Source organism: Eschrichtius robustus, chromosome X, assembly GCF_028021215.1.
Source record: "Eschrichtius robustus isolate mEscRob2 chromosome X, mEscRob2.pri, whole genome shotgun sequence".
NCBI classification, from domain to species: Eukaryota; Metazoa; Chordata; class Mammalia; order Artiodactyla; family Eschrichtiidae; genus Eschrichtius; species Eschrichtius robustus.
In genome coordinates this window covers 49,244,179-49,366,074 of record NC_090845.1, presented here as the reverse complement: position 1 = coordinate 49,366,074, position 121,896 = coordinate 49,244,179, and the positions used below count along the sequence as shown (strand labels likewise).

General features: G+C 40.2%; 1 protein-coding gene and 1 non-coding gene across 5 annotated transcripts; one reads left to right on the top strand and one right to left on the bottom strand.

The window, feature by feature from the left end:
- Window positions 1-13,454: 13,454 nt before the first annotated feature.
- On the bottom strand, window positions 13,455-13,557 carry LOC137757498 (U6 spliceosomal RNA). The gene has a single exon (XR_011072349.1). It is a non-coding gene; the product is annotated as a U6 spliceosomal RNA (small nuclear RNA).
- Window positions 13,558-15,516: 1,959 nt separating this feature from the next.
- Window positions 15,517-101,499, top strand: PHF8 (PHD finger protein 8). 4 transcript variants are annotated; one of them, XM_068533861.1, is made up of 22 exons: window positions 15,517-16,216; window positions 17,129-17,319; window positions 37,179-37,264; window positions 37,652-37,760; window positions 39,877-40,037; window positions 40,646-40,787; window positions 41,512-41,698; window positions 43,531-43,693; window positions 51,732-51,819; window positions 52,188-52,294; window positions 53,515-53,606; window positions 56,119-56,208; window positions 57,918-58,205; window positions 58,969-59,072; window positions 63,155-63,333; window positions 63,628-63,713; window positions 64,226-64,359; window positions 64,958-65,271; window positions 76,662-76,757; window positions 94,197-94,306; window positions 98,019-98,355; window positions 99,286-101,499. In XM_068533861.1, exons 2-22 carry the CDS (start codon window positions 17,222-17,224, stop codon window positions 99,372-99,374), a joined length of 3,060 nt encoding a protein of 1,019 aa, XP_068389962.1. In that variant the 5' UTR covers window positions 15,517-16,216; window positions 17,129-17,221; the 3' UTR covers window positions 99,375-101,499. The 4 variants fall into 4 exon arrangements, with proteins under 4 accessions (XP_068389962.1, XP_068389960.1, XP_068389963.1 ...); XM_068533859.1 differs by having other exon boundaries at window positions 57,903-58,205; XM_068533862.1 differs by lacking the exon at window positions 57,918-58,205.
- The last annotated feature ends 20,397 nt before the right edge of the window (window positions 101,500-121,896 follow it).

The window sequence follows — 121,896 nt, the reverse complement described above, 5'->3', positions numbered from 1 at the left end:
ATATCTTTGTGATTCTTTTCCTGATCTCTTACTAGGGACCCCTGTACGGACTCACCACTGCCAGTCCCTGTAGCACTTCGCTGCATCTCTGCTAGTAGATTAAACTTGACCATCTTTGTCTTCTTGGCATCTACCACCAAGCATGCACTTAGAAATGTTTGATGACTAAATCAAGAACAGCTAAAACACCTTTGAAAATGTTCCCTGGTGCAAAACAGATTGTAGATTTCTGAGGCAGAGGATGTGTTGGTGGCAAAAACACAAGAAGATTGAATATGAACGTTCATCACTGAATGGTATGCATGCTTTTAAATGGGGCTCTCAAAAAAAAAAAAAAAGAGTTCTGAGTCACCTTTGAGCAATAGACTGATGCTTGGAGCAGAGTCTGAAGCCAGGACTCTAGGGCATTCTTCTTACCTTACTGCTTCTGCTGAGTGTTGCTAGCTGGGCTTGGCCTCCCTGGCTGCTCTGTGCCTTGTGTGTACAGATTACAAAAGGAAACAGCTGAACCTAAAGGCGAGCATTAGAGGTTACTGAAGCTTGTAAATACTTACCCTTAAATGAAAACTATCATTTGTAAAAATTTGTTTTGTGTTTGGTTCATTATGGCTATAGATGTCTTTTCCTAACCTTTGATCTTTGAGTGTTGGGACTCAGAATTTAATAGTGGGAAATCCTTAGCATTTGGCTTTTAAAAGTTACTGTTTGCTGAGGACCTATTAGGTACCAAGCATAGTACTAAGCTATTGTACACTGTTTCTAAGCTTCAAACAACTCTTCAAAGTAAGTACTATCCTCACTTTACACACGAGCAAACTGGTTCAGTGGTGCCCAAGTTCACACACAGCTAATAAGTGATAAAAACCAGGGTTCTAAACCTATGTTTTGACTAAGTAGATAACTCTTATTTCTGCCTCCTCAGCATTCCTTCCTCTTTCTGGCAGCAGTTAAGTGCAGTTTTTTGTTTTTCTTTTTCCTTTGGGGAACTGCTCTTTCCAATCTTGGGGTAGGGATGGGTTGACCATCAGTCACATGGCTTCACCTCCCCCAGTGCAGGGATGGGTATATGACCCAAGCAGCGTCAACTGTGTTTTTTCATGGACTTGAGGGATAAAGTGACCAAGAATGAAAATATCTCTTCTAAAATCACAAGTATTAGGAATAATGTGAGCCTGGAACATTGTCTTCTATTTATATCTTCTACAACTAGTCTTTTATTTGTGTGTGAGAAATATGAAAATTCTGTGCTCATTTATTAGGAGCAAATGCAGAAAGTCATCTATTGGGGGATTACTATGTGCCAGAGAGAGTTCTAGGCAGTTTATTTTATATATTTTAAAACATTTTCATCTTATTATTCAGTCCTTACACATTTATAATCTTTAACTCTAGAAAAGGGGAGTGTATCAGTTGGGATAGGCTAGGTTTTGCTGCTATAATAACCCCCAAATCTCACATAATAAAGGTATACTTCTTGCTCATTATGTCCAACATGTATTGTCAGGGGAGCTCTGTTCATCCAAAGCCACTTGATAACTCAGACCAACAGAAGCCGCATCACTGAGTTGGGAAGGAATGTGACCAAAATACACACTGACTCTTAAAGCTTAAAATGTCACACATCACTTCTCTCTTTTTATTGCCCAAAGAGATGGCCCACATGGTTGCACCTAATTTCCTAGAGGTGGAAAAGTACAATTCTACTATGTCCCTGGGAAAAGGGAGAGGTAAGTTTGGTGAGTCGCAATAATAGCATCACAGGGAGAAATGACCCATTTCTGGGTAGATTTGACTCATTGCCTTTTGACTGGTTGCCATTACCTAACCACTTGAGTCATTATACCTAAAATTTGTAATGGAATAGTGAAACATTCATTCCCATTCCAGTGTCATAGGGATTCTCTGCATGTGGGCTGAAGTGGATATAATCTTGTGGTAACACAAGCATTGAGTTTAGCTCCCCTAGCCCACCCTGTGGGGGTGGTTATGAGGATTAAATGACATAGTGTATGTAAAATGCCTGGCATATAATTCAGCCTCAATAAATGTTAGCTGTTATGGGTTTGGTGGGGGTGGGAGGGTTGGTAGTAGATGAAAGACTTGTCTATGCTCCCAGTCCTGATTTCCTCATAACACGTTCCTTCCTAGCCTATAATCTGGCATCAGCCCTTCCCATTTGAATGTGGCTGCTTCCAAAGGCGACTAGTGTGCTCCCAGTCACCAAGTCCAGGGTCTTCATACAGGCATCTTGCTGAGGACTTCCACAGTAATTGACACTGAAACACAACCCATTTCCTGAAATTCTCTGGCTTCCCTGACATTTCTCTGCTATTTCTCTTTCCTTTTTTGACTACTTAAAAAAATTATTATGTATTATTTGATAAACACAAAAGGATACATGTAACATATGTTAATGAAATTCAATAATAAAATGAACACTCATGAACCCACTGCCCAACCTAAGAACTATCCCATCTCTCTGCCTTCCCCAGAGGTAACTGGTATCTTGACTTTTAGTTTTCATTCCCTTGGTTTCTTTTTAAATAGTTACATCACATATGTAATTATTCCTAAACAATATATTGTTAGGTTGTACTTGCTTTATAATTTTATAAAAACGTTATTTTTATGTAGTGTTCTGCAACTTCCTTTTCTCACCCAACTTTTTTTTTTCTCTAAGACTCAAACACGTTACTGCTGTAGCTGTAATTTGTTTTCACTTCTGTATAGTATTCCATTGTGTGACTATACCACAATTTATCTACCCATTCTCTGTCCAATGGAAATATGGCTTATTTCCATTAATGTTGCCGTGTATGCTTGTGCACGTGTCTCCTGCTGGGACCTAAGGTATGCAAATGCTCACTTTTATAAGATAGTGACAAAATTATTTTTAGAAGTAGTATTAAATGGGAATAATAATGCCTGCTTTACCTCCCTTATAGGTAGTTGTGAGAGTTACACAAGCTAGTGGATGTGAAAACACTTTCAATACCTTAAGAAGACACAGTTGACATGCTGGTTTTGAGTCCAAGCTCAAACTCCTAAAAGTTGCCTCATGTGCATACTGGTTTCAAGGACCAAAAAGACAAGGCTGTTCCGTGTCAATTTAAAGTATTCCTAGAATTTTCTCATGACAAAGACTAGACTCTTGGATTCTGAGGCAGATGTCTGTTTGTTTTCCTACCTGACCAGCAGCCTTTCCTCATTTCTTCCATAACAGCACCTCAGTTTTCCAAGGAACTACCTCTATTCCATTTTTGGAAGTGTCCTCAAGTGCCCTGCTCTCCCTAGCCAGCTCACTGGGGTTTATTACTATTGTCATGGCTTTGTTTGTTTGCTTGCTTGCTGTATTTTGCTTGCTCTTTAAAGACTCCTTTTACTTCTGATAAGTCCAGCATGATAAATTGATTACAAAAATGGCCACAGTTGTTCACATCTCCCTGTATCTACACCTTTTGCAGCTCTTCCCATTAAGAGATGGCATCTGTTTCTCCACCCTTCAAATCTAGACTAGTCTTGTGTTTTGCTTTGATCAATAGACTGTTGCAGAAGTGATATTATGTCAGTTCTAAGCCTTGCGTGCTTCTGCTCACTCTCTTGGACCCCTGGAATTACCATGGGAATGAGCCTGGGCTAGCCTTCTGGAGGATGAGAGACCCATTTGTCTAGCTATATCCAGCCAGACCAGCTTAGACTTGTCAGCCACCAACCAACCCACCAGCAGACCACAGATACATGAGTGAGCCCAGCCAAGATCAGCCAAGCCTAGTGCAGATCAACAGAGCAATAGACTCATGAGCAACAATAAATGGTTTGGTTTCAAGCTACTGAGTTGTGGGTTGGTTTATTATGCAGCAGTTGCTAACTCACACATCCAGCAATACAATAAAAATTATGTTTTATGCAGGATCTAGTTGTTCTTTAGTAGGAAAGCCCTTCAGGATATTTAGTCTTCTGTACTGCCTCTCCAACTACTTCTTCATTTCCTTCTTAGCATGTCTCTTAAGATTAGCATTTCTCAGAGTTTCTGTTTTCAGCCATCTTCTCACTATTCTTTCTCCCTGGTCAGTTTCATCCTATCCCATGGTCTCAGCTCTTACCTTTATACAGATGAGTCTCAAATCTACCTCTATGTGAACTTTACTGAGCAGAGTCAGAGTTCAAATGGTCTGCTGGACAAGTCCACATAATACTCTCCCAGAAAAATCATAACTCAATATGTTTAAATGTGAAGTCTTACTCACACTCCTTCATTGTTTCCTATACTTCCTCCTCCTCCAGCTTGATTCCTCTATCTCTGGTTAATGTCACTACTATCCTCACATCACCCAGGCCAAAAACCACATCACCTCAGACTCTCCTCTTTCCATATGCCCAATCATTCTGCAGTGTCTCATATCTGTCCCTTCCTCTCCATCTTCATGGTCCCTCCTCTTCTTCCTTCTTTTTCCTCTTTTCCTCTTTCTTTGTTCTTGCTATCAAAGTGTGATCAGTAGTCCAGCAACATTAGCATCACTTGAGAGCCTATTAGAAATGCAGAATATTGGGCCCCACCTAAGATCTATTCAGTCAGAATCTGCATTTTAACAAGATCCCTAGGTAATTCATATGCACATTAAAGTATAATTAGCAGCTCCCCAGTTAAGTCTCAATCTGGATAGGTGTAAGTCCTCACCAGTTTATAACCTATGCACCATGTTAGTGGCACTCAAGCCTGGCTGCACATCAAAATACCTGAGAAGTCTTTAATTTTCCATTCACCTTTTCATGATTTAATCTTTTAAAAAATAACATAACGTTTATTAGTTGTTTCTTCAATACAGAAACACAAAGAAGGAAATTAAAATTGGCCTATGCCTTGCCCAGATAACTCCAAATGACATTTTCTTTTTTGAAAAAAGGAAAGTTTACCTAAGGTTAGGCAACTCAAACAGAATAAAAATATACAAAATGAAGACTGAAGAACCTCTAGCACCACCTCAATTTCAACTCCTTTCCTCAAATATAGCCATTCTTAATCAGAATTAACCTTCCAGGAAACAATTAAGCATATATCTGCTTATTTATTCTTTTGTTTAAAAAGTATAAATTACTCCCTTTTAATCATCATGATTTTAATACTTAATATATCTCAGAGATATTTTTCTGTGAGCATGTACAGAGTATTTCATAATTTTTAACACTACATAGTGTCCATTAGATGGATGATTCAATCAGATGGATCAATTCCCTATTGACAAGTACTTTGAGGTCCAGATTTTTTTTAAACATCTTTATTGGAGTATAATTGCTTTACAATGTTGTGTTAGTTTCTGCTGTATTAGTGAGGTGGATGGACCTCTGTCTGGTCTGTCATACAGCATGAAGTAAGTCAGAAAGAGCAAAATAAATACCGTATGCTAACACATATATATGGAATCTAAAAAAAAAAAAAGGTTCTGATGAACCTAGGGGCAGGACAGGAATAAAGACGCAGAGGTAGAGGATGGACTTGAGGACACGGGGAGGGAGAAGGGTAAGCTGGGACGAAGTGAGAGAATGGCATTGACAAGTACTTTGATTGCTTCTAGTTTTAGCTATTACAAACGGTGCTGCAATGATCATCCCTGGGCATATATTTTGGTAAACTTCTGCAAGTATATCCATAGGGTAAATTTTTAGTCCGAGATTGCTGAGTATATTGGTTAGGGCGCTTTTGGTTACAAGTAACAAAACACAACTCCAGCGGTAGGGTGAGCTAGAGCTACCCAGTTTCTTTAAGTCCCTCTGCTGTGCAGTCCCTACTTTATCCAAGTGGTTTTCCAAGTGTGGTCCCTGGACCAGCAGCATCAATATCACCTGGGAACTTCTTGGAAAAGGAAATTCTTGGTTCCTACTGCAGACCCGCAGAATCTGAAACTCTGGGAGTAGAGATCAGCAATCTATGTTTTAATAGATTAGGTGATTATGATGCACACTGAAGGCTGAGAACCAGTGCTTTAGCCAAGGTGGCCACGAGATGGCTGCCAGTGGCAATGGAGGCTTTGAATCTCTTCCTTTAAGTCCAGCAGAGAAGAGAAAACTCTGACCCAACATTCCCAGTGAGCAGGACTCCCAAGGTTCTCCCTCATTGGCTTGCTTAGGTCACAAGTCCTCCCCTGAACTAATGATGTCTGTGGTCAGAAGAACTGGGAGTAAGATCTGTTTACCCCAAAATACATGGGCTATGAGTGGGAAGAAGAGATATACAAATAAAAATCTACAAATTGTTGGGAAGGAAAAAGGGGGAAATGATAGCTGAGGAGGCACTAGCAAAGCCCACAACATTCAAAGAATATGTGCGTGTTCTATTTTGATATATATTGCCAAATTATAAATGAAAAAAGTTGTACCAACTTCAGTCCCACCAACAGCATATGAAAGTATCTAGTATTTCTTTATACCCTCACTTGCTCTACGTACAATCAAACTTTAAACATTTCTCAATCTGATAGGTGAAGATGGTATTTTATTGTTTTGATTTATATATGCCTTTACTCATGGATGAGATTGAACATCTTTTCAAATCTCTATTGATATGTGTATGTCTTTCTCTCCAAATTACTTGCTTATTCTTTAGCTCATTTTACTATTGGGTTTTGTCTCTTTCATGTTAATTCTTCTGAACTCATTATAAATTAAAGAAATTAGCTTTTTATCATATATGATGCAAATATGTTTTCCCAGCTTTGCTGATCTTTTGAATTTGTTTATGGTATTTTTTTGCCTCACAAAGTTTTAACTTTTATGCAGTGAAATTCATCAGTATTTTTCTTTACTGGCATCTGGGATTGAGATTCTGCTTCAAAAGGGCCTTCCCCCATGTCCACCTTTCCAGGTGAACATTGACATCATTTGTCAAGTCTGTAAAACTTTTAAAAATTAAGGATGCTGAGCCTCCACTCCAGACCTAATAAAGCAGGGTTTGTAAATGTGACACTCTGTACTGGGTTGAATAGTGTACCCCCCAAAATTCATGTCCACCCAGAGCCTGTGATTGTGACCTTACTTGGAAATATGGTCTTTGTATGTTAAAATGAAGTCATATTACATTAGGGTGGACCTTAGCCCAATGACTGGGGTCCTTATAAGAAGAGAGAAATTCAGGCACACACATGTGATGATGGAGGCAGAGTGATACACCTACAAGTCAAGGAATGTCAAGGATTGCAACCACCAGAAGCTAGAAAGAGACAAAGAAGGATGCTTTGGTAGGGCTTTCAGAGTGAGCATGGCCTGCCAATACCACTTCTAGCCTCCAGAACTGTGAGACAATACCTTTCTGTTTTAAGCCACCCAGTTTGTGGTACTTTGTTATCTATATCTAAATTAAAATTAAATCTAAATTTTAAAAAAATCTCCAAGTGTGATTCCAATACACCACAGGTTGAGAACCACTGGACTGAATAATAATCATAACCATCCTCGACTCAGTAATAATTCTCCTTTAGAAAAGCAAGTCCTGGTATTGAGACAATCAGCTATCCTTTTGGAAAAAAATAAAGTTATCCTTACATCATATCAAATTCACTATAATAAACTCTAAATGTATTCTAGAAGCTGGGGACAAGACAAAATCCCTACTTTCATGGAGTTTCCAATCTAAGGAGAGACAGACCATGAACGTATAAACAAATAAGTTGGGTAACTTCAGTAAGAGGTGATCTATGAAGAAAATAAATCAAGGTAATGAACTGGGGCACATCTTTTTTTTGTTTTTGTTTGTTTGTTTGTTTTATTTTGGCTGCATTGGGTCTCAGTTGAGGCACGCAGGATCTTCGTTGTGACATGCAGGATCTTTTTAGTTGTGGCATGCAAGCGGGATCTAGTTCCCTGACCAGGGATTGAACCTGGGCCCCCTGCATTGGGAGTGCGGAGTCTTGCCCACTGGACCACCAGGGAAGTCCCAAACTAGGGCACATCTTAATGTAGAGAGGGTGGTTAATTTAGTTAAGGTGGTGAGGGAAGGCCTTTTGGAAGAAGTAATATTTGAGCTGACTCTGAAGGTGTCAGCCATAGGAAGATCTGGGGGAAAAGAGTTCCAGATAGGAGAAATGCAAAAGTTGAGAAGGAAATGAGTTTAAGGTAGGTTAAAGACCTAAATGGAAAGCACTATGACAGAATGAGAAAAAAAGATAATATGGTTGTTGCCTTGTATAAAAAAGGTCTTCCAAAACAATAAACAAAAAAGAAAAGCCATAGAAGAAAAGATTGATGTAAATATATCAAGTGGCTATACAAACATTCTGTATGATAACTCCTGTATGCTAACACAAACCATAAACATGTTACATACTGTGGGAAAATATCAGCAATATATATAATAGACAAAGGGTTAATATCCAGAAATATAAATGACTCCTACAACTTAATATGGAGAAAACAAACAAACCTGTAAGAAAAACTAGGCAAAGGTTACAAAAAGTTCACAGAGGATGGGCCAATAAACATCATATAAAAAGACATTCAACTGCACTAGTGAGGGAAAATGCAGAGTTAAAAACAAACACGAGTTACCATTTTTTTTCTCCATCAGATTGGCAAACAGTTTAAAGGTCAGAGTCTTAGGAAATGTGAAAATACACTGCTGATGGGAGTGAAAACTGGCACAATGCTTTTGAAAGGCAATTTGGCAGTATGTAATTAAGATTGAAAGTGGCCCAGCAACTCACTTGTGGGTGTCCACCTGTACACAAGGAGGCCCCTACTGGTATGTTCACTGAAGCTCTGTATTACTGAAAAATAAAACCACTTTAAATATCCATCAGGAGAGTGGAGAAATAAATCAAGACCCATCCAAATTATGGAATTCCCTGAACAGGAATTCAAAAAAGAACAAGGTTGATTTTCCTTGCAGAAAGATCTCCAAGATGTTGCCAAGTGAAGAAAGTAATTGGCCAAATGATATGGACAGTATGATCCTGTTCACGTGAAAATGATAGATATCCACACTAACCTCCATTTTTCTGTGTTGTAAGCTTGTCTCTACCCACCCTCATCCCCTACTCCCAGTGGAAAGGAGTTTGTTTAGAGCAGTAAGGCTGTTTGAGTGGCTACAGTCCCTTCAAATCATCTCACAATTACCATCCAGCAGGAGTGGGAGCCTGCTACATAATTTGTACATAATTTGAAAATGGAGGGTTCCTTGTTCAAAAGCCAGGGGAGAGGTGGGAAATGCAGTTAAAGGCACTAAAATAAAATGATTTTTCTTTATAAATATTTTATTACTTATATAACATAATAGGGATAATAGTGATACATGAATAACAACATAAACTTACAAATTGCAGAACAATATTTTGATCATAATTTATATAATAAATAATAACGTTATTAATATGATACCTTGATTGATCATAAGATTTTTCTGGCTCACTTTTCTGCAAATTCAATTATTTAATCATCAAATCTATATTTTTAGCAACCTCGTTTTGAACCAGTGTGATTGAAGGTAACATCAGTCAAGATTGCAAATGTTTGATAACTTTTCATTTTGAGAAGGAGCTTTCTACTGATGCAACTGTTACTGGCACTGTTTGTTGTAGGCTGTGACAACATTGGGATAGATTCCTGATAAATTATTTCAAAATACAAATTTTCATACATCTAGATCTGATGATTCTTGTAGAACAATGTTTCTAAAAAGATTTAACTCTTCATACAGATCAGTTTTGTCTAAGTCTGAATCTAATTTTAAATATAAATTTATACAATGGCATTTAACGTTTCCTCTGACACTTCCTGTAACTTGTGGAGGTATGCTATAGACTGAATGCTTGTGTCCCCGCCCCCCAAAGTCATGTTGAAATCCTAACCCCCACAACGTGATGGTACTAGGAGGTGGGGCCTTTGGTAGGTGATTAGGTCTTGAGGGTGGGGCTCTCATAAGTGAGATTAGTGCCCTTATAAAAGAGCCCCCAAAGAGCTCCTTCACCCTTTCCCCCACACAGCAAGAAGATCACCATCTATGAACCAGAAAGTGGGCTCTCACCAGACACTGAATGTGCCAGCACCTTGATTTTGAACCTCCCAGCCTCCAGAACCTTAAGAAATAAATCTGTTCATTAGCCACCCAGTCTATGGCAATTTTGTTATAGCAGCCTGAACAGACTAAGACAAGGTCATACAAGGAATAAAAATGGCTTCATTATTTATTTATAATTCAAAACACCTTTTTGTGCATTCTACCACTATATCTTCAATTATAAGGAAAACACTTTTAAATTGTCTTCCTCATTAATAATTGGTTCATCCAAAGCCTTCATCTGTGTCTACTTCGATGATCTTTAAATTTAATTTCCATTTCCTAACCTGTGGATATTTGCTTTGCAATTTTGCACTAGTTTTCAAAATGAGCTATTCTAAACCAGGGGTCCCCAACCACCGGGCCGCACAGCAGGAAATGAGCTGCGGACGAGAGAGCGAAGCTTCATCTGCCGCTCCTCATCACTCGCACTACCACCTGAACCATTCCCGCCCGCCCCCCCCCCCGCCGCCCTCCGTGGAAAAATTGTTTTCCACGAAAGCGGTCCCTGGTGCCAAAAAGCCTGGGGACTGCTGTAAAACTCCTCAAAGAATTCTAATAACCCCCAGTGATGTACTTTACTTCAATGTCCGTGAGTACTTTTTAATTTTGTAATAATTTACTGACAAAGTTTACTGTCTGAGTGCCAGCAGTTCCTGTCCCAGTGCTCAGGCCAGAGTTAATATTTGTGCACATGCTGCAGGGACAGGCTCTGTTGACAGAAGGGCAAGATTGCCTCTCACCACAGGTCCCATCACTGCCCCCATGCAGAGGCTGTCCTTTCTCTCAGGGCTATGGCTACTGCCACCCCTGCTGCTGCTGCTTGTGCTACTCCTGCCACCATTGTCACTGGCCCAATGTCCCCCAATCCCCCCGCTCTGGGCCCCATGGTGCCCCAGACTGCCCCAGATGTGCTTGTATATGCCAGGCGGCCTGGCCAACTGCTCAGCATGCACATCACCTGCCATGCCCACAGGCTCTGCTCACTGCCACCCAGTGTATCTCTTCTGCTCATGTGTATGCTCCATTGTCACACTGGACTATACTTACAAGACACAGGTTCAAAGATAAAATTATTAAGAATGTCAAGACAATGACAGGAGAGCATTAAATCAAGCCTGAAATCCTTTCTGGGAGCAGAGCTCTGTACAGGTGGCACACCACTAAAGCTGGCGCTGGAGGAGTGGGTTGGTGTTCTCAGCTACCTAGTTTGGCACCTGGGGGAGCATCCTGCTAGTTTTTATTCCAAGTGAATGTAAACCATATTTTGCTTCTGTGATTCAAATTATGCAAAGAACTGTCGATCACCTTTCCCTATGACATGGATCTTAGAGCTACCAGTTGCTGTTAGATTCACACAAGGAGTGGTGAAGAGCCTGGAGTCTGGCCCTGTATTGCCAGGAACCCCAGCTTGCACACATACTAGCTATGTGGCCTCGAGCAGGTGGTTTAAAGTCTCTACACTCAGCTTCCCATCCATAAAATGGGGATAGTACTAGTACCTACCTCATGGGGATAGTACTAGTACCTACCTCATAGGGTGGCTGTAAGGATTGAGTGAGTTAATGCATGTGAAGAGGTTAGAACAGTGCTTAGCGCACAGTAACTTCTCAGATAATGTTATTTGTCATTATTTTGTCTTTTGTTTTCACTGTCTTTGTACTTTCAAGTCCGTTTTGGAGCAAGTCTGTTCTTCCTCATGTAATGTTTTCTCATTTTTCGCCATTTTTCTTCATGTATTTTATAGTCCACTTTGGCCCTCATCATTTTTCCTCTCAACAGTTATATGTACTTATATGCAGAGAGATGAATCGGAAAAGAGCTCGCTGAGGTTCCCTCTAGGAAAGTAAGCAGGGATTGAGTGGTGGTCAGGGGCATCTTCAGCCTGTTTGGATGTTTATTTACAATGGAAATGCATATACTATTGCCTATGTAATTAAAAGTAAATGTTTACAGCTGTTAAGTGGAGGTGGGGTAGAGGAAGAAAGTTTCCAGGGCAGCCTTGTACTATGGCGGCCAGTTCAGATCACGCACTGATGTGAGACACAACTAGAGCACATATTTCCAGGGCAACAGCTGGCTGCCTCCCATCCACGGCAGTGTGAGTTCCTTTGTCAGCAAATCTAACTGCCTCGGATTCAGCCCCCTGACAGCTTTGCCTTCCCCGTTATCCTTTACCCCCCAACTCTACTACCCAATACCACTGGAGAAGAACTTTTAGGGGTGGGTACCACTGTACCTGGGTCAAATGCCACCTCCTGTGAAGCCTTTCCTGACACACTCACTGAATATGTTTGAACTAATTGTGGCTACCTTTTTGTTCCTACACATGTTGTTCATACCTCTAGGTAGCACTTAGGGTTTGACCTTTTTCAGCCTTTTATTGTTCATTGAACCTTGCTTCCCTCATTAGACTGTATACTCCTTAAGGGTATACACAGGGTCTCTTACTCATGTCTGGAGATGCCACCCCAAAACCCCACCCATACCCCACCCAGTCCATCATAAATAAATACTCAGGAGGTATTACTGAGAGAGTGCCCTGAACTGGCCCCCACCACCAAATTAGGGACTTTGTACTTTTTATTCCTCCTACCCTGTCCCTGGCCAGCTCTTCCTGTTATTCAGGTCTTCCACTCATATGCCAGCTTCTCTAAGAGGCCTTCCTTGACTGTCTAAAATAGACTACCATCTATTCAAATCTTTCTCTGTCTCATAACTTGTTTTATTTTCATCATAGCACTCACTGCCGTTTGAAATTCTCTTATTTGACTCACTTTATTGTCTGTCTCCCTCTCTGGAATGTGAATCACAGGAGGGCAGGGACCTTGTCTGAATCCCCAGTGCTAGAACAGTACCTTGCATATAGTAGATGCTCAATAAATATATGAATGAAATTGTATTTGTTTTGATTATTGACTGATCCCCATGAAGAATATTAGCACTATGAAGGCCAGGACCTTATCTGGGTTACTGCTACATCCTCACACCTAGTGCCTCTGGGTTACTGCTACATCCTCACTGTAGTGCCTAGTGCATAGTAGATGCTCAACAAAGAATTGTTGGGTGAGTGAATTAATGTTCCACATACACCTTAACTCAACATACTCCACACTGAACTTAGTCTCTTCTTCCCCACGAAACCTGCTTTTTCTTCTGTGTACCCTGGCTCAGTCGATGGCACCATCACCCAGAAATGATACCCAACCTAGAAACAAACTCACACTCCTTTCACTCATTCACCCACTACTTTCAATTAGTCTCCTAGCCCGGCCTATTCAACCTCCAAAATATCCCACTTATCTGATCATTTTTTACCCCTGCTGCAACTATCCTGATTCAGGCCTCATCTTTTTTTCATGACTAATGCGACTGCCTCCTCCTCTCTGCCTCTCCCCTTTTTCTCTCATTTATTATGGAATGCTTCATAAATTTGCATGTCAAACTTGTACAGGGGCCATGCTAATCTTCTGTCTTTTCAATGTTAATATATGTGCTGCTGAAGCGAACACCCTCCTGCCTTCTTGTGAAGCTAAGAAAGCTTAAGCTGCAGGGTTTGTCACTTGCCATGTGGTCACATGGTCATATGTTTTATAAAGTTTGCAAAATATATTTAAACCACAATTGGTTAAAATTGCTGTCCCTTTCCACTGAGAGTTTTCCTGGTCACATTTTCCTTGTATTAGGTGGTGCTGGAGCTGCCTCAGACATTTTTGAGATCCATCTAAGTGGAAGTTGATTTGCGGGATACATTTAGTTTGGGTTTAGTGGGGACATTTATATGTTTGTACCGCTTCTATTTATAGTTATTACCCAGGTGTAGGAATGACTTCTAGAAATACTCTGTCTACCTTTGAACATAATTTTGTATTCACAAGTCTATATTCTTTTCTTAATGAAATCCTACCTCACAAACTGTACAAGTTTCAGGTCCCACTAAACCTGGATTGTTCTCTGGCTAAGCCACAAATGTGACTCTGTTGCTTTTGCTCAAAAACCTACAATAGTTTCTTATCGCTTACAGGATAAAATCTAATATTCAACTTCTTTTTGTAGATGTCTTCCTATTGTGCATCCATGCATCTGTACATGAAAATCCTTTATATACAATGTTCTTGTTAATTTAGTGAACTTTTATATACCCTCCAAGTCTCTCTGAAATCTTCCTTGACAGCAGCAAGCAGCTTCTGAGGCACTTTCTTAGCCTCATTCTGCACTTTGCAAGAGGTATCTGTGTACTTACTAGATGCTATATTCCAACTGTTTACCTGCAAGCTTGTCTCCTGCACTGGCTGGCAATCTCCCACCGCAGAGTTCCTCTTTTTCATCATTGTATCCCCAGGGCCTAACCCACCATCACTTAGGAAACTGGTGTGCACACACACATTTCCTTTTCTAAAGCAGTTGGACCCTAAGAAAATGAAATAGTAAGAGTATTTCTAGAGAATATTCTAGAATGTCTGAGAAAACCAGCGCCACCTTGAAGCATATGTGTGGAGTTCCACTCATTCAACCTCTTCTCCCACCCCACCCTCAGGCCGTAGTCAGAAAATCGTGGGACAGGTGCATGGAAATCCTTGAACTGTATCTGAGCTGAACTAAACTGAACTGGGGTGGGGTCAAAGAAGAGAGATTTCAGAGGGAGCTGGGGACAGAGGATTTACGGAGGAATTACGATCGAGGGACCGAGGGCAGGACGCGGGGTGGGGGGGGGTGGTAGTAGAGGGTGCAAGGTTCAACAACTTCCTGGCTCTGAAACTTAAGCCACTTGGCTTCCCTAAGCGCGTGTCCTCACTCTGGGATAATAACAGAGCTTCCCTTGCAGAGTGAAGAGTAAACGACCCGGAGACCGTGTGAAAGAGGCCGGCCAGCTGAAGGTGCTCAATGAACGGGAACCTCTGTGAGTACTCGCCCCGCCTCCACCCGGGCCAAAGGCCCGCCCCGCCGCCGCCACCTATTAAGTTTGCGGAGCACAGTCACAGAGTTCACCTCCTCTCGTTAAGAGGAAAAAGCTGGGGGGAGGAGGGGAGGGAGTGTGTGTGTGAGGGGTGTGTGTGTGTAGGGGGTGTGTGTGAGGGGAGGGTGTGTGTGTGTGTGTGTGTGTGTGTGTGTAGGGTGTGTGTGTCTGGGGAGCAGGGGAGAGAGTGAGTGACAGTGTGTCAGTGATGTTGGTTGGGGGGGGGGGGGTGCTTAACTCCCTGCTCGCCCGGAGTAGGGGGAAGGCGGGGAAGGCTCTGGCCCCACTCAAAATGGAGCCAAGCGCCTGCCTCGCCTAAGATGGCGGCCTCCCCGCCTTTCGGTTCCGGGTTCTCAGCGTCGATTGGGTACCTGGGGAGTCGACCGGGTCCAAAGGTGGCCGAGCCCCGCCCCCTTTCTCAAGGTGACGCTCCGCCCCCGATGGCGTCACGCGGGACCCGGGGCCCGCCCTTCCCCGCCTGTGCCGCGGTTACCTCGCGTGTCCGGCCTTCATAAGATGGCGGTCGGCTCGCCTCCCCGCGGCGGCACCGCCACTCTCAACATGGTAGCTGTTTACCCCGTATTTCTCCTCCCCTCTCCGCCTCAACTTCCTCGTTGTTTTGAATAAACTTTATTGACTAGTCTGAATTGCCTATCACCGCCACCGGGCTTCTCCCGGCGATTTTTCGGGCTGTTTTTCTCCAACCGGGCCGCCGGTTCATCTCCTTCCTCGTTGGTTTGCTCGCGGCGATCTCCTGCCGGCCCAGCGACGCCGCCGCTTGCCTGTTCGTCAGGCGGCCGCCGGACTAGGCCCGAGCCGCGGGCTCCAGTAGGCCCTAACGGCCGGGCCCGGGGCAGAGCTGTGGAGAAAGCTGCCCTGAAGCACCGCCGGGCGGCCAGGGCCGCGCGACCCAGCGGGTGGCTCGAAACTAAGGCGAGAGAGGTTCGCCGCCTTGCCGTGACGATCCCAGAATTCGGTGCGCGCCGCCTGTGGGGCCGGAACTGCCGGCCAAACCTCCGCTGAGCGAGGCGCTGAGCAGCTCCGGAGCGAGCCCGGCCGCCGGCGCTTCGGTGGGACTAAGCTCTGCGGGCGTGAGGAATCCCTGCGGCTTTGCGGATGAGGCGGTCCCTGTAGGGTTCCGGACCGAATACGTTCTTGTCAGGTTTGGGGCGTGAGGAGGTTCCTGTCAGTTTGGGAGGCGTGAAGAGATTCTCGTAAGTTTCGGGGGCTGCAAGGATATTCCTGTCACTCTTGGGATCTGTGACGAGATCCCTGTCAGTTTTGGGGGACAGGGGAGTCTTGGTCAGTTTGAGGGGTCTGTGAGGAGATACCTGCCAGTTTCAGAGCTGTGGGAGGAAAATCCTGGCTTGGTTGCAGGAGTGTGAGGAAATTCTAGTCAGTTTAAGGGGTTTTGAAGCGATCCTTTCGAGTTTTGGGGGTGCAATAAGAACCCTGTCGTATTTGAAGTAGAGGGTGAGCTGATCAGTTTTGAGGTTGAGATTTATTTCAGTTGTTGGGGTGATGAGACTCCCGATTGGTGGGGGATGGAATGATTTTGAGAGTGAAGGAGCAGATCATTTAAACTCTCACAACAGAACCCCAGAACTGTGATTTGAGTTGGGCGCCTAGTCTTGTCTGCCTCGTTGCTGAAGACATCGAGGTAATTGTCGAGTAATCTGAGGACTTCCCAGGATCCCTCATCTCTCTCTAGTTGCGTCTATTTTGGGGGTGAGAGAAGTGGCTTTTTTTGAGGTACCCCCAGCCTCATCCTCTAGGCTATGCTTTGTGTCATAATAAATATTGAGAGCCCTGGGAAACAAGGTTGCTAACAAGGAGAAGGTGCAGTGAGGGATTAAAGAACCTTCCTGAAAAGGCATCAGATCTTTCCCTGAAACCCGGAAAGAAGTTATCACTGACCCTGGGGGCTGAAGGAGGTAAGGAGGGAAAAAAAGCCTCGACGGCAGAGCGCCGTTCTTTATTTGTTAAAGAAATTCTGGCGGCCGGTGGACTTTCTCCGATTGCCCCCTACAGCCGCACCAGCTGTGTTGCATCCCAGCAGCGGTAACTGCCCATTTGTGAGCTGAGGGACCTGATTTCACTCTGTAAAAAGTGTTGTTTGTGCCCAGCCTTCGTCCAGAGAGAACGCGTGCTGCCGCCTCCCGCTACCTTTTGACGCTGTGAACCTGGCGCACCGCAGAACACTCCAAGGCCGGGCGAAGATGGCCTCGGTACCGGTGTATTGCCTCTGTCGGCTGCCTTACGATGTCACCCGCTTCATGATCGAGTGTGACATGTGCCAGGACTGGTTTCATGGCAGGTAAGGAGGGCAGGGCACGCTGGACAGGGTGTAGTGACCAGGTGCTCACTCGCTTGCTCCTTTCTCAACTCTGGTTCAGGTTCCTGCTCAGAAACTTATTTCCCCTCTCTTGCAGACAGTTAACACCAACCCACCTCCCAGACCCAGATTCTTACATCCTTCCTTGCAGACTAGGGCCTAGCTGACATTGGCCTCTGGTTTCTCCTCTTTTTTCTTTTCCCATATGTATTTCTTCTTTGCACCCTTCTTCTGTTTCTTTGGTTTTTTCCCTTAGAAAAATACTTTGTCTCCAGCCACAAAGAATGTATCATTTTTGTATTCTGGCAGTTTTGTTTTGCCTCAGATGCTGGCTTTGGGGGAGACAGTACTGCATTTTTGAGATATTTGAGTCCAACAAACATGGATTTGAGTTGTGGTTTTGCAACTTACTATCAGAGTGACCTTGGGCAAGTTGCTTTGCCTCTCTGAGCCTCTTTGTTTTCACCCATGGAGTATATCTAATACATCCTTCCTGTTTACTTAAAGCATTTTGCATGCACTCAGTAAATGGAGGCAGAAATGCGACAGTATTTTATTTCTACAGTATTTATCTGCAGAACCATCCAGCTAAATTGAATTAAGCAGAGGAGATGTTGGGTAAAACAGTAGGAGTAAAACCACTAATGAATTCCCTCCAGCTAAACATGTGTGCACATAAGCACCTGTCACCCAGGATTCCAGAGAGGTTAGTGTGTGGAATAAACCTGTAATATTATCCCATTATTGGGACTTATATCCCAGCTCTGGAAAGAAAACGATGAGAGGGATTTGTACATTAGAGTACAACAAAACAGTGTATGGCGCCCTGCTCCTGTTGCATGTTGTTAGATTCTAGAATTTTCAGTTGTCATTAGTCCCTTCCAAAGGAGCTGTTCCTGCTATCACACCCAAGACCAAACTGAAGGTGTTGGTGCTGCTAAAATTCTGCTCTTAGCAGGGACTGCCCTGTGTAGCACGTCCAAATTCATATTCAGCTGATCTTTGTTGAGTATTACTGTGTGTCATGTTCCCATGGCACTTTGTGTACATCCTTATTGAAAGTGATTATTTCATCATATCATAGTTATAAATACGTCTGTGTCACTCATTAGCAAGAGCTGCCTGAGGGCAGAGATGTCAGCTTTTCATGTTTGGTATCCTCAGAACCTAGTTGAATGCTAAACATATAATAGATTCTGAGTACATTTTTGAATGAACAAATGAATGAGTTGTCTTGAAAAAAGCTATTGCCTGTGGCCCTTGCTTTGGATTGTGTAGGTTTAAACCTGGAAAGTGAACTCCTACCCACAATACAGAGACCCTAACTCTGCAGTCTGGGAACAGGAAACAGGAATGAATGCTTCCTGAGTGCTTACTGTGTGCCAGGCCCCATGACAGAGACTTGGCATACATTTATCTGATCTAATCCACATCCAAGCCTGAAAGTTAGGTATTTCTCTTTTAAATAATAATAAAAAATTTCCCCTGACTATGTAAGTGAGACATGCTCATTGTAGAACATACAGAAAAAGAATAAAGAAGGAAATAAAAATCATCCGTGAGCCTACTATCCAGGACAATCTACTGTTTAACTTTTTTGTTGCATTAACTCCCATCATTTGACTTAGAATATAAACATATATTTTACAACATGGGATTGTATTATAAGTACCATTTTGTCACGTGATTTTTATTCCTACTTAACATTATAAAGTTAAGGTCCTTAAATATTGATCTGATTTCTGATATCCCATCATATATCTGTATCATCAGTTACTTGGTCATTTCCTCTGAGGTTGGATACTTAGGTTATTTCTACTTTTTTATATTATAAATAATACTATGATGTGAGGGAAACTTTGGGGGTTTTGCATTTTTATTTGGGTGCTTGTTGAAACAAAAAAAAACATTGTGGTGAACATCTTTGCATAGTAGGGACTTGACATTTACGAGGAACACCGCTGAGGCCTTTAAGAATTCCAAATTTACAAATATGGAAATGAATTTATGGGCCAGGCCCCTCCTTAATCACATTTCTGTGGTGAGTCCTGTGTTTCTGTGCACACCCTGACATAAGTTAACTGCCTTAATTGTTTTTCCTGTGAAAGAGACCAAGCTTTTATCTCTTATCATGCTTCTTCTCTATGGGCTGCTAGAGAATAAGGAAGCCAGCTGAGAATCAGGTCCTTGGTGGGTGGCTGTTCTTGCTTACTCAGTGCATTGCGTGCGCACGCGCACACACACACACACACAGGCTCATAGTGCTCTAGTTAAGTCTGTACTTTAGCATAATTGAAAATTACTAAATATTGTGGACTTTTCACGGTTGTTCACAATAGTTAAGCCCACAAATGCCTATAGATGATATAAATCTGTTCACATCTCTGATGACTTCCATAGGCCAGATTTCTTAAAGTCCAGTTGGGGATTAGTAATGCCATGTTGCTTCCTGGTAAGGTTATAGCAAGGAAGGTGACTATTCCATTTTGCTGGTGAGAATCTGGAACTCATGGAGGTTAAGTTACTTTCTGAGTCTGGATTTGAACTTAGAATTATCTGGCTTCAGAGCCCTGGTTCTCAAAAGTGGGAAAAAATGGTATAGCTCCATTCCTCTATTGTAAAGGGCTGGGTTTTGAAGAGCATTTTGACTTGTAGAGCAGTGGTTCTCAAACTTTAGGGTGTATCAGAATCACTTGGAAGACCTCTTAAAAGATGAGATAGGTAGGCTCCACTTGCAGGGTTTCTGATTCAGTATGTAAGCGGAGGCCACTCTCAGAACCACTGATTTAGAGCATTATTCTGTCTCAGTTCCTTCCCTTTCTGTAGAGTGTGACAGCTTCTGATATTGGGGGATGGGTGGGCTAACATATCATTACTGTACGCTGTTGTTCTCAAAATGTGGTTCATTAACTGGGAATTTGTTAAAAATGCAAATTCTTGGGTTGGGACCTGGCAATCTATATTTTAACAAACAGGTAGATTCTGATGTACCCTAACTTTTGAGAAACATTGCTGTACACTGGTGGAGGAAGTTAGTTGGCAAGCATTTATTGATGTCTGGGGCTTTGGCAAAACCTCACTCCTCTACAGTTTTCCTATCTATAAAGGAAGTATTGGTTGGCATATCCCCAAGGTGGTGGCTGTGGTGTGGACTCTAAACTCTAGAGGAAATGGCACTGGCTTCAGATCTGGGTTCAAATTCTGGCTCTGTTGCTTTTTAGCAAAGGATTTCATCTCTGTGAAGCCTCAATTTCCCCAAGAGTGGTTGTGATGATTTAAATAAAATGGTAGTGGGCCTTGTTTATTGAGTGCTAGCTAGTCTGCTAGTCACTATGCTAAACACTTTGCTTAATTATCTTTAACCTTTTTTTGTAATTTTAAAATTATGAATTCAGTTCATTTAATAGTTATAGGACTATTTAAATTATCTATTTTATATTGGATATGTTGTGGTAGTTTGTGCTTTCTAAGGAATTGATCTATTTCTTCTAAGTTGTCAAATTTAAGTGTGTAGAATTGTTCATAGTATTCCCTTATTATCCTTTTGATGTCTGCAGGCTGGCTCTGTGGTGATATCTCATTTCATTCCTGATATTGAAAATTTGTCTCTTCTCTCTTTTTTTCTTTGTCAGACTTGCTAGAGATTTGTCAGTTTTATTGATCTTTTCAAAGAGGAAGCTTTTTGTTTCATTGAATTTCCCTGTTGTCTTTCTGTTTTCAATTTCACTGGTTTCTGCACTTTATTATTACCTTCCTTCTGCTTGCTTTGGGTTCATTTTGCTCCTCTTAATGTCTTGAGGTGGGAGCTTAGTTTATTGATTTGAGACTTTTCCTGTATTCTAATATAAGCATTTAGTGCTATTGGTTTCCTTCTTAGTACTGATTTAGCTGTGTCCCCCAAATTTTGATATGTTTTCTTTTTCATGTAGTTCAATATAATTTTTAATTTGCTTAGAGACTTCACATTTGACCTATGAATTATATAGAAGTATGTTGTTTACTTTCCAAGTGTTTGCAGATTTTCCTGTTATCATTCTGTTATTGATTTCTGGTTTGTTTCCATAGCAGTCAGAGAATATACTCTATACAATTTCAGTTCCTTTAAATTTACTGGGGTTTGTTTTATGGCCCAGGATACGGTCTGTCTTGGTAAATGTTCCATGGTCACTTGAAAAGAATGTATATCCTGCTGATGTTGGGAGGAGTTTTCTGTAAATGTTGATTTACTCCTGTTGGTTGATGGTGTTGCTGAATTCTCCTCTCTTTGCTGATTTTCTGTATAGTTGTTCAGTCCGTTGTTGAGAAGGAGGTGTTGAAGTGTCCAGCTATAATTGTCAATTTTTAAATTCTTCCTTTCAGTTCTATCATTTGCCTCACATCTTGCAGCTTTGTTGTTTGAATGCAGATGCATTTAGGATTGCTGTGTCTTGGTGGATTGACCCTTTATTATGTAATGTCCTTCTCTGTCTCTGGTAATTTTCTTTGCATGGAAGTCCACTTTATAGGATATTAATATAGCCACTCCTGCTTTCTTTTGATTAAAGGTTGCCTGGTATCTTTTTCTATCCCTTTACTTTCAACTGATGTCATTATATATGAAGTGAGTTTCTCGTAGACAGCATATAGTTCAGAATTATTTTTGTCCACTCTGCCAATTTCTTTTAATTGGTATATTTTGACCATATATACCTAATGCAGTTATCTATATGTTAGGGCATAAGTTAGTCATTTTATTTTTTTGTTTTCTGTTTGTTCCCTCTGTTCATTCTGTTTTCTTTCTCCTGCCTTCCTTTGGGTTACTTAAATCTTTTCAAGAATTCCATTTTGATTTATCTATAATGTTTTTGAGTGTATCTCTTTGTATAGCTTTGTCAATGCTTGTTCTAGGCATTGACATAATACATACATAACTTACCATAATCAACTGGTATTGACATTTTACCGGTTTGAGTGAAGAGTAGAAACCTTACTTCCCTTTAAATTCCTTTATGCTCCCCTGCTATAATTATCTTAAATATTTCACCTACATACATTGAGAACCGTATCATATAGTGTTACAATTTTTGCTTCAACTCTCAAACATGATTTAGAAAACTCAAGAGGAGAAGGAAAGTATATTGTATGTACCCATATTTTCACTCTTTCCCTTGTTCTCACTTACTTCCTAGTGTTCCTAAGAGTCCTTCTTTTATCATTTCCTTTCTGTTTAAAGAACTTCCTTTAACCATGCTTTTAGAATTGGTCTACTGGCAACAAATACTCTTAGTTTTCCTTCATATGAGAATGTCTTGATTCCCCCTTGAATTCCTGAGGGGTCTTTTCATTTGATATCAGATTCTGTGTTTCCAGTTCTTTCAGTCCTTGAAAATTTGTGCTACTTCCTTTTGGCCGCCATGGTTTCTGATGAGAGATCCTGTGTCATTTAAATTGGTGTTTTCCTTTGGGAAATGTCATTTTTCTCACTGATCTCAAGATCTTTCCTTTATCTTTTGTGTTCAGGATTTTGATTATGCTATTTTTTTTGGCCACACTGCATGGCTTGTGGGATCTTAGTTCCCCGACCAGGGATTGAACCTGGGCCACAGCAATGAAAGCGCTGAGTCCTAACCACTGGACCGCCAGGGAATTCCCTGATTATTGCTGTTTCTCAGTGTGGATTTCTTTGTTGCTGAAGCACTGTTCATTTTTTTCAATCTATTTTCCTTCAGTTTTATTGAGATATAATTGACATATAGTACTGTTTAAGTTTAAGGTATAGAGTATAATGACTTGAATTACATATACATATATTGTGAAATGATTACCACAATAAGTTTAGTTAACATCCATCATCCCATATAGGTACAAATAAGAGAGAAAGAAAGAAAAATAAGTTTTTTTGCTTGTGACAAGAAGTTTTAGGATTTACTCTTAGCAATTTTCAAATATACTATACAGCAGTAGTCATCATGTTGTACATTACATCCTCAGTACTTAAATATCTTATAACTGGAGGTTTGTACCTTTTGACCACCTTCATCCACTTCTCCCACCCCACACCCACCTCTGGAGGGTAACCACAAATCTCACTTTTTCTATGAGTTTGGGTTTTGTTTTTTAAGATTTCACATATAAGTGAGATTATAGAATATTTGTCTTTGTCTGACTTATTTCACTTAGCATAATGCCTTCAAGAGCTGTCGGTGTTGTTGCAAATGGCAGGATTTTCTTCTTTTTTATGACTGAATAGTACTCCACTTTGTGTGTGTGTGTGTGTGTGTGTGTGTGTGTGTGGTGTATTTATATATACATGTATTACATTTTTTTATCCATTCATCTGTTGTTGGATATTTAGGTTGTTTCCATGATTCAGTTATTATAAATAAGTCTGCAGTGGACATGGAGGTGCAGATATCTCTTTAACATAGTTTTTGTTTCTTTCAGATAGATACCTAGAAGTGGAATTGCTGGATCATATGATAGTTATATTTTTAATTTTTTGAGGAACTTCCATACTGTAAGTGGCTGCACCAGTTTGCAATCCCAGCAGTGCACAAAGGTTCTCTTTTCTCCATGTCCTCACCAACATTTGTTATCCCTTGTCTTTTTGATAAGCCGTTATAACGGGTGTGAGATGATATCTCATTGTGGTTTAGGTTTGCATCTCCTTGTTGACTAGTGATGTTGAGCACCTTTTCATGTACCTGTTGGCCATTTGTATGTCTTCTTTGTAAAAATACCTATTCAGTTACTCTGCCCACTTTATAAGCAGATTTTTTTTTTTTTGCTATTGGGCTGTATGAGTTCTTCATTTTTTTTGAATATTAACCCCTTATTTAACATATGATTTGCAAGTATATTCTCCTATTCCATAGGTTACCTTTTTATTTTGATGATTTCTTCTTTCTTTTTTTTTTTGCTGTGCAGAAACTTTTTAGTTTGATGTGGTCAAACTAAATTTTTTATTTATTTTTGATTTTGTCACTTTGTGCTTTAGATGTCATATCCAAAAAATCATTGCCAAGATGCATGTTAAGGAGCTTTTTTCCTATGTTTTCTTCTAGAAGTTTCATGGTTTCAGGTCTTACATTTAACTCTTTAATCCATTTCGAGTTAATTTTTGTGAGTGGTGTAAGTCAGGGGTCTATTTTCATTCTTTTACATGTGAATATCCAATTTTCCCAGCACCATTCACTGAAGAGACTGTCTTTTCTCCACTGAGTATTCTTGGCTCCCTTGTCAAATATTATTTGACTGTGTATGCATGGGTTTATTTCTGGGTTCTTGATACTGTTCCATTGGTCTATGTGTCTGTTTTTATGCCAGTACCATACTGTTTTGATTACTATAGCTTTATAATACAGTTTGAAATCAGGAAATATGATATTTCCCACTTTCTTCTTCTTTATCAGGATTGCTTTGGCTATTCTGGGTCCTTTGTGATTCCATATGAATTTGAAGATTGTTTTTTCTACTTTTGTAAAAAAAGTACTGTTGGAATCTTCATAAGGATTGTTTTGAATCTATAGATGGCTTTGGGCAGTGTGGACATTTTAACAGTATTGATTCTTCCAATCCATGAACACAGGATATCTTTCCATTTCTTTGTGTTTTCTTCAATTTCTTTCATTGATGTCTTGTAGTTTTCAGTGTAGAGATCTTTCACCTTCTTGGTTAAATTTATTCCTAAATATTTTATAGTTTTTGACACTATTGTAAATGGGATTGTTTTCTTTATTTCTTTTTTAGACAATGTGTTTTTAGTATATAGAAATGCTACTGATTTTTGCATGTTAATTTTTTATCCTGCAACTTTACAGAATTCATTGATTAGCTCTAACAGTTTTTGGATGGAATTTTTAGGATTTTTTATATATAAAATCATGTCACCTGCAAATAGAGATAATTTTCCTTCTTCCTTCTTCCTTGTCAATTCTGATGCCTTTTTTTTCCCCTTGACTGATTTCTCTGGCTGGGATTTCCAGTACTCTGTTGAATAGAAGTGGTGAGAGTGGGCACCCTTGTCTTGTTCCTGATCTTAGAGGAAAAGCTTTCAACCATTCACCATTGAGTCTGATGTTAGCTCTAGGCTTGTCATATATGGCCTTTATTATGTTGAGGTGCATTTCTTCTGTACCCCATTGAGTGTTTTTTTAAATCATGAATCAGTGCTGAATTTTGTCAGATGTTTTTTCTGCATCTTCTTTTGAGATCACTTTTTTCTTTCATTCTATTAATGTGATGTATCACCTTTATTGATTTGCTTATGTTGAACCAGCTTTGTATTTCAAGGATAAATCCCATTTGATCATGGGAAATGTTCCCTTTAGTGTGCTGCTGAATTCAGTTTGCTAGTGTTTTATTGAGAATTTTTCCATGTGTATTCATCAGGGATATTGGCCTGTAGTTTTCTTTTCTTGTAGTGTCCTTATCTGGCTTTGGTATCAGGGTAATGCTGGCCTCATAAAATGAGTTCTGGAGTGTTCCCTTCTCTTTGATTTTTTAAAGAGTTTGGGAAAAATTGGTGGTAATTCTTCTTTAAATGTTTGGTAAAATTCACCAGTGAAGCCATCTGGTCCTAGGTTTCTCTTCGTTGGGTGTTTTTTTTTTTTTTTTATTACCGATTCAATCTCCTTACTAGTAACTGGTCTCTTCAAATTTTCTATTTCTTCCCAATTCAGTCTTGGCAGGTTGTATATTTCTAAGAATTTATCTATTTCTTCTAGGTTGTCCAATTTGTTGACTTATAGTTGTTCGTAGTTCAGTCTATTTTCTTTCTGTTGTTCAGATTGGATAATTTCTATTGTTCTATCTTCAGGTTTACTATTTTTTTTTTCTCTCTTGTCTACATTCTGCTATTGAGCCCATGCAGTGAGTTTTCATTTAAGTTGCTATAGTTTTTTCTAGAAGTGCCATTGGTTCTTTTCTGTATCTTCTATTTCTTTGCAGAGATTCTATTTTTTGCTAACACTTTTTATTTATTCATTTGTTTCAGCCATGTTTGTAATTGTTTTTTGAAGCATTTTTGTGGTTGCTCCTTTAAAATCCTTATCCGATAATTCCAACATCTGTGTCATCTCACTGTTGAGATTGATTTTCTTTGCTCATTCAAGTTGTGATTTTTCTTGTTCTTGATATGATGAGTGATTATTTTCATTATATCTTGAATATTTTGGGTATTATGAGATTCTGGATGTTATTATATCTTATGTTTTTGCGGGCCTCTTCGGACACTGCACTTCAGTGGCAGGGGAAGGGGGTACTACTTCTTTACTGCCAGGTAGGAGTGGAAGTCCAGGTTCCCCCAGTTGCTCTCTGTTGGCACTCACTACCTCAGATCCTGCTGTCATCTAGTCAGGCTGCCTTCTCTCCATCTTTCAGAATCATCTTACCTTTTTTTTTTAAGGTCCAAGATTTTCAGCTGTATTTAGTGGGAGTAATAAGGAGAAGTGTGTTTACTCCATTATTCCAGAACCAGAAGTGACCAATTAATCTTTAAAATAGCTCTTTGGAGCTATTATTTTCTCTCATGAGGCTAAATAGCTTGCTCAAAGCTACACAGCCAGTTAGTTGCTCAACCACAAGTCAAACCTGGGTCCCTTGGACTCTTGCTATAGGATATACTATAGATAGTATAAAGCACTGTTCAGGTTAAGCCATTTTCAAGGTGTTGTGGGAGATAGAGAAAATCAGGCTTATAAACTCACACACACTCCACATTTTTGTTCAAAGTGAAATCAGGTTAAAATGGACATCACTCTTTTTGAAGCAGCTGAAGCAGCTGCTACACGGCTTTAGGAGTGTGTAGCAAAAGGAAGAGAAGGCCTAGCATTCATATTCAGGGTTTACTATGATACAATGTATGGGCTGCAGAATCCCTGCCCTGGAGAAGGTCTTATAGGGTGTGGAGTTAGAAGTATCAGAAGGATAGCCTGCTCTGTCAGGGCTCACAGGATGTCTCTTGGAGTGACATATTTTTAAAAAATAAATTTTATTTTTTAATAATTATAGATTCATAGGAAGTTGCAAAAAATGTATGTGGAGGGCCTTTGTACCTTTACCCAGTTTCCCCCATGGTGATATCTTATATAACTACAGTACAATATCAAAACCAAGAAACTGACCTTGGTACAATCCACCAATCTTATTTCAATTTCACCAGTTTTACACGCACTCATTTGTGTGTGTGTATGTGTATTTAGTTCTATACAATTTTATCACACTTGTAGATTCATGTAACCACCACAATCGGGATACAGAACAACAGAAGGAATCAGAACTCCTTCACCAGTGGGGTAGCATAATTTTTGCCCCAACCCACTTAGAAGAAATTTGGGATAGCAAACATGTACCAAAGGATGGGTGGTCAGTATCCAAGAGGAGTATTATGAAAATTCAGATCAGAAGGTCTGATAGGCATGATGCCCAGGACTGAGTTATGGGAGCTAAATGAAAATCTGCTTTTGGAAACAGAGGCATCACTGAGTGGGGAGCACACCTGACATGTTACCATTCCAGTTATAGCAAAGGGACCAATGTTATTAGACAGAGTGAGGGGAGAGTAGTAGCAGCTGATGATAGGGGCTGGGGGGTGGGGGTGGGGGTGCAAAGCATGTAGGGCAGTGGTTCTCCAAGTAGGACCAGCAGGATCAGCATCACCTGGGAACTGGTTAGGCAAATTCCATTGTCCTACCCCAGACCTACCAAATCTGAAACTCTGGAGGTGGGGCCCAGGGATCTATGGTTTAACAAGCCTTCCAGGTGATTCTGATGCACACTAAAGTTTGAGAACCACAGGTATAGGGTCCTATGGGCCATTGTAAGAACTTGGTTTTCACTCCAGATAGGATGGGAGCCATAGAAGGATTTTGAGCAAAGGAGAGTTGTGATCTGGTTTAGGCTTTGGCTGTTGTGAGGACAGACTCAAGGTGAGTATGGGATGAAGCAGGGAGAGTTTGGGGATCACTGTAGATCATTATTTCTTAAAATGTGGTCCCTGCACCAGCAGCATCAGCATCACCCGCAACCTTGTTAGAAATGCACGTTTCTGGGCCCCACCCCAGATCTACCAAATCAGGATCTCTGGAGGTGAGGCCTAGGAATCTGTCTTAACAAGCCCTCCAGGTGTTTCTGATGTGCCCTAATATTTGAGAAACACTGGTCTAATTAGGCAATGGTGACTTGGACTGGAGTCAGTGGTGATGAGAAGTGGTTGGATTTTGAATATATATTGATACAGGATTTGCTGACAGATTGGATTGGGGTTGTGAAAGGACTCAAGGATGACTCCGTTTTGAGGAGTTTTGGTATACAGGGGAATAGAGTAACGGGGCAGTGACAGAAGGGGTCACAAGAGGATTTTTTGTTTGGTTGGGTTTTTTGGGAGATAGAGATTACAGCCTGTTTGCCTGCATGTCAGTGCACATGGAGTGATTCTGTTGGTGCATCCAGCATTTAGTGAAGCCTGTTATTGGCAAACTTATGTGCCAGGGACTGGGTAGAACAAAAAGAAACATCCCTGGTGCACTGAAACTTGCTCAGTGTCCTTTGTACTCCTCCAAGTCCTATGTGCTTGGAGGCTGGGGTGCCACTGGTGCGAATGGTGGGTGCCTCAGCATCTCGGGATGGGTCATCCCTGTTTTTATACATTGTGCTTGGCCTGATCAAGGTGTTGCAGGAAACTAGAAATTGACTTGGATTTTCTGATATTTTTTGAATAATGAAGAAAGGTAAAATATGTTCTTTTTCCTCTTTATTGATGAATGAAGACATTGTTTTTCCAAGGCACAGGTGGTGACAGGACCTGGCTCTTTGGGAATCCTCAGAGAGCAGAAGTTGAGCAGATAAGAAGCTAGACAGGATCCTGGGCAATCTTGTCACCTCTCAAGCTTCTCCAGCCCTCAGCCCCCACCTCAGTTCCACATCCCTGGAAGGATTGAATGCCCACTTTTGTGTTCTCGTAGCACTTGACTCTACTAATAACCCCACATTATATTCTAGTTATGTATTGTAGTGGTATAGTGGAGTCAGATGGATCTGGATTTTTATCCTGCTCTGCTATTTATTAGTTTTGTAATGACCAACAAGTTCCTTAACCACTCAGATTTCTTATCTGTTAAATTAGAATAATATTAATAATGATGATAGCTAATACTTTGTCCCAAGTACTCTCAGTTCTTTACCTACTTTACTTCATTTAAGCCTAACAACTCTATGAGGTGGAATACTATTAATATTCTTCTTTTATAGATGCAGAAACTGAGGCACAGCAAGGTTAAGTAAATTGCCTAAGTTCACACAGCTAGTAAGTGGCAGAGGTGAGATTTAAACCCAGGCAGTTTGGCTCCCAAATCTGCACTTTTAAACTCTGTGCCTCTAAATACTGTACAGAACGCCCTGATTTGTTGTAGAGATTAGATGTGTTAATATATGTGTGATAATATATTCACAGTTCACTTTTCTCCTCAACTCCTTTTATGCAGGCTTCAAATTTACTCACCACCCCCTTACCCTGCTTTATTTACTTTATAAATAAAGTAAATATGCTTTATTTACTATAGTGCTTATGAAACTGTTTTGGTACCACCTGTCTCCCCCTCTAGAATGTCCACTCCATGAGGGCAGTAGCTATTTTCAGTCAATATTTATTGAATTTATGCACCCACTAACATCCAAATACTGAGTGCCTACCATGTGCCAGGTTCTGTGGCACATGTTGGGGATAATTCATCTTAATCTTGAGACCTGGTGCTGTGATAATTGTCCTCTTTACTAAGGAAACAAAACAGCATTTAGGAACCTTGGTCCAGGTAATAATTATTGAGACAGTGCAGCCAGAAGCCTGATTTTCATCCATATGCCTTCCTGATGTGAGATATTATCTAGCCCAATGAATTGGGTTGAATAATAAATAAAGCAAGACTGGGAGATGGATAAGGTGAGGACTTGGGGTGAACAAGAGATGCTGTCTGCTGTATGTAGTAGGGGCAGATAGCAAGTAAATGGGCAGTTGCAAGTCTGCAGGGTGAATGCTGAAATATGGATAGTTAGGGGGGCGAGGCATGGCAGTAGGGAAGAGGAAGGGAAGGAATGTTCTAGGCACAGGGAGCCATGTGTGATGAGTCCCAGAGACCAGAAAGAGCATGGCACTGAGAGTCGAGCTGGGTTTTAGAGCAGGGCTGGCTTCGTGGGTGTGTGACTGCTGTAGTCACACACAGCCTCATATTTGGAAGGGGGCCCCATGCCCATGCTTGAAGTTTAATGCTCTGTGGTTGTAGTCTTGAAATTCTTAATAATTTTACCTTTGAATTTGTGTTTTGTATGTGAGGTTCAAGGGGACAGTGGAGTTTGTCCTGGGGACCTAGAGCTTTAGCTCACCTGTGGTCCTACCTCTTGCTGCCTCCCTGAACGGATTCTCTACTGGCTGCCTGGGTTGCTGGGCCTGGGTGCAGGTGCTGGAGAGTCAGGGTCAGGTGCATGCACCCTGCACACTGAGTCATAGCGTGTGGCCCCTGAGTGCCTGTGAGGGCCTGCGCTTGCCCCTTGAGAATCCCCATGCCCAAGGGAACATGACAGTAATTAACAAATAAAAAGCCCCATGGCAAGTTGAGCGAGATCATGGAAGAGAGGAAATAGCTTTTCTTTGTCAACTGGGGGCCCCTGATTTTCATTTGCACCAGCCTCACAAATTTTATAGCCGATGCTATGTGTGAAGGGCAAGAGGTGGGGTCTTTTAGGCCATGATAAGTTTATACTTTACCTTAAGAAAAATAGGAAGCATGTGAGGGGTTTTGAACAAGGGTTGACAGGATCAAATTTACATTTTAAAAAGATCACTTTGGCTGTAGTGTGGAGGGCCATTTGGGTGAGGACAGAGTAGAGGACAGAAGCCCAGTTAGGAGGACAGGACAGTAATCCCAGTTAGAGATAATAGTGGCCTGGATTAGGGCAGGGGCAGTGAGGATGACAGAAGGATACAATTGATAGCCAGCTAGGAGATAGAAGTGATAGGACATGGTGATAACTTGGATGATAATAGCATCACATACAGAACACTTACTCTGTACCAGGCACTGTTCTAAACACTATATAAATTAACTCATTTACTTTTGAGAGCAACATTATAATACACATACAAATTTTTATCCCCACCTTAGAGACGAGGAAACTGAGGCATAGAGTTAAGTAACTTGCCTAAGATCTCACAGGTAGTAAGTGGAAAGTATAGCTAGGCTGTAAACCCAGGCAGTCTGGCCCTAAAGTCTAAGGTCCTGAGCTTGAATACCTACTCAGGGTGTAGTGGAGGGAGAAGGTGAGAGGCAAGTCATCAGTGGCTGCCACGTTTCTGGCTTAAACACCTGGTAAGGTTATGGTGCCTTAGAGAGGGAGCAGGTTTAGGGGCCAGGCAGGGGGAGAAATTGAATTTGGATGTGTTAAATTTGAAGTAATATGTAAGTGGGCTATCCAGTAGAAATATCCAGGAGAAATTTCGAGGGAGGGTCTGAAACTCAGCAGAGAGATCTCGCTTGCAGTTATAGTTATATAGAGGGCACATGGAGCCCTGGGAGTTAGTGAAACCAACGAGGGAAAGTGAGGAGAAAAGAGAGCCTAGGCAAGAGGACCTAAGAAATGTCAACATTTAAGGAGTGGGCAGGAGAAAAAGAATGCACTGGGAAACAGAAGGAGCAGCCAGACACATAATTAAGATCACATCACATCCCTGCTCATAATCTTCTGGTGGATTCCACCCAGTTCTTCACTCAGGTAAAGCCAAAGTCCTTTATGATGTCCTACAGCCATGGTCCCCAACCTTTTTGGCACCAGGGACCGGTTTCATAGAAGACAATTTTTCCACGGACCGGGGTTGGAGGGGGATGATTCAGGCAGTAATGTGCACGATGGGGAGCGATGGGGAACGGCAGATGAAGCTTCCGCTTGCTCGCCACTCACCTCCTGCTGTGCGGCCCGGTTCCTAACAGGCCACGGACCGGTACTGGTCTGAGGCCCGGGGGTTGGGGACCCCTGGCCTACAGGACCCTACTGCATGAGCCTTTCTGACCTATTATTGTCCCCCTTGCTCTTTCTATTCCAGAACACTGTCCTCCTCTCTGTTGACTTAATAATCTAGGCACACTCCTGCCACAGGGCTTTTGTACTTGCTGTTCTAATTGGGATGCTGTTCCCTCATATACATATGGCTTGCTCCTTTACTCCCTTCAGGTCTTTATACAAAAGTTGTTTTGTCAGTGAGTCCTTCCCTGGCTTCCCTACCTAAAATTTCAACACCACTGTCATTCCCCTCACCCCCCCACTGTGTGTATGTATACTTACATATACATGCATACATATTCCCCTTCCTGCTTTATTTTTCTACTCAACTCCTCTATCTAACATACAATATATTTCACTGATTACCCTGATTTATCTTGCTTCTTGTCTGCTTCACCCACTAGATTGTCAGCTCCATGAGGGCAGGGATTTTTGCATGCTTTGTTCTGTGCCTTTGTCTCTCCAGCACCTAGACCAGGGCCTGGCAGATGCTCATTAAATGTTAGCTGGAGGGATGGACCCCGGGCAAATGGGGTGTTACGGAAGTCAAGTAGAGAGAGCACAGTGTCAGCACTGTGGTAATGCTGCTAGGAGGTCAAATGAGATAAAGGAAGGAAGTACTTATTGCATGTTTCAGTAAGGAGGTCAAGATATCAGTGAAGTCTGTTTTAGAGAAGGTGGGGTCTAAAATCAGCAGCAGTGGGTGAGAAAGTGTACACAGCAACTCAAAAAAATTCTTTTTATAGGTTTGGCCCTGGTAGAACATCTCTGGATAGTACAGTGCGGCTAGGAGTAGGAGGGAGACTTTTCACTGTATACACTTCTGTACCTTTTGAGTTTCATAAAATGTATAATCAATACCTATTTAAATAAAAGTCATTGTGAAGCTGCATAGGATTAAACAAGGAAGATATTTAGCTCTGAAGTGGCAGAGAGGGGCAGAAAGGAGGCAGGGAAGGTCTTGCAAAGATCAGTGAGCTAGTTTAAATGCTATTGTGAAGGAGAAGGTAGAGAGGGAGAGGTTGAAGATACTGCAGAAAGAAGAGAGAATTTATTGAGAAGGTAAAAAGAAAAAAAGATGTGACCCAGGTGGAAAAGCTGACTTTACAAAGAAGGAAAGATAGTTCTTTCGTTGTAACAGGAGGAAAAGAAGGGTGCAGAAGGAGATGGATTTGGTGTGAGAAGTTGAGGTAGTTCCCATCTGATGACTTCATTTTGTCTAAGAAGTAGGAGGCAGGGTCATTTGCTGAGAGAGAAGAGGAAGACAGTGGGGGATCAGAGGTTTGAAATAGCCATTGTGGATAATGGTGGAGAGAACTGAGCAGGGAAATACAGAATTGTCAGGCAGCATGACCCAGATTTTTTTAAAATAGACTTTATTTTTTAGAGTAGTTTTAGGTTCCCAGCCAAATTGAGTGGAAGGTACAGAGGTTTCCCATATGCCTCCTGCCCCCACATGCATAGCCTCCCCTGTTGTCAACATCCCCCACCACCAGAGTGGAACATTTGTTAAAGTAGATGAACCTACATTGACACATGATTATCACCTCAAATCCATAGTTTACATCAGGATTTACTCTTGGTGTTATACATTCTATGGGTTTGGGCAAATGTATAATGACTTGTACCCACCATTATATCATTTTAGTAGCAGAATAGTTTCACTGCTCTAAAAATTCTCTGTGCTCTGCCTGTTCATCTCTCTTCCCCCCCAATCCCTGGTGACCATTGATCTTTTTACTGTCCCCATAGTTTTGCCTTTTCCAGAATGTCATGTAGTTGGAATCATATAATATGTAGCCTGATTGGCTTCTTTCAAAGTTTCTTTCATGTCTTTTCATGGCTTTATAGCTCTTTTTTTTTTTTTTTTTAGTGCTGAATAATATTCCATTGTCTGGATGTACCACAGTTTATCCATTCACCTACTGAAGGACATCTTGGTTGCATCCAAATTTTGGCAATTATGAATAAAGTTGCTATAAACATCTGTGTGCATGTTGTTATGTGGACATTGTTTTCAGTTACTTTGAGTAAATGCCAGAGAGCACAATTGCTGGTTTGTATGGTAAGAGTATGTTTAGTTTTGTAAGAAACTGCCAAACTGTATTCCAGAGGGGCTGTTTTTTGCATTCCCACCTGCAAAGAATGAGAGTTCCTGTCACTCCACCTCCTGGCCAGCATTTGGTGTTGTCAGTGTTCTGGATTTTTGGTTATTCTGATAGGTGTATAGTGATATCTCATTGTTTTAATTTGCATTGTCCTATTGATACAGGATGTGGAGCACCTTTTTCATATGCTTATTTGCCGTCTGTATATCTTCTTTGGTAAGGTGTCTGCTCAGATCTTTTGCCCATTTTTTATTCAGGTTGTTCATTTTCTTATTGTTGAGTTTTAAGAGTTCTTTGTATATTTTGGATAACAGTCCTTTATCAGATATGTCCTTTGCAAATATTTACTTCCAGTCTTTGGCTTGTCTTTTCATTCTCTTGACAATGCCTTTCACAGAATGGGTTTTTAATTTTAATGAAGTCCAGCTTATCAGTTCTCATTTTTCATGGATTGTGCCTTTGGTGTTGCATCTAAAATGTCATTGCCAAACCCAAGGTTATCTAGATTTTCCCCTATGTTATCTTCTAGGAGTTTTATAGTTTTGCATTTTATATTTAGGTCTGTGATCCATTTTGAGTTCTTTTTTGTGAAGGATATAAGGTCTGTGTCTAATTCCATTTGTTTGCATGTCCAGTTGTTCCAGCACCATTTGTTGAAAAGACTGTCTTTGCTCCATTGTATTACCTTTGCTCCTTTGTCGAAGATCAATTGACTATATTTCTGTTGATCTGTTTCTGGGCTCTCTTTTCTGTTCTATTGATCTGTTTATTCTTTCATCAATACCACACTGTCTTGATTACTGTAGCTTTATAGTAAGTCTTCAAGTCGGGTAGCATCAGTCCTCCAACTTTGTTCTTTTCCTTCAATATTGTGTTGGTTTTTCTGTGACTCAGATATTTTGGACAGTGTGAATTTATTGTGGCACCAATCCAATGGATGATTTTTCTCTAGCCATGTCCAATGGTCCAATGTTATATAGTTGGATTGAGCCAGGGTTGGGATTTGCACGTGGGAGTGATGTAAAGGCAGTGGGGCAAGTGAGTTAAGGGTATCTGTAAGAGAATGGTTGAAGTGAGGAATGATGAAATCTATGAACTAGATAGGGAAGAACGGTGAAGGCAACAGTAGTTGAACAGGTGAAAAGTAAGATCAAGGGATTTTGAGGGCAAAGAACAGGTGTAATGAATGAGAGCTGGATGGATGTACTTGTGGTCAGAGTGTGATGTGTGCATTTCATATTCCAGAAGTGAAGCAGTTGCAAGTGTTGACAAGGTCTGGGGGATGGCCATGAGAGCTGGTAGCTGAAATGGGAGTGGAGGCAGCAGTCTCTGAAGATGAGAAGGTCAATGAGCTAAGAGGCTGGGATATTAGGCCTTTATATCCATAATTATGTCACGTGGGAGGCTGGCAGGACTTGGGATGAAGAGGAATCTGTGAGCAGGTTCTTCAGTGAGTGAAGAGGGTATGTTGGGGAGATGAGTAGCTGATAGTGAAGAGGAGTGGGAAGAGCTATTGTTGGATGATATGAAACTCAGAGGAATAGGAGATCTTACACAAGGATAGAGGAGAGATGATCTCAAGAGTCTCACTGGAAAGTGAGGGGGATGTTCACCCCCAGCCCAGCCCTGAGTTACAAGGGTCTGGGAGAATGTACAGCTTCTACCTGACCGGGTTCTAACACAGTGCTTCTTAGACTTTCGGAGGTGAAGGACCCAGGGTATTTTGGGTTTTTTTTTTTTAAATTTCCAATTCATAATATACCAATCCTTTTATAAAATAAAATGTCCTCAATTTATTGATGTGCAACAGGTTTACAGGGTTAGCAGTCGGGAAGGTGGCGGGGTCCTGATCCTAGGAAGTCAGTCTTGGCCAAAATGGTTGGAGCTCTGCCTTATTTTTATGCTCCCTGTTCTGTGAGGCTGACCAAAGATTTTAGGAGATCTTAGCCAGAAGTTTTTTGGAGGGCTGCCGATGACTTCTTTGGTGAGGAAGGCTTTAAATTTTGTGAGGTTACTAGCTCACATACATGCGAACTCAGATTTTCAAAATTAAATAAATCTTTCTCAGACATTACAATATGGAATAAGTAACGCATGTTCATTGTAGAAAATTAGAAAATACAGATAAGAGAAGAATGGTTACCATAATCCTTCACTCAGAGGGAACCACTGTTGACTATAAAATACTATTTTCATTCCTTTTCATTTAATAAAGTAAATAGCTCAATAAAGTTTAAATGTTTGATTTTATGTTGAAATAATATTTTAGATATATTGGTTAATAAAATATTAAATTATTATTAAACTTAATTTCACCTGTTTCTTTTTACCTTTTTAATGTGGCTATTAGAACATTTAAAATTACATATTTAACTCACATTATATTTCTACTGGACAGCACTGCTCTCGAGTCTCTTCCAGCTTTGACCATTCTGAGTCTTAATGAAGCTTTATTGTCTGTACATTTTTAGCTCTGTCATAATTATTTTAGACCATTTGGTCCAATAGAACTTTTTGCGTTGACAAAAAAGTTTGATAATCTGCCCAATATGGTAACCATGTATGGCTACTGAGCACTTGAAATGTAGCTAGTGTGATGGAGGAACTGCATTTAAAATTTTACTTAATTGTGTACTGAACAGCACAGTTCTAGACCTTACGAAAAGTAAAATTTCCACAAACCTTGGCTGATTTTCTCTTTTCTAGTTGTGTTGGTGTTGAAGAGGAGAAGGCTGCTGACATTGACCTCTACCACTGCCCCAACTGTGAGGTCTTACATGGGCCCTCCATCAGTAAGTAGATCCTGGGGTTTTTAAGAGAAGGCAGTCCAGAGGAGAGACAAAGCAAAGGAAGCTTGGAAGGAAAATTGCCTTTCCTGAGTGCTTCAGATTTGTCTCCCTTGGGAAATAGCAGAAGCCTGTGTAGGCCCTGCAGGCCAGCAGCTGCTCCACTGAGAGGGCAGAAATGCAGTTTCACCTCCCTCCCTTACTTAGGGATTCCCCAGAGGAAGCACCTATCCTCACCAAGAGCTTTCCTGAGACTGTGAGGGCCTCCTTGACTCCAGATGATCCAAGGGGTTGTTAGATTGGAAGAGAAGCAGGATCTGCTGAGGCGTTTGCTCTTGGAACCATAGCTTGTAGCCATTTTGACTGACAGTGTCTTGTCTTTTTCTGGCTTAGTGAAAAAACGCCGTGTATCTTCAAAAGGCCATGATACACACAAGGGGAAGCCAGTGAAGACGGGAAGCCCTACGTTCATTCGAGAGCTTCGGAGTAGGACCTTTGACAGGTGAGGACCCCGTACTCCAAGGGCCAGTGAATGCCAGGGCTCTGGGAAGCTGGGGCCCCTCTCTTCCCAGCTTTCCCACTGGCTGTCGCACTGGGTACCTCCACCATCTGGGGATGTCTGCAGGGCTCTGTGAGTTCCCTCTGGGGAGGGATCTTCTGTTTTAGTCGGTTTCTGAGAAACATTGCTAGCGTTTCATTTGATGTGCAGAGTACATTAAGGTCCACTTGTAGAAACTTTTGGTAGATAGGCAGTTTTCGCCTCAGTCAGGAGAGGATATTTACATGCACCCAGGGAATGCTATAACTAGAAGGAGTCTTAAAAATCAGAAAGTTTAATTCTCTCATTGTAGAGAAGACGAAACTCTTTGGAAAAAAAGTTTTTTTGAGTAGTCATGTATTTCTTTTAAAATCAAGAAAAATTTTTTTTCTTTTAAAAAATTAAGATGGGCTTATTAAATAAAATAAATTACTTGAATTGAGCAAAAATAATGTTAGAAAAATTAATGAATAAAGCATTCTCTTTTGCTTAGTTTTTAATTCATTTGACCTTTTCCAGCTTTCCTGTAATTGAAGTGTAATTTAGGATTATAAGTGTTTCTTCAACTTAATAATTTTTGTTTTATTTGTTTATTTAAAGGCAGTGAGTCTCCTTTCTACTCCAGACCCCTCAGGTCCCTTCTCCAGAGTCAACCAATTTCTTGTGCATTCTTTCAGAAATAGTTTTTGCTTATACAAACATGTATATATGTGTGTGTGTGTGTGTGTGTGTGTGTGTGTCCCCTTTTTTATTAAAAAACACAAACAGAAACACTTATTGTTCTACATCTTGCTTTTTTTAAAATCTAAATTATGGAGATCAATCCATAACAGCATATACAGATGTTCTTCATTCTTTTTCATGGATGTTTAGTACTCCACTGTATGGATGTATAATTTATTTAACCAGTCCTCTGTTGATGAACATTTAAATCAATTCTAGTATTTTGCTATTAGAAAAAAAATGCACAGTGAATGTCTTTGTACTTAGGTTTTTGCATATGTGGGTGAGTATATGTGTAGATTTACTACCTAAAAGTGAAATTGCTAGGTCAAAGGGTATGTGCTTTAAAAATGTTTATAAATATTGCCAGATTGTTTTCAAAATGGCCACACTATTTCATACTCCCACTAGACAATGTGTGAGGCTACCTATTTCCCTATATCCTGGCCAACACTGTTTATTATCAAACTTTTTTGCCTTTCTGATAAGATAAAAAATGAGATTTCATTGTTTCCACTTGCATTTCTTTAGTTATGAAGGAAGCATGTCTATTATCGTACATTTATAAGTCATCTTTTCTTTCTCTGTTAACTGCCTTCTTAACATTGTTTAACAGTTTTTCTGTTGGGTTACTGCCTATTTCATACTGATTTGTATTAGCTTTCCTTGCAGAAAATTTTAATTTTTACGTAAATTTACTTATTACTGTTTATAATGATTACTGGGCCTTGTCTCTCCAATAATTTTTCTACTATTCTATGGCTTTATTTTTTCTAATTTGATCTTTGTTCCATCTAGAATTACTTAAAGAGTGAGATAGACATTGATCTTAATATTTTTCCAGATGTTTGTCCCAACACAACTTGTCAAATAGCCAGTCTTTTCTCCAGCATGATTTTAAGAAAACCAAAAACTGTTTTCTAGTTAACTAAGTATGTGTGTCAAGAGAGTGGCTGTAAAAATTGTTTTTGTTTTTTAAATCAGTCTTTTCTCTTTATTTGCCAGTGTTTAAAATGGGTTAGTGCTGCTCTGGGTTAGAGTAATTTAGCTAAACTTGTCAGATATGTCTTTTCTTCCTGGGCAGGCTGTTGAGTGATTTCTTCCTTTGTCATCTAGAGAAGAGCACCATATTGACAGGCTATCCTGGATTTAGCTTCCCACCTTTGCCAGTGACCTGGCTTCTTGCCTTCGATAGGTCATTTCTTCCCTGGCAGGTGAAGTTTATGCCACTCATTAGTTGCCAGCCAACATTAGGTCCCCTCAGGAAGACCCCACCTCTTGGGTGAGGGACAGCATCCAGTGAGGCCTTCAGTGGCAGGGCCTCTAGGGTTCAGGCTTTCTCTCATGTGGCCCACAGCTCAGATGAAGTGATTCTGAAGCCCACTGGAAGTCAGCTGACCGTGGAATTCCTGGAAGAGAATAGCTTCAGTGTGCCCATCCTGGTCTTGAAGAAGGATGGATTGGGGATGACGCTGCCCTCACCATCATTCACTGTGAGGGATGTGGAACACTATGTTGGTAAGCACCACAGACCCTCTTAGCTGTGACATTGTTCACTCCCATCAAAACCTATGACCCTTCCCCTCCAGTCTACGTTTTGCATTTCCTTTCTAGCCATCTTGGGAATTTGAGGTGAAGTGCCTTGCCCAGAGTCATTCTTAGGCAAAGCTAGAACCAAAATCCTAGCCTTCCCTTCCTTTTCCTCCTAACAGACCACAAAACCCCAGGCTGAGCCCCATCTTTTACCTGGGGAATTCCAAGGATTGTTATGGCCTCTCTGTCCTCTGTTGAGATGAGAAAGCCTTTGACTTTTGCCCTCACATGCTAGTTGTGTTCTGGACATGAGTTTTGGGGGATAGGAAGAGAAGTGAGGAAGCAGGGCCCAGGCAGGTGGATAGTACTGTGAGTGAGACTATGTGTCAGGCAGTTCTGTTGCCCTAGAAGGTCTGGACCTGGCACATAGGTCTAAGGAGAGTGTGAGGAATACCCACCCCCACTTCCCATTTATGCACATACAAATACAGTGAGAAGTTTTCAGTGTAAGGTCATTTTAGGGACTGGTTAGGGGACGTGAGAGTCTTCTCTGATCCCTGAGACTTGGTGCAGAATCCATCTCTTTACTCCAGGTTCTGACAAAGAAATTGATGTGATTGATGTGACCCGCCAGGCCGACTGCAAGATGAAACTTGGTGATTTTGTGAAATATTATTATAGCGGGAAGAGGGAGAAAGTCCTCAATGTCATTAGTTTGGAATTCTCTGATACCAGGTAAGAGGGAAAGGGGTAAGTAAAAAGCCTCACAAAGTGCCTAGGACTTGTGATATACTGAGTGTGTATTAGTGTTCCTTTCCCTTCTTCCTGGTGGTTTCTTCCTTTGGGATGAGGAGCTGGTTTATACTTTCTAGGGTAGCTTCTCACATTATAACAACCAAATCATATTTCTCCTTTACAGTTTCTAGCATAGGATAGATTATACAGTAGCTATTTTAATTAATTTTTGTTTCCTTCAAGATTTAGGACAGCTTTCTTAGACCTTTTTTTGGTGTTTAGATTGTGGCATGGTCACTGTTTAACTCCCAGGATAGGTTCTCTGTCCCAGGTAAACACTTCTTTACCTGGAACTGAGCCCTGAGAGGTTTCTCTAATTGTTCCTCATAAAGAAGACACTACGGCATGGGGACAGTACAGTACTGTTAAACACCATGTGCCAAGTGAGTGGGCCCGGGTGTGGAGAGTCTGAGCATTTAGTGGAGGAAATGATCACCTTTGACTGGGGAAGGCTATGGAGCTGGGACTTGGGAATTCCAGAGCTGAGTGGAATGAGGATGCTGACTGGACTTACAAAAATAAGTGTCCTATGTGCTCTTTGGGATTCTGTGGAGAGAACTTCTTTCTCTTATCTGAGTCTCACTGGGATGGGGGGCATTTTATTCAGGCTTCAACCTTCAATTCCCAATCAGCTGACATCTGCTCTCCACCCCTTCCTTGATAGGCTTTCTAACCTTGTGGAGACACCCAAGATTGTTCGGAAGCTCTCATGGGTGGAGAACTTGTGGCCAGAGGAGTGTATCTTTGAGAGGCCCAATGTGCAGAAGTACTGCCTCATGAGCGTGCGGGATAGCTATACAGACTTTCACATTGACTTTGGTGGCACCTCGGTCTGGTACCATGTGCTCAAGGTAAGAATGGCTATGACTTCTGAAGACAGCCAGGCCTTGGGCCTCCCTGTTTGTTTCAGGTGGCAGCATAAAGACAGGCTGCTAAGGCCTACCTGCATCCCAGATTCTATTTGGGTGACATTTCCACATAACTGCTCTATCAGGGTTGGGTACTGAGTAGATATGCCATATAAACTCTCTCTACTTTACAGTTTTGATGGTTAACTTTTTTTTTTTTAATAACAGCAGATGCCTAAGGTTTTCTCTGACTGTTATCTTAATTGAACCAATCTGTACTCCTACCGCTATGTATGGAAATGTCCATATTTACTGCAGAAGTTTCTGGTAACATGAGAAATTCCCTCTCCCCTCCAAGTTTATTGAGTTATAATTTGTATACCATAACATTCATCTGTTTTAAGTGTATAGTTTGATGAGTTTGACAATTGTATAAATAGTTGCATGACTGCCACCACCATCAAGATAGAGCACATATGAGACAGTTTTTTTTAATGTCAGCCTTTCTATAGTCTCCCTTTTAGTGGTCATTACAATTTCATAATTAGCATATTGATTGTCAATGACTATAAAGGATTTTTGAGGTCTGGAAAACAAATTTCTTAAGTAAGTTTTATTGTTTTCCACCACTGTTCATGTTTATTTAGCTTTCTTATCAGAAACGCCAAGGAAAGAGCAGAAAACTTGGATATGGCTCTTGTCCAAATGATCACAAATCCTGAACTAGTTGTTTTCATTGGTTTATCATGAAGAAATTGGAGTGTGTAAATGAAAGTGCTATTATGCAACTGTTAGATTTAACTTTTTTATTTTTAAATAGTTTCTTTTTCATAGAAAAATTGCAAAAATAATAGGAAGATTTCCTGTGTGCCCTTCACTCAGATTCCCATGTTACTATTTTATTATACTCTCTCTTTCTCTGAAGCAAACATAATAAAATGGTTTTACATAAATATTTTTTCTGAAATACCTGAGAGTAGTTGCAGACAAGGTGTCCCTTTATCTCGTAATAATTCAGTGTGTATTTCTTAAAAACAAGGGTATTCTCTTATATAACCACAGTATAGTTATCAAAATCAGAAAATTAATATTGATATAATACTGTTATCTAATCTACAGATCTGATTCAAATTTCTTTAATTGTACAGTAGATAATTTCTAGTAGATAATTTTCTACATTGAAATGTATTATGAAATATTGGTTAAACTAATCAAGCTATGGGTTGGGGATATTTTTGTGCTAGTGGGTTTTTTTCTTTTCTGCCAAATTATCTATCTGGTGATTATCCAGGCAAAACATAGTTAGGAAATAATATGTTCTTCCAACAGATAATCACCCAACATATAATCTTACAGAAGTCCTTGGGTGATTACTGAACTTTTAAACCTTTATTAGCTTTGATTGCAGGTGTGAGAAGGAACGCTCTCTGTAAATGGCATTTAAAGGCAAATTCAATTTTCTTCTCATTAGTAATGTGGCCTGAAATTCTCCTAGGGCTAGTAATATTGATCTACTCATCTATAGAGGTCATTTTTCATTTGGCGTTGCATCTAAAATAGGAGCCTTTGGTGTACATTTGTCTTAAGTTGACAATTTTGTTTGAAATGCCCTTTCCAAATTGTTTTTGTCAGTTTTATAGAAGCTTAAAAGTACAAAGTGCAAAAGGACTTTTGAAGTTTTCCAAATATATATATAAATGATCCTTGGACAGAAGGAATTCTAGCATACTACATGGTCTTGGAACATGAGAGAGAGAATATTCTTTTGGAGACTCCCAGAAGACTTTTCTGGAAACCCTTGATATTTTTGGCATGTCAATCTTTCTTTGTTTCAGGGTGAGAAGATCTTCTACCTGATCCGCCCAACAAATGCCAACCTGACTCTCTTTGAGTGCTGGAGCAGCTCCTCTAACCAGAATGAGATGTTCTTTGGGGACCAGGTGGACAAGTGCTACAAGTGTTCTGTGAAGCAAGGACAGACACTTTTCATTCCTACAGGTCTTCCCTGGGCTCCTCTGGGAGGGTTTGAGGAAGGTGGGAAGAGGAAGAGAGCTTGTGGCACCGGAACCAACCCCTTCCCATAATATGTTGATCTGATTATGTGAGATATCCCTCTCATATCAGTTGAAGGCTCAGAAGTGGACATCAAGAAAATTCGAGTGGTGGCCAGTGGGCAGTGTGGTTGCTTGGGGAGGTCCAGGAGGAAGTTGATAGGCTCCTTTGCACTGGACTGATGTCAACTTGGTGGACAGATAGAAAACAGGACTCTCAGCCCTGTGACTCTAGAGATAGTGACTGAGAGACTGGCATTGTAGACTATAAGTCAGAATGACCTGGGTGGGGGTAGGGTTTTTTTTTTCCCCGAAACAATAAATGCCTAGGCTTCACCCCTAGAATTATGAATTCGTTGGTCTGGGGTGGGATCTGAGTGTATTTATTTTGAAAAAGTCCCCATAGTTGTCTCAGTTTGGGGAAAGTTGACATCTTTAGTATGTTGAATCTTCCATGAACACATATGTCTTTCCATTGATTTAGATTTTTCTTGACTTTCTAATTTCTTAATTCCTTGATTTCAGACTTAGTGTTAAATTTTCTCAAAATGTTCAATAGAATTCTGTACGGCGGCCACATGGACTTGGAGATTTCCTTTTTGGAAAGTTTTTAATTAACATTCAATTTCTTTAAACCTGTATTAGGCTATTCAAATTATCTATTTCATATTGAGTGAATTGTAAGTTTGTGCTTTTCGAGCAATTGGTCCATCTTATCTAAGTTGTCAAGTTTATGTGTGTAGAGATAGTATTTCTTTATTATTCTTTTGATATCTTCCAAGTCTCTAGTGCTACCCTGTGTTTCATTCCTGATGTTAGTAATTTGTGCCTTCTCTTTTATTCTGTGTTAGTCTTAATGGAAGTTTGTCAATTTTGTTGAACTTTTTAAAGAATCACTTTTTGTTTCATTGATTTTCTCTGTTGTCTTTCTGTTTTCAATTTCATTGATTTCTGCTTTTATCTTTGTTTTTCCTTCTTTCTGCTTGCTTTGGGTTTATTTTGCTCTCCTTTTCCCAATCTTGAGACAAGAGCTTAGATTATTGATTTCAGACTTTTCTTCTTTTTTTTTTTAATAAATTTATTTTATTTATTTATTTTTGGCTGCATTGGGTCTTCGTTGCTGCACATGGGCTTTCTCTAGTTGCGGCGACTGGGGGCTACTCCATTGTGGTGCACAGGCTTCTCATCATGGTGGCTTCTCTTGTTGCGGAGCATGGGCTCTAGGTGCGTGGGCTTCAGTAGTTGTGGCACATGGGCCCAGTAGTTGTGGCTCGCGGGCTCTAGAGCACAGGCTCCATAGTAGTGGCGCACGGGCTTAGTTGCTCCGCGGTATGTGGGATCTTCCTGGACCAGGGCTCGAACCTGTGTCCCCTGCGTTGGCAGGTGGATTCTTAACTACTGCGCCACCAGGGAAGCCCTTTCTTCTTTTTTTTAATATAAGCATTTAGTGCTATAAATTCCCCCCTCAGCACTGATTTAGCTGTGTCACATATTTTGATATGTTGTATTTTCATTTTGTTAAATGTGCTTTTAAAAAAATTGAGATATAGTGCACATACCATAAAAATTACCATGTTAAAGGGTACAATTCAGTTTTTAAAAATATATTCATGAAGTTGTGCAAACATCACCACTATCTAATACCAGAAAGTTTTCGTCACTTCAAAAAGAAACCCTGTACCTATTAGCAATCACTCCCCGTTCCTTCTTCCCCCCCAGCCCCTGTCAACCACTTCTGTACTTTTCTCTGTGTATGAATTTGCCTTTTCTGAATATTTCATGTAAATGGAATCATGCAATATGTGGTCTTTTATGTCTGGCTTCTTTCACCCAACATAATATTTTCAAGGTTCATCCATGTTATCAGTACTTCATTCTTTAAATGGCTGAATAATAATTCCATTGTATGGATATACCATATTTTGTTTATCCATTCATCATTTTATAGACATTTGGGTTGTTTTCACTTTTTGCCTATTATGAATACTGTTGCTATGAACATTCATGTACAAGTTACTGTGTTAACATGTATTTTCAGTTCTCTTGGGTATATCTACCTAGGAGAGGAATTGCTGAGTCATATATATGGTCACTCTGTGTTTAACTTCTTGAGGAATTGCCAGACTGTTTTCTAAAGCAGCTGCATTTTACATTTCCACCAATGATTTGTGAGGGTCTCAATTTTTCCACATCCTCCCCAACACTTGTTTTTGCCTGTCTTTATGATTATAGCCATCCTAGTGGGTGTGAAGTTGTAGCTCATTGAGATTTTAATTTGTGCTTCTCTAATGGCTATTGATTTTGAACATCTTTCCATGCACTTATTGGATGTTTATATATCTTTTTTTGAAGAAATATCTATTCAAAACTTCTGCCCATTTTTATTTATTTATTTATTTATTTGATTGTGCCAGGTCTTAGTTGAGGCAGGCAGGCTCCTTAGTTGCAGCTCACCGGCTCCTTAGTTGCGGCACACGAGCTCCTTAGTTGTTGCATGCGAACTCTTAGTTGCGGCATGCATGTGACATCTAGTTCCCTGAGCAGGGATCGAACCCAGGCCCCCTGCATTGGGAGTGTGGAGTCTTTTTTTTTTTTTAACATCTTTATTGGAATATAATTGCTTTACAGTGGTGTGTTAGTTTCTGCTTTATAACAAATTGAATCAGTTATACATATACATATGTTCCCATATCTCTTCCCTCTTGCATCTCCCTCCCTCCCACCCTCCCTATCCCACCCCTCTAGGTGGTCACAAAGCACCGAGCTGATCTCCCTGTGCTATGCAGCTGCTTCCCACTAGCTATCTATTTTACATTTGGTAGTGTATATATGTCCATGCCACTCTCTCCCTTTGTCACAGCTTACCCTTCCCCCTCCCCATATCCTCAAGTCCATTCTCTAGTAGGTCTGTGTCTTTATTCCCATCTTACCACTAGGTTCTTCATGACCTTTTTTTTTTTCCCTTAGATTCCATATATATGTGTTAGCATACTGTATTTGTTTTTCTCTTTCTGACTTACTTCACTCTGTATGACAGACTCTAACTCCATCCACCTCACTACAAATAACTCAATTTCGTTTCTTCTTATGGCTGAGTAATATTCCATTGTATATATGTGCCACATCTTCTTTATCCATTCATTCGATGATGGACACTTAGGTGGCTTCCATGTCCTGGCTATTGTAAATAGAGCTGCAATGAACAGTTTGGTACATGACTCTTTTTGAATTATGGTTTTCTCAGGGTATATGCCCAGTAGTGGGATTGCTGGGTCGTATGGTAGTTCTATTTTTAGTGTTTTAAGGAACCTCCATACTGTTCTCCATAGTGGCTTTATCAATTTACATTCCCACCAACAGTGCAAGAGGGAGTGTGGAGTCTTATCCCCTGTGCCACCAGGGAAGTCCCTGCCCATTCTTTAATTAGGTGATTTGTCTTTCTATTGTTGAGTTGTAAGAATTCTTTATATATTTTGGTTTAGACCTTTATCAGATGTATGATTTGCAAATACTTTCTCTCATTCTGGGGGTTGTCTTTTCACTTTCTTGTTGTTCTGTGAAGCCCAAGAGTCCAGTTTATCTGTTTTTTTCTTTGCTTGTGCTTTTGGTGTCATATCTAAGAAACCATTGCCTAATTCAAGGTCATGAAGATTAACACCTGTGTTTTCTTCTGAGTTTTCTTTTTAGTTCTTACATTTATATCTTTCATCCATTTCAAGTTAATTTTTGTATATGGTGTGAGATATGGGTCCAGTTTCATTCTTTTGCATGTGGATGTCCAGATGTCCCAGAACAATTTGAAAAGACCATTCTTTCCCCCATTGAATTGTCTTGACACCTTTGTCAAAAATCAGTTGACCATAGGCCATGTATTGGTTTATTTCTGGACTTTGAATTCTATTCCCTTGATCTGTATGTCTGTCTTTATGACAGTATCACACTGTCTCAGTTATTGTACACTTGTAGTAAGTTTTGAAATTGGGAAGTGTCAGCCTTCCTGGGCCCCTTGAATTTCCATATGAATTTTTCAGCTTCAGGTTTTATATAGATTTTTTCTAGTGTTTGCTCTAGTTTTATGTATATATGTATACATATATAGATATATATGTATATGTACATATACATAGACATATACACATATATCTATGTATATGTACATATGTAGATAATATGTATATGTATATATGTATATATGTACATACATATCTATATGTGTATATTTATATGTACATATATATCTGTCTTTCGACAGTCTACTGTTGTTGACATTTTACCAGTTTGAAGAAAGAGTTGAAACCTTACCTCTTTTCACATCTCTTTACCCTTACCATATGTAATGTATTTGTCTTAAATATTTCCTCTGCATACATTAGAGCCATATCACATAGTGTTTTAATTTTTGTTTCAGCTGTCAAGCATAATTTAGAGTACCCAAGAGCAGGAAAGTCTATTGTATTTACCTGTATTTTTACTCTTCCATTGTTCTTCCTTCCTGGTGTTCCAAGATTCCTTCTCTTATCATTTCCTCTCTGTTTAGAGTTTCAGGATAGGTCTGCTGGCAACAGATTCTCTTAGTTTTCCTTCATCTGTAAATGTCTTGATTTCCCTTTCACTCCTGAAGGATATTTTTGCTGGGTATAGAAATCTGGGTTGATATTTTCTGTCAGCACTTGAATGTTGTGCTGCTTCCTTCTGGCTTCTGTGGTTTCTGATAAGATTTTGGCTACCCTTTAAATTGTTTTTTTCCCTGTATGTGTCACTTCTTGCTACTTCCAATATTTTTTTTTTATTTAGTTTTTTAGCAATTTGACTAGAATGTGTCTTGGTGTGGATTTCTTTGGGTTTATACTGTATGTGTTCATCGAGCTTCTTGAATGTGTAGGTTTATGTCTTTTGCCATATTAGTGAAATTTTTAGGCATTATTTCTTCAAATACTTTTTCATTCCCACACTCTAACTTTTCTTCTGGGTCTTTGATTATACAAATGTAACACATTTTGCTGTAGTCCCACAGGTTCCTGAGGGTTTTTTTTTCTGTCCCATTGCATGATTCTTTATTTTTTTTGTCTATTTTAATTTTTACTGGCATATAGTTGATTTACAGTGATTCAGGTGTACAGCAAAAAGAGACTCAGTTATATATATAGTATCTATCTTTTTTCAGATTATTTTCTATTATAGGTTATTACAAGATATTGAATATAGTTCCCTGTGCTATACAGTAGGTCCTTGTTGGGTTCCTGAGTTTATTTTTCTCTCAGTCTATTTCTTCTCTCTTGTTCATATTGGGTGCTTTCTATTGTTCTGTTTTCAAATTCTCTGATTCTTTTCTCCATTGTCTCCATTCTTCTGTTGAGTCCATTGTTTCACTATATATTTCAGATGTAGTATATTTTAGTTCTATAATTTGTACTTGTTTCTTATTTATAGCTTCTCTTTCTTTCTACTTCTTTTGTTTGTTTGTTTCCAGCGTGCTTGTTATTGTTCGTTGAAGCATTTTTATGATGACTCCTTTAAAATTCGTGTCATATAATTCTAACATCTTTGTCTAACATTATATTGTATAATTCTGGATTTTCTTTTCTGTTACTCAGATCTGTTTGTCTATTCATATATCAATATCATATTGATTTGATTACATTGGTTTTATAGAATGTTTAATATATGATGAGGCAAGTCATGCCCCCCTCCTCCTACCCCCATACCCATCTGCTTTTCTCTTTTATAGTTTTCTATTCCCATGCATTTATTCACCCATCTTTGAATTCTTTGCTGGGTCTCACATGATGTTTTTTTTTGTACACTGGGCACTTGGTAACTGGTGAATTGAATTTGTCTACCAGAGATTTGAGTTGGATTCATTTGCATCTTGGTAGAAATTCCCACAAACTGGGTGCAATCTACTTAGTTCCACAAGCATTTCATGTCTACTCTCTGCCCCAACATTGGGCTAGGTGCTAGAGATAAAAGATGGATAGGCCATTTCAGTATAATGTTCTAATAGACACAGTATTCACCAGAAGTTTTGGGAGCACAGAGAAGAGCACTTAGTCTGGCCAGAGGTTTGTGAAAATCTTCTCAGAAGAGTGACACCTGAAGAGTAAATAGAGACTGACCAAGGAAAGAAAGGCAGGAAAGCCCTCTCAGATGAAGGGAAAGGCATAAGCAAAGCAAAGATGTGTGAAGCAGCTTATGGATACTGGAGCCTAAAGACCAAGGGCTGGGAGCAGATGAAGCTGAAAAGGTTGGCAGGCTGAACTTACTTCAGAGGCAACTGGGGACTGTTGAAGATTTATTTGTTTATTTAATTTCTAATGAAATATTTCAGATGTAGCAAAAGATATAGAGAATAATATAATGAACATTTATGTGTTTATAACTCAACTAAAAATATAACATATTATAAACATATTTGAAGCCTTGTATATACCTCTCCTCAATTACATTCCCATTCTGCCCTCTCAGAGCTAGCTGTTGTCCTGAAGTTGATGATATCATTCTCATGCATTTTTATCCCTTTATTACATAGGTATGCCTTAGTAAGCAGTATATAGTATTGTTTTACATGTTTTTGAATGTTATATAAATGGAATCATATTAGATGTATTTTTCTCAACTTTTTTCTCTGAACATTATGATTGTGAGATCCATGTTGATACATGTGGCTACTGTTCATTCATTTCACTTGCTTTCTAGTATTCCATTGCATGAGTATACAGCAGTTTATCTATTCTTCTGTGGATGTACATTTCATTGAAGAGTTTCAAGCAGGAGGTGACATGGGCAGATTTGCATTTCAGATATATCACTTAGGGTTGAGATGTGGAGGATAGACTTCAGAGGTTGAGATTGGTGTGGAGCAGTGGTTTACAAACACTTTGGACTCTGGACCTCTTTATACCCTTAAATATTATTGAGGACCCCAAAGAGCTTTTATTTATGTGGTTTATATTTATTAATATTTACCATATTATAAATTAAAACTGAGAATTTAAAAATATTTATTAGTTCATTGAGGAAAAAACAAGAATAAACCCATTACATGTTAGCATAAGTAACAATTTTTATGAAAAATAACTATTTTCAAACTAAAAAAATTTAGTGAAAAGATTGACATTTACATTTCTGCAAATCTTTTTAATATTTGGTTTAGCAGAAAACTTCTGTGTCCTCAAATCTGCTTCTGTGTGTTGTGATATCATGTCATGTACCCCTTGAAAAACTCCACTGTATACTGAGGGTTAAAAAGACAAATAACATCTTAGTATTATCATGAACATAGTTTTGACCATGCGTATGCTCTGAAAGAGTCTCAAGGAGCCCCAGGATTCCCTGGATCACACCTTAAAGAACCACTGGTGTTAGAGGAGCCAGTTTGTAGGCTGTTGCAAATAGCGTAGGTGAGCGATAATGATGGATCTGAACCAAGCCATTAGTAGGATGGATGGATGAAGAAGGGGAGATGAATATGAGAGAGATATAAGAAGAAAAATTAGAAGGTCCCAGAAGGCAGTATAGGGTCAAGGGCAAGGAAAATAATTTAGTTTCAACTAGGTACATCCTTCACAACCAACCTGTGAAGTAGATATTTAGCTATAGAAAATGGCAAGATTTGAACCCAGGTCTGTCTAACACAAAAGCTCTTTGTTTTACCTAGCGCAGAGTTAGAAGGGGTAGTCATGGCAAGGAGGTGATGCCTTTCTTAGCAATAAGAGAGAGGATGGGTGAGGCAACGAAGAGATTTTGAAGTGCAGAAGAGGGAAGTAGAAGGAGTTTATTAACCCCATAGGTTGGTCCAGTTCAGGGTTATAATGATGGCAGACTTGGCTAGGATGGGTGTTGGGAGAGTGGAGGAAGCTAGAATGTTCTGAATTACTGCCAGGCTGTCTGGTCTAAGGAGTTGTGTTTGAGCTGAGTGGGCAGTGGTGATGTCCAAAGAAGAAAGGCGCTCTGCCAGCTATGTTTTTTGCCTTGTTACACTGCAGGATGGATCCATGCTGTGCTGACCCCCGTGGACTGCCTTGCCTTTGGAGGGAACTTCTTACACAGCCTTAACATTGAAATGCAGCTCAAGTGAGTCCTGAAGCTCTGGTGATCCCGAGTTGGCCATTCCCATCCGCTAGAGTCCTTGAGTTCTCCGCTATTGTGAGGAGTGCAGCATAGAAGGAGGCAAGATGATCAGAAAGGAATGGATACTGGTTTCTGATGATGTTCAGTCTGATGATGAATACCTCTTCCTCACTTAGTAGTTCTATGAATTTTGTCAAGTCACATAACCTTTGAGCCCAAGTTTCCTAACCCATAAAGTAAGGTCTTAGAGGGTAGTTGTGAGGATTAGAGATAATGGATACAGAGCATCCAGAGCAATACCTGATACATAGTAGGTGCCCAGTAAATAGGGTCCTTGTTATCATTGTTATTGTTGTGCCTACTTCCTCCAGAGCCTATGAGATTGAGAAGCGGTTGAGCACAGCAGACCTCTTCAAGTTCCCCAACTTTGAGACCATCTGTTGGTATGTGGGAAAGCATATCCTGGACATTTTTCGAGGTATGGAGCCCTTTGCCAACTGTCCTTTCTGCCCTGCTGCCCTGACCATGTCCATCACCTCAAATCAAGATACAGTACCCATCACCACAAAGATCTCTGTAGTGTTACCCCTTTATAACCTCACCCACTCTCTCCCCCTGAACTATCCATAACTTCAGGAAACCACTGATCTCTTTTTCATCTCTATAATTTTGTCATTTCAAGAATGCTATAAAAATGGAATCAAAGGATGCGATCTTTTGAAATTGGCTTTTTTACTAATTGTAATGTAGGGTAGGGCATGGATTTTAACTTTTTTATTTAGCAAAGGGGACTGAGAAAATTGGATCACAGTGAAATTATTCCGATTTCCTGCCAATTAAAATAAGAAACTCAATTGGTATATTGTCAGAGTTCCCTGGACGTGCTTCCCCTGGGGACAAGGCCCAGTCCTGACTACCCATCATTGGTTTGGTTCCTGGGTATCAGCCCAGATAGAAGCCAACCTGCTGGGTTTCCTCTTTCCTGGTCTGCTTGGAAATAGAGTGGCTCCCTTACTCAGACCTGAGATCCTTCAAGGTGACTTGGCCAGGAAGAGTTACAAAGAACCTCAGAGGCCAATGAGTACAGTCTCTTATGCAGTACCTCAAGCCCTTATTCTGCCACCTAGACAGACCGTCACTTGAGTGTTCATTCAGAGGCTGGATGACTAACTGCTTATTATTTTCTGTTCTGAACAGCTTAGTTCAGTAGAAAATTCTTTATTGAGCCTAAATCTGGATGTTTGTTATAACCTCCTCCTGGAGTAACTCAGAACAAGGCATTAATGGCTCTTCAGATCTGTGTAGGTGGCAGTCGTCCTCCTGAGTGTTCACATTTTGAAACCCAAGAGGCAGAGTAGTGTAGAAGGAGCACAGGCCTCAGATTTAGACAGATGAGGTTTCAGTCTTGGCTTTGGCACTTACCAGGTGTGGCCTTTGGTTGTCTCTTTGCCTCTCTGAGCCTCATTTCCTGAACTATAAAATGAAGATAATGATATCTGGCTTATAGGGTTGGGTATAGGATTAAATGAGATAGTAGACGTCAAGGTAGTCATAAAATGAACACCATTATAAGAACTGAGATCTGGAGTTGTGCTCAGAACCTTGAGCATTTTCTCTGGTTGCCTGAAAAAAAATAACAAGTCCATCACTTCCCTGCATGGCTTCTTTGACACTCTACCTTCCTCTTTCCCCCTTTAGGTTTGCGAGAAAACAGGAGACACCCTGCCTCCTACCTGGTCCATGGTGGTAAAGCCCTGAACTTGGCCTTTAGAGCCTGGACAAGGAAAGAAGTAAATATACTTATTTCTCTACCTACTTTAGAGGTCTACTCTCAGCAGGGACTGGCTTTGGGAAGATCCTCTGGGGACGTGGAGGAAACTAGGGAGGTTCGTGGGCTCCTAGGATTAGAGTAGAGGACTGGGCTAGGACTCCTTGGATTATATTTTTAAACCTTTCTTTCTGATTATAAAAAGTAATACATGCTTACTGTCGAGAATTAGAAAAATACAGAAGAGTGTAAAGAAGGAAAAACTTCACCTGTAATTTTAACTCAGAGGGAATAAACATTAACATTTGGGTATACTTTCTTTTGTTTTTTTAATATTCATTTTTAAAACATGATTGCTCTCACCCTGTACATATAATTTTGTATCTGAATTGGTTGGCTTATCTTAATTTTTCTGTGTCACCAGAGTTCTCCACAAACATTAATAGTTACGTGATATTCTTTTGCAGGGATGTACCATCCTTACCTAACCACTTGTTTATTGTTGCTTATTTATTTATTTGGGGGATAGTTCTAGAAAATCATGCAGTAAATAGCTGTTTGCATCAGGCTTTGTTCCTCATCTCTTGATTGTTTCTTCAGGATAGATTCTTAGAAGAGCGATCACTAGATCAAAGTATGTGAAAAAATGTAAGACTCTTGATGCATACTGCCAAAATGGCTTTTTAGGAATATACCAATATCCATCTATCCAATTGAATACTAAACAGCCTATAAAAGAGATTAAGAAAGCTCTCTATGTACTGATTTGGAAAGATCTCCAGAATTTATCATGTATTAGTGTAGAACTGTGTGTATAGTGTGCTACCTTATGTGTAAAAGGGGGGAAAAGAAGAATTATATTTGTATGTGCTTGTATTTGACTGAAGACACAATCTGGAAGGATGCAGAAGAAACTAATAAAAGTGGTTACCTGTTGGAGTGGGCTAGGGGAGCTGATGGCAGGGTCAGATATATACTGAGGCTTTTCAATATATATCTTTTTATATTGTTTGATTTTTGAACTACGTGAATGGATTACCTACTCAAAATGTTGAATTTATTTAAAAACCAATTTTAAGAAATACAAAAATAGGAAATATCAATATATTCTTTTATGCTTCTGATACTCTTTGTAGATTCCTTCCCCTGCATACAGTAGCCTGAGGAAACTTTTCAGCCACTGCAGGCTTAAATGTGCACAATCTCCCCATTTCCTGTTGACAGCCTTCCCCCCAGGTATCCTTGGACTTCATGTTTTGGGCCTTCTCTTGCTCCCTGGACTCAACTACACCTGGGCCTTAGCCTTCGATTCTGTTTTGCCACATCCCTCAGGTGTGGCTACCTTGGGTTTCATCTCTGACTCTGCATCCCCACCTGACCCTCCCACGAAGTGAACTTCAGAGTGACTCTGTCCCAGGAACACCAAAAGGGAGGGAGGTGGGTAGGTCCTAAGCACTCATGTCCTGAGCCAGGATGGCCTCAGGGACCAAGGGATGGCCCCAAACAGTGTGACCAAAGGGAGCTGGAAGAGAGTAGGACACAGAACTGAGGAGCCCACACTCATGGAAGAAGTCTTTTGTGAAGTGCAGACAACTTCTCTTTTGTGAAGAGAAGCAGTTGCTCCTTCACCCTTCCAGAGCCCCTGGGCTGGGAAGAGGGAGCTGTCAAGGTTATCCAGCTGGGTCACATGGGTTCTCAGTCCCCATCACTGGCCAGCCACCAAAATAAATTCCAGATGGATTAAAAGAGTTAAAGGAATCAAACCATGGGAAGCAAGGAGGAAATGCTGAGGAATTTTTATCAGTCCTCTGGATACAGAATTCAAGTCAAAACTGGTGGAAGAAGTCACAGAGGAAAAGTTTGAGCTGTCTGCATAAAGATGTATTGATAAATAAGATTGCAAATGAATTAAAAGAGAGACAATCAACAGGTCTCTCCCTGGGTTGCTGTTGGGCTAGCTGTGGGCTCGTAGCTGCTCAACATTGAGTTCTGTCCTCAGAAGTGGAGAGGCTGGGTTGTCCCCAGGTATCTTGCTGAGGTTCTTGACTTGCTGAGGGGTGTGGTTCAAGTCACAACTAAGTTCCTCACACCTCTTGACACTGTCCTTTATTTTATCAGATATATGTTTTGCAAATATTTCCTCCCAGTCAGTGGTTTGTCTTAACAGTGTTTTTCTAAGAGAAGTTTTTATTTTTTAATAAGTCTAATTTATCAGTTTTTTCCTTTATGGTTCATACTTTTTATGTCCTAAGAAATCTGTGCCTAACCCAAGGTCCCAACGATTTTCTCCTCTGTTTCCTTCTAAAAGGTTTATAGTTTTAGATTTGACATTTAGGTCTGTGATCCATTTTGAGTCTCTGTGTGTGTCTGGTGCAAGATATGGAATGAAGTTCTTTTGCATATGGATATCTGATCAGTCTAGTACCATTTGTTAAAGAGACTACACTTTCTCCATTGAATTGCCTTGGTAACTTTGTTGAAAATCAGTTGTTCATTTATGTGTGGATCTATTCCTCATGCCTTTTGTTTGACAGGCTCTGCCAGACCACGAGGATGAGATCCCGGAAACAGTGCGGACCGTACAGCTCATTAAAGATCTGGCTAGGGAGATTCGCCTGGTGGAAGTAAGAAGCATGGGAGCAGGGGAGGCGTTTGGGAAGGGCTCAAGGCTCAAGTGGCAGGTCAGGCTTTTGCAGTTGGCATGAGGGCTCAGGGGAAGGATTGGGAAGACCCCACCAAGGACCCTATTCATTCATTCATTTATTCATTCATTCAGATAATTATTATGTGCCTCAAGTGTGCCACATGTTGGGCTAGGTGCTTAGGATACATAAATAATACAGTGCCTGCCCACAAAGAACTCACAATCTAGTAGAGGAACCTGGGCAAAGTTAACCTGTCTGAGCCTCAGTTTCCTCATGTCTAAAGTGGGGATAACTAATAACTACTGAGGGATTATTAAGAGGATTGAGTAAGATAATACAGGTTGAGCACTAAATATAGGGCTTGGCACACAGTAGGTGCTCAGTAAATTCTGCTGGTGGGTCATGGTGGTCGTGGGTGGCAGAGGTCATAGTAGTAGTAGTTGTTGTTATTAATATTTTGACTCAGTCTCTACATTCTACAAAATGACAGTTCTCCCGGGTTGAAGATGATTACAAAGCCATGTTTCAACAGGTGGCATATACCACGAGACAGTAAGGTGCAGTGGTAAGAGACTCAGAGAAACTTGGGTTCTGGTTCCTGCTCTGTCATTTGCAAGCCTTTCAGAGCCTCAGTATCCTTATCTGTAAAGTGGGGATAACACCACCTTTTCAGAGTTTTGTTATGATTAAGAGCTAATGTATATAGAGCCCCTCGCACAGTGCCTGGCAGAGTAAGTACTCAATAAATGTGAGCCATTGTTATTAATAGACTGCAGCAAAGAGAGAACTCAGTGTGGGCTGGTGAAGTAGCAAAGGCACCAGAGGAGAATTGGACTTGAGGAAGTTTCAACTTTCCTTTAGCTCAGAAGCTGTAAGGTTCCATTTAGTGCCCAGGATATAGGCACTAAATCTGTGCTGAAGGGTGGTCAGAGTGAGCTACTGGGAAGTTGGGGTTCTAGCCTCACCTCTTGCAGCGTGTTTCACTGCCTACACCATAGCTTACATTGTCCACCTCCTACCTCATTTTCCACCACTTCCATCTGTCAGAATCCTTCAGGGTTTTAGGCCTACCTTTTCTCTGGCTCTTCCCAGTTAAACCAGTTTTATATACACAGAACTTTGGGCTGGTTGGAAGAGGACTTAAGAGATGGATCATATCTTTTTCATTGGCTTTCAAATGTTTTGAAGCAATGAAATCCTTTTTTTCAAATGAAATCTTAATGTGGAAGCTCATTATATACAACAAATCAAAGCATAACTGCTATGAATAAGATGAAGGTGGGAGGCTAGTAGCAGAATTAGGACTACAACCTCTCTCCTGCTCTCAAATCCTGTGGTCCTTAGAGTTGGAACCACACATTTTAGTACTCAATTATTTTCTGTCTCATGTCAGCTGCTCTTGGAGTCTTTTTCTCTCCGGTTTTCACAGTAGTGCTGAGCTTTTCCTCTGCTCGTCTTCTCCTTACTCGTCAATGGCTAGGTAAAGAAATGCCACCCAGTAAATTCTTGAATGACTTATTGTGCCAAAACTAGGGTGTGCATAAGTGCATATGTGGAGCATCTTTAAGCCCCTTCATGGCAGTACCGCCAGTGCCATGAACAGACCTCTGCTCTTAGTGCAGAGTGAACCCTTGAGTAAGCTCTAACCCCCTCATGTACTAACACTCTTGTAGGATATCTTCCAACAGAACGTTGGGAAGACAAGCAATATCTTTGGGCTGCAGAGGATCTTCCCAGCCGGCTCCATTCCCTTAACCAGGCCAGCCCATTCCACTTCAGTATCCATGTCCAGGCTGTCACTGCCCTCCAAAAGTGGTTCAAAGAAGAAAGGCCTGAAGCCCAAGGAATTCTTCAAGAAGGCAGAGCGAAAGGGCAAGGAGAGCTCAGCCTTGGGGCCTGCTGGCCAATTGAGCTATAATCTCATGGACACATACAGTCATCAGGCACTGAAGACAGGCTGTTCCCAGAAAGCAAAGGTGGGTGCTGGCCCTTGGGTTCAGCCCAACCCTTTTGGGTCCCTTGGAAGAGCAGGGTATAAAAAGGATAGGCTCTCCTGTCCTCCCACCTCCCTTAGGGCCCCTGGTGTTTGGCTACCAGTCCCACTCATTTAACAGGCATTTATTGAGATCTTGTCTATGCTGGGCACTGTGATAGGTGCTGTGGACATAACCCTCAAGAGGCTGACAGGCTAGTGAGAAAGATAGGCATAAAAAGAAATGAGTGCAATGAAGTGTTGTGGATGCCACGATCAAGGGTGTGTGTGGGACCCTGAGACATGGGAGGGGATGATTCTATCTGGGTAGGGGCGATGGTCAGGAGCTCTTCTCAGTAAACATGACACTTGAGATGACTCTTGAAATGCTGGGATGGGAATGACATTTGAGAGCATGGTATACGAGTGGCAGGTTGGAGTCTTGAACAGGTTCTTGAGAAAAGCCCTCCTCCAGGGCTCCACCTTGCTTCAAGATTGTGGTGCCCTACATAGGCATGTGAAGATGCTCCACCTCTTTTTAGGGAACATGTTTTGCAAGATTGATAGGTGTCCCTTGAGCCAGCCATACATTCTCAGCCTTCTGCTCCTGTGATCATTTGGGTTGGGGGTGGGGGGACAGCATAGCAGAAGGCCTTGGTTCAGGTGGTTTTGACAGTGAACTCAACCAGTGAAACCAGAGGGAACTGGTCATTCTGATTCACATGGGAGTTCCAGACAGGTGACAACTGAGCCTCCTCCTCCTACAGTTCAACATCACTGGTACCTGCTTGAATGACTCAGATGATGACTCGCCAGACTTGGACCTTGATGGGAATGAGGGCCCGCTGGCCCTGTTGATGTCTAATGGCAGGTGAGGTGGGGAGAAGAAGCAAAGATGCTGGGATTGTTGGTGGCAATATGCCACTAAGACAAGGCATGGAATTGGGACCTGGGGCTGGGGCATGGGTGAGGGAGGGACTGTGCTTGGGGAAATAACCAGATATTATCAGATAACATTCCTTAGTACAGAGAACCATGGTAGTGTTGGGGGTGGGAAGGGGGAGAGGTCTGGAACTAATTGGCAATCCTGAGGAAAATCTTATATAAGTTCTAGAAATTTCAGCAAGTCAGTGGATCAGAACTGTTGGCGGGAATAGGAGGTAGTACAGCATACTGGTTAAGAGCATTAGTTTTTTATATACCTTTTGCAATTCAGTTTTTAGGAACTTATTTTGCAGAAATATTTGCACAGGTGTGTAAAGAGAAATATTTAGTAGTCACTGTATCACTGTTTGTAATAGTAAGCAATTGGAAACGTTCATCAATAAAGGTTGGATAAATAAATTATGGTACATCTATGGAATAGAATACTGTGTAACTTAAAAAGAATGAGTTTACTATCTATTGACGTGAAAAGATTTCCAAGATATATTTTAAGTGAAAAAATCAGGTTGCAAGATAATATATAGGAATAGTTCATTTGAATTTTTTAAAAAAGCACGTATGCACATATGTGTGTGTGTGTTTGTGTAAAAAAGCAACATACAGACCTTTTCCTTTAATTTAACCTTTTTGAAGAGGTTTAAAATTTAATTTATGCGGTTTAAAATTCAAAAAGTGTGAAAGAATACATAGTGAAAAATTTTGCTCCCACTCCTCTCTGTTCCCCAGTTCCCCTCCGCATGGAAAGCCAATGTCAACGATTTCCTTCCAGAGATGTTTATACACATTCATGCAAATAAATATATTTGTCACATATTTTATGCTTGTCACACCAAACTTGTAACAGTAGTTATCTCTGGAAAGTAGAATAAGGGAGGCAAGAGAGGAAAGTTTCACTTCAAAAGCATTTGAATTTTATACAGTGAGCACATATTACTTTTCTTAAAATAATTTTTAACAGAATGTTTTCTAAAAGAATAAAATAAAAGCACATCTTGGCAAAAAGCTCCAGCTTGGGTATCAGACAATCCCGAATTTGAATCCCTGCTCTGTCACGTATTCGCTCTGTGACCTTGACAAGCTAATTAACGTATCTGCACCTCTCTGTCCTCATTTTATGTATTCTATAGATAAAACTTATCTTAGGGTTGTTGGAGGACTAAATGAAGTAATGCATGTAAAGTGCCTATCACAGGTTCTGGCACATAGTAAATGCTTAATAAATGGTCGCTCTTATGAATATGATGATGAAGTTGAAGATGTAAGGTGATGGTGGTGGTGCTGATGATGATGGTTGTAGGTATGGCCAGAAGCTAAGTAGGTCATCAGAAACCCTCAAACATGTAGGGAGGCAAAGGAAGACAGTAAAAGTTACCATCTGGACACTCAAAACACCAGACAGGAGCAGTCAAGAGTTAAGTACAGAGTATGAACAGTATAGGAACATAAGCGACAAGGATACCTCAACAGCCTTTTTGTAGGAAAAGATTGTTTTCAGACCCCAAGGGTGAGTGTAGTAGGTCTACCTGGCTGGGAAATAAGGGAAAAGGGAGTGTGAGGGCAGGGTAGATTCTGAAAGCAGCAGAGCTATCCTTGTTATTTGAGGACATAGTTACTGAAGAATAAGATTAGAGAGACTGTTGAGCATTGCCTTTGTCTAGAACCCATGGTTGGTCTGCTGGGGAAGAGAAAATTGAGAGTCCTAAGGGTCCAGCCTATAATGGCTATTGAGGACACAATGAGACATTTTTCCCTTCCTCACCAGTCTTTCTTGTGCTGCTTCTATTACCTTCTTGCACCTGCCAGAGGCTGCTGCTAAGTGAACCTAGGGAGTCAAGGTATAGAAATATTTATAGACGATATGATATTATGTCTGGTCTTTTCTCCAGAATAATGCCATGTTTTGTGGGGACTGAGGTGTAGATGAAACAAGATTGGCTGTGTGTTGATAATTGCTAAAACTTAGCTGGGTCATAGGTACATGGGAGTTTTTAATATTTTATATATGTTTGAGATTTTTCATTATTAGAAGTTAATAAAAGATCAAGGTTAAATAGCTACCATTAATTGAGCACCTGCTCTGTGTCAGACTCTATCTTAGCCATTTACATACATTATTTTATTTAGTCCTCACAACAACCCTGAGGGTAAGTGTTGTTATCCCCATTTTACTAATGTGGGAAAGTGAGGCCCAGAGAACTATAAGATTAGCTACCATTGGGCCACTTGCCATGTGTCAGTCTCTACATTAGCTCGTTAATCCTCCCAGCAACGCTATGAGGTATAAAACAGCTAATTCACTAAAATCCAGTTCACCAAGTGACTATTTGCTGAATGTGTCAAGTGTACTGATTTAGCAAAAACTTGTTTCTCTTAACTATAAGGCTTATTTGAGCAGTCTGTACTGGTTAATATTGTTTACCATGTGTAACAGGATTATTTAAGCCACTTTTGAGTTCTTTCTACTTCCTTTATATATTTTAACAGCTTTTTTGAGGTATAATTTACATACCATACAATTAACCTGTTTTAAGTGTACAATTAAATGACTTTTAGTAAATTTAAAGAATACGCTGCCATCACCACAATATAATTTTGGAACATTTCTATCACACCAAATAGATCCCTCATATCCACTTACAGTCAGTCCTGGTTCTCTTCCCCAGGCCCAAGCAACCACTAATCTACTTTCTATCTCTATGGATTTGCCTTTTTAGACACTTCATATAAATGGAATCATACATATGTAGTCTCTTGTGTCTGGCTTCTTTCACTTAACAATGTTTTTGAAGTTCATCCATGTTGTAGAAGTATCATTAATTTGTTCCTTTTTATTGCTGAATAGTATTCCATTGTGTGGATATACCACATTTAGTTTATCCATTCACTAGTGGATGGTCATTTGGATTGATTATGCTTTTCGGCTATTATGAATAATGGTGCTATGAGCATTTGAGTACTAGTTTTTGTGTGGGCATGTTTTTGTTTCTCACTTAGGAGTAAAATTTTGGGTCATATGGTAACTCTGTTTAGCTTTTTAAGAAATTGCCAAAATTTATCCCAAAGCATGTACCATTTTATACTTCTACCAGCAATTATGAGTTTCTCCATATATTGGCTAATGCTTGTTATTGTCTGTCTTTTTGATTATAGCCATTCTGATGGATGTAAAGTGGTATCTTATTGTGGTTTTGATTTGCATTTCCCTAATGACTAATAATGTTGAGCCATTTATATCTCATCATTAGAGAAATGTCTATTCAGATCTTTTGCTTATTTTTTAATTGGTTTTGTTTGTCTTTTGTTGCATTCTAAGAGTTATTTAAATATTCTGGATATAAATCCTTTTCTAGGTAAATGATTTACAAATATTTTCTCCTAGTCTGTGGCTTGTCTTTACTTTTTCTTAATGGTGTCTTTTGAAGCACAAATGTTTTGAATTTTACCTAATCTCAGGCCACAAGATATTTTCCTATATTTTCTTCTAGAAGTTTTATAGTTTTAGCTTTTGCATTTAGATCTATGATCCATTTTTAGTTAATTTTTGTGTATGATATGATGTAAGAGTCCACATTCATTTCTTTGCATGTGATGTCCACTTATCTCAGCATCATTTGTTGAAAAGACTATTCTTTCTCCACTGAATTGCCTAAATAAGCACCTTTGTCAGAAATCAATTGACTATAAATTTAAGGGTTTAGTTCTAGACTCACAGGTCTGTTCCACTGATGTGTATGTCTATCCTTATGGCAATATCACACTACCTTGATTACTGTAGCTTTATAGTAAATTGTGAAATTGAGTAGTGTAAGTCCTCCAACTTTGTTCTTTTTTGAAATAGTTTTGGCCATGTTAAGTCCTTTGTATGCCCATATACATTTTAGTATCAGCTTATTAATCTCTACAAAACTAGATGGATTTAGATAGGATTGCATTGAATCTGTAGATCAGTTTGGGTAGAATTGCCATCGAGTGTGACTGTTTTTATGTTCTCCTTCACTCTCTCTCCAGTACCAAGAGGGTAAAGAGCTTATCCAAGTCTCGGCGAGCCAAGATCGCGAAGAAGGTAGACAAGGCTAGGCTGGTGGCAGAACAGGTGATGGAGGATGAATTTGACTTGGATTCAGATGATGAACTGCAGATTGACGAGAGACTGGGAAAGGAGAAGGCGACCTTGATAATAAGACCAAGTGTGTACTTGTTCTTTTTCTTTCCTGCCCTGCCCATTTCAGTTTGTTTTTGGTCCGCTTGATAGACTCAAGACCTTAGGCCTGAGCTTGTTGACATTCTGATTTACCAGCTCTGTAGGCTTCCATGTATCCTTTGCTCTAGAAATTTATTTATAAGCTAATTCCTAACCTCCCTAAATTACTCGTCTGTGGTCGTTACTTTCAGGAAAATTATAGTCTTATTCTCTTTCCCCTGGGTGTTTGGCTCAGATGCTAATCTTAGCTTCATGGTAAGTGCATTCCATTGCTTTCTAGAATTTCCCCGAAAGTTGCCCCGTGCAAAGCCTTGCTCCGACCCCAACCGAGTTCGTGAACCAGGAGAAGTTGAGTTTGACATTGAGGTAGGAGCCTGCCCTGTTTCTAATCTTCTGCTCATTCTGGTTTCATAGACAGAATACAGATTGTCATTCTAATTGAGGGTGGGGGAAACATCCTATGCATTCCATTCCTAAAATATTTATAAAGTGAAAGATTGTGGGCTAAGTGCTCCTGAACATATAAATGGAAGATTATACTTTAGTTGAAATGTTTTTAAAATTCTTTAATATAGAGTAGAATAAAAGGCAGTGTGATGTAGCAGAAAGAGTATCTGATTTGGAATATCTGATTGTGACTTTACACAAATTATTTAACTTCACTGAGCCTTAGTTTCCTTATCTGTAAAATGAGAGTTAGACTTGCCTCACAAAGATGCTGTGGAGATTAAGATGAAAGAACAAATATTCTGCTTAGTACTTGGTAGATACTTGGTGCTCAGAAGATATTAGTATCAGGAGTGAGACTGTCAACCCTGTATTGGGGCCTTACCAGACCAACCCTGGGCAGCTGAGGTGATATCCTTTTTCTCCAACAGGAGGACTATACAACAGATGAGGACGTGGTAGAAGGGGTCGAAAGCAAGCTTGGAAATGGGAGTGGAGCTGGTGGAATTCTTGATCTGCTCAAGGCCAGCAGGCAGGTGGGGGGACCTGACTATGCTGCCCTCACGTGAGTACTGGCTTTGATCTCCCCTTTCTAGGTGTTCAGACAACACACACCCCCACCTGCCACCCAAAGGGCTAGGTCAACCAATCAGTAGATATTAATTGGGTCATTTAAAGGGACAAAAATTAGCCAGGGCATTTGGGCTGAAAGAATAAAGTAGACATGAAATCTGTCCCGAGGTACTTAAGATCTGACTGAGAGAGGATATACGGACTTCAAGGGTAATAAGTTTGGGGTTTTTTGGAAGTTAGAAGAGGCATGGAAGGAGAGCTGGGCCTTTTCTGGACCTTGCTTTAAGAAAAAAGAAAAAGGAAAGAATGCAGCATTGGTGAACAGGAAGGGAGATGCACCCCTCTTTTTGCCATCTTGCCTGCTGTCTATGGAGAGACTTGAGTCAAGAAGGACTGGCCTTTTTATGATAGTCTTTGATACTATTTTGATCTTTAGTTTGTTTTCTGGTTTTTCGCCTGGGATGGTTCTCTCCTCCTTCCTCCCACCCTGACCCCGGCAGCTGTTGTCCCTCCTCCCTGACTCTTCTGATGACTGATTTCCTCTGACAACTAGAGAAACTCCCTCAGCATTTCTCCTCTGTCCCTTGCAGCGAGGCCCCTGCCTCTCCCAGCACTCAGGAGGCCATCCAGGGCATGCTGTGCATGGCCAACCTGCAGTCCTCATCGTCCTCGCCAGCTACCTCCAGCCTGCAGGCCTGGTGGACCGGGGGGCAGGACCGAAGCAGTGGGAGCTCCAGCAGTGGGCTGGGCACAGTGTCTAGCAGTCCTGCTTCCCAGCGCACCCCAGGGAAGCGGCCCATCAAGCGGCCAGCATACTGGAGAACCGAGAGCGAGGAGGAGGAGGAGAACGCCAGTCTCGATGAACAGGACAGCTTGGGAGCATGCTTCAAGGATGCAGAGTATAGTAAGGGCAGCTGAGCACTTGAGTCCAGGCCAGGAGGGCTCCCCCCTAGCCCCAGTCTCAATCCCAAATCCAATCCAGGACAGCCTGTAGTGAGCAAAGGCCTGGCCTTAAGCCTGATACTTGGTTTCTCTGTGCCGTATTTTCTTAATCTGTAAAATGGGGATATCTCACAGGTTGATGTAAGAATTAGAGATGATGCTTGCACAGAGCACCTGGCACAGTGTCTTGTTCATGGGAGGCCCTCAAAAAATGGTAGCTATTATAATTAGCTATTAACCATTTTTAGCATTGTCCAATCTTCACTGCTGGTGACTCTTTTTTCCCTCTTGCCTATTTTACTTCCATTACCTGTATCATTTGTGTTATGTGTCATTCAGTTCATCCCTTGCAAAGGTTTATGATGACTTTTCGGTGGGCTTCTCACATTTAATAGATGACGCCTTTTTTGTAAAGTAAACTTTGTTGAGTACTACAATGTATAAAGCACTTTTTTGTGTAGTGCAGCTGACTTTAATGTAGGTTTTTGTTTTAATATTATTTAAAAAATTAATCCTCATTGACCAAAATTAGAACAAGACAGAGAAAGCAGAAATTCCCTTTGACTAAGACTCTTCCCCCTCTGAGAAAGGTTATCCAAAGGTAACCTTTGTTATCAGTTTGATGTATACCTTTTATTTTCTTGTGTTTACACCCATATGTAGACATAAATAGATAGAGGTATAGTTTCGTTTAGTGTGTGTGGTTCTACAACTTACTTGGATATCTTTCAACATCAGTACATAGAGATACACTTCATCAATGCATTGAGATCTACCTGCTGCATAGTAGTCTGTAGCATAGGTGTACCATCATATGTTTAACTGTTTCCTACTGATTATCATTTAGATTGTTTCTAATTTTTAGTGTTTTGAAAATTCTTGTAAATAACCTTTTGTGCCCATGTGCCCGTTAACATTTCTCTAAGGTAGCTAGACCTGCTGAGTTGAAGGTATGTACAACATAAATGTTGATAGTGCCGAATTCCTTCCAAAAAGGTCAGTATATGAGCGGTGTATGAGATATACCTGTTTTCCCACAACCTTACCAACAATGGATGTTATCAGCCTTTTTAATTTTTGCCAATCTGATGGCAAAAAATGGTGTTGCAGTTTGTTTTATGTTTATTGGCTCTTCCTTATTCCTTTCCCGTGAATTATCTATTCAGTTTTTCACTCATTTTTAGGATGTTAGTTTTTCTTATTGATTTGTAGGAGTTCTTTATGTACTCTAGATTTGTTGGAGTGTGTTTTTATATATTCTGCAAGTGTTGAAAAATATTTTCTCTTAGTCTGTTGCTTGTATTTTAATTTTACTTATGGTATCTTTTAGCATGTAGCAGATTTCAGTTTTTACATAGTCGTCTTTATCAATTTTTTTTTTGTATTTTATGTTTTGTATAAGAAGAATTTCTTATATTTTCACCTAAAACTTGTATAGAAGTTAAAATTTTAGCTTTTTTTCTGGAATTAGGTTTTGTGAATTGTGAGAGGTAAGAATCTATATTTTTTTCCACATGGATAGTCATTTGCCCCAATACCATTTATTGACTAGTTCATCAATTATCCCCCTGATTTGAAGCTCCGCTTCTGTCCTAAACTAAATTCCCATATATATATGGATTTGTTTTTCTTTTTTCCTTTTTTTTCGGGGGGGCGGGTTGTGCTGAGTGGCTTGTGGGATCTTAGTTCCCGACCAGGGATTGAGCCCACCCCCTCGGCAGTGAAAGTGCAGAGTCCTAACCACTGGACTGCCAGGCAATTCCCTGGATTTGTTTTTCTACTCTATTCCCAGTTCTGTTCCTCAATAGCTGTGTAACCTTGGGCAAGCTAATTAACCTCTCTGTGATAATAGTACCTACCTCATAGGTTGTTGTGAGGATTAAATGAGTTATACATAAAGCACTTAAAACATTGCCCAGCACATGGTAAGTGCTGTGTGTTAGATATTATTAATATTATTCTGTTCCATAAAACCAACTTGTCCACTCCTGTGGCACTACCTCATAGGTTAGTTACTCTAGGCCTTGTGTCTGGTAGGGCAAATCCCCTCTGCATAACTTGCTTTGGACCTGAGGAGAATACAGATGTTCAGCAAGCCCATCATCTCTGGGTTGAGCTGTGATTGGTCTTAGTTTGTTGCCAAGTTTCCCTGGCTATCCATCTTACCTTCAGCAGACAGTCACATTGACCTATATAGCCAAGGCATCTGGACCTGGTCTCACTAGTCCTACCTGAGGACAAACAACTCACTCAACCTCTGTCTGCTTCCCCCTCCCTGCTTTGCCCAGCAACACTAGAAAGGCAGTTTAATGAGGAGGTACCCAACTACTTGTTCTTATTTTTCCAGAATTTCTAGGCCATTATTGAGCTTTTTCTAGTCCAGATGGATTATAGAATCAACTTGTCAAACTCCATGAAAAATCCTATTAGGATTTTTTTATTAGGATTGCATGGTATTTGCAATTTATGGATTAATTTGTGGAGACTGACATCTTTCATCAGAGCCCTTTCTGCTACAGTGGGATATACACATTTCTGAAAAATGTCCTGAAGATTTGTACACTAAAAATAATAGGGCTTACAAGAAAAAGAAAGGGGTATACCCCTCAAAATCTCTGTGGCTTTGAAGCCAAAACACTGGCCCAGATAATGACAGTCCTAATAGTAATCCTTGCCTGGTTAGAGCCCATCGGCATTTGCACCCAGCATTGTAGTCAGTGGATCCTTTGTATCCCTAAACTCTGCCTGGGCTCAGGTTCCTCCTTCCAGATGTAGGTTCTTGAGGGCATTTGCTTAAGATAAATAGCAGCTTTATCAAATTAAAATCTGATCCAGAGCCTAGTCATCAGCAGTCATTTTTTGTTGTTGTTTTTATTTTTTTTAAATTATTTATTTATTTTTGGCTGTGTTGGGTCTTCGTTGCTGTGCGCGGGCTTTCTCTAGTTGTGGTGAGCAGAGGCTACTCTTCGTTGTGGTGCGTGGGCTTCTCATTGTTGCGGGTGGCTTCTCTTGTTGCGGAGCACAGGCTCTAGGCGCGTGGGCTTCAGTAGTTGTGGCACACAGGCGCAGTAGTTGTGGCTCACGGGCTCTAGAGCGCAGGCTCAGTAGTTGTGGCACACGGGCTTAGTTGCTCCGTGGCATGTGGAATCTTCCCGGACCAGGGCTCGAACCCGTGTCCTCTGCATTGGCAGGCGGATTCTTAACCACTGCACCACCAGGGAAGTCCTTTGTTGTTTTTAAACACAGGGGAAAGTGTCTTCACAACGTCTTCAGCTGCACTCTCCACCATCCTCCTCTCCCAACAGAACTTAATTTTGTAGAAAACAAAGCCACCATTTACCCTTCCTCTGACGGGAGGCACTATTGCAGGATTTTTAGCTTTTGTGTGTAGGTCTTCATATATAGCTAAGGTTTTCTCTGAAATGTGAGAAAACTCACCACTGATTGGTTAAAAACAACATGCCAGGGAAAATTGCTTTTGAACCAGTGCAACTTCTGGATGACATTGCTATCATTCTGCCATTTACCTTTGAGCAGCCACAGAACAGGCCATCTTGTCCTTCTATCTTCAAACATGGTCTGTCTGTTTATTCAGGCTTTCTTGTATATCTCTTCTTCAGTTTATTACTAGGTATTCTATTTTATAGTTTGGTTCCTATTGAAAATGGCATCTTTTTATCTATTATATTTTCCAATTGGCTGTTGCTAGTATGCAGGAAAATAGTTGATTTTTCTATATTGATCCTGTGTTGGATTGCCTTATATACTCTTATTAGTTCTGTTAGTTTTTCAGCTAATTGTCTTGGGCTCTTGAGGTAGGTGATCTGTGTCCCCTATCTTAGTTTGCTAAGGCTGTCATAACAAAATACCACAGACTGGATGGCTTAAACAACAGAAATTATTTTTTTCACAGTTCTAGAGGCTAGACGTCCAAGATCAAAGTATTAGCAGGTTTGCTTTCTCCTGAGGCCTCTCCTTGGCTTGCAGATGACCTCCCTCTTGCTACCTTGTCACATCGTCATCCCCTGTGCACATGGGCCCCTGGTGTCACTCTCTATATCCTAATCTCTTCTTAAAAAGGCACCAGTCAGATTGGCTTAGGGCCTACCCTAGTGGTCTCATTTTAACTTAATTACCTCTTTCAAAGCCTTATCTCCAAATACAGTCATATTCTGAAGTACCGGGGATTAGGAATTCAACATACGAATTTCGGGGGGGGGGGGCACAATTAGCCCATAACAGCCCCTTTCTTTCTGGTATTCATACCTCTAGATTTTCCTAGTTTTATTACAGTGTTGAGTAGTAATGGTGATAGGGGGCATCCTTGTGTTGTTTCTGACTTTAAAGGTAATGCTGCTAGTGTTTGTCCACTCAGTATGTAGGGCTCTGTAGGTCTCTGTTAGACTACTCTCATGAAGTTCAGGGGAGTTTGAGAGGTTTTTGTTTGTTTTAAAATCCAGAGTGGAATTGGGTTTTATCAAATGATTTTTTGGCATCTTTTAATATAAGCACATAGTTTTTCTGTTAATTTGCTAATGGTGATTTACATTAGTAGAATTACTGATTTTGAATTGATATTTCCTTCTTGAAATTAGCTGTATTTGGTTGTGGTGTTTAACATAGTTTGTCTAGTTTATTTGATGATTTACTAATTATCTCCAGTGTTTGGTGTTTGTTTACTGTTAATTTCTGGTTTTATTTTATTCCTTTTTCTTAATGTTCTTTGTACAACATCTTGAGTTGAAAGCTCTGTTCATTTATTTTCAGTCTGTTTTCCCTTTTGATAAAGGGTTTTTTTAATTTTATTTTTTAAATTAACATTAAGTAAAATTGGCTTTGTTGGTATACACACGCTTAGATTCTTGTAACCACCACCACCACCACCACAATGAGTAGGACACAGAACCCCTCCAGAGTCCCTTATGTTATCCCTTAGTAGTCATGCCCTCCCTCTACCCCTAACTCCTGGCAACCACCGTTCCCCATCACTGTGATTTTGCCTTTGCCAGGATGTCATATAAATGGAATTATACAGTATGTAATACTTTGAGACTGGTATCTCTTACTTAGCATAATGCCCTTAAGATTCTATCCATGTTGTTGCGTATCAATAGCTTGTTCTTTTTTGTTGAAGAATAGTTTTCCATTGTATGGATCTACCACAGTTTTGTTTTGTTTTTTTGGGTTTTTTTGGCTTGCCGTGTGGCATGTGGGATCTTAGTTCCCTGACCAGGGATTGAACCCGTGCCCCCTGCAGTGGAAGCACAGAGTCCTAACCGCTGGACTGCCAGGGAAGTCCCTCTACCACAGTTTCTTTATCCATTCACCCATTGAAGGACATTGGATTGTTTACAGCTTTGGGCGATTATGAATTGAGCTGCTGTGAATATTTGTATGCAGGCTTTTGTGTGAACATGAGTTTTTATTTCCCTAGGATACATACCTAGGAATGGGATTCCTGAACAATGTGGGCAGTGGATGCTTTAACTTTACTGGAAACTGCCAAACTGTTTTCCAGTGATTGTGCCATTTTACATTCCCACCAGCAATGTGTGAGAGTTCTAATTGCTCTGCATACTCATCAGCACTTGGTATTGTCAGTATACTTATTTTAGTCATCCTAATAAGTGTGTAGCAATATCTCATTTAGTGGCTCATCTAATGGCTAATGATGTTGAACATCTTTTCGTGTATTTATTTGCCAGTCATATACTCTTTTTTGAAATGTCTAGACAGACACTCTGAACAACTGCTGCCTTCTTAAAAATTAGGTTGTTTCTTAACTGTTGAGCTTTGAAAGTTCTTTATATAGTCTGGATTCAAGTCTCTTGTCAGATAAGTGATTTGCAAATATTTTCTCCCAGTCTGTGGCTTGTATTTCATTCTCTTAAGGCTTTCTTTCTTAAAGTAAACGCTTTCACTTTCTAGAAAGTCCAGTTTATCAATTTTATCTTTCATGGCTTATGCTTTTAGTGTCTTATTTAACAACTCTTTCTGTAAACTCAGGGCACAATTTTCTCCTTTTTTTTTTCACCTAAAAACTTTATGGTTTTAGGTTTTACATTTCTATCCATGTTCCATTTTGACTAAATTTTTACATAAGGTATGGTGTTTAGGTTGAGGTTCACCTTTTTTTTTTTGGCATATGGATGTCCAATTGTTCTAACACCATTTCTTGAAAAGACTATTTTTTATTTTATTTTTCTATTGACTCGCATTTGTACCTTTGTCAAAAATCAAATGACCATGTTTGTGTGGTTCTGTTTCTGAATTGTTCTTTTCCATTGATCTGCGTGTCAATCTCTTTGTCAGTACCTTACTATCTTGATTACTGAAGCTTTATTAATTCTTAAAATCAAGTAATATGATTTCTTCAATTTTGCCTTTCAATATAAATTTTTGAAGCAGTTTATCTGAATCCACAACAATTTCTGCTAGGATTTTGGTTAGAATTGTGTTAAATATATAGATCAATTCAGAGAGAATTGTGATCTTTATTTTTTATCAAGGTGCAAGTCACATTACATATAATTAAACATTTTAAAGTGTACAATTCAGTGGCATTTAGCGCATTCACAGTGTGGTGCAACCACCACCTCTGTTTCCAAGATATTTTCATGGCCCCAGAAAAATACCCGGGATCCATTAAGTAATTGTTCCCCATGTTCCCCCCACCCCTCATCCCCTGGTAACCACTAATCTGCTTTTTGTCCATATGTATTTGCCTATTTGGGATATGTCATATAAAGTAATCATATAGTATGTGACCTTTTGTGTCTGGCTTCTTTCACTTACCATGTTTTTAAGGTTCATCCAAGTTATAGGATGTATCAGTATTTTGTTCCTTTTTATGGTTGAGTTAGTATTCCATTGTATGGTTATACCACAGTTTGTTTATCCATTCATCTGCTGATAGGCATTTGGGTTATTTCCACCTTTTGGCTGTTATGAGTAATGCTGCTGTAGACATTTTTGTGCATGTTTCTGTGTGGACACATGTTTTCATTCCTCTTGGGCATATACCTAAGAGTAGAATTGCTGGGTCATATGATAATTCTGTGTTTAACTCTTTGAGGGACCACCAAACTGTTTTACACAAGAACTACAAGAGAACTGTCACCTTAGGTATATTGAATCTTCTAATCTGTGTACGTGGTATGTTCCTCCATATTTACTCTTTTAAAAATTTCTTTCATCAGTGTCTCATAGTTTTCAGCATACAGGTCCTACACATGTTTTTTGTTGGATTTATCCCTGAGTTGCGTATTTTTTGGAGATACTGTAAATGGTACCTTTCTTAACCTTCGGTTTCCAACTGTTTATTGCTAGTATATATAAATATGATTGATTTTTGTGTGTTGACCTTGTATCCTGCAACCTTGGTAAACTCACTTATTAATTCTAGGAATGTTTTGTATATTCTTGGTATTTTTTTTGTCTAGATGATCATGATCATGTCATGTGCAAGTAGGTACAGTGTTATTCCTTTCTTTCCAATCTGTATGTCTTTTTTCCTTCTTGCCTTTTTGTTCTGGCTAGGATTTCAAGCACAATGTGGTGACAGTGAACTCTAACACCCTTGCCTTGTTTCCAATCTAAGGGGGAAGGCATTTAGTCTTTTCATTATTGTGATATTATCTGTATAGGTTATCAAGTTAAGGAAGTTCACCTCTATTCCTATTTTGCTGAGAGGTTTTTTTTTTTTTTTAATGAATGGGTATTGAATTTTCCCAATGTTTTTATTCCACCAGTGGATATAATCATGTGGTTTTTTCCCTTTAGTCTGTTAATATGGTAGGTTACATTGACTGATTTTCAAATATCAAACCAGAATTGAAATCACAGGATAGACCTTAATTGCTCATGGTGTATTATTCTTTATATATATTACTGGATTTGGTTTACTAGTATTTCACTGAGGATTTTTGTGTCTGTGTTCATGAGGGATATTGGTCTATAATTTTCTTTTCTTGTACTGTCTTTAGTTTTGGTATCAGGGCAATCAGTGCTGGCCTCAAAGAATGAGTTGGGAAATGTTCCCTTCTCTTCTGTTTTCTAGAAGAGATTATGTACAATTAGTGGGGTTTTATAAATGTTTAGTAGAATTTTTGAGTGAAACCACCTGGGCCTAGGGATTTCTTTCTCAGGCTTTAACTATGGATTTATTTTCTTTAGTAGATATAGGATTATTCAGGTTTTCTATTTCGTCTTGGGTGAGTTTTGATAGTTCATGGTATTCAAGGAATTGGTCCGTTTTAGCTAAGTTGTAGAATTTATGAGCATAGAGTTGTTTGTAGTATTCCCCTATTATCCTTCTAATGTCTGTGAAGTCTTTAGTGACATTTTTTTATCTGATGTTATTTTATTTTTTTATTCTTTTTATTTTTATTCTTGATGTTAGTAATTTGTGTCTTTTTCTTTGTCATTCTTGCTGGCATCTTATCAATTTAATTGATCTTTTCAAAGGACAGTTTTTTTGGTTTTTAAAAAATTTTTATTTATTTATTTATTTTTGGCTGTGTTGGGTCTTCGTTTCTGTGCGAGGGCTCTCTCCAGTTGTGGCGAGCGGGGGCCACTCTTCATCGGGGTGCACAGGCCTCTCATTGTGGCAGCCTCTCTTGTTGCGGAGCACAAGCTCCAGACGCGCAGGCTCAGTAGTTGTGGTTCACGGGCCTAGTCACTCCGCGGCATGTGGGATCCTCCCAGACCAGGGCTCGAACCCGTGTCCCCTGCACTGGCAGGCCGATTCCCAACCACTGCGCCACCAGGGAAGCCCCCAGGACAGTTTTTTTTAAATTAATTTTTATTGGAGTATAGTTGCTTTACAATGTTGTGTTAGTTTCTACTGTACAGCAAAATGAATCAGCCATACATATATACATATATCCCCTCCCTTTTGGACTTCCTTCCCATTCAGGTCACCACAGTGCATTAAGTAGAGTTCCCTGTGCTATACAGTATGTTTTCATTAGTTATCTATTTTATACATAGTATCAATAGTGTATATGTGTCAATCCCGATCTCCCAATTCCTCCCACACCCCCTCTTTCCCCATTGGTATCCATACATTTGTTCTCTATGTCTGTGTCTCTATTTCTGCTTTGCAAATAGGATCATCGATACCATTTTTCTAGATTCCACATATATGTGTTAATATACCGTATTTGTTTTTCTCTTTCTGACTTACTTCACTCTGTATGACACTCTCTAGGTCTATCCATGTCTCTACAAATTACCCAATTTCGTTCCTTTTTATGGCTGAGTAATATTCCATTGTATATATGTACCACATCTTCTTCATCTGTTCCTCTGTTGATGGACATTTAGGTTGCTTCCAGAGACATGGTTATTTTTGATCATATTTAAGACAGTTGATTTAGAGTCTTTGTATAGTAAGCCCAATATCTGAGCTTCCTCATGGACAATTTTTATCAATATTTTTCCTGTAAATGGGACATAATTTCCTGTTTCTTTGCATGCCTTATAATGTTTTTGTTGAAACCTAGACCTTTTGAATATTATAATGTGATAACTCTGGAAGTCATATCTTCCTTCTTCCCTAGAGATTGCTGTTGTTGCTTATTGTGAGCTACAGTTATCTATTTATTTAATGACTTTCCAAATGATTTTTTGCAAATACTGTGTTCCTTGTTGTGTGTGGTCACTGAAGCATCCGTTCCATTGCCTCAGCAGTCAGCTGAGATTTCCTGACAGAATTTTCCTTAAATGCCTTAATTAAGCAGGCTTTTTCTTTGTTAAGCATCCCCTTTGTTGTTATAAGTTTTTGATTGGATTCCAGAGTCCCCAAAAAGTTGATTATTGTAGTTTTTGACAGCTTAATGGTTGCTTCAGTGGAGGGACAGATCCTTGGAGCTCCCAACTCCATCATTTTTGGAGGAGGCATCACTCCTCCTACCCTTATATTTTTAATATGCGTATTTTAACTTGTATTTTCTTTAAATGTCTAAAATTAATTATTATCTACATCTTATTCCATCTTGAATAAGACATGAACCTTAGAATGGAATTCCTTTTGTATGTTACTTTATACCTGTTCTCTCTCAATCCTCAGAACTTTGCAAGACAGGTTCATCTATTATTTCAATTTTATGGGTGAAGGTAGTGAGACTTACAGGAGTTCTCCTAGGCTACTAAGCTAGTGGGTCAGTCCAGGATTTCAAAGTAATTGTCTAATCCTGAGGCTCAAGGTCTTTCTACCATACTACACTTCTTTCCTTTAGGTGGAAAAACCTTTCAAACCCAACAAAATAACATTGACAGCCATTAGTCTAGTAGGGATGGAACCTTTCTCAAACAACTCTGTTACCAGTAGTCATTTCTTTCTAGGGACAATTAATAAATTCAAAAAAAACTTTTTAATGAGTCAAAGAGGTTTTACTTCTTTGCTCAAGGAGGAAGGCCTGAAAAATGGGCTCATTTTCCTACAGAGAGACCCTTCTGGAAGGAAGTGGGAGACTGGATTCCTCTGATGAAGTAGAATTCTAGAGAAGTTTGAAGCTGATCGGTAGGAGGAATGGGAGTAGTCATTAGGAGGAAATTTTCACTCTCACTTTGCTTCTCGTTTAGGTTTAGCAGCAGCAGTGTTTGACCTCATCAGTAGGACCTTTCTAGACCATTTTCCTATTAAACTGTATAGGTGTTGCATGTGTATGATAAAACTGGATGTTTCTATGTATTTATATAGGTTGAGATACTTATATATGTGTGTTTTGTCATTCGCATCATTCAGTTATAATAATCTTGTTCCCAGTTCAGCCTAAGTGGTCTTTTTGTTCCCTTTGTGTGAATGTGTGAACAATTTCTTTTTCCATTAATTCAGCAAACACTTACTGAGCACCCACTCTGCATTATGTTCAGCTCCCTTAGTTTAAAATCAAATAATACATATCCTTGCCCTCACAGTAAATTGGGGTGACATTTACTAATCATCTCTTAAACACTATATAACAACTCCAATAGAGGTATGCACAGAATACTGTGGAGAGTTGAGGACGCATCTGAACGAGATTAAGAGAAGAGGGAAGGCTTCTTTAGGATGTGAATCTAAAGCTGAATTTTGTACGGTCATTAACTCATGAAGTTACTCACTAAATGGATGTTGGGTGAGTGAAATCAGAGTTAGGTGATGCTGGGAGAAGGACATTTGCAGCAAGGGTACAAAAGTAGAAAGACATGAAAAGTATGTGGCATATTCAAGAATTCCTACAGTTGAGTATGGATTAAATAAAGGGTCCACTTGTAGGGGGGTGGGAGGAGCTCACGTAGGTATCATTCTGTCATCACCCTTCTGGATGAGATCTCATTTTACCCTGCTTTTCCCTCTCACTGCAGTTTACCCTTCCCTGGAGTCTGACGATGATGACCCTGCTTTGAAATCTCGACCCAAGAAAAAGAAGAATTCAGATGATGCTCCATGGAGTCCTAAAGGTGATCCAATATTCTGTCCTTAAACTCTGTGGGGGTGGTTGGGGGGAAAAATAGACTGGCTAGGTGGGACATTTAATATAGGAAGACACTCATTTGTTTATTCAGCAAACATTTGATGAGTGCCTGCTGTATGCCAAGTACCACGTTAGGTGCTGGAGCAAAAATGATCAATAAGACACAGAGTTCGTGCACTCAGGTCAGCAAACTCAGAGGTAATGGAGCATGTTGCTTTTGATATTACATGGCTTGAGACGAAAAGAGGAAGACCTTGAGCAGATTTCAGCAAGCAGTCTAAGGCTCCTGAGAGAACATTCTGCTACCATCATCCCAGCCCTTTGGTAATAATATTGTTGTCAAAGGAGGGAAATTCTGCTAACTTTTGAGCTCTACAAGGCCCAAGACTCCTTAGATTGTTACCTGTACTGGCTGAGAGGCCATCTCTGAGGAAGGAAGAAAGAATGAGTTTTGAGTTGAATATGGAATTTAGAGGGTAATAAAAGAATTTTATTCGTCTCCCTGGCTGGGTGGTTTTTTCATTGGAGGGTATGTCAGTTAGCTTTTGCTGCTTATCAAACTATCCAAAACTTAGTGTCTTAGAACAACAGTTGATCATTTCTCATGATTCTGTAGGTTGACTGAACTATTGTTCTGGTCTGGACCAGATTGCCTGGGGCTGGTTGGTCTAAAAAGATCTCCTTCAGGTGTCCAGGACCTAATTTGGGGTGTCTGGGGCCTCTCTCCATGTGGTCTTTCACCCACCTGAAGGCCAGCCTAAGCTTTTTCACAAGGTAGCAGAAGGGTGTCCAGCAGCAAGAGAGGACAAGCCCACTATGCAAGCACTTTTCAAGCCTCTGCTGTGTCATGTTTTCTATTGTCCCATTGCCAAAGCAAGTTACATGGCCAAGCCTTGATTCCAAAAGTAGAGAAATAGATTCTATCTCTTGGGAGTGGGAACTGCAAAGTTTTCCTATGCACACAAGGACATGTGAGCAAATTGAGAGCCATTACTGAAGAGTCTGCCACAGAGGGTGCTGGCATCGCAGTACCCCTGTGGTTCCCCAGGAAATAAAGGGCGTGCTATCCCCACCCAGCCTTATTTGACCTTTCTGGTATTTGCTTGGGGTTGGAGGAATGGGGTGGCAGGGCAGTCCTGGGAAGTGTTCTCTTAGTGAGTCAATCAGCAAATGTTTCTTTTTTCTTTCTTCAGGCCTATTTTCTGATTTTATTTTCTCCTATACTTTCTGGCTTTTTAGCATAATAGGAAATTTGGAAAATAGAGAAAATAGAGGAAAGTGTAAAGAAGAAATCACCCATGATTCTGCCACCCAGAAGCAACCACTGTTAACGTTTTGATATATTTCCTTCTAGTCTTTTTTCCTATGCATTTTTCTTTTTATGGTTGATATCACAGTCATATATCCTACTTAAAAATTTTTTTTGCCTCTTAATCAAAATAATGTGTATATCTGGTAGCAAACCAAATAGTACAGAGAGGTTTAGGATGAAATGCAATGGTCTTCTGCCTCTGCTTTCCCTACTTCCAGTCCCTTGCCTGAGAGGCAACCTTGTCATTTTCATTTTTCTGGTAGTTGCCTCCAAAACTCAAGATAATAGGGTTGATACCACCATTTCTTGATTTATTAACTTTTTTTTAATTTTTTAAATTGGAGTATAGTTGCTTTACAATATTGTGTTTACAATATTGTGTACAGCAAAGTGAATCAGCTATACATATATACATATATCCCCTCTTTTTTGGATTTCCTTCCCATTTAGGTCACCACAGAGCATTGAGTAGAGTTCCCTGTGCTATACAGTAGGTTTTCATTATTTATCTATTTTATACATAGAATCAGTAGTGTATATATATCAATCCCAGTCTCCCAATTCATCCCACCCCCCCCGCCCTTTCCCCCCTTGATTTATTAACTTAACCTCTGTTTCTCCTCCCATCGGCTTTTGTCAGTCTCTCTTGATTACCCACTTTCTAAGATATGGACATTAGTGCTGCTGTTCTTTCTTTCTTCCTCCAACCTTCTGTAAGCTGTACTTTTTTGTTTATATTGTCAAGGTTGTTACCATTGACTTGTAATTAATACTCTATGTTGACTAGAGGTTGACTGTAAAAGTTGAAAACCAGTAAATATATCTGGCCTTTTAAATTAATATTATATCATAAGCATGTCCCTGTGCTGTTATTTATAAATAATATTTTAATGGCCACAAAATATTCTATCCCATGGATATACCTAATTTACCTAACCTCTTTAATGTAGGGCATTTAGCCGATTGCCAAGTGTTTACAATTAGTGATAACATTTGGAGTGAACATTTTTGTATGTAAGTGTTTGTATCTCTACAAATCTATAGATTCCCATGAAACTCTCGAAGGGCCAAGGTATATAAGGATATCCAGTGAAAAGTCTCCCTCCCACCCCTGTTCCACAGCCTTCCAATTCCCCACCTGGAGTCAACCACTATTACCAGTTTTATGTGTATCCTTTTAGACGTAGTTTATTCATATACAAGTAAATGCATGTATATATTTTCTTTCCCCCTCTTAACTCAATTGGAGACATACATTATATATGTTATGTGCTTTACTTTTCTCACTTAACAATTACATGTTGGAGATTGTTTACACTCCCACAAACAATGTATGAGAGTGCTTATTTCCCTACACTCTTGCCACTACAATTTGTTAATGTGAATGTTTTAAAAGCTCTTGATATGTATTGCCAAATTGTTTTCCAGAAAGGTTTTACTAGTTTACGCTACCACCAGCCATGTGCGAGAGTACTTGTTTATGAATCCTCACAGGCATTGAGCATATAGTTAAGAATAGTCTTTGCCTATGAGTAATAGGAACCTCTCAGGCATCCTTAGTGAGTGCTTATCCCCTCAGGGTCGCAAGATGGCTGCTTCAAGTTCTACTTTTAAAAAAATATCTCTTTGGCTGAAATTGTGTCACATGGCTAAGATTATCGGCTAGAAAGGCCAGGAAGTGTAGTTTTTAGTTAGGTACATTGTTGTTCCACAAAATTATGTTTTTATTAGTAAGCAAGAAAGGGAGAACGATACTGGGTTGAAAACAAGCAGTCTGTATCATGGTATTTTTTGATCTTTGGTAATTCACAAGCAAACAACAGCATCTCGCTGATTTAATTTGCATTTCTTTGATTAGACATTTCCTATATGTTTGTATTAGCATTAGAATTTCTTCTTTTGTAAATTTTATGTCTGACTTTTGCCCATTTATTCATGTAGGTCTTCAAGATTTTCATATGCCCTTTTTATATATAGTAAGAAATAGTCAAATATATATATAATTTATTTATGATATTTTTTCCTCATTCTACGTAAAAAATATGGATATTTCTATATCAAAAGGTGATCTTATCCATTGTTTCCCTATTCAGAGAGCAGATAATTAAAACACTGCTGTTTTTTTAACATAAATGTATGCATATATGCATGTATATTTCTCTAAAAAGAAAGCTAATAACTTTTATCACATTTTCAAAGTAGATTCTTAACCCAAAAAAGATTGAGGCATTTACTAAAGATTTTCCCATTAAAATCAGGACTAAGACAAATAAATATACCCATCATCACTGCTGTTATTTAGCATTGCTCTAGAAGTTCTAGATAGCATAGTTAGGAATGAAGCAGAAATAAGAACTGTAATAGAAATTAAGAGACCAAATTATCATGATATGAGGCGCCCTAAGGGTGGGAATTCTGATTATTTTTGTCCATCATTGTATCTGTAGCAACTTGCAGAGTGCCTGACACATGGGAGATGTTTAATAAGTATTTGACAAGTGAAAGAAATGATATGATCGTTTAATTAGAAAATGTAAGGGAATCAACTGAAAAACTGTTAAAACTAATATGAGAATTCAATAAATTGGGTAATCACTGGATACAAGCCACATGTCTAAGAATCAAGAATTGCCATATATCAGTAATAACCATAATACACTGAGGGGGAAAAAAGATCTTATTGACAATAACAACAATTATATAAAATACCCAAGAATAATCTTAAGAAGATATGTGTGAAACCTACGTGAAGAAAACTTCAAAACATTACTGAGGAACATAAAAGATGGCCTGAATAAATAGAGGTATAGCATGTGCCTGACTACGAAGACTGATTTTCGTAAAGGGTCATTTAATTAATGTATATGCTTAACACTATCCTAAATCAGAATCCTAATGGAATTTTGTGGGGAACTCATTCTAAAATTAATTTAAAAGAGTAAGCAAGTATGCTGAAAACAAATTAGCCTTGTAAGATTTAAATACACTATATTGCTATAATAATAATCAAATTAACATGGTTACAAGTACAAGAATAGTCAAATATTTTCCTTTATGTTTAAAAAATCCTTGTTATGAAAAATTTCAAATATACGCAAAATTAGAGAGGTTGGTATCATGAACACCCATATACTTATCACCCAGATTTAATAACTAACATTTTTACTATATTTGCTTCATCCTTTTTTTTTTTTCAAGGCATCTTAAGGGAAATTTCAGACATCATGACATTTCTGTTTCCTTGCTGATCTTCTATCTAATTGTCCTATCCATTAGAGAAAGTAGGGTATAGAAATCTCCAACTAGTTGTTGAATTATCTGTTTCTCCCTTCAATTCAGTCAGTTTTTGCTTCATGTATTTTGGGCCTCTGTTGTTAGGTGAATATATGTTTATAGTTCTCATATCTTCTTGATAGACTGACCCTTTTATCATTATAAAATGTCCTTTGTTTCTAATAACAATTTTTGTCTTAGACAATTAAGTCTGTTTTATCTGATATTGGTATAGTCTTGAATCTGAAGTGTCTTAGAGACAGCATGTAGTAAGATTATGATTTTTTATCCATTCCGCCAATCTCTGCCTTTTAACTGGAGAATTTAATTCATTTGTACTCAGTGTAATAACTGACAAAGTAGGGTTTATATTGTCCGTTTTTCTGTTTTCTCTATGTCTCATTTCTTTTTTGTTTCTCAGTTCTTCCATTACTGCCTTCTTTTGTGTTTAAAAGCTATTTTCTAGTGTCCCATTTTAATTTTCTTCTTTTCCATATGTATTTGAGCTACTTTCTTAGTGATTGTTCTAGGGGTTAACATTAATATCTTAATTTATACCATTTGAATTCAGATTAATATCAACTTAACGTCAATAGTATATAAAGTCTTTGTTCCTACATATTTCCGTTCCTTTTAACCTTTATGTTATTACTGTCACAAATTACATCTTTATAAATTGTGTGCCCACAAGCATAGAGTTATAATTATTGCTTTATGCAGCTGTCTTTTTAATTAGGAGAAAAAAATGACGTACAACAAAAATATGTTTATACTTCCTTTTATATTTACCTATATAGTTACCTTTACTAGTGCTTTTTATTCATGTGGATTTGACTTTATTGTATAGTGTCCTTTCATTTTAACCTGAAGAGCTGCCTTTAGTATTTCTTATAGGGCAGGCCTACTAGCAATGAACTCTCTGGGTTCTTTGTTTGTTTGTTTGTTTTTCGTGGCAACCCTGCAAGGAGCTAATCTATTGGCGCCATTTTGCCAACAGCATTTGCTTACTTAGTGTCTCTGTCATATTTTTTTTTATTTTTGAATTGTATTTTATTTTTTTTTTATACAGCAGGTTCTTATTAGTCATCAATTTTATACACATCACTGTATACATGACAATCCCAATTGCCCAATTCATCACACCACTACCCCCACCCCCCGCCGCCGCTTTCCCGACTTGGTGTCCATATGTTTGTTCTCTACATCTGTGTCTCAATTTCGGCCCTGCAAACTGGTTCATCTGTGCCATTTTTCTAGGTTCCACATATATGCGTTAATATACGATATTTGTTTTTCTCTTTCTGACTTACTTCACTCTGTATGACAGTCTCTAGATCCATCCACGTCTCAACAAATGACCCAATTTCGTTCCTTTTTATGGCTGAGTAATATTCCATTGTATATATGTACCACATCTTCTTTACCCATTCGTCTGTCGATGGGCATTTAGGTTGCTTCCATGACCTGGCTATTGTAAGTAGTGCTGCAATGAACATTGGGGTGCATGTGTCTTTTTGAATTATGGATTTCTCTGGGTATATGCCCAGTAGTGGGATTGCTAGATCACATGGTAATTCTATTTTTAGTATTTTAAGGAACCTCCATACTGTTCTCCATAGTGGCTGTATCACTTTACATTCCCACCAACAGTGAAAGAGGGTTCCCTTTTCTCCACACCCTCTCCAGCATTTACTGTTTGTAGATTTCCTGATGATGCCCATTCTAACTGGTGTGAGGTGATACCTCACTGATTTGATAGGGATTGCATTGAATCTGTAGGTTGCTTTGGGTAATATAGTCATTTTCACAATATTGATTCTTCCAATCCAAGAACATGGTATATCTCTCCATCTGTTAGTATCATCTTTAATTTCTTTCCTCAGTGGCTTATAGTTTTCTGCATACAGGACTTTTGTCTCCCTAGGTAGGTTTATTCGTAGGTATTTTATTCGTTTTGTTGCAGTGGTAAATGGGAGTGTTTCCATAATTTCTCTTTCAGATTTTTCATCATTAGTGTATACGAATGCAAGAGATTTCTGTGCATTAATTTTGTATCCTGCAACTTTACCAAATTCATTGATTAGCTCTAATAGTGTTCTGGTGGCATCTTTAGGATTCTCTATGTATAGTATCATATCATCTTCAAACAGTGACACTTCTACTTCTTCTTTTCCAATTTGTATTCCTTTTATTTCTTTTTCTTCTCTGATTGCTGTGGCTAGGACTTCCAAAACTATGTTGAATAATAGTGGTGAGAGTGGACATCCGTGTCTTCTTCCTGATCTTAGAGGAAATGCTTTCAGTTTTTCACCATTGAGAATGATTTTGCTGTGGGTTTGTCGTATATGGCCTTTATTACGTTGAGGTAGGTTCCCTCTATGCCCATTTTCTGGAGAGTTTTTATCATATATGGGTGTTGAATTTTGTCAAAAGCTTTTTGTGCATCTATTGAGATGTTCATATGGTTTTTATTCTTCAATTTGTTAATATGGTGTATCACATTGATTGATTTGCATATATTGAAGAATCCTTGCATCCCTGGGATAAATCCCACTTGATCATGGTATATGATCCTTTTTTTCTTTCTTTTTAAACATCTTTATTGAAGTATAATTGCCTTACAATGGTGTGTTAGCTTCTGCTTTATAACAAAGTGAATCAGTTATACATATACAATATGTTCCCATATCTCTTCCCTCTTGCATCCCCCTCCCTCCCACCCTCCCCATCCCACCCCTCTAGGTGGTCACAAAGCACCGAGCTGATCTCCCTGTGCTATGCGGCTGCTTCCCACTAGCTATCTATTTTACATTTGGTAGTGTATATATGTCCATGACACTCTCTTACCCTGTCACATCTCACCCCACCCCCTCCCCATATCCTCAAGTCCATTCTCTAGTAGGTCTGTGTCTTTATTCCCGTCTTGCCACTAGGTTCTTCATGGCCTTTTTTTTTTTTCCTTTGATTCCGTATATATGTGTTGGCATACTGTATTTGTTTTTCTCTTTCTGACTTACTTCACTCTGTATGACAGACTCTAACTCCATCCACCTCATTACAAATACCTCCATTTCATTTCTTTTTATGGCTGAGTAATATTCCATTGTATATATGTGCCACATCTTCTTTATCCATTCATCTGTTGATGGACATTTAGGTTGCTTCCATGTCCTGGCTATTGTAAATAGAGCTGCAATGAACATTTTGGTACATGACTCTTTTTGACCTATGGTTTTCTCAGGGTATATGCCCAGTAGTGGGATTGCTGGGTCGTATGGTAGTTCTATTTGTAGTTTTTTCAGGAACCTCCATACTGTTCTCCATAGTGGCTGTATCAATTTACATTCCCACCAACAGTGCAAGAGTGTTCCCTTTCCTCCACACCCTCTCCAGCATTTATTGTTTCTAGATTTTTTGATGATGGCCATTCTGACTGGTGTGAGATATCTCATTGTAGTTTTGATTTTCATTTCTCTAACGATTAATGATGTTGAGCATTCTTTCATGTGTCTGTAGGCCATCTGTATATCTTCTTTGGAGAAATGTCTATTTAGGTCTTCTGCCCATTTTTGGATTGGGTTGTTCGTTTTTTTGTTATTGAGCTGCATGAGCTGCTTGTAATTCTTGGAGATTAATCCTTTGTCAGTTGCTTCATTTGCAAATATTTTCTCCCATTCTGATGGTTGTCTTTTGGTCTTGTTTATGGTTTCCTTTGCTGTGCAAAAGCTTTTAAGTTTCATTAGGTCCCATTTGTTTATTTGTGTTCTTATTTCCATTTCTCTGGGAGCTGGGTCAAACAGAATCTTGCTGTGATGTATGTCATAGAGTGTTCTGCCTATGTTTTCCTCTAAGAGTTTGATAGTGTCTGCCCTTACACTTAGGTCTTTAATCCATTTTGAGTTTATTTTTGTGCATGGTGTCAGGGAGTGTTCTAATTTCATACTTTTACATGTACCTGTCCAATTTTCCCAGCACCACTTATTGAAGAGGCTGTCTTTTCTCCACTGTATATGCTTCCCTCCTTTATCAAAGATAAGGTGACTGTATGTGTGTGGGTTTATCTCTGGGCTTTCTATCCTGTTCCATTGATCTATATTTCTGTTTTTGTGCCAGTACCAAACTGTCTTGATTACTGAAGCTTTGTAATATAGTCTGAAGTCAGGGAGCCTGATTCCCCCAGCTCCATTTTTCGTTCTCAAGATTGCTTTGGCTATTCGGGGTCTTTTGTGTCTCCATACAAATTGTGAAATTTTTTGCTCTAGTTCTGTGAAAAATGCCAGTGGTAGTTTAATAGGGATTGCTTTGGGTAGTAGAGTCATTTTCACAATGTTGATTCTTCCAATCCAGGAACATGGTATATCTCTCCATCTATTTGTATCATCTTTAATTTCTTTCATCAGTGTCTTATAATTTTCTGCATACAGGTCTTTTGTCTCCTTAAGTAGGTTTATTCCTAGATATTTTATTCTTTTTGTTGCAATGGTAAACGGGAGTGTTTTCTTAATTTCAATTTCAGATTTTTCGTCATTAGTGTATAGAAATGCAAGAGATTTCTGTGCATTAATTTTGTATCCTGCTACTTTACCAAATTCATTGATTAGCTCTAATAGTGTTCTGGTGGCATCTTTAGGATTCTCTATGTATAGTATCATGTCATCTGCAAATAGTGACAGCTTTACTTCTTCTTTTCCGATTTGGATTCCTTTTATTTCTTTGTCTTCTCTGATTGCTGTGGCTAACACTTCCAAAACTATGTTGAATAATAGTGGTGAGAGTGGGCAACCTTGTCTTGTTCCTGATCTTAGTGGAAATGGTTTCAGTTTTTCACCATTGAGGACAATGTTGGCTGTGGGTTTGTCATATATGGCCTTTATTATGTTGAGGAAAGTTCCCTCTATGCCTACTTTCTGCAGGGCTTTTATCATAAATGGGTGTTGAATTTTGTCGAAAGCTTTCTCTGCATCTATTGAGATGATCATATGGTTTTTCTCCTTCAATTTGTTAATATGGTGTATCACATTGATTGATTTGCGTATATTGAAGAATTCTTGCATTCCTGGGATAAACCCCACTTGATCATGGTGTATGATCCTTTTAATGTGCTGTTGGATTCTGTTTGCTAGTATTTTGTTGAGGATTTTTGCATCTATGTTCATCAGTGATATTGGCCTGTAGTTTTCTTTCTTTGTGACATCTTTGTCTGTTTTTGGTATCAGGGTGATGGTGGCCTCATAGAATGAGTTTGGGAGTGTTCCTCCCTCCGCAATTTTTTGTAAGAGTTTGAGAAGGATAGGTTTTAGCTCTCTTCTAAATGTTTGATACAATTCACCTGTGAAGCCATCTGGTCTTGGACTATTCTTTGTTGGAAGATTTTTAATCACAGTTTCAATTTCATTACTTGTGACTGGTCTGTTCATATTTTCTATTTCTTCCTGGTTCAGTCTTGGAAGGTTATACCTTTCTAAGAATTTGTCCATTTCTTCCAGGTTGTCCATTTTATCGGCATAGAGTTGCTTGTAGTAGCCTCTTAGGATGCTTTGTATTTCTCCGGTGTTTGTTGTAACTTCTCCTTTTTCATTTCTAATTTTATTGATTTGAGTCCTCTCCCTCTTTTTCTTGATGAGTCTGGCTAATGGTTTATCAATTTTGTTTATCTTCTCAAAGAACCAGCTTTTACTTTTATTGATCTTTGCTGTTGTTTTCTTTGTTTCTGTTTCATTTTTTTCTGCTCTGATCTTTTTGATTTCTTTCCTTCTGCTAACTTTGGGTTTTGTTTCTTCTTTCTCTGGTTCCTTCAGGTGTAAGGCTAGATTGTTTATTTGAGATTTTTCTTGTTTCTTGAGGTAGGCTTGTATAGCTATAAACTTCCCTCTTAGAACTGCTTTTGCTGCATGCCATAGGATTTGGATCGTCGTGTTTTCATTGTCATTTGTCTCTAGGTATTTTTTTATTTCCTCTTTGATTTCTCCAGTGATCTCTTGGTTATTTAGTAACATATTGTTTAGCCTCCATGTGTTTGTGTTTTTTACGTTTTTTTTTTCCTGTAATTGATTTCTAATCTCATAGCGTTGTGGTCAGAAAAGATGCTTGATATGATTTCAGTTTTCTTAAATTTACTGATGCTTGATTTGGGAAGAAAGTGTAATCTGCTGTTTTTGGATGGAATGTCCTATAAATATCAATTAAATCTATCTGGTCTATTGTGTCATTTAAAGCTTCTGTTTCCTTACTTATTTTCATTTTGGATGATCTGTCCATTGGCGTAAGTGAGGTGTTAAACTCTCCCACTATTATTGTGTTACTGTCGATTTCCTCTTTTAGAGCTGTTAGCAGTTGCGTTATGTACTTAGGTGCTCCTATGTTGGGTGCATATATATTTATAATTGTTATATCTTCTTCTTGGATTGATCCCCTGATCATTATGTCGTGTCCTTCCTTGTCTCTTCTAACATTCTTTATTTTAAAGTCTGTTTTATCTGATAAGAGTATTGCTACTCCAGCTTTGTTTTGATTTCCATTTGCATGGAATATCTTTTTCCATCCCCCCACTTTCAGTCTGAATGTGTCCCTAGGTCTGAAGTGGGTCTCTTGTAGACAGCATATATATGGGTCTTGTTTTTTATCCATTCAGCAAGCCTGTGTCTTTTGGTTGGAGCATTTAATCCATTCATGTTTAAGGTAATTATCGATATGTATGTTCCTATGACCATTTTCTTAATTGTTTTGGGTTTATTTTTGTAGGTCTTTTTCTTCTCTTGTGTTTCCCACTTAGAGAAGTTCCTTTAGCATTTGTTGTAGAGCTGGTTTGGTGGTGCTGAATTCTCTTAGCTTTTGCTTGTCTGTAAAGCTTTTGATTTCTCCATCGAATCTGAATTAGATCCTTGCCAGGTAGGGTAATCTTGGTTGTAGGTTCTTCCCTTTCATCACTTTGAGTATATCATGCCACTCCCTTCTGGCTTGTAGAGTTTCTGCTGAGAAATCAGCTGTTAACCTGATGGGAGTCCCCTTGTATGTTATTTGTCATTTTTCCCTTGCTGCTTTTAATAATTTTTCTTTGTCTTTGATTTTTGCCAATTTGATTACTATGTGTCTTGGTGTGTTTCTCCTTGGGTTTATCCTGTATGGGACTCGCTGCACCGCTTGGACTTGGGTGGCTATTTCCTTTCCCATGTTAGGGAAGTTTTCGACTCTAATCTCTTCAAATATTTTCTCTGGTCCTTTCTCTCTCTTTTCTCCTTCTGGGACCCCTATAATGCGCATATTATTGCGTTTAATGTTTTCCCAGAGGTCTCTTAGGCTGTCTTCATTTCTTTTCATTCTTTTTTCTTTATTCTGTTCCGCAGCAGTTAATTCCACAATTCTGTCTTCCAGGTCATTTATCCGTTCTTCTGCCTCAGTTATTCTGCTATTGATTCCTTCTAGTGTAGTTTTCATTTCAGTTATTGTATTGTTCATCTCTGTTGTTTCTTTAATTCTTCTAGGTCTTTGTTAAGCATTTCTTGCATCTTCTCAATCTTTGCCTCCATTCTTTTTCCGAGGTCCTGGATCATCTTCACTATCATTATTCTGAATTCTTTTTCTGGAAGGTTGCCTATCTCTACTTCATTTGGTTGTTTTTCTGGGGTTTTATCTTGTTCCTTCATCTGGTATATAGCCCTCTGCCTTTTCATCTTGTCTATCTTTCTGTGAATGTGGTTTTTGTTCCACAGGCTGCAGGATTGTAGTTCTTCTTGCTTCTACTGTCTGCCCTTCTCTGGGTTTTTTTATACTTTTTTTTTTTAAAGAATGATCATTTATTATTATTTTAAACAAATTTTTGGCCACACTGAGCGGTATGCAGAGCTTCCCCGACCAGGGATCGAACCCGCCCCCCCCTGCCGTGGAAGCGTGGAGTCTTAACCAGTGGACCACCAGGGAAGTCCTGTTTTTGTTTATTTAGGGATATCCTGATTTCTCCTTTTTTGAATGATAGTTCTGCTGGATGTAGAATTCTTGGTTGACAGTGATTTTCTTTCAACACTTTGAATATGTCATCCTACTGCTTTTTATCCTCCATGGTTTCTGATTATCAGTAAACTCAATCTTTTATGTTATGAGTCACTTCTGTTTTGCTGACTTCAAGATCCTCTCTTTGTCTTTGGTTTTGGTTATGATATGTAATCTCTGAGTTTATCTGACATATAGTTTGTTGAACTTCTTGCATATGTAGATTAATTTTTTAGTCAAATCTGGAAAAGTTTCAGCCATTATTTCTTCAAATAGTCTTTCCACCCCTTTTTCTCTCTCCTTTTGGGCCTCCCATATGCATATGTTGGCAAATTTGATCCATCCCACAGGTCCCTTTGGCTCTGCTCATTTTCCTCATTCTTTTTTCTTTCTGTTCGTTAGACTGGATAATCTCAATTGACCTTTCTTGAAGGTCACTAAGTCTTCCTTCTGCCTACTCAAATCTGCTGTTGAAACCCTCTAGTGAAATTTTCATTTCAAAAATGAAAATTGAAGTTACTTTTCAACTCTAAAATATCTATTTGATTCCTTTTAATGGTTTCTGTCTGTTTATTGGTATTCTTTATTTGGTGACACGTCATTCTCATACTCTCATTTAGTTCTTTAGACATGATCTCCTTTAGCTCTTTGAACATGTTTGAAATAGGTGGTATAAAGTCCTTGTCTAGTAGGTCCAACTTTGTTCAGGTAGTCAGGGAGAGTTTTTATCCATTACTTTTTTCCTGTGTGTGGCTACCCTTTCCTGTTTCTTTGCATATCTTCTAATTTTTTTGAAAACTGAACAGTTAAAATAATGTAGCAATTCTGGAAATCAGATACTCCCTACTTCACTCCCCAGGGTTTGTTTTGTTGCTGCTTGTTGTTATTTGTTTATTTACAGAATTTGTTCAGAAAAGTCACTAAAGTAGAAGTTTCTACTCAGTTAGCTTAGTGGTCAGCTAATGATTGGACAGAGATTTCCTTAAATGCCTGAAACCAGTAAATCTCCCAGTGCTTGACAAGGGGCTCTATGTGCATGTTGGGACATACCTTCAGCACTCAGGCAGGCAATTTACAACTGTGCCTTAGCCTTCACTTCCTGCTTTGCAGAGCCTCAGCGTCAGCCAGAGGTGAGTGCCTGGGATTTCTCAAGTCTTTCCTGATCATGCACACAGCCCCTATTCATGCATATGGTCTTTTAGATTCCCAGAAATATGTGAGAGCTTTTCTAATCCCCAGTGGATATCTCATTCCTCAACTTTTCCTTTTCAGCTTTTGGGTTAGTCTGTTGTTTGCCACAACTGTTATCCATCAGCTTAAGCATCTGTGACATTAAGCACTTGCCTTTAAATATTTTTGATAAATGCTCCCCAGGGAGCACTAGGCTTTGAAAGAAAGCTCCAGCTCCTTGCTGTTCCCTACATCACTGGCAATGTGGCCTGTTATTTTTCAAGGCTACCACTGAGCTGGGGAGAAGTGGATGGGTCTAGGGCAAGTTAAAATGCCACAAAGCTCACTGCTCTTACTGAGATTCAGCTCTTTTTCTTAAATAAATGCTCTCCAGGTAGCTGTAAACCTTTGGTTAATTTCCAGAGTTCTGAAAAAGTTTATTATGACAATTTTTGCCAGTTTTTTCATTGTTTTAATTCAGAAGTGACGTTTTGGAAGTCCTTAACTTTGCCTTTTTTGTGGATTTCATCCATCGTGACATACTAAATATTAGTTCAGTATGCATCTCTATGAAACTGACTTTTTCTTTCATAACCATAGTTCCATTATTTGACACCTAAGTAAAGTAACATTTATTTCCTAATATTATTTAATACCAAATCCTTATTCAAATTTCCCCCAATTGTACCAAAAATAGCTTTTATAATTTGCTTATTTAAACCAGGATCTATTCAAGGACTACACATTTCATTTGGTTATTATAATCTCTTAATCTCATTCATTATTTAAAATTTTTTATTATGAGAATTTTCAAACATCCATAAATGTAGGAGAGTCCACAAACACCCATATTCTCAATATTTAGATCCTACAGTTGTAATATTTTTCTGTATTTGCTTCATTATCTGTATCTGTCTGTCCATAGTTTTTGCTGAGCCACTTTAAAGTAATGTGCAGCCACCATAACATACTATAGTATGTTATGGTGGCTGCACATTAATACTTCAGTATCTCCTAAGAATAAGAATGTCCTCCTACATAACCACACTAACTTTGTTATACTTAACAGTTAATAATTCCCTAAGATCTTCTAATAACCCATTCTATGATTAGATTTTCTCAACTGTCCCTACAAAATGTCTTACATAGTTTTTTTTCCCCCTAAATCCAGATCTAATCAAGGAGGTTAATTTTTTTTCAGATTAAAACAACTTGCTTATGTATTATACAGGTCAGGAATTTAGAAAGGACACAATGGGGACAACTTGTCTCTACTCCATGATGTCTGGGGCCTCAGCTGGGAAAATTTGAAGGCTGGATGGCCAAGAGTTTGAATCATCTGAAGTCTCATTAACTCACATGTCTGGTGCTGGGCTGGGAGGACCCAAAGACTGGAAGTACCAAGCAGAGTGCCAACATGTGACCTCTCCATGTGACTAGCTTCCTCACTGCCTGATGGCCTCAAGGCAATCAGACTTCTTATGTGGTTGCTCAGGGCTCTAAGCGTGAGTGAGTGTTGCAGGAAGCAGTGCAGAAACTAAAGTTGCCTTTTCTGACCTAGTCTCAGAAGTCATGCAGTGTCACTTCCGTCACATTCTATAGGCTACAAATGAGCCTGCTCAGGTTCAACGGGAGGGAACATAGACCCCACCTATTAATAGGAAAAATGTCAAAGAATTTGGGGCCATGCTTTAAAGCCACCACACACCCAAAACTATGGAGAACGATATAAAATACACCCAAGAATCCATGACTGAAAATTGTGCATTAACATTTTTGCTAGATTTGCTTCAGATCATTTTTTAAACAAGTAAAATATCAATATCACCTTAAAGAAAGGACTTCAACCTCCTGAATTGCCTGTTCTAGAATCTGCATACTGCTTATACAGAAAGTCTCCTTTATATTAATAACAATAGCTAACCAACCAAGGAATCTTTAAATCTAGGTCAGATACCACCACCACCTCTTTTTTCCTGTGACATTGACTTTTTTCATTAATTAAAAAGAGTGAAATCCCGTACACTCACCAATGAGAATCAACAGTTATAAAGATTTTGCCATAGTTGATTCATCTATAACTTTCTTCTTTTTTAAAAAACTGTCTAAAGCAAATACCAGATAGTGTCATTCCCTCCCCACCCCACCATGTACTTCAGTATGCATCTCTAAAGTATACATTTTCTCACATAACCACTGTCCTGTCATCATACATAACAAAATTAATAATAATTTGATAATTCCTTGATGTTATCTAATACTAAGTCCATAATCAAATTTCCTTAATTGTCTAACAAAAAAAGGCATTTTCATAGTGGATTTGTTTAAATCTGGATCTGAACAGGGTCCATATGGCATTTGGCTGTCACGTTTTTTGAATATCTCTTAATCTAGAGAAATCCCTTCCTTTTTTGTTTGATCCTGTTGATTTGTTATAAAAACTAGTATAATTGTCCCTTAGCACATCCCACCCTCTAGATTTGTTTGTTTGCTTCTTTGTGACATTGTATTTTTAAAGAAACCAGGCCAGTTATCTTACAGGATGACTGTTTGCCCTCAGTGTCATTTAACTTGTTTTTTTTTTTTTAATCTCTGTGTTTTCTAAAAACTGGAAGTAATATGAACTGCTTACTTGATGTTAGGTCTTGGCAAAACTACTTCCCAGGTGATGCTGTAGATTTCCTATTGCATTGCATTAGGAGGTGCATGAAGTTGGCCATCTTTCTGTTAGTGACAATAAGGGGATGATCTCCTGAGTTCATCATTGTAAGGTTAGTTTTTTTTTCTCGAGACTAGCAAGTCATCTGTGAGATAATACTTTGGTACTGTGTGAATATCCAATTCCCTAGAATCAGTTATTTCATTAGGGCTTACAAACCTGTGATTTTCTAATTTTGTCATTCCTTTTACATTTATTAGCTGACATTCTTCTGTAAAGAACAGCTTTCCCTCATCATCTGGGGCTGTTTGGTTATCCTGAAATACACTTCCTATGTAAAATGTGGGATGAGTAACTATTTTTTGATTCAAGATTGTTAAGGCATTATATAAAAAGGTTATACAAGAAGATGATCTTCTTTAGGAACTCATAGCCTGGTTATTAGATAGAATAACACACATCAGCATTAGGGAATGAGACAGGATAGTATGTGCTATGTATTAAGTGACTTGTACATAAGTTCAGGGGAGGGGAGAGGTCAATGTGAACCAAAGAGGTCCTGGACGTTTTGCATAGAAGATTGATTTCAGCTTACTTTTGAATAATGGGCAGGCTTTAAAGAGGTGGACAAAAGGGAAGAGGGTACTCCAGGCCGTGTAGATGGTGAGGATGAAGGCACAGGGGGAGAGGATGAGCTGTACGTGTTCTGGAGGTGTAATAAGGAAGCCATTCTGTCTGGAGAAGCTGAGGATATGGGAGTGGAAATAAGGTTGGGGAGGTAGGTAGGGAGCAGAGCATGGACAACTTTACATGCCAATTCAGGGAAATTAACTTTTATCCTTTAATCAGTGTGTGCTTTGTGTACCTTGGGCATTTGTGAATTAGCTTTTTACCCAATGGGAAGCAAAATCTGGCTTTGTAAAAAGCTAGAAGCAGGAAAACCAATGAGACCACCTTTGGGGGGCTCAGAGGTAGGGAATATGATTGTCATTCAGATAAATGTCTTCATCCTGTTCCCTGTGCAGCCCGTGTGACCCCAACTCTACCGAAGCAGGACCGTCCTGTGCGTGAGGGGACCCGGGTAGCTTCCATTGAGACAGGCTTGGCTGCAGCAGCTGCAAAGTTGGCCCAGCAGGTAAGTGCTGACACTCAGGTAATGGCCCTGCCACTGATCCCAGTTTGACTTGGAGCCTCAAAACTCAGACCTCCAGGCTGACAGGTCCCACTGTTGTCTCATTGGCAAGTGGGTAACTTGTGATCTTTATCCATGGCAGTATCCCAGCTCCCTCCTATATCCTACATATACCAACTCAGTGACAAGCTACTTCCACAGGGCACACCCTTGAAATGATTTAGGATGAAAGAAAATAGGGGTCCAGAGAAAAGCCCTTGAAGATATCACTTGCCTTTCTGGGTGTGTAAAATCCTCTCAGATGGGAAGGACCAACTCTGTCCTTGGGTGAGAGCTCTTTTCTTCAGATGGAGCTCCAAGGAGGTGACTCAGTTGAGTACACTCAAGTTTGTCAGTCTCTCATCAGTATCGGAATTTGTTTTTTTCGGGGAGAGGCTTTTCTTGTCCTCTGTACCAAATACTTTGCCTGATCTTCACCCCATGCTTCCCAAGAAAACTTCACCCACTAATTTTTGTCCTAGAATCAAGTTGACTTCCTAGCATGTTATAGTTTTCAAAGTTCTTAAATGTGCTTGGCAACCCTGGGAGCAGTTGGAAGTGAACCTTGTGGTTCTCTCCTTATCAGTATCCCCTTAGATCCTCATGCCACATCCTATAGCTTAGAGCATTTATTGAGCATCTGCTTTATGTTAGGTGCTTCCATATACAGTGTCTCATGTAATCTGCTCAATAACCCTTTTCAATAGGTAATATTTTCATCATTTTACAGGTGAAGAAAATGAGGCTCTCTTTAAGTGACTAGTCCAGGATAATACGCCAGTAAATGGAGGAGACAAGATTCAAACTCATATCCTCTAACTTAAGATTTCATGTTACTTGCTATTTAAATAAAGTGAAATAGTTAAATGTTTATATAATTCAGTAATTACATCCTATTTAAATAAAATTTAATAGAATGATGTTTTTCATATGATGTTCTGTGGAGTTCCAGAGTTTAGAAATGTTTTGGACGCTATTGATGGAAGCCAGCAGAGACCAACCAGGCCAGGCAGCCATTCATTGTCCAGAACTTTTCTCTATTATGTATATCCTAGTGCCATGTAAGATGTAATTTGAAAAAAAAAGGAAGTTTGACTGCTTTAAATGAACAAATTAATTAAAGGTGTGAAGACTACTCTGAGTACCTTCTATGGAGCTCACTTCTGGTTGAGTTGATCAGGGATGACCTCAAAGAAGAGGTTTTGAAATTGGGAAGGATTTTGCAGGCTAAGCTTTTGGAGGGGAAAGGGAGGCATTCCAGGAGAAGGGGATTCCTTGGTAAGCACACAAGGCCCTCTTGATTTGCCCTCTGGTTACCTCTCCTCCCTGACCTTGTGTCAACCCTTCATGCATGCCCTTTACACCAGCCATACTATTGCATTACGGTACTCATTGTTCATTCAGTGTATCAGACTGTCTCATGCCTCTGTGCCTTTGCACAAGCTGTTCCTTCTGCCCATTGGGAATCGTGCCCTCTCAGATGCCTTTACCTAACACCCCTTCACACCATCCACCACCAGTTTATTTCAGTGGCCTTCTGTGCTTCCATAGCATTCTCATGGTACTTACAATCATAAGTGTACTTTTCTGTGTTCCTTATTAAACTGTAAGGGCCTCAAGGGTGGAGACATATCTAATTTAACTTGGTATCCCTACTGTGCTAAGCATGTGTTTAGTCATTGTTGGTTGAGTGAATGAATGAATGAAGAAAAGAATGAACAGATCTTTTTGGATTGGAGGCTTCTTGTTGGGGAATGGAATAAGATAAATAGAGGTTAAAAAATGAATTCTGGAGCCAGCCTGCCTGAGTTCAAATCTTCTCCCTCCCACTTGAGCAAGTTACTTAATTTCTCTGTGCCTCAGTTTCCTCGTAGACTCTGTCTAAGGATTAGATGAGATAATATATGTAAAAGCTCTGAGAACAGCACTTGCCACACGGTAAGTACTATAGACTCATTAGCTTTTCATCATTATCACTACAGGTTGGCTAGGTATAAGTGGCCAGACGATGGATGACCATAAATGTCAGGCCAGGGAGTCTGAACTTGGGTGGGGACTTGCTAATGGCCTTTTGAGATAAGGTGAAAGTGGCCCTGTCATAAGATAGTCTAGTCTTCTCTGAGGGGATCTGGATGAAGTATATGAAAAGGAGATTGGCAACAAAGGTAGAAAATTTTAAACTGTGTGATCTAGGTATGAAGAGATAATTTCTGGTTTCAGATGAGAGAAATGGGGGCAGAAATGCAGTTCTTGGTATGGATGGAGTAACAAGCATTTTGGCTGAGAAAAGAGACTCTGAAGACAGATGGCTTGGGTCTGAATTGCAGCTTGGCCACTTACTGTTCCTATAACCTTAGGAAAGTGACTTAACCTCTCTGCCAGTTTCTTCTCATAAAAAGGGAATTATAATTCTTTTTTTCTCATGCTTCATAGGAGTATTAAATGAGTTAAATTATAGAACAGTGCCTGGCATATATTACTAATATTATTATTCTCGTCCCACAGAAATTCCTAAGGTAGCCACAGCCTGTCAGATCTTCCGAAGGCAGGAGTAGGCCTGTGTTGCCAAGAGAAGGCAAAGAAATGTAATCACTGAGTTGGTCTCTGTGGCTGTGTAGCATTTCAGAAGGTGAAGTCATTCACATGCTCCAGCACCACCTTTCCAGGTTCTCAGGGGTCCAGGTGCCCACTATAAAGGTACCCACTACACAGTGGATAGTATATTCATAGAGCAATGGATGGATGAAATCCAAGATATTGTGAGAAGTGACACAACTCCTTATTCATCCCTCCCATCCAAAACTGAGATTTTAAGATCCAGTGACCTGGAAGACTGTCCTCTATTAAACAAAAGACCAGCAAGAAGAAGAGAAACCATTGTAAGAGATGAAGATAGAATAATAGTTTCCCATTTGTTGAGTACCTACTATGTGCTATGTGTTTTTATGTCATTATTTAATCTTTCCAGCAACCCTGAAAACCAGCTATTGTTTTGCCCATTTTACAGATGAGGCAATTGAATTTCAGAAAGGTTAGTAACTTGACCAAGGTCATCCAACTTAGGGAGCACAAGCCTAGATTTGAAGTTTATCAAATTTATCACAAGTTTATCTCATTCCAAAGCTGCTACTCTTTCACTGGCAGATGTCCCATTTTGAGAATTGTGCATGGTGGGTGTTCAGATAGACCTGGTTGAACCCTGAACACAACTGTTCAGCTGTGAGGCTTTGGGCTCAAGTTACTTAATATCCCTGTACCTCAGTTTTCTCATCTGTAAACTGAGGGATTTTCCTTCTCAGGGCTGTTCTAAGGAGTAAATGAGGTCAAACATATAAAGTGCCTCAGCTGCTGGTGTAAATTTAGCTATTATTATTAGGCATGTCCATGGTTCACCTCATAAGTGGTAATTCTAGGACCAAAACGCAAGTCTCTGAACTCATTTACCCTTCTGTTGCCATTGTACTGATTAATAGCAGTGTTGACTTAAGAATGGATGGTACCAAAGGACCTGAGGTATTGGAAGGCCTGTGTGTTGTGTGTACATATATCCAGGCTAAGCTTGGAGTAGGGGCAGGTTGCAGAACCACACTGACCACCATCTAGATTCCTTTCTGGGAAATTTCCTTCTCTTTTCTTCACTCCTAAATTCTCCCCTCCCATTTGGCTTGTGTTTCAGGAGCTACAGAAGGCCCAAAAGAAGAAATATATCAAGAAGAAGCCTTTGTTGAAGGAGGTAGAACAGCCTCGCCCTCAAGAGCCTAATCTCAGCGTGGCAGTACCAGCCCCAACTCTGGCCACTACACCCCAACTTCTCACCTCCTCCTCGCCCCTGCCTCCCCCTGAGCCTAAACAAGAGGCCCTCTCAGGAAGTCTTGCTGACCATGAGTATACTGCTCGTCCCAATGCCTTTGGCATGGCCCAGGCAAACCGCAGCACCACACCCATGGCCCCTGGTGTCTTCTTGACCCAGCGGCGCCCTTCAGTTGGCTCCCAGAGCAATCAAGCAGGACCAGGTATGACTGCCATATGGTTGTAGAACTGAGAAGGATCCTAGGGTCACTGGCTTCAAACCCTTAAGCATTCTGGTAAATGAGAACACCTGGGAGGGACACTGATGTGCAACCTAAGATACTTGGACTTGACCTCATAGGCCATGAAGAGACATTGACTGGTGTTAAGCAGAGACAAACTCAGATGTGGGTTTGGAAAGATCCTTCCGGTGGGCCAGAGTGGAGGGTGGGCTGAAGGTGGGAAGTCTAGGAAGGAGGCACATACACAAGTCCAGGCTGCAGTGAAGAGAGGCTAGGGCTCTGGCAGAGGGAATGAAGGAGGGGATAAATTGATCAAATATGGAGAAGGTCACTTGGGACATGGGAGGTGATTTGATGTGGGGAAAGAAGAAGCGGGGAGGGCTCAAGCCCTCCTTTTCCTCACTTTGGCTCTGAAAGCCCAGTCCCTAGAGTACGCAGCTCAAGGGTGATGAGATTGGTGCGGCATTGGGATGATGAAGATGGGGGTTTCTAATGAAACAAGGCCCTGGGAGTGGCAACTTCAGGGACACTGAGCTATAATCACTAACCAGGCACTTGTTCAATCCTGGTGGGCAGGATAAGAAGATGAAGAGGCACAATCACCTTGCAGAAGTTAGGAAGGAAAATGATTGGGACCAAAGAAATCAGTGGGGAAAAGTAACCAGACAGAGTAACCAGGGGGTCTGTAACCACTGCAGGAGGTCATAGGAGGAAGAGCCAAAGCATGTGGTGTTGGATGGGAGTAGTTAAGGAGGGCCTCTTGGCCCAAGATGGTCCTGGAGCCAGGCATAAGGATGGGGAGACTCTGTGGGCAGAGGAACAGAGGAGGGGGGTGGCCCAAGGACAGTTGGTGGTGGAGCTGCTGCTGGCACCCTTGCCATATCCTTTGCTTACCTCTCCCTTCCCCCACAGGAAAGCGTCCCAAAAAGGGCCTGGCTACAGCAAAGCAGAGACTCGGCCGTATCCTGAAAATCCACAGAAATGGCAAACTGCTTCTGTGATCCCCTTTGTGTCCTGCCCCTCACCCCTTCACCCCCATTGCCTTCTCCGTTGTCAATTCTCGGGGCACTCCTGGATCCTACCTGCCCCGGACAAGGTGCTGAGGCGCATTGTCCTGCTTTCTTGGAACTGACCAAAGGCACGGACTCTCCCATGGGCCCCTTCACCTACTCCCTCAACTCCCTTCCCCACTTCCACTGGAGCATCCTGCCTTCCTTTTCCATATCTCTGAGTAGCCAGTAAATGGGAGAGGTTTCCAGCTGACTAGAGCCCTCTTTTCTGCTGCCCCAATCCATTTCCCTTTCACCAGCTTTGTCTGCCCTTTACTGTCATCCCCACTTAAAGCTGGAAAGCAGGACGAGGAGAGGCATGAGGAGAGCCTGGGCCCCTCGGTATTTCCCTGGTCATGAAGTGGGAGGCCCAGTGCTCAACACTTTCTGCGGCTCCAGCCCTGTCTCCAGAAGCCTGCCCACCTCTGCCCATTCTCCTTCCTCCTCTTAGCCCAATGGATGTGTCCCACTCAAGACTCATTCCTGGGAGAAGGCTCTGGCCTCTGCCCCCTCTTGCCAAATGCTTCATGGAAATAAAGAGGCGGGCCCAGAGTCTTCTTACTGCCCCACCGTTGGCCATTTCCAGAGTGGCCTAGAAAGGCCATGGGCTGACTTCATTCATCCTTGGGAAGAAGAGAGATTCCTGTCACTTCTCAAGGTGGGGAGAGGACCCACACCCAAGACTTTGACCGAGACTTTGTAGCCCATTGGAGGAAGCTACTTTTGGGTGGCCACAGACGAAGCCACCTCTCCCAGGGTGAGCTCCAGGGATTTGCCTAGAGTTTGAGGTCCTGCAGAACATTATCCACATAGCTTTGGCTGGGCCCCAGGAGGCAAAAACCATCTACCAAACGCCTTGAAAGCATCTGCCACTGAAGCAGATAGCCCTTGCTCTACGGCCTGATCCCTTCACCCGTACCACAGAGCACAGCCTGGACCTTCTGGAGAGGATGTGGCAGGACAGCTCACCCCAGGTTCTCCATCAGGAGCCTCCCTGCTTCTCTCCCCACCTTGAGGTCTTGGTCTGAAGAAGACTTCAGAACTCACATCTTCACTCCTGGACCTGTACACTCCCAGATGTCAGGTGGACGCTCAAGCAGAGTGCTGATGTGGGGGGAGCCCGAGCCTAGGAGCAGAGATGCCCACCTGTAAAGGAGCAGATCATCTGAACCTCCCACCCCCTCTTCCCTTTGTGAATGCTTCTATTGTCCAGACAGTGCCCACCCCCCTCCCTCACCCTCCCCCAGCTCCCTCCACCTCCACCTGTCTTTGCCTCCCTGGTGACCTGGACTGGATGGAGAATGTCTCCCTCTCTCCATTTCGGCACTGCCCAAGTGGAGTGCTTCATTGTCTTCTACCCCCACCTCCTCCACTTTAACTTCACCTCAGTTTTCCCAGTGCTTCCGGGGAACTTCACAGCTACCGTGCAGGCCACAGGGAATATGTGAGGCTTCCCTGGTCGTCTTCGTGTCTCCAGTTTGTCTTTCTTTTCTCCACAGCCCGACATCTACTCTCCTTCCTTGGAATCAGGGGTCCCTTAGCCCCATTTCCTTTTCCTATCTTGGGGGCCCCAGGGGCCAAGCAGTCCTCCATCTATTCACACCAAAGGCAAAAAAAGCCTGGCTACCTCCCCCTTAGCACGTGAGGTTCCCACTCCCCTCCCCTCTGTTTCTGCCCAGCTTTGCTTTTCTTGGGGATTTCAAAGCAACAGAGGGTAGTGAGGGGAGGGAAGGAGGGCAGCCTGTGTCCCTGTGTAGGCAACTGCCTGACTAGGCCCTGACTGCTGTAACCAAGACCAGGACCCCAACCCTTCTGCCCATTAACACCCCCCTCCCCTTGATCTTTCAAAGGCAGCTAATTGCTAGCATATCCCCCCTGGTTCCAGGCCTCTTTCCATTCTGTTTCTTTGTTAAAAGTTTTGTGGAGCTGAAACCCAACCTCCATTTGACTGGGTTTCTGTTTAATTTAGTTGGGCTCTCAGAGCTGGCTGTTTGTTGTTTTGTGTTTTAAATGAAAAGCAAGTTTACCCTCAGATTTACGCTTTTCCAAAGAGGCTAGTGTGCTTTTTTTTTTTTTTTTTTTTTTTTTTAATGTTTCAGGTTCTAAGTGAAGTGAGTTGGGGAGGGGTTGGGAGTGGTCGTAACCAAGGTTTAGAACATGATGAGAGAGTTACCTCTGGTCTCCAATCCCCAGCACAGAGCTGGGGCTTGGATAGGGGGCAGGGAGAGAGGATTTCTATTCACCTTTAATATATTTTTACAAAAAAGCAATTTAAAAACAAGCCCACCGCTTCTGTACATGTCTAAATATATTTTTAGAAGTGGGTAGGATTGTGAATTTCTGATGCAGGGCCTTTTTATAAACAGGTTAGAATAGCATCATACAGACTTCTCTGTTGGTTTTTTTTCCCCTGTTTTTTTCTTATGTTGTGTTACTAATGTAATTTATATATTTTTTTTAGATCCTCCCTTTCCTATAGAGATAAAAGTGATTTATCTTGGCAATTGCTTTGCTCAGCATTCTTTTTTTTTTTGGTGGTGGTGGGAGTGGTGGGGTGTTGGGGTCCAGGAGTACTGCCTTCTCTTTACATTCTGTCTCTCTCATCAACTCACCTCTTCCCTAGTGCACAGCCTTATGCCTGAGGTGGGGAGGGGACAGGATCCCTGCCCTCACAAGAGACACAGTTCACACACCAAAAACGGATAGTCAAAAGTATAGTGAGCAGAAAAGAAAGGGGTGCAACAATTCAAAGGGGCCTGACAAGTTTGTTGGGAAGGCTTTCTATGGCTTCCATGGGCTGTTTTTACTGGCTATACCTGTATCCTCTTTCTGTGAATGTGAAGCTGTGGGGTTTTATTTTTTCTTCCCCTTCTCTCTCTCTCTCTCTCTCTCTCTCTGACATGTTTCTCCAAGCTGAACTTGATTACTGTGTTTAGGGCCAGTGCAAGGGATATAATTATTAGAGCTAGCATATCATGCTCATTTCCTTGTGCCAGATACTGCTCTTAGTGTTCTGTGTATATTGATTCATTTCATCGTCACCAATATCCTCATGCTACTGATGAGGAAGCAGGCAAAGGAAACTTCCGGCATCACACATCATACGTTGTGGAGCCAACCTGGTTCCACAGTCTGTGTTCTTATTACTCTGTTCTAGCACCTCTCACTGATAACCACTACCGTTTAAGTGCCTTTTCTGTGCCAGGCGTCGGGCTAGGGATTTTACCTAGGATATGTCGTTTAATTCTCACTGACAACCCCAGGAGATAGTTACTAGCCCTATTTTACAGTGAAGGAGACTGAAGCTTGCCACTGGCCTTCCACAGCAGGATCTCCCTGATGCCAAAATTCATGTTCTTTCCTCTCATCATGTTAGAAAATCTTCAGCAGCTCAATAACCCAACGGAAGTTTATTGAGCACTTGTGTGCAAGACGTAGCATTGAGAGTTGTGTCCTGAGGAGAGCCCTTGGGGTGATGTCAGAAGCCTCGGTTCCAAATTTACCACCACCTGGACTCTCTGTGACCGACAGCAGGCTGCTTACTGTCTGAGGGTCACTGTAAAAGAAGTTTGAACCCAATCAGAATTTCTTCATCCTGGAGATTTTGCTTCTGTAGGCTCTGGGTTGAGGCTGGCTGGGTTTGGCACCTACCGGCTAAATGACCTCCTCCAGCTCTCCCAATATGAATCTTGGTATTGGGCAGGATGTGGATAGAGAAGGTTCTTGTCTGGGGCATGGGGAACTGTGTCTCCTGGTAGAGGGGCAACAGGGAAGAGAGGAGGGATTTTAGAGCCCTTGCAGGAATGGTGGGCTGGGTTCTCTCTGTCACCAACTCCCACCCCACCCTTTCCAGTAAGGGGCCAAAGCACTGTCACCAGCCTCAGGTTAGAGGATAAGCTAGAGTCTTGGTCACCTTACTCCTCATCTAGGCAGGAGGCACCAGCAGATGAGAGGCTTCTGTCTAAAAAATGGAAGGAGAACAAGAACACCCAACTTCAGTCTTCTCTCTTTCCAATATGGAGTGGGAAAGTGCACAGGACTTGTCACTAAGAGCCTGCCTTCTCCGTGATTAACCAAGTAATTTGGGGGAGATTGCTTGTCTTGATGTCAGATGGAATGATCTCACCTATGGAGCCCTCTAATGCATGGTCACTCCTAAACTTTCTGGATGCTGTTAATTCCCATACTGAATCCTCTAGCCCTGACCTGTCCTGAGTACACATCACATATGCTTCTGCTTGCCTGTATTGTGTTCCCTGCCTCAAGTACACAGGCTCCTCCCTTTCCATCAGGACCCTGTTCACACCCAGTTGACTGAAATGGCACTTGTCTCCAGTAAGCTGAGTGGAGGAGAAGAGCACCGTATGGTACAATGTGATGATAGAGATGAGCACAGGATGCTGGTCAGGGAATCTGTCCCAGCGAAGCTGGGAGTTCAGACAAGGCTTCCTGTCAGGGGTAGTGTTTGAGCTGAAGGATGCAAATTAATTAGCCAGTCAGGCAGAGAACAGTGGGAAGAGTATTCCAAACCAAGGCAATAGCATGAATAAAAACAGAAGCGGAGGCAAAAAAAAAAAAAATCCATGTGCATATAGAGGACAGGCAATTTAGTATAACTGCAGCTGTAACTCATCTGGGGGAACATATGCAGAGTCTCCAAGAAGGAATGTTTAGTTTGAGAAGGTATATGATCCAAATTGATTAGTTTTTAGGCACAATATTTATTTTAAAACCTCAGATAATGGAGGATATGTAATTTGATGTTTGTCCAAAGACATAGCTGTATCCCATGAATGACAGAGAATCATTAAAGGGGTTTAAGCAGAAAATGGCATGATCCAACTTGCTTTTTAAAAAGATCCCCTTGCCAGTCATAGGAGTGGATTAGGAGGGAGAGAGATGAAGATAGGGAGATGAGTGAGGAAGTTACTGAAAGAAGGATGGGGAGGGCACCATCTTCTAATGCCCCATCAAATGCCACTTCCCTAAGGAAGTCTTCACCCAACTCTGCAGTCGATTCTGACCTTTTCTTGACTTCTACATCTCATAAAGTGTGGATATTCCAGGCCATTTCCAGGAGGCAGAACCATGGAGTCAGCCACTTATACAACCTAAGTGATAGAAGTTGCATCCCTCTATCCCCATTTTCAGCTTTTTAACTCTCAGGAAAGCTCTCCTTTCCTATAGGACCACAACATAATGCCAGCACTCACCAATGAATGTGGTAAGAGAGATACAATACCCATTTTATATTTTCCTTGTCAGGAGTCCAGCAAGCCTCCATCACATTCCATTCCATTCTATCATACACAGCCTTTCAGGGTTATCTCCCCAAAGTCCTCTCTTCATCATCTCTTTCTGCATAAAAACATCCATGGCTTCCCACTGCTTATTGCGCCTTCTGGGTTTCAAGGCTTTTCTATCATTGGTTCAGTTCTACAATGGTTTATCAAAGCTTATTTTGTGTCAGGCCCTGTGCATGCCTTTGGAGGACTTAATCCTAAGGCATGTGGTTTAGTACACAGACATGGAAACCCAAATACAGCAATACTAGGATAAATACTGTTACGAATAAGTATAGGGTGCTATGGGAGCATGAAGGAAGGAGACCAAACCCAGTCTGAGGAGCAGGAAAGACTTCTAGGAAGAAACAACACCTGAGTTGACTATTGAAGGGCAATTCACCAGGCAAGGGAAGGCAGAAGGATGAGTTGGAATAGAGCATTACAAGCAAAAGGAACAGCATAAGCAAAAGTAGAAAATCAAAGCAGCCTGGTTTGTGGGTGGAACTACAAGACTTTGAGTTGAGTTGGTGTACAGGCTGGGGTGAGATGGCAAATGTTGGGGGATGAAGCTGAAGAGGTTGGCAGGAACGCAATCATGAAGGTCCGGTTTATGTTTCAGAACGTTCTTTCTGGCGATCCTTGGGGTGGGGAGAGACAAAAGCGGGTTAGTGTGGAGGCCAGTGTGAGGGTGGTTGCAAGATTCCAGTTAAGATGCAGTGAGGTCTAAACCAGGCCAGTGGCTATGAAGATACTAGAGATGTTAACCCACAACTCCCTTTTTTATTTCCCTGATATTTTACTATGAACATTTTCAAGCATTCAGAAAATCAAAGTAATTATACAGTGAATACCCATATATTTACCATCTAGATTCTACAATCAGTGTTTTACTACACTTGTTTTGTCAAATATATCTATCCATCCCTCTATCCATCAACCCATCTTATTTTTTATGCATTTCAAAATTTGATACCTGTAACCCATTCTCTTAAACACTTCTGCATGCATGCCATAAACTAGAGTTCAATATATATGTTTGTGATTCTTTTTTAGCTAAAATATTCACACAATGAATACAACTTTCACATACTTTAAGAGTATAATTTCATGTTTTGATAAATGTATATACCTGTGTAACCCACACCCTTATCAAGACACAGAACATTACCATCCACCCAGAAAGTTCCCACATGTCTCTTCCCAATCACAGCCCTTCTCCCTGCCACAGTAGGCCTTGAGTTTGAAAGGGTAGGATTTGAAAATAGATGATCCAGGAGGAGAGTCTGGGTGGCTTCCCTTTTCAGCAAAGTCATGAAGGCAGGTAGCCATGGGGTATACACAAGCATTAGTAAACAAACTTGGATGGATGGATGCCTTTCAACCTCCCTCCTCTCCCCCTCCTGAGCCTCATCTTTATGGGTCAATTCATGAAATGGTGAGGCAGAGAGGAACTGAGTCAAGGGACTGCCGGGCCCTCAGGAACTAACAATCTTGTGGGGGAGACGGAGAGAAACATGGTCACAATTCCATGTGACAGATGTTGAATTTTGCATTGTACCAGGGTCAGTGCTATAACAGGAAAGAGTGGAAAGTGAGATAAAACAACACAGAAGTTCCACAAGGGTTTGGGGTGTGTGTAGGTGGGGGGAGAGGGGAGAGATAAGGCGAGTGGCTCAGACTCTTGGGAGGGACTGGAGGAGCTCAAAGGAAAAAGGGAGGAAGAGCATTTAGGAGCCATGAAAATTTACCTGAAGGTGAAAGGACTTAAATCTTAATGATGTTGACTTTTTGATAATATGTGTGGTAGACACAAAGATATTTTAAGTTGCAAGTAACAGAAAATGCAAGTCAAGCATGGGACATTGGCTTAAGTAATTGAAAAGCCTAAAAGTATGTGGATTTTAGGCACAGTTTAATCAGAGCTTTCGTATGTGTTAGCTTTGTCTTCAGGATATTTCTTCATGGTTAAAAGATGGCTGCACACAACAGCAAAAGAAAACATGAAAACAAAACAAAACAAAAAAAACGAAAAGACAACCTACAGAATGGGAGAAAATATTTGCAAATGATACGACAGACAAGGGCTTAATCTCCAAAATATACAAACAGCTCATACAACTCAACAACAACAACAACAAAATCAAACAACTAGGGACTTCCCTGGTGGCACAGTGGTTAAGAATCCGCCTGCCAAGGCAGGGACATGGGTTTGAGCCCTGGTCCGGGAAGATCCCACATGCTGTGGGACAACTAAGCCCATGTGCCACAACTACTGAGCCTGCACTCTACAGCCCATGAGCCACAACTACTGAGCCCACGTGCCACAACTACTGAAGCCTGCACACCTAGAGCCTGTGCTCTGCAACAAGAGGAGCCACCACAATGAGAAGCCCGTGCACCACAATGAAGAGTAGCCCCCACTCGCTGCAACTAGAGAAAGCCCACATGCAGCAACGAAGACTCAACATAGCCAAAAATAAAATTTAAAAAAACAACAGCAAAAAACAACCCAATTGAGAAATGGGCAGAAGACCTTAATAGACATTTCTCCAGAGAAGACATACAGATGGCCAGTATGCACATGAAAATATGCTCAACATCACTAATTATTAGAGAAATAGAGAAATCAAGACTACAATGAGATACCACCTCACACCGGTCAGAATGAACATCATTAAAATGTCTACAAATCACAAATGCTGGAGAAGGTGTGGAGAAAAGGGAACCCTCCTATACTGTTGTTGGGAATGTAAGTTGGTGCAGCCACTATGGAGAACAGTATGGAGGTTCCTTAAAAAGCTAAAAAGAGAGTTACCATATGACCCAGCAATCCCACTCCTGGGCATATACCTGGACAAAACTATAATTCAAAAAGATACATGCACCCCTATGTTCATAGCAGCACTATTCACAGTAACCAAGACATGGAAACAACCTAAATGTCCATTGACAGAGGAATGGATAAAGAAGATGTGGTACATATATACAATGGAATACTACTCAGCCATAAAAAAGAACGAAATAATGCCATTTGCAACAACATGGATGGACCTAGAGATTATCATACGAAGTAAGTCAGAAAGAGAAAGACAAATACCATATGATATCACTTATATGTGGAATCTAAAATATGGCACAAATGAACCTATCTACAAAACAGAAACAGACTCACAGGGCTTCCCTGGTGGCACAGTGGTTAAGAATCTGCCTGCCAATGCAGGAGACACGGGTTCAAGCCCTGGTCCGGGAAGATCCCACATGCTGTGGAGCAACTGAGCCTGTGCGCCACGACTACTGAGCCAGTGCTCTAGAGCCCATGCTCTGCAACAAGAGAAGCCACCACAATGAGAAGCCCGTGCACCTCAACGAAGAGTAGCCCCTGCTCACTGCAACTAGAGAAAGCCCACGCACAGTGATGAAGAACCAGTGCAGCCAAAAATAAATAAATTCATTTAAAAATACCCCCCCCCCACACACACACAGACTCACAGACATAGAGAACTTGTGGATGCCAAGGGAGAGTGAGGTAGGGGAGGGAAGGACTGGGAGTTTGGGATTAATTAAAAAAAAAAAACAGATGGCTGCACACAACACAGTGCTTCCATGTGCTCATTTGTCATCTTATACATTCTCTTTGGTGAAGTGCCTGTTGAAGTCTTTTGATTTTTTTTATTGGGTTGTTTGTTTTCTTGCTATTGAGCTTTGAGAGCTTTTTATATATGTAGGATACAAATTCTTTGTTGGATATGTGATTTGCAAATATTTTCTCCCAGTCTGTAGCTTGTCTTTTTATTCTCTTATCAGTATCTTTTGCTGAGCAACAGTGTTTAATTTTGATAACTTCCAATTTTATTTATTTTATGGATCGTCATGTTCAAGAGTTATTTGACTAACCCTAGGTCATGAAAATTTTCTCCTATGTTACCTTCTAAAAGTGTTATGTTTTACATTTAGATCTATGATCCATTTTGGGATACTTTTTGTATACTGTAAGAGGTTTAGATCAAGGTTCTTTTTTTGCCCCTGAGGTGTTCAATTGTACCAACATCACTTGTTGAAAAAACTGTCTCTGTTGAATTGCTTTTGTCCCTTTGTCAAAAATCAGGTAGCCTTACTTGTGTGGGTCTATTTCTGTAATCTCTAGTCTGTCCCATTAATGTTATGCTTCTATACTTCCACCAATACCACACTGTTTTGATTGTAGCTATATAGTAACCCTTAATATCGAATAGAGTTATTCCTCCCACTCCATTCTTCTTTTTCAAAATGGTTGAGCTATTCTAGGGCCTGTGCCTTTTCATATAAATTTTAGAATAAGCTTTTCTGTTCCTATACATACCTTGCTGGTATTTTGAAAGAAATTGCATTAAATCTATAGACCAATTTGGAAAGAACTGACATGTTGAGGGTTTTTTAATATTTTTAGATTTTTATATAATTTTAAATTGAAGTATAATATACACAAATAGAAAGGCACAAATTCAAAATGTACAGATTAAGGAATTGTCATAAAGTGAACACATCCCTGTAATCATTACCCAGTTCAAGAAATATAATGAGTAGCACCCAGGAGATTGCGTCTTAACACAAAAGAGATAAGAGATGAGCTCTTGAGATGAAGAGTCCCTTAAAGAGCTATACCCTCAAGGAAAAGGATGAGAAAATAGCCTTCCTACTGGCATAAGGACACGAGGCAGCTTGTCTGTCTTGGCTTGGGCTTTGGATGGGGGACAACTTTTTCTTAACCGTGTAACTGAGCTTCACATGGGTTTGTGGTTCAAGCCCATACTACTTACATGGGCTGAGAACCTACAACTTGTAAAATTAACAGAAAACCTGATCTCTCTGGGGGATCTGACAAAAGCAAACACCAAACCTCAGTATGAACATGCTTGCAAGCCAGGCTGAACAGGAATTTCATAGATAAAACCCAGTTGAATGTGAACAAAATAATCCACAATAAGCAATAGACATCAAACAACAAACAGTAGGAGTAAACCTTTATGAACTTCAGATAATTGAAGAATCTAAGAGTTAATTATGTTAAATTTGATTAAGAACATAAAAGAAGAAATAAAAAACATAAAAAACCAAAACACTATTTTACAAAAAGAGTAGGCAGATTTGAAAAAAGAACTAAAGCTGACTTCTAGAAATGAAAAATGCAGTAATTGAAAATTAAAACTCAGTGAATGAGTTAAACAGATTAGACACTGTTGAAGAGATAATTTAATTGGAACACAGATCTTCGGAAATTACTCAGCAGATAGCAACATAGAGTTAAAGAGAGAAAAAAGAGGCTAGGATATATGGAGGACAGAAAGAGAAGGTCTCACAAAGGAGTAATTGGATTTGCAGAAGGAATAAATAGGTGGGAAAGAGGGGGAAGGTAATATACAACTGCCAACTCAACATTTTCATTTGGAAATATATCCAAAATGTAACGCCTGATCTTCCCTCCTCAAAACTGTTTCTCTCCTGGCCTCCCTCATATTAGTAGATGGCAACTTCATCCTTTCAGTTGCTCAAGCCAAAAACCTTAAGTAGTCCTTGATTCATCTCTTTCACACCCCATACCCAAGCTGTAGGCAAATCCCATTGGCTTTCCTTCAAAGTATTTCCAAAATCTGACCACTTTTCACCATCTCCACTGCTACCACCTTGGCCAGAACCATCATCATTTCTCACCTAGAAAATTACAATAGCCTCCTAACCCATCTCGCTGTTTCCTCCATTGCTTCTCTATAATCTAATTTCAACATGGTATCAAGGGAGATCTTTTCAAAAATATAAGTCAGAGACTTCTACTTGAGAGAAGATGGAGAAAACATACTTTTCTCTGTTCCATCCACTAAATACAACTTGGGTATTACATATAAACAAACACAAGACTTTGAAAGGCAGAGAGAAAGCAGATCAGCTAAGGGCATTGGCACCTGAGAAACAGCACAGCGATAAGTTCCTTGGTTGGTTTGTGTTTTGTTTTGTTTTGCCTCATACATCCAGACTGGATACTGGAGAAGCTGGCAATCCACAAACACCAACAGATGCAGACAGAAAAAGATCCAAGAAAAGCCTGCTTTCTCTAGCTAAAGGATCCATAAAGGGGTAACCTAGAAACAGAGAAAACTTTTAGACGATGACCATTTTACTCCAGCCAATCGCAGAAAAACTGTGGCTCCACCCCTACCCTCACCAACAAAGACTGAGTGAAGAGCCTAGACTCTTTGTGGGCTGTGATGAGAGGCTCCAACCTTCAACATGGTGGTGTCAGAGAAAGCCAAGTGGAGAACCTGGATTTCCACTCCCACCTAGCAGTAATGTTGTGGCACCATAATTTCCCTTATCAGAGTCTTCTCAGAAGAGGCCAGCTCCAACAAAAGATTTAACTAAGGTCCAGGGTCTCATAACAATACCCAAGTGTCCAGGTTTCAATAAAAAAAAAGCACTTGTACTAAGAACCAGGAAAAGATCTCAAATTGACTAAGAAAAGACAATCAACAGATGCTAACAGCAAGATGAAATAGATGATAGGATCTTCTGACAAGTGTAAAAGAACCATTATAAAAACGCTCAACAAGCAATTACAAACCCACTTGAAATAAATGAAAAAGAAAAGTCTCAGCAAAGCAATAGAAGATATAAAGAAGAACCAAATGAAAATTTTAGAACTAAAATCTTAAATAACTAAAATTAAAAACTCAGTGGAGGGAGTTCCCTGGTGGCCTAGTGGTTAGGATTCCGGGCTTTCACTGCTGTGGCCTGGGTTCAATCGCTGGTCAGGGAACTGAGATCCCACAAGCCATGCAGCGTGCCAAAAAACCCAAACCAAAACAAACAAAAAACTCAATGGATGGGTTCAACAGCAGAGAGGACAAATGAGAAAATAATTAGAGAACTTGAAGATAGAACAATAGAAATGACCCAGTCTGACCACAGCTCCTGGAACTGATAGGTGACTTCAGCAAGGCTACAGGATACAAGATCAACATACAAAAAAAATCAACTGTATTTCTGTATACTAACAATCAATACCTGGAAGCTGAAATTAAGATTATGTAAATTTAAAATGTACAATCACTTAAAAATGCAATACTTACATGTAAATCTAACAAAACATGTATAGGACTTGTATGCTAAAAATACAAAATGCTGATGAAAGAAATCAAAGAAGATCTAAATAAACAGAGGCAGTTTGTGCTCATTGATTAGAAGACCCTACATAGTAAAGATATCAGTTCTCACCAATTGATATATAAGTTTAATACAATTTCTGTCAAAGCTCCCAGCAAGATTTTTTTTGTAGTTAGACAAGATTATTCTATTATTTGTATGGAAAGGCAAAGGAACTAGAATAACTACAGTGGGTTGAATGTTGTCCCCACCTCCCACAAAGATATATCCACTTCCTAACCCGCAAAGCCTGTGAATGTGACTCTATTCGGTAAAAGGATCTTTGCAATTGTGATTAAGTTAAGGATCTTGAGATGAGAGCATCATGGATTATCTGAATGAGCCCTGAATGCAATGACAACTATCCTTATAAGAGACAGAAGAGAAGGCACAGACACAAAGGATAAGGCCATTTGAAGATGAATGCAGAGATTGGAGTTATGCAGCCACAAGGCAAAAAACACCTGGAGCCACCAGAAACTGGAAGAGGAAAAGTATTCTCCCCTAGAGCTTTTGCAGGGAGAGCAACCCTACCAACACCTTGATTTCAGACATCTGGTCTCCAGGACTGTAAGAGAATAAATTTCCGTTGTTTTAAGCCACCAAGTTTGTGATAGATAATTTGTTATGGCAGCCCTAGGAAACTAATAAAACAGCTAAAACAATTATGGAAAAGGAAAAAAAGTGGGAAGAATCACTCTACTTGGCTTTAACACATTGTATAGCCACAGTGATTAAGACTGTGGTTTCAGTGGAAAGATAGACACAGAGATCAATGGAACAGATAGAGAACACAGAAATAGGTAACCTATCTACACACAAATACAGCCAACTCATTTTTTTGGACAAAGGTGCAAAAACAATTTAATGGAGGAAAGATAGTCTTCAGCAAAAAGGTGCTGGAGCAATTAGATATCTATAGGGGAAAAGTGAACCTTGACCTAGACTTCACACCTTATGTAGAAATTAACACAAAATGGGTCATAAATTTAAATGTAAACATAAAATTATAAAACCCTCATAAGATAACGTATGAGAAATCTTTGGGACCTAGGGCTTGGCGAAGAGTTTTTAGACATGACACCAAAAACAGAAAAGAAAAAAATTTGATAAATTGGACTTCATTAACATTTTGCTCTAAGACCCTGTTAAGAGGGTTAAAAGGCAAACTAAAGACTGGGAGAAAATATTTGCAAACCACAAATCTGACAAGGGACTCATATCTAGAATATATATAGAACTATCAACACTCAATATTAAACAAACAACCTAATTAGAAAATTGGTATAAAAAAAAAAGACATTTCACTGAAGAGGATATATGGATGACAAATAAGCATGAGAAAATACGTCCAATGTCATTAGCCATTAGGGAAATGCAAATTGTGCCTATGTTGGGACATCTCTACACACCTACTAGAACAGCTAAAATAAAAAATAATGACAGTGCCAAATGCTGGCAAAACTGAGGCGAAATTGGATCTGCCATACATTGCTGGTGGGAATGTAAAATGGTACAGCCACCCTGGAAAACAACTTTTCAGTTTCCTAAAAAACTAAACATACACTTATCATATGACCCAAGAATTTGACTCCTAAGCATTTACCCTAACAAAACGAAAATATGTCTGCACAAAAACCTGTACCCATATGTTCATAACAGCTTTATTTGTAATAGCCAAACACTGGAAATGAACTTTTGATATACACAACTTGTATGGGCCTTAAGGGCATTATGTTAAGTGGAAAAAGCTAGTCACACACTGTATGTCAATAGATAAATGGTTAAACAAACTGTGGTACATCCATGCCATTGAATACTATTCAGCAACCTAAAGTGGTAAACTACTGGTGCATGCAACAACTTGGATGGGTTCCAGGGTCATTATGCTGAAAAAGTCCAATCTTAAAATGTGATATACTGTATGATTCCATTTTTATAATGCTCTGGAAATGACAAAATTATAGAAATGGAAAAAAAGATTATTACTGGTTGGTAAGGATTAGGGATGGTGGCAGGGAAAGTGGGAAGTACAACTACAAAGGGGAAGCATGAGGGAGATCTGTATGGCAATGGAATAGTTCTGTATCTTGATTGTGGTGGTTACATGAATCTACACATGATAAAATGACATAGAATGATACACAAGACAATGCAAAAAATGTCAAATTCCTGGTTACACACACAGAGTACAGTATAATGCTGTATTATAATTATGTAAGATTCATCCATTACAGGAAACTGGGTGAGCACAAGACCTTCTGAACTATCTTTGCAATAGTCTTTATAATTTCAAAATTAAAAGTTTAAAAATGTAAGTCAAATCATATCATTCCTCAGCTCAAAATCCTGCAGTGATTCCTTATCTTACTCAGAGTAAAAGTCCAAATCCTTAGCTCCCTTACTTGTTGCCCCTGTCAACTCTCTGACCTCTTCTTCCACTCTCCCTTCATGCACTCTAGTCAAGCCACACTGACCTCCTTGCTGTTCCTTGAAATTGCCAGGCATACTCTGCCCTTGCTCTAGCTAGAAATTTATAAACCTCAGTTCTGGGGATTTTTCTTTACTTTCTTTTTTTAACATCTTTATTGGAGTATAATTGCTTTACAATGGTGTGTTAGTTTCTGCTTTATAACAAAGTGAATCAGTTATACATATACATATATCACCATATATCTTCCCTCTTGCGTCTCCCTCCCTCCCACCCTCCCTCTAGGTGGTCACAAAGCACCGAGCTGATCTCCCTGTGCTATGCGGCTGCTTCCCACTAGCTATCTATTTTACATTTGGTAGTGTATATATGTCCATGCCACTCTCTCACTTTGTCACATCTTACCCTTCCCCCTCCCCATATCCTCAAGTCCATTCTCTAGTAGGTCTGCGTCTTTATTCCCGTCTTGCCCCTAGGTTCTTCATGACCATTTTTTTTTCTTAGATTCCATATATATGTGTTAGCATACAGTATTTGTTTTTCTCTTTCTGACTTACTTCACTCTGTATGACAGACTCTAGGTCCAACCACCTCACTACAAATGACTCAATTTCGTTTCTTTTTATGGCTGAGTAATATTCCATTGTATATATGTGCCACATCTTCTTTAACCATTCATCCGATGATGGACACTTAGGTTGCTTCCATGTCCTGGCTATTGTAAATAGAGCTGCAATGAACATTTTGGTACATGACTCTTTTTGAATTATGGTTTTCTCAGGGTATATGCCCAGTAGTGGGATTGCTGGGTCGTATGGTAGTTCTATTTGTAGTTTTTTAAGGAACCTCCATACTGTTCTCCATAGTGGCTGTATCAATTTACATTCCCACCAACAGTGCAAGAGGGTTCCCTTTTCTCCACACCCTCTCCAGCATTTATTGTTTGTAGATTTTTCTGATGATGGCCATTCTGACCGGTGTGAGATGATATCTCATTGTAGTTTTGATTTGCATTTCTCTAATGATTAATGATGTTGAGCATTTTTTCATGTGTTTGTTGGCAATCTGTATATCTTCTTTGGAGAAATGTCTATTTAGGTCTTCTGCCCATTTTTGGATTGGGTTGTTTGTTTTTTTTGTTATTGAGCTGCATGAGCTGCTTGTAAATTTTGGAGATTAATCCCTTGTCAGTTGCTTCATTTGCAAATATTTTCTCCCATTCTGAGGGATAATTGCCTTTCTTTTCATCTTGCTCATACTTAAAAGGAAAACTGTGTGCAGTCCGCTATTTTCTCTGATATGGAGTGGATGAATTATACTTACCTGATCTGGAAACATTTTCCCCGCTTCTCAGGACTACACTATAAGATATGTGTCTAATTGTCCATGTCACTGTAGCTTAAGGAATGGTGGGAATAGTGGTGGTGGTGAATAGTCATTTGGAGTGTCTGGGCTCTACCACTTCTCAAATTTATGGCATGAGGTTAGCTTCCTTCCTTATTTTGTTGTGATTTGGTGTGCTTTTTGCTGGACTTTACTATTTTTCTTCTGGGTTCATTTTAGTAGGCATTGGAGGAGGGGAATTCTGTGATTTGACCATATGCCACCATGTTTTTCCCTGGCAGCTGACAGCATAATTCCATAATTCCAGTCTGGACTTCTCTTTTGTTTTCTAGATCAATATAACCAAAAGAGTCCTTGACATCTCCCCTTCTATGTTGTGGCATTCGCTGTCCTTGGCCTATCCAACAACAATTTCCTGCCCCACCTTTCCCATGCAGAGATCCCTTGGTTTCATGGAGGAAAAGAGAACTGATCTAAATGAGGTACAGTTCACAACCCTCTTAGTTATTGATTGGCCTAAGGGTGGGCATGCAAGGCAGGCTAATATGATACAAAAAGAATTCTACTAAAGAGAAGTTTCCCTTTCTGAACAAAATGACAAGGCCTCACAGGAAGAAAACGTTTTCGCGCTTTTCTCTTCTTCCTGCCTTGGACTTGAATGCATTTGAACAACATTTGTGATGATGAGGGAAAAAGCCAAGAGAATTATGGAGATGTCAGCATTGACATTTTAAATCACTGAACCAGCTCCAACAGCCACCCTCATCTAGACCTTTTGTTTTATGAAAGTTTAAGGCCCATTTGTTTAAACTACCCCTAATTGGGTATCCTGTTGGCATCTGCATTGGTATCAGCAGCAAAAAGACTTACTAACTGTGACATATTTATTGGACACACCTCAAAATGAGCATAAGTGAATTCATGATCCTCTCCACTGAACTTGACTCTCTTCCAGTCACTTCCACTTTAGTAACTTTTACACCATCCACCCAGTTGTCTAAGTCAAAAAACATGAGTTTCCCTTAAATCTCCCCACCCTGCCCCCCCCCCCGCCCCTGCCACATACACCAACATTCTATCACCAAATGCTGTCAATTGTATCTCTTAAATATCTCTCCAATTTTTCCTTATCAGCTGCCACCACTCCAGTCCAACCCAGCAGCATCTATTGCCTGGACTACTGAAAATGTTTCTCACCACATCTCCTTTGGCCCATCTCCAATATATTCTCCAAAACCAGCAATCGTGATGTTTTTAAAGAAACATATCTAATCAAGTCCATCCCCCTCCTTAATATTCTCTAATGGCTTCCCACTTAACTTGGAGTTAAGTCCAAACTCCTGACAGGGACTATAAGACCTTAAGGGATGTGAACCTTACCTACCTCTCTGGCTTCATCTCAGGTTTGGTCCCCCTCAATCTCCAAACTGACATTACTGGCTTTCTTTTACTTTCTCAGCCACTTTAAGCTCTATTTCATGTCAGGAATGAAATATATATATATATATATATAATATATTTATTATACATAATATTTATATTTATATATTTATTATATATAATATTTATTATATAATTATACATTCTACAATATATATGTGCTATATATTATATAATACATAATTGTATAATATATAAAACATTATAATATCATATGTTATATAATGTATGTAATTCCCTCAGCCTAGTATACTTTTCTCCCAATCTTTGCCTCAGTAACTCTTCCTCATCATTCAGGTCTCAGCTAAAATGTAATTTCTTAGCAAGCCTTCCATGGACCTACGAGACTAGGTCAAATCCGTCATTGAATGCTGTCAGAGCACCATGTTCCCTTTCAGCACGTATTACTTCTAATTACTTATTGTTTTCCTGCTGGACTGGAAGCTCCTTGAGCACAGGCACCGTATCTGCTTTGAAACAAAACCCTCAGCCTCCCACCAACAAATCTTTAAACCTACATTAATTCTGAACCCAGCTTCTTCCTCCTGTTACAAGGGAGAAAATGTCTCTCCTATTCCTTCATTTTTACTTTGGATCCCATCCCCCCTCATCTTCTCAAATACTTTGAACATATGACTCCACCCCTGCCCCACAAACACACACTTTTCAGAGTCAGTAATATCTCCCTCTCCTCTGGGTCATTAACATTAGCATTTAAGCATGTTCTTGTAGATCCCATCTTAAAAAGAAGGAGGGGGAAAACCCTCACTTGATTCTACATCTGCCTCCTGCTACACACTACTTTTCTACTCTCCTTCACAATTTCACACTGAAGAGATAGGCAAAACTTCGAGATTTAGACAATACTGAGTGTTCATGAGAACATGGAGCAAAGGCACAATTATTTTAGAGAGTAGAATTTTGATAGATATTTAGAATAACTGAGTAAGGTCAAAGATACCCATAATCTATGATCCAGCAAATTCCACTTTTAGGTGTATATCACAGAGCAAAGCTTTTTCAAAGTGCTCACTACGACACTTAATGAACATGTTGTGAAATTAATTTAGTGGGTTGTGACTACCATTAAAACAAGTGAACTAGAAGAAAACAGAATAGAAAATATCAGATTGCATTGCAGGTAGCATGGGTAAGAATTGCTTTACGAAAATTCATTTACATATACATGAGTGTGCCTATATGTGTGTAAGTATGTGTATGCATGTTTGTGTCTTAAGGCACAATACAAAATGTATTTCTTTCTGGGGTCTCTGTCAAAAAGATTTGCAAAACACAGTCCTAGAGAATCTCTTGAACATGTGTCAAAGGAGATCTGTACAAGAGTGTTCGAAGCAGTGTTGATTCAAGCCCTAGGAAAGAGGCTGGCTGGCTTGCACAGAGATCCCTCTATAATTCACCTAATCATTAAAGAGCTTCCTTCACAGTAGTGGCCCTTTGATGAGCATTCACATGGGACACAAATATTCTCAAATTTTGGGCCCATTCAGAGAGTTCCATCCACATGTCTCCTCCTCAAATCTTGTCACCAGTCTGCCAGTCTTATTCCATTTCCCAATCATTAACCACAGCCCCATACATGAGTGTAAAGCCCGACTGCAGTCCTCTATACTTCTTGGGAAAATGGGCAGACAGTAAGTTGTATTTATCAATGTTCTTCTCACTGTGAAGATTTCCCTTTCCCCACTGTACTTCAGCACCACATCTCATTGAGACTGTAATATCGCAGCAGTCCATTTCCACGTGGTTCCAGCACATCCTGTAGAACTCTTCATTAAACTAGACTACAGAGTCCTTCTCCCCAGTCACCAGGTCATAAGAAACTCCCAATGAACCCCTATGTGTGGGTTGCAGAACAGGTGGCAGCATAGGGAGGAATAAAAGCCAATTTTGCATATACCATTTCCCTTTGATGATGGAGTTCTACTGGCTACACTAGACTTTATGGCTTAGTGGATTAGTCAACACCCAGTGCGTGAAGGGCAGCTCAGGTCACATGATCATCTAGTTTCTCATGGTCAGTTTCTACCAGGGCCAGTAGCAAGCTAGGAGCAATTTCTCAAAAAAGATAATAGCTACTTGCTCGTGGAGACATAGATTTGCTTCAAACCTAGGGTCCAATGATTTGATTTTCTTATCAGTGATTACTGCAGACTCCATATGGCATCATGATCTACTACAGACACTTCAAGCACAATTGGATTTTCTGGGTCATAAGGGCTTGTGGCAGAGCTGCTTGAAATGCAGCATGTGACAATCAGAGAGCCTTCATTTGCTCTGGGCCCTATTCAGTACTGGCTATTTTTCTTGTCACCTACAAAATGAGTTGGAGCAGGACACCCAAAGGTGGAAAATTTTATCTTCAATATCCAAATTGGCAGACCAAGTGTTGTGTCTCATTACTGGTAGGGGATGAAAATTGAAGCAACTTGTCCTCCACATTGGAGGAACTATCTTGATGTGTCTCAAGCCACTGACCCCCTAGCAATTTCACAGAGGTAGCAGGCTCCTGTAACTTCAAAGGATTTAACTCAAAGCCTCTAGAACCTCAAAACTCTTTCCAAGGTATCTAGGGTACTTGCTCCTTCTTCTCCTCTAGGTCCTACCAGCAGGATGTCATCAACAGTGGACTAGTGGAAACCAAGATGGCGGAGGAGTAGGAGGACGTGGAGTTCATCTCTCTCCACAAATGCATCAAGGATACATCTACAGATGGAACAATCCTCACAGAACACTGGCTGAACACTAGCAGAAGACCTTGGACACCAGAGAGGACAAGAAAGATTCCTGCATAACTGGGTAGGATGAAAGAAAGAAGGGGAAAAGAAGAGGAGAGGAAGCAGGATGGGATCTGTGCCCCTGAGGGAGAGTTGAAGCAGAGAAGAGGTTCCCACATCCGGGGAAGCCCCCTCACTGATGGCGAAATCAGTTGGGACAGAAGAGGAGCATCTGAGGCTGTCAGAAGTGAGCGAAACGCCCGGTGTGTGGCAGACAGGACAGAGTATGACCTACACAGATGGTCCTTGCCACAGCCCTGCATGCCCCAGACTGGGATGTGTGTCTGCCAGTGCACACGGGGGCTGAGAGCTGGAATGTGAGGATTGGAGAGCAAATCCAACTGCTGTTGGCTGCAAGGAGACAGCCTGAGGGGACGGGAGGGAGGAAATCCACAACTGGGAATGCCTGTGGAAGAAACCCAGACTGCCATAGAAGAAAGGAGCCACTGTTGAGTGACGTGCAGGGGGTGGAGCCGCCATTGCAGCCTCTCTCTCCCCACGAACCAGACCCTGTCCCACCAGGCATTAAGAAAAGCCCCCACCAGTGCTGACCTTCTTGTGCCAGCCACCCGGCACTATGAAAGGCTCGCACTAAGGCCAGATCTAGCGGGCCTGTGGCCGCTGGCTTTCCCATGCACCTGTCATCACCAGGACCCCACCACCGAGGCAGTCATGCCACCTCCACGCCCTGTCCTCACCAGGGCAGACCTGAGTGCTCCAGGGCAGCCTTGGGAGCAGACTCCTGTGGGTGGCCCACACGCAGAGGTGGGGCTAAAACCAAAGATGAGCCCTGGGGTGGGGAGACTAAGGAAGATGAACAAAAATCTTTCCATGCAGCTGCACAAACTGCAGATTAAATCCCCACAATTGGCTTGGTAAACCTTGCATCTATGGAATATCTGATTGGACAACAAGTGCTCCCAAAACTGAAACTGTTCTAGCTCTAGCAGCTGTGGACTTTGGGGACTAGTACATGTGGGAGTTGGGCCAGGTCAGAGTCTGAGCTACCCCCACAGTGCCCACAGAGGGACCAGAGACCTACCTAGAGGTTTTGGAGGGCCTCCTGGGGAGGCAGAGGTTAGCTGTGACTCACAGTGGGGGCAAGGACACTGACAGCTGAGACCGCAGGAAAATATAATTATTACTATTTTTTAAGTTTTGCTGTTGTTTTTATTATTGTTTTTATTTATATTTAGTTTTTAAATTTTTTCATACATATTTTTATTTGTTATATTTCTATTTCTATGTTACTTTTTGGTTGTTCTGTGTTTTTTCCTTGTTTTTTCCTTTACTTTGTTCTACTTTGTTTTTATCTTTTTTTCCTGTTGTTCTATTTGTTCTTGCCTTTTTAATCTTTTTTATTATTGTTTTTGTGTGTTTGATTTGTTTTCTTTGCTTTTACCTTCAGTTTATATTCTACTTTTGTTTTTATTTTTTGTTTTTGTTAGCTTTGTTTTGTTTCTCTTGTTGTTTTTTTTTCTCTGTTTTTGTCTTTGAGTCTTTTTTTCCCCACCCCTGCAGCTTTCCCCCCTTGGTGTCCATACGTTTGTTCTCTATATCTGTGTCTCAATTTCTGCCCTGCAAACTGGTTCCTCTGTACCATTTTTCTAGGTTCCACATACATGCATTAATATACGATATTTGTTTTTCTCTTTCTGACTTACTTCACTCTGTATGACAGTCTCTAGATCCATCCACGTCTCAAAAAATGACTCAATTACGTTCCTTTTTATGGCTGAGTAATATTCCATTGTATATATGTACCACAACTTCTTTATCCATTCGTCTGTTGATGGGCATTTAGGTTGCTTCCATGACCTGGCTATTGGTAAATAGTGCGGCAATGAATATTGGAGTGCAAGTGTCTTTTTGAATTACGGTTTTCTCTGGGTATATGCCCAGTAGTGGGATTGTTGGGTCATATGGTAATTCTATTTTTAGTATTTTAAGGAACCTCCATACTGTTCTCCATAGTGGGTGCATCAATTTACATTCCCTCAACAGTG

Bases quoted from the DNA above. Each gene is read 5' to 3' on its own strand.
- PHF8 (XM_068533859.1), top strand. From the start codon at position 17,222: ATGGCCTCGGTACCGGTGTATTGCCTCTGTCGGCTGCCTTACGATGTC. The intron at 41,699-43,530 runs GTAAGAATGGCT...TCTTTGTTTCAG, and splicing joins TCTGGTACCATGTGCTCAAG to GGTGAGAAGATCTTCTACCT. The intron at 63,714-64,225 runs GTAGGAGCCTGC...TTTCTCCAACAG, and splicing joins AAGTTGAGTTTGACATTGAG to GAGGACTATACAACAGATGA.